This window comes from Pelodiscus sinensis, chromosome 2 (genome assembly GCF_049634645.1).
Source record: "Pelodiscus sinensis isolate JC-2024 chromosome 2, ASM4963464v1, whole genome shotgun sequence".
NCBI classification, from domain to species: Eukaryota; Metazoa; Chordata; order Testudines; family Trionychidae; genus Pelodiscus; species Pelodiscus sinensis.
Window position 1 is genome coordinate 73,255,609 of NC_134712.1, and position 144,179 is coordinate 73,399,787.

A 144,179-nucleotide genomic window follows, 5' to 3' on the forward strand; every position below is an offset into this window, starting at 1 on the left:
ATCAAACAAGCAGGCTACAAATGCCGCTGAGAACTACATTTTGTCCTTGGGTAAGCTTACACATTTCATTCTTTTTTTTCTTTAAGTATTCTTACACTATATTGCATCAAAGAGTATAAGATATTTTTCATTTGAGATGCTCAGATGGGACATGCATGCATACATAGCAGTGGTCTGAGTACCTATTAATTTTTAAGAATTTTAGAGCTAAAAGCCACACAAAGTTAGAAACCCAGAAAAGGAAGAGTCCTTGCCTTTCCCCTTATGAATCTCTCTACCCACCCTCCCCAGGAGCCTCAGACACTGAGGTTCCCCCCCTTACTAACCTCTTCCAGGAAGCCTTCTCTCCCACCACCCTGCTCCTTACTTCTCCCTTCTGGCTCAAGGCTTCTTCAGGGAAAGGATTTTAGGGTCTTCCTCTCTCTACCCCCTGGTTAGCTCTGCTTCCCTAGCCCCACACCCAGCCCTGCTTCTCCCGAATACCCATCCCAAGAAAGAGCTGCCATCACAGCCTGGAAAGGGAAGGAGCACAAAGCCCAAGCGTCTCTGCCCCAGAGTAGAGGCAACACAGTTTTCTTCCCCCAGTCCCTTGAGCCGCAGCTCCCTGTCTCCCTCACCCCTCTCCTTATCCCTCCATGCTGGGTCTTGGCTTCCTACAACACCAAGAGAAGCTGTTGTGGGTTTCTGGTAGGGAAGTGGGATCCACATTACAGCCACAGTTTCTCCCAGGAACTAGGGTTGCCAGGTATCCAGTATTCAACCGGACAGTCCATTTTTTTGCTGTCTGTAGGGCCTGTGAGGAGTGGCTGGGGAGGTGCGGCAGCGATCGGTGCCTTTTTGTCGACCGCCCCGTTATGCCTCGTGGGATGAGGTTTATCGGGGCGGTCGAGAAAAAGGTTTTCTGTCAACAGGGGAACGTCTAGACTGACCCGCTCTGCCGACAAATTGCTGATCGGCAGAGCGGGGCAGCCATTTAAATTTAAACGAAGCCACGATTATTTAAATCGCGGCTTCAGTTCCCTCTGCCGATCTGTCTAATCTACATGCCTCCATCGACGGAGGCATGTAGTCTAGACACACCCTTACAGTGGTTCCATGTTCCTTGTGCTGCACGCCTGTACGTACGGCAGATTCACTTTTAAGTTCTCAGTATATTTTATATTCCAGTGGAACATCTTGCCCTTTCTAGAGATGCTAATACCAATTTTTTCATGTTTTTTCCAATGCTTTCTTAAGTGAAGCTAAGAAAGTTATCCCTAGTCTTCCAATGTCTTTAGAACAGGTTCTTTGGCTGCAGATGTAGGCTCTCTGTTAGATTCATCTACTGGCTTTGCAGTGATCATGGTTGACATAGCTAGCTTCTTTATGTTCATCTTATGTCCGTTTATTGTGATATGCACTTGCATCCTTCCTTTGTTCTCCCTGGTTAGGGTTGGATGTTTCCTCCATTAAGGGTCTTGCTACCCTCCACAAGTGCTCATATCTCCAAAAGCACTTACATTTCTTGAGGTTTGCCAATTATAGTAGAACCCTAGAATTAGAAACACCTTAGCAATGGAAGATATTCACAATTCCAAGATATCTGAATAAAACACTATGCTTGTTGCTGCAAAAGTTTACAACTGAACATTGACTCAGTATAGCTTAAATTCTTTACTAAATAGAAGAATGCTGCTTTTAATCATCTTAATTTAAATAAAATAAACATAGAAATTATTTCCTTATCTTCTCAATTTTTTAAAAACGTTCTCTTTATATTTTTTAGTAGTTTATGTTTAACACAATACTGTACCATATCATATTTTCTGGGTCTTTTTCTTTCTTCCTGACTGCATATGTCTGATTCCAAATGAGGTGTGAGATCAATTTGTAATTCTGATGTTCATAACTCTGAGGTTCTATTGTACTTAACTACTGCTCAGCAGCTGGAGTTGGCCAGAGCTATTGGTAGCAGTTTACAAGCTGACTTTCCAGGTGTATCTTAGAACATGCTTGACAAAAGATAAACATAAGCATGTCTACATTTTTCAAGGAACGAGATACTTTAAAAGGAAACATTGAATTTTAGCACTTTTAGGCCAAGTCTACTTTGCAAGACACAAGTGGTGGCAGGTAAGTATAGCAACACCCTGGAGTGAAAAGCAAGTTAGATTCACACTGGGGTGTGTAGCTATGTGATTCCAGCAGCACAGAGGGACACTACATTGCTAAAATAGTAGTGTAGATAGGGGAGGCATTGCTTGGGTGAGTAGAGAGCTATCTAGGGTCCATAGACTAAGGGTTCAGGAACATTTTTACTCTCCTTGCCTAAGGAATGCCTCATTATCTGCACTGCTATTTATACCATTCTTGGAAGGAGTAGGGGAGCATGCAGAGTATGTACTTTACCTGCTGCTGTAAGGTGTGTGCACTGTAAATGTATGCTTAGTTTTAACTCACAACAATAATTGTGTGACCCACCATTATAGTCTTGTGCAATCCACTAGATTCACCAGGATCCATATGCCTTACGTTCGTCTGGAGCTTAGGGCTCTCATGTGCTTGAAAATCTTTACGTGAACCTCAAGCAAAGTTATTAGAAAATCTTCAGTTTTCTAACATAATTGGCAAATTTGTTTTCCCAGTCCCACTCCTCAAGAAGTTCTTTGTGCATCAGATGTAGTGCACATACACTTTGATTTGTCTTTTGTTGGAGAAGCCAAGAAAACCTCCCTGAAAGGTTCCCAACTCTGCAGCTGCTGAGGTCCAAGTGAATTAGAATTGGGATTGCTGAATTTGCCTTATGAGGTGGCTGAATAATGCTTATGTGCTACTCTAACTCCGCATGCCAGATCCTCCTGTCACTAATACGGATGTAAAACAGAAGCAGCTCCTTGAGCTCATTAGATTGACACTTATGTGAAACCAATGTGGAAAGAGAATCAAGCCTTGTGACTCCACCTGAGATTTCTTAGAAGATATCTTCCCTGAGGAAGATATTTAAAGAAGTCTTTTCAGCAATGTCAAAAATAACACTGACTTCCTTTTTTTCTCTTGCATCTGGAACAGGAAAGAAATGCCTGTTATATTCTTAACTTAAAGATACCCTCCACAAAGCTTTATCAAAACCCACCTTCCACTCCCACGATGCAATTTTGATGACAGAATCCATCCAAGGAAGATGGACTGGAGAGCCTCTCTTTAGCAACTGTTAATACCATTGCTTTGCTGGCCTGGCAGGAGATGTTAGCTATTGGATTAAGTGGGGACACTCCCTTCTCCTCAGGGGATGAGCACTCTCAGCTGAGGGAACAACATTTCACGAGTAGGCATAAAGCAGCAGAAACTCTGAGCAGGCCCAGCCTGCTCCTCTACTTTCCCTTTTACCTTTCATCTCCACTTTAAATTAATTTTTGAGTTTTCCTATGGGAAATGCTATCCTTGCCAGGCCCATAAGCTTTTTTTGGCTCACTAGGTTTATAGATTCACAGATTTGAAGGTCAAAAGGGACCAGTATGTTCATTTAGTCAAAACATTCTTAGAACATTTATTTTGGGAAAAACATCCAGTCTTGATTTAAAGATAGTCAGCAGTGGAGAATCCACCACCAGCCTTGGTCAGTTGTTCCAAAGGCTAATTACTTTCACTCTTAAAAGTGTATGCCTCGTTTTCAGTCCAAATTAGTCTAGCTTCAGATTCTAGCTAGTGACATGTGCTATGCCTTTCACTACTAGACTGAAGAGCCCATTATTAAATATTTGTTCCCCATGTAGGTATTTATAGACTAATCAAGTCATCCCTTGTTAAGGTAATAGATTAAGCTCCAGTCTATAACTACAAGGCTGTTTTCTAATATTTTAATCTTCCTGTGGCTTTTTCCGAATCCTCTTCAACTTATCAACATTTTTCTTGAATTGTGGATACTAGAATTGGACACAGTATTCCAGCAATAATGCACCAGTGCCAATATACAGAATTAAAATACCCTCTATACTCTTAATCGAGTCTTGTTTATACATGGCAGGATTTCATTAGCTCTTTCATCCAACCATAGCACTAACAGATCATGTTCTGCTGATTATCCATGGTGATCCCAAAATCTTCTTTCAGAGGGTATGTCTAGACTACAGGGTTTTGTCGACAGAAGTTTTGTTGACAGATTCTGTCGACAAAACTTCTGTCGACAAAGAGCCTCTAGACTGCATCAAGCAGACAGACAAAGCCATTTGCTTTGTCGACAAAGAGCATTCAGACTGCTGGATGCGCTGTCGACAGAAGAAGGCACCCGCACCCGGAATTGCTTCTGCCAGGTTACAGGGGCAGCATGTACTTCCTGGTGCTGCTGCCTGCCCTTTGCAGAGTTGCGTGCTAAAAGGGACCCCCCTGACTTGCCATTGCTCTGCTGCTGCAGCTGCCTTGCTTACCTCCTAGAGGGACAGCAAAGGTTTTGCAGTGCTTGCTCTGAGTGCCCTGCTTGCTGGCACAGCACAGCAGTGTGGTTTTCTTTTTGTTGGAAGGTTTTTCTGATCCCTTTGTGTGCCATGGAGCCAGAGCTGCCCCTGCGTCGGAGGATGCCTGCGAGCCTTCCTGGGTCTCCAGGACAGGTTGCAGGGTCAGCGTGTCCTCTGTCTGCTCCTTCTCCTCCACATCTTCCCTGGAGACGTCCTGCCGGCCCTGCTGCACCGGGGTGTGCAACCCTGTCTGCATAAGCTCCGGTGCAGACATAGGTTCCTGTCCTCCCTGGATGCAGTCTAGTTCATTATAATAGGTGCAGTGCACCGGGGCTGCACCTGATGCTGAGCTCTGCTCTCAGGCCTTCCCATAGCCCTGCCAAAGCTCTTTTACTTTGGCCCGGACCTGTTACAGTGTCCTGGGGTGTTGCCCTTTATTGGCCAGCCCCTGAGCCATGCGACTGTAGATGCTGGTGTTCCTACACCGGGTGTGCAGGGCCTTGACTGCTTCCTCCTCCCCCTATAGTTCGAGTAGTGTCAGGTCCTATGGCCCTGACCAGGCTGGGGCTCTCTTTTTCTCACCTGAGGGAACTTGGGCTGGCTCCCTCGAAGGTCCTTGAGAGCCTCATGGCTCTGGAGCTGCACACGTGGCCACGTGCAAGTGGAGCTGGGAGAGCCATGTGCTGACAGGTCTGCTCTGTGGCCAGCTTCCTGACAGAATGCCTGCCAGGGATGTCTGTGCCTTTAAAACATGGCTACAGACAGGAACAAGAAGAGGTTTTTCCTGAAGAAGGACTGTCCAGCAGGGGGTTTCCTCGGAGGTCTTTTTCTGTCGACAAAAGAAACCCCCGCGTCCCTTTTTGTCGACAGAACTCTGTTGCTGAGTTCTGTCGACATTATGTGGACAGAACTCATCGGTAGTGTAGACGCAGGTATAGTTTTATCAACAAAAGTCCACTTTTGTCAACAAAACCCTGTAGTCTAGACATATCCAGAGTGATTGCTTTCTAGAACAGAGTTCCCCATTGTGGATGCATAGCCTATAAGCCTTGATCCTAGATGTATGCATTCACATTTAGCCCTGTTAAAACACATAGGCTATGTCTACAATACAAGGTTTTTGCGCAAAAACAATTGTTTTTTTTTGTTGGCGGAGCATCCACACCTCAAATGCATCTTTGTGCAAAATCCACAAAATCAACAGGAGAGAGGGCTTTTGATGGTAGAGTTATTCCTCTCCCCATTAGGAATAATTCCTTTTTGTGCTACAGCTCTTGCGCAAAAAGGCACGTGTGGATGCTCTGCAGGGGTTTCTTGCGCAAAAAGAGCCTATCAGAAAAAGCACAGGTGCTCTGATGGCCATTCTTTGAAAGGCAGTCAGAACTTTCTTGTGCAAGAGTGTCCATGCAGTGTGGACACTCTCTTGTACAAAAGCACATCGTTTTTGTGATGTGCTTTTAAGGTATGGACGCGCCTTTGTGCAAGAAGTTTTTGCAGAAGAACTTTTCCGCAAAAAGCTTCTCGCACAAAAACCCTGTAGTGTAGAGAAATGCATATTGTTTGCTTCTGTCCAGTTCACCTAATGATCCAGCCTGTTTGGAATCAATGACCTGTGCTCATTCATTAGCACTCCTCCAATTCTTGTATATCTACAAACTTTATTACTGTTGTCTTTATGTTTTCTTCCCAGAGTGTACCATCTATCTCATAATGAGAGAGAGGCTTGATGGAACGTGGCTTCTCTAAATTATGTAAACATTGAAGACTTTCCTAAAGCTCTTGGATGAGGCACATGGGTTATGGGAGTACAGCAAATAAGAGAAGCACACATGTGGCAGTTCTGATAGATGTGGGTGAACAACTGAGGAGCATGAATTGATATCGGCTATCAAATAAAGTTGATCATAATTAAACACAGGCCATTCCTAGCTGTTGTTTGCTCAACCTGTTCTTAAAAGCCTCTGATTATGGTTATTTCACACCCTCACTTGGAAACCTTTCCCAGTCTTAACTACCCTAATACTAGCTACCAAGTTTTTCCTAATATCTAACCAAAATCTCCTTTGCTGCACATTAAGCCCATTACTTCAGAGGACAAGGAGAACCAGTCTTCTTTAACAGAGCCCTTAACTTATGTGAAAACTGCCATTAGATCTTCCTTCAGTCTTTTTTTCAAGACCAAACATGGCTATTTTAAAATAAAGTGTAGCTCTCATAAATGAACACAATACTCCATCTGAGGCCTCACCAGTGCCAAATTTAATAGGACAAATACCTCCTGTGTCATTTATATGACACTCTTGTTAATATACCTCAGAATTATATTAGTCTTTTTTTTAATTGGCTCACACTGCTGACTAATGTTCAATTTGCAATCCACTCTATCCCCAGATCCTTTTCAGCAATACTGTACTAACACTTAGCGAGTTACTCCCTATTTTGTATGTGAGCATCTGATTTTTTTCTTCCGAAGCATAGACTCTCATCTCAATTGAATTTAATTTGATTGATTTCAGACTAGTTTTTAAATCTGTCAAGGTAATTTTGATTTCTAATCCCATCCTAAAAAGTACTTGCAGTCCCTCTCATTTTAGACTTATCCACAAATGTTATAAGCATACTGTCAGTCCATTTCCAAAGTCATTAATAAAAATACTGAATATTACCGGATCCAGGACTAACCATTGTGGGGTCCTATGGGAAAAAATCTCCCAGTTTGACAGTGAATTATGTTGGTATGGTCTTGCATCCAATTTCACACCTGTCATATAATAATTTCATCTGGACTACCTTTCCCTCGTTTGCTTATGGGACTCACATGTGGGATTCTGTTAAAAGCCTTATTAAATCTACATAAAAGTATTCTGACAGATCCTCAGCTTGTGTAAATTGGTCTAACCCCATTTGTTGGTTTTCATAGTTCGACTACATTATTCGTTACAAACTCTACAAAAGATGCAAGTTTAAAAATATTTAATGACATTTTCAAATATTCATAAATTAATTTGATGGAGATGCTAGCAAGAATTGCTTCTCCTTTCATGGGTATTTCAATTTCTCATTCTATAGTTCTGTCTTGCTTGATTTTTTTGAACTGGACTTGAACACTACGTTCAGATAAAAGCTTACATCAATAAAGTAAAATAACCAGTTAGGCTACATATAGTACAATCAATGCCTCAGTAATTTTGCCCTCTCAGCTCACACAAGCTCAACTGAAAAGGAAAAATCTTCCATTTAACTTCACAATTAAGAAGCTGCCCGCTCCAGAGGGTTAAAACACATTGTGGGAGGGAAGGTGATGAAACATACCTGAGCTGTAAAATATACAAGTACTAACCATGATGCTCCACCCTTAAACTTCAGGAACTTCTAATTACAGTCTTGTAAGTCACAATCTGTGCCAATATCGTAAAATATTTTCCTGCTGAGTTTTTTAATTTTTCTCTTTGTTTTCCTGGTGCCATAAAGAAATGGTTTCAGGTAGCCAACTATAGGCTACTCAATAGATTCATTATATAGTCAAAGATAATTTCCTTTGTATCTCTGATTTCTCTGTCATTAGCCCATTGTCACAGTGGCTCTTCATGTTCAGCTGGAAAGGCAGGAAAATATGCCCTCCTCTATGGGGCTTGTCTGCACTATGGAGTGGATCCACGCTGCAGCAATTGATGCACTGAAGGTCAATTTAGCAGACTGAGAGAAGACCTACTAAATCAAATCAAAGTGGTGTAAACCAGGATCAAGTTACACCTTTTTCATTCACTTTGCAAAGAGTTAAGTATCTACAGAACATGCAAAGCAGTGCAGAATCGGACCTCAGGCCCGTGAGTAGGAGCTGCGAGATCATTTCCAGAGGTAGGCTACTTGGACATCAGTGTCTTAAAGGATGACTGTTCAAAATCCTAAGAATCAACCTGCTCATATGAGCAGTCTGAATACATGGGTATATGCACTCTGGTATCTGAGATATGGAAGGAATCCTAAAAAGGCTCAGTGAACATAATCTGGCCATGGACAATGGAGCGCATCTATGTACACAATACCCCATGGCTACTGTACCCTCCTCATGCAGGGGGCATGCTTAGAGGGTCTGCTTAGGATACAGATGTAGCTTAGATTACAATTAGAAGGTAATATTCTTAAGCTTTGTGAAACGGACATTCAGATGTGTTATATCTATACAGCATTTGTGAAAGTTTAAGCATTATTTTAACGAGGTGATTATTTTTGGTAATTTTTTCTCTAAAACTGTGCAATACCATAAAAGTGCAGAAAGGATAAATATTTAAGATCATCCACTTTTAAAACAACACAACAGAGCTGGAAATCAACAACTTCTTTTTTACACTTCTTAAATTATGTTAGTCAAAATAGAGGCCACATGAAGAGCTGTTAATGATAAAAGTACTAGACTAAAAAGTACTTCAGCAATACAAATGTCTTCCATGATAATCTCAGAAAGCATCTAAATAATAAATGTTAAAGATGTGCTGAAACTAATGTACCTGCTTAAACATGTCTTTGCTTATGAACTGAATAAATGTAACGAATATAAGAGTTAGTTACAAAATGAATACAAACCACACCTATCTTTGAAAGCTTAGAAAGGTAAATGACATGAAAGAAATCTACTAGAACAAGAAATAGAAATATCTATGATTACAAATGATTTACAATTGGGTCATTAATAAAAGGGTAGGGAGTGGACCCATTTTTCTTACAAAACTGGAATCAGCTCAATGAAATGATTAAACGTACAAATATTTACTAATTACTATTTGTCATTCATGGAATCTTTAAATTCCTGTTGGCTGTTGCCGATGTCCTGCCTCTGAATAACATGTGTAAATAAAGATTTTGCAGTCTTGCAGAACCAGTGGGATTTTGAGAGCCTAGGACTTTATGCTTGTGTGATGGAATGAGCAACACAATCAAGTTTTTATTTCTGTAATAATGCTTTATCTTAATATGTATTCAACCTTGTCTAGAATAGGGCTCGAAGTCCTGAGAGTTTCTTACTTGTTTTTTTATGAGTCCTTATTCAGGCAAATTTCCATGATCTTCAATGGAAGCTGAAGCTGATGTCAGCAGGAACCAAGGAGTCCTCAAACCTCAGAAAAATCAGACACTATATATAGGTGCCTAGACATGTATTTAGTTTCCCAGTTTTTGGCAGCTGAGTTTGAATATTTTGCCCTAATGGTCAACAACTTATAAAAGTCTTAGAATAGTGAATCTACAGAGTTATCTTATCAACCAAATTTATAATTTTAAAAAATGAAATTGGATTCATTTGATAAGCTCTATATTCCCTAAAACCAAATTGACTGATATTAATGATCTTCACATTCTTTATCAATTAATTATTGTATCAGCTTTTCCACTACTTTGTTTGGGATTGATATCAGGCTAAAGAGCCTACAGTTACTCTGGTCACACCTCTTGTCCATTTTGAATGATGGCATATTAGCACTCTTCTAATCTTCTGGAATTTAAGACCTGATGCAATACCTGAATGTAAATATTAGTTGGAAGGAATGGAGGAGTGCAGATAAAGGAAATAATATTAAGAATGATAAGAAGTCCTGTGGCACCTTATAGACTAACAGATGTATTGGAGCATGCATCTGATGAAGTGGGTCTTTGCCCATGAAAGCTTATGCTCCACTACATCTGTTAGTCTATAACATGCCACAGGACTTCTTGTTGCTTTTGCAGATCCAGACTAACACGGCTACCCCTCTAATATTAAGAATGTGAATTCTCAGAGGACAGCTATGTGTACAGCTAGATGGATTATATAAATTTCATTTTTCAAAAATAATTTTCATAGGCTAGGTCTACACTACAACTTTTTTGGGGAAAAAGCTATGCAAAATGCACTCCGCATTTTGTGCAGCTTTTTCTGATTTTTTTTTTCCAGAGGAGGCTTATCTGAAATTTGGCCTGTCTTCAGTGGGCCAAATTTCAGAAAATTGCCCTCTTTCGGAAGACCCCTTCTTCCTCATGAAATGAGAAAGACAGGGCTTCTGAAAGCGTGCGTTTACACTTCTGCCAAAAAAAGGGGTTGAGCAAAAGCATTCTCTGGACTCAGCGGAGTTTTTCCGGGATACCTCTGGTATCCCAGAAAACCCCCGCAGTATAGACGTACACATAATCAGGGGCAGAGGTTTAGATTCACAGATTCAATCCCTTATGAGGGCTTAGAACAACTGTTGCACAGGAGGAAAACCCAGATACTATAATGCTGGAAGCCATGTAAGCACCTAGATAGACACTCATGAAAGGACTCTAAAATGTCATGTTAACTCATGGCTCCGGAGCTTAGGATTCATGAGAAGAGTCCTGAGCAAGGATTAGGCACTTAAAATATAGTGTATCCATTAGATGTTTTCATAAACCAATCAAGATGAGCAGTTTATTTTGTTTAAAATGAAAGAAGTCATCTAACATTTTCCTTTTTTCTTCTCCACTAACCACAGTGAATTGATATGAATCCAAATATACTCTATGAATCTAAATATTACTCTACAGAGGCGCCTAAAAGGTCTTAATTTTGGAATAAGCACTGGTACGTTTATTTGTAGCTACTACGCAGAAAACATTAATTCTTGATATATCAGAGAGAAGCAGCTGACTTTTAAAATATTGCAGAACAAAACATTTACGCCGTATTTTGAGTGAGATTATTGCATTTCATTGAATTAAATCTGTTCTAAAACAGAAGATTTAAAAAAATAATAATATCCCAACCCTTTCCTGCAAAACGTGTTACTTTAGAAAGATGTTACTGCTTTGGTGGACTGTGGACTCTCCATTATCTTGCCTCCTTGTGGATGGGCATGGCATAGCAGCTCTTTCCTCTCTAGCATCCCCCAAACCACAGTTGCTCCAGTGCTTCACTGATCTGCCTCTTTCTGAGAGTCAGCCATCTGGCCAGATCATATTTTAGTCTCACACCATCCAGGGTTATGGGAAGTACAACAGAAAAATATCCAAGTCTTCAGCCATTACTCTGATCCTCACACCTTTTCTTTATAGTCACCACCCAGCTCTTTCCCCTACTGACTTCCTCTAGGCTTCTGCATCAGGGGAAGCCAGACCCATTAACTAGCCTCTCAGGCCTATATCAGAGTCAGGATGGGGAATATACCCCATGCCAAGGATTCATCATCAACATGTTTTTAAACAGAAGCAAATGGGCAGTTTCTGTGCTCAGCCTAACCACTGAAGTCAATGAGTTATTCCACATTTACATTAATATAACTTAAAGTAGGATCTGGCATTGAATGGATTCTACATTTATTTATGTTTGCAAATCATTTTTCACTTTTGCTACCATCATTCCAATGCTATATAAAGGCGTAATGGTGAAAATACCCTTGTAGACAGGAAACCAACTAGTCATTTGTATTTTGAACACAGTATTGCTTAACTTGCTTTAGAGTTGATCTAAAGAACATGTGAGTAATATGCGGGATGTCACTTGTCTGTATTAGGCTTTACCAATGAAACTGAACCAATTATAGTAACAACGGAACATTTTATAAAAATAAGTCTATAAATACCATAGACTCCAAAAGAAAAAAAGGATACACATTTAACAAATTATAATTATTTTAGTATACTCTTCAGCAATGTGATAAGATTTATAAGGAAGTCAGTGAAGTTCATGGGATTTACAAGGTTGTAAACTAGAACAGAATTTGGTGATTTATGTTTGAAATGGAATTAGTTTGGGGAACAGTATTTTACTGAAACACATATTAAACTGTTATAAGGATTAGAAACAGTTATGTAGAATTAACCTACTATATTTTAAAACTGGGACTACAATAAAAATACTGGTCCAGCTCACCCTCTACAATGTATGTACTACAAAGAAGAAAACTTTGTGAATTTTTTTTCCAGGGTTAACTCCAGATTTTCCTGCTCATAGACTGGGGTTTTCAGCCATATACATATATAAGGCAGAAACAACTTACAGGTTTGTCACTCATTTCTGTAATGAATATCAATATTAACAGTCTGTCTCTATCTACAAAATATTATATGCAAAAGAAAGAAGGTAAAGTTTCTTTGTTGATATGAGATGAATAAAGAAGAGTCTTAAGAATAGAAAATGTAGCATCTGAAAGTAATGTTTAGTCAGTAATAATACCATAATAATTGCTATCAATAATTGCAGTCTTTCCCATATATTTTAAATATGGCTCTTATAATTTAATGCCAAATACACGCAAAATAAAAATGCTACCATTATGAAGTCTGTAACAGAGTCTTTTAGATTGTTATAATTCTGCTATTGGTACAAATATGGCATGAAAAAAATGAAGCATAGAAGGGAGACTTTAACACCAGAGGCAGAAATTGCACAGTCTGATATCTTATGCCAAGAAGTTCTTTTGAAAATGTATAAGGTAGCTGTAGTGAAAGCTAAGCATGTTTCTTCTCTTCCATCAGAATGTCCATGTGACGCTAACCAGAGAACTTGTACCAAGTGCAGCTCAGCGAACCTGTAATCTTCCTGGTCAGTAGCAGAACTGAGTGTTTCCCACAGAGATGAATAGGAATTCAATATGAATCTAGAGATGCTAAAAGGCTTGCATGGTGGCCTTCATTCCCATGTATAGGAAAATCGAGTATGGAACTTATAGATCTGCTGTTGGGTGAGATGAGCAGTTTCAGGGTGCCAACTTTTCTGGGCTGACTGTGGTAGGCTCAGACTCAAACATAAATGTTTTTATGATGGTGTGATGAATGTGGGGGATACCCTTTTCTGTACGTTCCAGCCATTCAGTTAACTAAAGTCTTCTCGTAGTGATTAACTCTTGAGACATAACCCTAGCTGTCTTGCCTGTAAGGGTTAAAACCAGACTGTGGGTCCTAGAGAGTATCCAGGAATAATATGGAAGCAGTAAGTGAGTTGGCAGGAGGCTGGGAGAGTCAATGGAAATGGAATGTGGGCTTTTGAATTGGAACTGTGAACTTCCTGCCCGTTATGTCCATAGGACAGTTTTGGTGGACATGAAATAAGGCAGGGACCCTGGTATGAACAATCCAGAGACATCCATATCTAGGGAAGAACTAAATCTTGAAACTACAGATATGTAAGTAGAAACAGGGAATGTTTAAATCCAAAGTGACAAAGTTGTTTTCTTTATGTTAGGGTTTGTTGGACTTCTCTGTGCTGAAACATATAACTACCCCCTTACACTGTAACTTTCCAAACTGAATCCCTGGGAAGCAATTCTCTGTGTGTTAATTCCCTTTTTTCCCAGTTGGTCTGTAACACTTAGCAATCAAGTACTGCTTCACCAACTGGGTTCTCTCTTTTTTTTGTTGTTGTTGTTGTTAATAAAAACCACCATTTTAAGTCCATCATCTGATTCCTACTTGCTACAAGATGGAGGTGACACTAGTGGCTAGAGGAAGTATTGAGGAGTTATGGCAGGAATGGAATCTTTTCCAGTATTTAGGGAGTCTACTCATCATTTATCCCAAGAGACTCATAATTTAGGAGTGTTTATCTCTGATTGTTCTTGCATTCTCAGGTGGCATTAGCAGCCAAAACCATTAAAAAAAAAGAAAATCATACTTACTAAGTCAATTCCCATAATTTATTTTCAACTAAGACCATTCTATAGTTATACAACCCCTTTTAGCCTTCAGATTGAAATATAGAGATATCCTGTACATAGAGTACACATGATAACTGCTCAGAGGCTACAGCTAGTGGAGAATAAAGTTCTCACCTGTTTGACTATGAGAGATATAGCAAATTAATTTCTGGATGGCACTGATTTTCTGTTTACTTCCAGGCCACATATGCCTATAAAGCCTTAAACAGTGAGGTGCTGAATACCTGAAAAATTGTCTTTCTACTCTATCCATCACTAGTCAACACAGGAACTTCTCTTTTATAGAAATAGGAGCAGAGATTCTCAGAAGAGGGTTTTTCACTTTGGCATTCACTTCTCCCACTAATCGAGCACAGTACAAGTCACCTGGGTTTCAAAGCATGATGTAAGATCCATCCTCCTTTTTTCAGATCTTGCCTGACAAGAGAATTTTGAAGGCAGTATGCTGGTCCAATAATGAATAGGTTCTGCCAGGGTTGAAACTGTTGAAGAATTTCTACAATGCATGCTATATTCTTCAAGCAATTCAAAATTGCACTGAATTCAGATTCATGTTATAAAGAATGGCTTTCAAATACTGGAAATAAAATAATGTTGACAATATTCCTTTAAAATGCATTTCCTTTAGTTGTTTTAAGTTCTGCAACTATTATTTTAAATTGTATTGGTAAAAAAGTTTTATAGACTTTAAGGCCAGATAGAACAATAATGTTAATCTACTCTGACCTCCTGTACATCGCAGGCTGCACAATCTCACTCACTCATTCCTGTAACAGACCCATAACCTCTGGATGAGTTACTCTGATCATGATTTAAAGATTCCCAGTGGCTGAGAAACTGTCATTTATGCTAATTTCAACCTACAAGTGACATTATCTATTATTTGAATGAGTAGGCTCAATGAAGCACATATCTGTAATGATCTCATAATTCCAAGAGAGTCAGATGAAAATCTGGTTTGGTTATGACAGACGGTATATTCATACCTGCCATAATACACCCTGTGTCTTGGCAAATAGTAATTTTCATATGAAAATATTGAGATAAATCACTAGGTTAAGAACAAGAAAAGCTAGTTAAAATATGCATGTGTGTACTGTTTTATTTAGGAAAGAGACAGATAAAACTTCTAAAAGACATATTAAACAAACCAAACCTTTTAATGAGAATAGTTTTAAAATGAGACATTTTATATAGATTTTTCTGAATGCTTCAGAGTGTTTTTTTATGACAAAAAGAAAACATCCTGTAAAAGCATGAGGCCATATTATGCATTCTTACTCAGTCCAAATGTCAACTGGGAATGAGGAAAGGAGGAAAGATTTAAATCTTTTTTTAGTAATTATTCTCACAATTAAAGAAAAGTTACATATCCTCCCCATCCCACTCAATTTACTAATAAAGCCAGAGTTGGAAGAGTTATTAATCTCTTAGGGCCAGTCTCAGTTATTTATTATATACCCTTCACAACTGAGTATGTGATCTAAATTAAGAACAATTACCACATTAGACTCTCTTCAACACATAGAATAGTTCATAGTTTAATGCTTGGCAAAAGCATAGCCCTTGACCAATATGCTAAAGATCACTAAATATGGTCTCTGGTGGGCCACAAATGGAGTGAGTTTCAAGGCAGGAAATGCTGCACTGAAAGCATTCTTCTCTTGGTTCTTGGCCACTGCAAAAAAGGAGAACACAGTACCATTTAGAAGAGCAGCTGCAAAGGTGGTATCTCAGCTTGCTACCCCAATCCTGGCTAGTGGTGTATAGCTCTGATATTCCTAAATAACTTCAAGCAGCCAGAACACTTGGAATAATAATATATTCCAAGGTGCCCACAGACTAACAAGCAACAAATGAAGTAAATGCCACATCCCTTTTCCCAAGACCACACCTCTATGTCACTGGGGCCTGATTTACATTAGACTGCTCTGGTCAGCTTAAGGTACATCATCCAGATATGCAAAATATGTTGCTAGATTCATCTTACCTTAAGTTGAGCCACCACAGTGTCTACACTGTGGGAGGCTGATGGGAGCACACACTCCTCTTGGCTTCCCTTACTCCTCACAGCATTAGGAGTACAGGACCTGGGTGCGGTCTGTGCTCAGAGTTTGATTTGACCTGCTAAATCAAACGCTACAAGATCAACCTCCGGAGGGTCAATGTTCTCTGTAGTGTAGACATGACCTAGTAGTGAGGAGGTGGTATAGGAGTTGCAATACTAGTTTTATACTGCTGGAGTATAGAATTTGCATTAAAGTGATCGGGGAGGGGGGGAGGCATTTGAAGGGGCTCCATGTTCAGAATAGTGTTATACAGAGTGCAAACTTTACTCCAATTTGTGAGCCCCTGCTATTAAACCTGAAAAGTACATATCTAGTGACTTTCTACTTGAGTGCACCAACTGATTGAAGTCATTGCAATGACACACAAGAAGGAAGACAGTCTCTAAAAGTACCCAGATCATAAATTACATCGGGCTTTATTTGTTAAAAAACAACATCTTGAAATGCACTTAGAAACAGATGGAAATGAATAGGACATGGATTTCCTGAAATTGCATTAACCAGGTAAAAAGTCTCTGAGGGGTAGCAACTTCCGCTATGTTAATTGCATAGTTGGAGTCGAAATATCTAAACTCAAATTTTGGCACTGTCCACACTGTGGGAAGTCAAAGGGAGCACACTCTCCCTTCAACTTCCCTTACTACTCGTAGAAGCAATTTTAAGTGAATTAACACAATTATTCTTCTTTCTATTGCCATATTTTTAGCAATGGGCATTCGCGTCGGGTTTGCAAGACAAAAATATTTTAAAATAGTAGTCAAACTTTAGTTAAGGAAATTTTATACTACCTTATTACCTAAACATAGTGGTTTTAGTTTATTTTATGCAAGTCCAATATTTGAATTTTATTTAGTTGAGGAAATAAACGCATATCAGAACAATTACCGTTTTGGAATATTCACTGCAGTGACTAGGAAAATAAATAGAGAAAGCTGTTTATTCTAATTTTCTTTAAGAACATAATGCAAGTATACAGTAATTCATATATACATTCAAACAAATAAATCAATTATTGGATCTATATTAGACAGCATATGTTAAATGAGCGATTTGTGTTCAGGATACTATTGTTGTACTGTACATATGGCATCATATTTTTCTCACTTTCTTTCTATTCAAATATGAAGGAATATGTTTTCAGTGAAGGGATGACTCAGAACCTTCTTAAAGGTTTTGCAGCAGCTGGAATAGGCACTGTGTAGTGGGGGGTAGAAGGCAAAGGAGAAGGAGACAACTGAGTAAAATATAAAAAGAGAAACATGCTCCACTGTAGAGGAAAGACATGGGGGCCAGTGAGGAAACAGAAGTTAATTCTTCAGGAATATTTTAACATGCGTGATTAGAATCATGGAAGAATTGAAAAGAAGTGAAAGTGAGCAGAATAAATAAAAATAAAAGAAATTAGAACCAGGATTCAATTAAGAAAAAATAAACTGGTTGAGCAAGAAAACCAGAGTGAAAGAGCCACATGAAGATTAAATGAGCGCCTAGTTACCTTATGCAGTGCTGAACATCTAAAAGGCATGCAACACTGAATATGAAAATAAAAGATACGTCTTCACTGACTCTAGCGGAATTTTTTATTAAAAATGTTTATCTGAGTCTAGTTGACAAAGAAATTTTGGAACTAGGAAGAGGCCTATTACGTTGCTGGCTCCCAGGACTACTGGTTGTCCAGGAGAAACCAACCAGAAGAAGCCCATAAAGATCTGTAGAAATGGAGACCAGTGAAAGAATTATAATAAAATATACTGAGATTTTCATTAGGGAAGTATATTTTTATCTTAAAGGCAGTAATGTGTTAGCTTTGGTGAAGGGTAAATACATTCAGGGCATATCTTAACTACCCACCAAATTGATGGACAGCAATCAATCCAGCTAGGTTGATTTGTTCCACCTCACGATAAATCAACCGTCAAGCATTCTCCCATCAACTCCAATACTCCAGCAGAACGAGAAGAGTCAGGAGAGTCAATGGGAGAGCATAAACTGTCCACTTACTGCAGTGAAAATACCACAGTAAGTGGATTTATGTACATCGACTTTGGCTACATTATTGCTATAGGTGAAGTTGAGTAACTAAGATCGATAGTCAGCAGTAGTGTAGACTAGACCTCAGAGTAAATTCTACAAAGTCCAAAATATTTATGTAAATTTGATTTGACAGTTGAGGATCTTTGCTACACCTTCGGAATAAGAAGGTTGAATCATCCAACACTTGTTAACTCTACTGCTAGGGATTTCTTCAGGCAAATATGTTGACACATAACTAAAGATCTAAAAGCGCAAATACTTATTGTTGAGCATAGTGCTTACGAATATGAGTGGTCTGATTCACTTGGAGCATTACATTAGGAAATGTGTCATAACTGGGCCCAAATTGTAGCCATATCCTGGCTTTTTACCGTGTCTGCAATTCTTTTGGAAATGAATGACAGGTGTGTAATTATGATGGTAGGATATGACCCATTAATATTTTGAAGGTTGGTATGGTACTGTAACTCATTTTAACATAATTATTATGAGACAACTGTGATTTTGCCACAAAACCTATGCATGGGGCAATACACAGTTATGCTACCCCAGGAGCTGTCACAATCTGTTTTCCTGCTCGATAGGGTATACGCTCTGTAGCAGCCCCATAAAAGGAATGCAGTGGTCCTGAGGAAGTGTCTGTCTCTCCTCTCCATGCTTCCATCCACAGTTTGTTTAGACGGCACAGAGGAATAAAGAAATCTCAATGCCTCTGGGGGTATGCAGAATTGGTAACACACTGGCCCTGTGTTTGCCTTTAAGAAAAAGGGAGGCATAGCAGGATATGTTTACTAGGAAAACAAACAAACAAAACAAGGGTAAGCTCCCATTTCGTAAGTGTTAGCTCCCAAATTCCAGTTTCCCAGCTCACCTATCTGAGAAGAAAATATTTCATTAGCATTATCATTAAGTACAGAAAAATGTGCAGTGAAAATGTGTGGTACGGATGACACACCCCATTAGTAGGGCATTCCTTCTTTCCTGTTTATATCATTTTTAGGGACAGATTCTAACAAGCTTGTGCAGAAATACATCAGACCCATCATGCACAAGATAAAGCATAATCAGGGCTTCAACTGAAAGGAGAAACTATAAGCAAAGTAGAATGACAGATATATAGGCTTAGATAGATAGGGTACATCTAGACTACAGGCTTTTGTCGACAGAGGCTATGTTGACAGTATCTGTCAACAGCTTCTGTCGACAAAAAGTGTCTACACTACATCCAGTTCTGTCGATATGAGAGTGTAGATACAAAGGACAGTGTAGATGCAATAACGCCTTCTGTCAACAGAATTCTGTTGACAAAAGGCGTTATTCATCGTAGAATGAAGTTTACCGCTGTTGACAAAAATGCCAAGTTCTGTTGACGTTATGTCGACAGAACTCGGTGGTAGTGTAGTTTTGTTGTCAAAAGGCCACTTTTGTTGACAAAACCCTGTAGTCTAGACATACCCTTAGATTACACTAAGCACTTATGTCGATACAGCTACCTTACTACAGAAGTGGAAAATCCACATTCTTGAGTGATGTAGTTAAATCAATCTAAGCTCAAGTGGAGACAATGCTGTCTCAACAGGAGAAATTCTCCTGTAGGCACAAACAGCATCTTCATCAAGCACTACAGCAGTGTAGTAATGTAGACAAGCCCTATATAGATTCAGCAGGACACTACTGTGATGAGAGTTATAGTGTACTTTATCAATTAACTTATCACATCCTATATCTCTTTATATTATACATTGAAGTTTATTGTGAAATAATAATTTATTTTTTACCATTTAAATAGTTTGTTTACTTTTGTGCCTCACTCAGTTTGGACAACAACATACAAAACACATCTTCACTTTTGTTTCTGTTCTCTTTCATTTTCTGTTGAACTGGGCAATATTCTGTTTGCAAACACTGCATGGGGAGGGGAACAATTATTTTAAAAAGCTATTTTTAGTTTTAAACCATCAGAAAAATATTGCTATTGATCTTATCACTTGTAAACGTTAAAACAAACAACAACAACAAAAACTGTAGCTGAACTGCAGGCGCCCGTGTTGCTTTTTCTTCACAAGTGAAGTTTCTGGGATCATATAATGAAGTGGGGGGGGAAAAAAATCTCAGTCTTCACTTAAGAAATCTAGACAGTCTGCTTGGAAATGTGACTGTAAAGTCTACATAAAATAAGTAAAAGCCTAATGTAAGTCCAAGAAACCCAATATCTAGATGGGCAGAGGACTGGACTTGATGACCTCTCAGGTACCTTCTAGTGCTAGCATTTATGAGTCTATGATAAAGAGCCACAAACAGGCAGTTTTTTCGGTGCCTGGCAAGGCTTGCCTCACACAAACACCCCCTTCTTCCCTCCTTCGCGGAAGGTTTGGGGCTCCAGCACTGATCTGCGTCCCAGATTTCTGGCTGTGGGGTAGGTGTGGCTCTTGTCAGCCTTGCCCAGCTCACCTGCAGAGCTGTTTAGAATCATAGAATAGAATAATACAATACTAGGACTGGAAGGAATCTTGAGAGGTCATCGAGTCCAGTCCCCTGCCCTCATGGCAGAACCAAATACTGTCTAGACCATCCCTGACAGACATTTATCTAACCTACTCTTAAATATCTCCACAGATGGAAATTCCACAACCTCCCTGGGCAATTTATTCCAGTGTTTGACTATCCTGACAGTTAGGAACTTTCTCCTAATGTCCAACCTAAACCTCCCTTGCTGCAGTTTTCTCCCTCCTCCTTATGGCACCCTTTTAGATATCTGAAAACTGCTATCATGTCCCCCCTCTTCTCTTTCCTAAACTAAACAAACCTAATTCCTTCAGCCTTCTCTCATAGGTCATGTTCTCTAGACCTTAATCATTCTCGTTGCTCTTCTCTGGACCCTCTCCAATTTCTCCACATCTTTCTTGAAATGCGGTGCCCAGAATTGAACACAATACTCCAATTGAGGCCTAACCAGCACAGAGTAGAGCGGAAGAATGACTTCTCGTGTCTTGCTCACAACACATCTGTTAATGCATCCCAGAATCATATTTGCTTTCTTTGCAATGGCATCACACTGCTGACTCGTATTCAATTTATGGTCCACTATAACCCCTAGATCCCTTTCTGCCATACTCCTTCCTAGACAGTCGCTTCCCATTCTGTATGTGTGAAACTGATTGTTCCTTCCTAAGTGGAGCACTTTGCATTTGTCTTTATTAAACTTCATCCTATTTACCTCAGACCATTTCTCCAATTTGTCCAGGTCATTTTGAATTATGACCCTATCCTGCAGATTCGTCGCAACCTCTCCCAGCTTGGTATCATCTGCAAACTTAATAAGCGTACTTTCTATACCAATACCTAAATCGTTGATGAAGATAATGAACAGAGCTTGTCCCAAAACAGACCCCTGCGGAAACCCACTTGTTATGCCTTTCCAGCAGGATTGTGAACCATTAATAACTACTCTCTGAGTACGGTTATCCAGCCAGTTATTCACCCACCTTATAGTAGCCCCATCTAAGTTGTATTTGCCTAGTTTATTGATAAGAATATCATAGAATCATAGAATCATAGGACTGGAAGGGACCTCGAGAGGTCATCGAGTCCAGCCCTCCACCCTCAAGGCAGGACCAAGCTCCGTCTACACCATCCCTGACAGATGTCTATTTAACCTGTTCTTAAATATCTCCAGAGAGGGAGATTCCACCACCTCCCTTGGCAATTTATTCCAATATTTGACCACCCTGACAGTTAGGAATTTCTTCCTAATGTCCAATCTAAACCTCCCCTGCTGCACTTTAAGTCCATTACTCCTTGTCCTGTCCTCAGAAACCAAGAGGAACAAATTTTCTCCTTCCTCCTTGTGACACCCTTTTAGATATTTGAAAACCGCTATCATGTGCCCCCTTAATCTTCTTTTTTTCCAAACTATACAAGCCCAGTTCATGAAGCCTAGCTTCATAGGTCATGTTCTCTAAACCTTTAATCATTCTTGTCGCTCTTCTCTGTACCCTTTCCAATTTCTCCACATCTTTCTTGAAATGTGGCACCCAGAACTGGACACAGTACTCCAGCTGAGGCCTCACTAGTGCAGAGTAGAGCGGCAGAATGACTTCACGAGTTTTGCTTACAACACACCTGTTGATACAACCTAGAATCATATTTGCTTTTTTTGCAACAGCGTCACACTGTTGACTCATATTCAACTTGTGGTCCACTATGACCCCTAGATCCCTTTCCGCCATGCTCCTTCCTAGACAGTCGCTTCCCATCGTGTATGTATGGAACTGATTGTTCCTTCCTAAGTGGAGCACTTTGCATTTCTCTTTATTAAACCTCATCCTGTTTACCTCTGACCATTTCTCTAACTTGCTAAGGTCATTTTGAATTATGTCCCTATCCTCCAAAGAAGATGCAACCCCACCCAGTTTGGTATCATCTGCAAACTTAATAAGCATACTCTCTATCCCAATATCTACATCATTGATGAAGATATTGAACAGTATGGGTCCCTTGAGGAACTCCACTTGTTATCCCTTTCCAGCAGGATTTAGAACCGTTAACAACAACTCTCTGACTACGGTTATCCAGCCAATTATGCACCCACCTTATCGTGGCCCTATCTAAGTTATATTTGCCTAGTTTATCAATAAGAATATCATGCGAGACCGTATCAAATGCCTTACTAAAGTCTAGGTATATGACATCCACCGCTTCTCCCTTATCCACAAGGCTCGTTATCCTATCAAAGAAAGCTATCAGATTAGTTTGGCATGACTTGTTCTTCACAAACCCATGCTGGCTATTCCCTATCACTTTATTACCTTCCAAGTGTTTGCATATGATTTCCTTAATTACCTGCTCCATTATCTTCCCTGGGACAGACGTTAAACTGACCGGTCTGTAGTTTCCTGGGTTGTTCTTATTCCCCTTTTTATAGATGGGCACAATATTTGCCCTTTTCCAGTCTTCTGGAATCTTCCCTGTCTGCCATGATTTTTCAAAATCATAGCTAAAGGCTGAGATACCTCCTCTATCAGCTCCTTGAGTATCCTGGGATGCATTTCATCAGGACCTGGTGACTTGCTGACATCTAACTTTCCTAAGTGATTTTTAACTTGTTCTTTGTGTATCTTATCTTCTAAACTTACCCTCTCTCTGCTTGTATTCACTACGTTAGGCACATCTCCAGACTTCTCAGTGAAGACCAAAACAAAGAAGTCATTGAGCATCTCTGCCATTACCAAGTTTCCTGTTACTGCTTCTCCCTCCTCACTAAGCAGTGGGCCTACCCTGTCCTTGGTCTTCCTCTTGCTTTTAATGTATTTATAAAAGGTCTTCTTGTTTCCCTTTATGCCTGTAGCTAGTTTGATCTCATTTTGTGCCTTTGCCTTTCTAATCTTGCCCCTGCATTCCCATGTTGCATGCCTATATTCATCCTTTGTTATTTGTCCTAGTTTCCATTTTCTATATGACTCCTTTTTTATTTTGAGATCAAGCAAGATCTCCTTGTTAAGCCAAGCTGGCCTTTTGCCATATTTTCTATCTTTCCTACACAGCGGAATTCTTTGCTTTTGGGCCCTTAACAACGTCCCTTTGAAATACTTCCAACTCTCCTCAGTTGTTGATCATGCGAGACCATATCAAACCTTTTACTAAAGTCTAGGTATATGACATCCACCGCTTCTCCCTTATCCACAAGACTCGTTATCCTATCAAAGAAAGCTATCAGATTGGTTTGAAATGATTTGTTCTTAACAAATCCATGCTGGCTGTTCCCTATCACCTTGCCACCTTCCAAGTGTTTACAGACCATTTCCTGAATCACTTGCTCCATTATCTTCCCTGACACAGAAGTTAAACTAATTGGTCTGTAGTTTCCTGGGTTGTTCTTATTCCCCTTTTTATAGATGGGCACAATATTTGCCCTTTTCCAGTCTTCCGGAATCTCTTTCCCACGCCCCAGCCTGCACTCACCTGAGGCAGAGCAGCAGCCACCTGAGCGCCGCCTCCTCGGCTGCAGCTTGCCAGGGGGTGGCGCCTTTGCCCGCTCCACTGGGGTGGGAGGGCGAATGGGAGGAACCGCAGTCAAGCTCCTAGGAAGGGCCGCACCCACCACGGGGCCCGCGCCAGGCAGGGGCAGGCGGAAGGGCGCTGCCTGCGGCGAGGCTCAAGGGAAACGCGCCTCCGGCGCCCAGGCGAGCGGGACTCAGGTGCGGCGGAGGCGGCGCCTCGCTCCCTCCCCCCTCCCGGCGCGCCGGGGCAGGGCGGCCCCGCGGTGGGCGGGGGAGGGAAGCGGCGCCCGGAGTTGCCTGGCCCGGGCGAGGAGCAGCGCAAACAACTCAGGTCCGCGCAGGGAGCCGCACGGAGCGTCTGTTGCTGCCGCTGCGCCTCGCCCCGCCCGCCGCCGGAGCGGAAAGTAGCCGCCTCCCGCGCCGCCGCCCTCCCGCTCCCCGCCGCCGCCTGGACCCTGCTCCTCCGCAGCCACCCGGAGATGGCCCCCGCCGCAGCCCGCCAGCGGGGCTCCCTCTGCAGAGCCGCCTCCCGGCACCTCCTCTTCGGCCTCCTGGTGAGTGCGCCCGGCGCTGGCCTCGAGCGCCCTGCGGGCTGGTCCCCGGGCGAGGCTCTGGGGCCGGACGGGGGGACTGGGCTGGAGGAGTTGGAGCTTGTCCAGGATCAGCTTCGGCGGGCTGTAGAAGTTCGGAAGGAAGTGGTTCGGGAAATGAGGCGTTTCCCCTTCGTGCCCCTGCTGATTAGCGCCTGGGTTGCACTAAAGAAAGTGGAATTTTGCTTTAGTGGCAGCGTCTAAATTGAGTGAGAACCATCCCCCTCCTCCTGTTTGACACTTGCCTGAATTCATTCCAACCTTTCTGGGTCGTAGTTGTCAGTGAAGGCTTTGAAGTTGGTTCCTGGCTTCCCCTTTCCCTTCCCCTTTCTCTCTCTCTCTCTCTTTCTCTCTTTGGGGCTTAGTAACCTTTATCCCTTTTAATGTAAGTGTCTGAAGGCACCATTCCATGCACATCAGGTTGTACGGTGGAAAGTAATGTGCCTATCTGGTATACGGTCCTCAAGTAGGTGACCTTCAGAAAGGAAAGACTGTAAATGAGTTAAACAGGGGTTCCCAAACTTTTTGACACAGGGACCAGTAAATCCATTCGTGAACTTTTGGAGGACAGGTAATGTTCATTTGCATATTTGCATATTCAAATGTTGAATATTCAAATCAGTTGTTTCCGGTCTTCCCAAAACCCTGTGTCAGCTTTAGCAAAGCTTTTGCTATGGTCACCCACAATATTCTTGCCATAAAGTTAAGGAATATGGATTGGATAAATCGACTGTAAGACAGACAGAAAGCTGGTTTCCCAAACATTTGACTTTAGTTGGAACCCTTTTTTTTCACTACTGCTTTTTGCAGCCCAAAAATATAAACACATAAAAAACAAACGGAGAAAAAACTAGACATATAACATATCTGGGATTTTCTCAGTAGGTAAGTTGCATTATTACTAGATGTATCAGTTTGTAGTTTCGAACTGCTTGGCTGGTAAATGTGCTCAGGCTGCATGAGTGTGTCTACCAGCCAGGCAGTTTGCAACTACTCAAGGGGTGTGTGTGTGTGTGGGGGGGGGGGGGGAATAGAATCCCTGGGCTGGACTAACTCGTGCTTTGCGGGGGGGGGGGGGGGAGAGGAATGGGGGTAACACCCCAAGATCTACATATGGCCGGGTCAGTCCCACTCCCCGCAGGCCAATTCATTCCTCCCCCCTGGGCCCCTGCTGCGCCTCTGGCCAGCCCCACTTGCCCCAACCCCCTCCTGGGCGGCCAGTTCTACCCCGCTCCTCCCAATCTCCCTTGGCCAGCCTCGCTGCCCGCGTCCAGCCCTCCTTCCGGCATCCGCTTCTCCTCCCGCCCCACATCTTCCCCAGTCAGATCCCTGCTTCCAACCTGACACCCCCCCTGGCAGCCCTGCTTCCACCGGCCTCCCAATCTCCCCAGCCTGCCCCGATTCCCCGTCCAGTGCTGCTTCCGGTAGCCAGTTCTCCCCTCCTCCTCACCCCAGAATCCCCTGGCACCTGCACCTTCCCTTAGCCCTGCACCCTCCTGGTGCCTCCCCCTTCCCTTACTGCCCCTGCCCCTTTTGCCCTCTTTTCCCCTAATACTCACCACTCTCTGCCCCATTCCCTCCTGCCCCTCTGTGCCCTCACGCATGACTTGCTCCATCCTGGCCTTTCTCATGCCCGCCCCTTCTTTCAAGCCTTCTCCCAGCACCTCCTCCTCCAGCCCCCAATGCCCTTCCCTTCCCCTCTCCTCTCCTCTCCCAGCATCACCCTGTCCTCCCCTCCCACTGACACCTCTGTTCCTGCCCTTTCCCTCATTGTCTGCACTTGGCCCCCTGGCATTTGTCTCTCTCCTGAACCCTGTCCCTTGGTGCCTTTCCTTCCCCTCCGCTGCCTCCTCGTCACCCAAGCCTGTTTCCTACCTTCTGCCTTCCACATTGCGGGGCCGGAGGCCGGCCCCAGAGGCAGCATGGCCCTGCCACATGCCTCCGAAGAGTTTTAAAATTCCGGGCCGTGACATCACATCACGCTTGGGCGTTCTCCTCACCCACGTGCAACACCGCACATGGGCAGCAGCAGGCGGTGAGGAGGAGCTGCGCACAGCAGGGACGCTCTGGGGGCGGGGTGGGAGGACGCACTTGGGGGCCGGGACCGGAGCCTGGGCCCGGACCCGCTCCAGGCAGAGCCGGGGGAGAGAGACCCAGCTCCACGTATTGGTGGAGCAGGGCCCCGGCTCTATAACTCACCGGCACTTCCGGGTTCAGAGGTGCGGGGCCCAAATCGGCCTAAGACCGGCCCTTCTGGCAGCCACCAGCCATGCTGAGGCCTGGTATTTTTTTCCCGCGGCCTGGTACCGGGCCGTGGCCCATAGTTTGGGAAACGCTGAGTTAGAAAAATGAAATTGACTTTGGTACTTTTATACTTATGTTTATTGATCTGGCTAGTCCATTTGTCCAAAATAGTGCTTGGATTTTTTTTTCTTGATGAGGGCCATCAGGCCAGACATACTAGTTGTTAGAGCTTTGAAAGATTATCATTAAACCGATATTTATCATTCAACACATCAGATACGAAAAGAAAAGAGTCTTTGTCTATATGTTGTATTTATAAAAATCAAATTCAAATTATTCACCTGAGGACAAATCTTGTTTGCTTTGGTCACACAAGTAGATGCTCTATTTACTTCAAAGGGTCTATATGCATTGAAGGTTGAATAATTTTTGGCCAGTTTAAATCTGTTTAACAAATCTATTTATATCCATATATAATTATCGGCCCTGACTAATTCTGTTTGCCCTGAGGAAAACGATTCTTTTTCAATGGTTGAGTAAAGTAACATTGTTTGGTCACACTTACCCCCAGTATCATAATCATAGTAAAGAATAGATTAGTAGATTGTGCCTTCATAAATACATTTTCAATACTCTTGCCAGGCTAAACTGATAATTTTCCATTAGTGTATTATGTAGCAAAATATTCATGAAAACTTACTAGCCCAAACAGGATGCATTTAATTACCCTTTGCTATAATCTTAATCAATGGCATTTTTGTCTCCATGCTGATGACACTTTACTCACCAGTCCAATTACAGAAAGAAAAGGTGCCATGTTTTTTCCTGCAGCCTTTTCCAACAAACAAGCAAAACTAAACAACACAAATGCAAGTGTAGGCATTTTCCATATGTATGCTCAGAGTATACTGTACACTTCTGTGTTTACTGACAGGTGTATTCTTATCTTGTCTGTGTATATTCTTTCCATAAATCTTCCTCTTCGTATCAGATTAAACTTGTTGGTTGATGTTTTAAAATTAGGCTTTTCTAGGACAACAGAATCTATGTGTGATTATACTGTAAATTTTATTTTTAAAGCAATATTTTTAGGGAAAAGGGAATTGTGTAAGAATTAATAAGTATTACAGATAACCCATATTTTATCTGAGAAACAAATAAAGATTTCAGTTACATGGTTCACGTAAAGGTGTTAAACCCAATTTGACTAGGAAAAGGAGCTTTCTGTGATGGATCTTAAATGCTGTAGTTATCCAAAGTGTTTCAAATTAATTAGTTGGAAATTGTAGCCAATCATGACTCTAAAAGATTGCTTGCTTTTTAAAGAATTCAAAATGAGTGATCTAATTTTCCCAGCAAAAGCAACTCATTTCACTTTGCCGTTTTTTCAATATCTTGAACAAATACGTAAAAGGTGTCTCATCTATTGTTGAATGTACAGTTTGTCACTTTTCCCATAAATTGTTCATAGAAAAAATATCCAGATTCCTTGCGGGTTTTTTTAATATTCCACAATTAGTGGCCCTAACTTTAATTTTAATTAAATTAAATAAAATTTTGGATAGACACATGATCTGAGCTCAGGCTGAGAGCTTGGAACCACTCTGTGCCTTCACTTTGTTTTATAAAATATGATTATTTACCAGCTGCAGATGGCTGTTTTGAAGTTTGGAGTTCCAATTCTGTAATGGCATATACATGAGTGGATGCAATTAAAGGATTAAGTAGTTTGCTAGCAAAGTACTTTTGTAGGTGCACATATTATAATTCGTACACATCAATGACAATAATAAAATAGTCTTTAAATATTATAAATCAATGCAGCCTTGTGGAAATAAATGTAATGAAATTGATGAGTCTTAATTCTGAATACACTTCATCCATAGAGCCCAAAGTGTTCTTTAAAGGAAGATAAGTTGTTTGTTTTAATTTTCCCACTTCAATGTATGGTAAAATGGGAGACCAAGTTTAATTGTGACCCTATTGAAGTAAATAGAAGTTCTGCCATTGGCAAGAACATTTAACCTCTTTGTAATTGAAATGCTGGGCTCACTGATGTGAGATTTTTGACAAGAGAGTCAAGATTAGAACCTGCATCTTCTGTGTTCTAACCCTGGATATTACAACACAGAGCTTTCCTGTCCTATGTAATAAATAATATGTTCTAGATTTCCCCCAACCCCCACTGGATTGTTTAAAATAAAAAACTCCCTATGTCTCAGTACTGATGTAACTTGAAATTAGTCACCAAAATAACAAATCCACACAGAAACACCTTCTGACCCCCGACCAGGATTGTTCTATCTGCTTCCCAAGATCCATAAACCTGGGCACCCCGGACGTCCCATCATCTCTGGTAATGGCACGCTCACTACTGGTCTATCCAGCTATGTAGACTCTCTTCTCAAACCCTTCACAACCAACACCCCCAGCTATCTCCGAGATACTACTGACTTCCTAAGGAAACTACAAAACATTGATAACCTCCCCAATAACACCATCCTTGCCACCATGGATGTAGAATCTCTATATACCAACATCCCGCATGAAGACGGATTACAAGCAATTAGAAACACTATCCCAGAGGACACCACTGCCAACCTGATAGCAGACCTATGTAACTTTGTTCTCACCCACAATTATTTCCAGTTTGAGAACAACTTATACCTCCAGATCAGCGGCACAGCCATGGGTACACGCATGGCCCCACAGTATGCTAACATCTTTATGGCTGACCTAGAACAACGTTTCCTCAACTCCCGTCCCCTTTCACCTCTTCTCTACCTACGGTACATCGATGACATCTTTATGATCTGGATGCATGGCCAAGATATTCCACTGAGATTTCAACAACCTACACCCCACCATCAACCTCAGCCTGGACCATTCTACACGAGAGATCCACTTCCTGGACACCACAGTACAAATCAACAATGGAAAATTAGACACCACTCTCTACAGAAAACCCACCGACTCATACAGTTACCTACATGCTTCCAGCTCCCATCCAGAACACACCACACGATCCATCGTCTATAGCCAAGCCCTTCGATACAACCGCATCTGCTCTAATCCCACTGACAGAGACCAGAAACTTCAGGATCTCTACCAAGCATTTATAAACCTCAACTACCCACCCGGAGAAATAAAAAAGCAAATTGAAAGAGCCAGACGAATACCTAGAAACCATCTACTTCAAGACAGACCCAAGAAAACCAACAATAGAACATCACTTGTCATCACCTACAACCCCCAACTTAAACCTGTCCAACACATTATCAATAAACTACAGCCTATACTGGAACAGGATATCATACTCCAAGAGGCTCTGGGAGACAGACCCATAGTCTCCTATAGACAACCACCTAACCTCAAGATGATTCTTACCAACAACCACAGGACATACCACACTAATACCAACCCTGGTACCTTCCCTTGCAACAAACCCCATTGCCAGCTTTGTCCACATATTCATTCTGCTGATACCATTATTGGACCTAACCAAGTGAGTTATAAGATCAAGAACACATATTCCTGCGCATCCAGAAATATAATTTATGCTATCATGTGCCGAAAATGTCCGTCTGCTATGTACATTGGACAAACATCTGACACTTTGCCAAAGGATTAATGCCCACAAAACAGATATCAGACAAGATCACAAAGAAAAAACAGTTTCTTGCCATTTTAACCAGAAAGGACACTCTCTCAATGACTTAACCACCTGCATTCTGCTACAAAGACCTTTTACATCTGCACTTGAAAGGGAATCCTCTGAACTGTCATTATGTTAAAATTCGACAGTCTCCGGGAAGGAATGAAGAAATACGCAAACTATCTTACCCATTACCAAGATAGCTTCCCCAATTATCACCTCTAATACCATTAACTCACAGATGTCCCACTCTCCCCACCTCTAATATCATCAATTCACAGACACTTACCTTCCTTCCTTTCCCCCCCCCCCCCTGCATCCCCCTCCTGTTCTGAAATGTGATTTGTCCTTTTCATATGTGTTCATTTTTTTAAAATTGTATCCTTTGGTATATATGGTTATGACTATTTTCTTCCACTATTTGATCTGAGGAAGTGGGTCTGGCCTACGAAAGCTCATCATCTAATAAACCATCTTGTTAGTCTTTAAAGTGCTACATTGTCCTGCATTTTGCTTCACCAAAATATGTAATACATATTTCATCTTTTCATGTTTTGGTGTTCTTTAACATGACGACAAAGCTAATTACAATATACTTTAGGCCACGATTTCAAACAGTGTTTAAAGAATTCTTTCACAGCAAGGGTGTCTATTCTTTTTGTTTTCAGGTTTTGAATTCATTTTGTGAAGCTTGCAAGGAAGTCACTTTTAATGTTCCTTCTAAATTAGAGGCTGGGACATTAGTTGGCAAAGGTAAGAAGTTTCAAGATGTCCTTCAAAACTATACAGCATCACTTTGTCATTTCTGTACCTGCTTTTACAATGAAAGGGATATACTGATTTCTTTTTCAGTACAATTTATTGCAGCTGGGACAACACTCAGTTAAATTCAGTTGTATATTAGATTTACCTTTTATTGAAGCATTTACTGTGTTTTGTTATACAATTCAATGTTGCTTACTGCCAGAGTATGCATTTTGATTTTTTTGTTACAACAGAATAGCAGATTTTGTTTTGTTTTATATTCAAGGCAGTAGTTTAGGCCAGTGTGTTCAAGCTTGGGGGGGTGGGGAACCGCTAAATATGTGGTCTAAACACCAGAAGTGTGTTGAATGTTCATAAATCCCATAGAAAAGATACATATTTTTTTTTAGTAATTACCTTGGATTTTTTTTTTCTTTTAAACAAAACAGATTGTTTTCCTTGTGTCACTGATATGTCAGCAGTGAAATAAAATATGGTCAAATACTCAGCTGTGGCTATGAAGTATTTAGTACAGTATTCAAGAAAGAAGTTCCCCAGTCCTGGGGTTGTTCTGTACTGGGCTGAGCAATTCAAGTTTGAGCCATTTGATGGGGATTAGCAATGCCCAGACAACACCCACTTTTTCCAGATCTTTTTTTCTATGGCAGCATTTAGGAAGGGTGTGATGTAGGAGCTGCTACAGAGGCTTTGTGCCAACTGAGGATCCTCCTACACAATGGGAGCTGAATCTTATATCAGTACTGGCACAGTTTTGGAACATGATTCAGAATAGGGGCCATAGTCTCAACTGCCTCTGTTCCTTCAGTAGATTTTTATCCCACCACAGTGTTTATCTTTATTAATCAAAGCTACCTTTAAAAAGAAGGGGAATAAAAAGAACATGATGGAAATGTTCACCTTAATGTCAGGTTTTATAATGAAAACGTATGCAGCTGATCATTGTATATTATTTTCATAGAATACTAGGACCTCGAGGTCATCAAGTCCAGTCCCCTGCACTCACGGCAGGACCAAGTACTATCTAGATCTGTGTTGTCCAGCCATTTCTGAAGCATTAGCCACTATATTGACTACTGTCTAGCAAACTAGCCACACTCAACTGCTGTTCTTTCGCATTTTATTGGGAGAGGATGCTGGTTTAGTGGTAATACAACTGGTGATACATAGCGCAATGGTAAAACAAGCAAGGATTTTCCCCACAATTGCAAAATTCTATGTGATTTTAAAATCCTGCGGCATGTAAGAGTACAGAGAGCTATTCAGTAGTAGGAGTAATGCCGATGTACCTCAGATATAGAATTCATTCTCAAGCACTCGCTTTTGGAAAAGTAGTTGAAGGAAAATTCTGTGGTGTCTTGCATGATGATATAAACTGATTTTGTGTAGACAAAACAGGAGTGAGATTTGCTGAAATGCTATATCATAATGTTAGTTTGAGTATTCAACAGTAAGCTTGTTCTAAAGAAAATGAAGGAACACTGTCAAATTACCCCCTCCTTGGTTATACTTAAGAACCATGGAGATGGAATCTGTTTTTTTGAGTGCCTGTCTTCCATAATCTGCACATTGGCAAAATCCTGGTTCCATTGAAGTGTGTGGGGAATCTTGCCAGTCAATGAAGACACAATTTCATCCACTGAGTTATAGCAAAATTATAAATGTACGTGGGCGATGGCACTGTATTAAGAAAGAAACACTTTGAAGGGGGTCAGAAATACACAAGAATTATTATATGAATTTGGGAAACATTAGTCACCAAAGTGAAACCTATCCCCTCTCTCCTTTCCAGCAGTATGTGTGTAAAATACTCACTATGGCTAACTATCCTTTAGCAGATGGCCTAATATGCTTAACAAATGGATGGATGTGCAATATGCATGTAAACTTTGTCCAAAAGCTGGGCTTTAAATTTATACTTTTACTCTTTAATAAAAGTAGCCTGATATTTAAGGGTGCTAAACATGTTGACTTGAAATAAGTTCACTTTTTTATATAAGTGCATAAACATAAATCAGATTTCAGACGTCTGTTTGAAAACATTTGTTTTGTTGTGACTTGAGAGAGTAATTACAAATCTTTCTTACAGTAAATCTGAAAGAGTGCCTTAAGTCTGCAGAACATATTAGTTCAAGTGATCCTAACTTTAGAATCCTAGAAGATGGTTCTGTGTTTACAACAAATACAACTTCTTTGTCTTCTGAGGAAAAGACTTTTACCATCTTACTCAAGGATGTTCAAGGGCATGAAGAAAAGACGATAGATGTCAATTTGCTAGGTCATCAAGAAAAGGTAGGGTCATAATTGTTATCTTGGTGTGTGTGTTTTTTTTTTTTTTTGGGGGGGGGGAAAATGCCTCTTTACAGTTCATTGTGTAAAAGTTGTTTATAATTCTTAAAATGATCGCTCTATACAAAAGTGTACTTTTTATTTAGCAATACCTAATAAGGGCATGCATTTACATTTTTAAGACTCCTTGAGTGGCAAAGGCTAGAAATTATGACCTTCGCCACAGGGTTAAGCAGATTAAGCAATTAAAAACCTATAGAGCACTGTGTATTTGTAGGAGGTACTAAAATCATATGTTGCTTAGGGCTGAAGAATTCTCAAAACAACAGAATTAAGTGGAATCATGAAGAAGATGACTTAAAAGTACAAAGTGGCCTATAACATTTGGAGGGAGTCCTGAGAAGGGGAAAAATGAAGGGAAACAAGAATATAAACCTTGTGCATTTATGGGTTGATCTTTATTTAATTATCTCCTTTGGCCTTCTAAATCCAGACACCTAAGACAAGACATACTAGAGATACAGTCCTGAGGAGAACCAAAAGAAGGTGGGCTCCTATCCCATCCTCTCTGATGGAGAACGCTCTTGGACCTTTTCCAATGCTAATTCAACAGGTACACTTTATACATCAGCTGTTTTTATAATGTAAGTTGCAGTATTTTGAATTGGTCAGATAAAAAGGTAGGTCACTGCTTTTGGATTCAGATGATATCTTTGCAAAAAAGTGAAGAAAACCAACCTAATCATGCTTTTAGAAAAGCAACTGTGAATCCTGTAATTGCTCTTCAGGAAAATAAAAACCTCAAGATTAATTCATCCCCTTTGTGTATGTGCATTGGTACAATCTTGACAAATATCACATAGGAAGTCTGAGGCAGAGTTAACATTAAAACACAGCTCCTAAATCCTAGGCCTATGTCTCAAAACTTCGTCCCATTCATTGTCTATTCTGAGGTCCTGTAGCACAATTAATGTGATCACGTCATGGAAAACTGTACCATACATATACATAAAAGTGCTAAATTAAGGGTGCACAGTTACTCAGCCTGGAAAGGGGAGGGAACGATACTTGCATATCTAGCAAAGTAAGTGTGAGAGAGTGCCCATCCCTAAATGAGTGCAACTTAAAAATATTTACATCAGCCCTGAATAGCACATCTTGACTTATGCCAAAGAGGGGAGATGCTTCTGTTGTGTGTTAAGTTTTGTCTGGAGCACTAGCTCCCTGCCTACTGTGTAAGAGACAGAATGGAGCCTGAAGCATGCTCATTGCAGTCACCATGGAGATCTGTGGGGCTGGAACATGCTTTTTGCATTTCTGGAGATGTTTAGAAACATTCTGAAAGCTCTACTTACCATGTGCAAATACCGCTCTTCAGAGACATAGAATGGGGTGAAGTACAAAAGCCAGCCAGATGAGGACCAAAAAAAGGCATCTCCCTGACTCCAGTGCATTCCTCTTGCCAAATATTAAATCCCTGATCCAAAGAAGGAAGGTGCTAGATTTCTTAAAACTGTAAGAAGGACTAACAGTGACAAAAGAACTTCCCCTTCAAAAATAGCCCCTAAACCCATAGCTAGTCTAGGGATGTTAAAAAGAGTCTATTTGTGAAAATGTGTAATCACTCACATTTTTAGTGTTTACTTGTTTCCATGAAGGTGGGTAGGCGGCAGCCAGTGCTTGCATGAGTTGGCTTTTAGTTCGCTCCTCACAAGCACAGGCTCCCACCTCTTTTCTTCCTACCCCCGGCAGTCTCTGATACAGAGGCAGCAGCTCAGGGGGCAGCTGGCTTCCTGCCTGGCCCATCCCATGTTGCTGCCTCTGGGTTCACTGGCTTTTGCCTCTTGAAACAGAAGTAGCAAGGGTGTGTGCTTGCGTGCATGTGCGTGCGCACGTTCATAACCATTAGGATTAACAGATGAACCATCCTTAGCAGTTAGCATGTAATCCTTTACACAATTAACATCCCTAATCCAGTCATAAATGGCTGAGCCAGTTTTGCCTAAAAAGTTACCTTGAGATGTTGCCAATGTTAACTAGAATGATTGAGTGGTTGAAAATAGGGTTTTTAATTAAAATTGTTAGGCAAACTTAGCTGTACCTGGCATCACTGTCTCTGTGATGCTGTGCCTAAGTAATTTTTTAATAAACTAGGAGGTGGTGCCACCTGCTTGCTGCTCTTGCTAACCCACCTGTGTCTGGGGGTCGGCAGGCCTGGGTCTGCCCTGGCCACCTGGGAAGGCCGACAGCTGTGCCATTCCTGGCCTCTTGGATGGTTCTCCTGTGCAAGGCTCTTGCCCCTTGAGGAGGTTTGGGGCTGATCTAGCGGGCTGCGGGGGTGGCAGCAGCAGCTCCTTGCTATGCTCTCAGGCCCTGATCCTCCAGGTCACCGCGGGGAACTGCTGCCTCTGCCTGGCCCATGCTCAGGCCGCCACCTGCCTGGCACTCCAGCCTTGAACACCGTGCCGCACCGTTTCCCCCCCCCTTCCCCCATCCACCTCCCCCAGCAAGATTATAGTTGTGGAGTTGGACGAGAAGAAAACCCTGAGGCTACAAACCAGATTTGGCTTGTGGAAAAGAGCATGTGCTGCTGTGAGGAGGAGAGCTCCATGATCTACCCTCTTCCTTCCAGCCCTACACCCACCCATCCTCCTGAACCTCTCCTCTCTCCACATCCCCCCGGCCTCCATTCCTATACCCCCCTCACCTCTACCACTGCTTTTATCACACCTCCCATCCCCACATACACCCTATCCCCCTTCCTCCCTCTCCCTCTCATGAGTGGGCAGCCTAATTAGCAAGGAAACGGCACCAGCGGTTTGGCAGCTGCTCTGAATGCTGCTGGGCTGCCCATTTGTGACGCCTTGGGAGATGGTGGTGGAGGAAGTTAGCCCCTGACTCGACCTGCTTGGAGTCGGTTGAGGGGTGGGATAGTGTCGGGGAGGGGGTTAACTGCCGGCATTTGTGGTGTGGAGCCAGCAGAGGTGGAGCAATACTTGGGTGTGCAAGGGGAGGGGGTTAACTGCTGGCGCAGTGTTGCAGCCCTGGGAGGGGGTTGGTGTGTGTGTGTGGGGGGGGGGGGGGGAAGGGTCTCCCATACACCCAGAGGTGGCATTTCCATTCAGGCGGAGTTGAGGGAGCCCGTCACACCCCATGCATTGTGGGGTTGGGTTGGGAGTCCCTTTCTCTGTAGGAAGTGGAGTGCCAGCCCCCCCCACCCCCACCCTTTTGCCCACTAGCGACCCATATCCAAGGGCATTCAGTGGGACACAAGCACCTCTGCTGGCTTCCAGCTGCTCTAGGCTGTGGGGCGTCTCTGCCTGGGGTCCGATCCTGCAGTGCCACCCTGGCTTACTGAGAGGGAAGTGGAGGCCTCATCTGCCTCTGTTCTTCTCAAGCAGCTTCTGAGTGTGACCCAAGGTGTCCAGGACTGAACAGAGTCAGACTGCCCTGCTTCCCAGCTACCCTCCCCATCCCAGCCCTGTTGCCACCCGTCCTGCTGCATGCCCCCCACAGCCCTGCTTTGGGAACAAAGTATGCAGGCCACGCGGCCTCTCCCCGGAGTACTGGGGAGGAGGGAAGCCACATGACATGGGAGCTACACAGCTTGTGGCTCCTGTCCCCTGATGCCCAAGGCCTTGCTGTGGCAGGCCTGGCTCTCTCCCCCCAGCGGCTGGGGGAGTCAGGCTGATCCAAAACTGCAGGAAGCCCAGCCAACTATGGGGGAGGCCACATGTCTCATGGCTCCCACCAAGAACTGGGGAGAGGGGAGGCCATGTGGCTGAGGGCGGAAGGAGGGGCTGCGGGATGCAGAGTGGCACATGACACTGTCATCCTGCAGGAAACGTTTTTTAAATAGAATGCTACTCACAACTTCACTTCCCTGTGTACTTTTCTTCAAGCTGGATTTCCTTCCACTGATATTTGTGAAGGATTAGCGACCTTTCTCACAAGTGCATTTAATACAAAGGTAGTTAAGAATGGCACTGAGCAGATCATTTCCCTATTCTTTATAAGAGTTTGAGTTGCTGTAGTACTTGGGGGGGGGGAAAAAATAAGAATTGGATTTTATACCTCCTTTCCAAAGCATGCCTGTGTTTTCTATTCCGTATTTATGTTGAGAACACCGTTTAATAATGAATTGTTTTGTCTTTGTTTAACAAACTCTAGGTCCAGTCTGATGCAGCCCAATACCACACCGTTTATTACTCTGCAACTGGTCCTGGAATTGATAAAGAGCCAAAGGGTTTTTTTTACATGGACAAGAATGGGAATATTTTTGCTACTGGCCCAGTAGACCGTGAAGAGTATCCAGTTTTTAAAGTAAGGACCTAGATTGAACACACAATTAAATGTATTAGTATTTTCATTTCTAGTGCTAATGTACTTACTTCCCTGGTACAGGAATGGGAGCAAAATGCGTCAGTATTCAGACAACTATCTCAGAACTCTCTCTCTGATATTTATGGGCAGAAATAGGTGGCATGGGTGAAGGAAGACCTAGCTTTATAGCACTTTTCTCTTTTCTGGTGGAAGAATTAAAAAAGTCCATGTAAAATTAAAATCCGACAAAGATAATCAAGACAACTTTGTTAGTTCTGCAGCATTTGCTTTTTCTGTTCAGTTGTAATGTTTGTTAAATGGGTAAACTGCTCTCTCTGCTGGTTGAAAGATATAAGGAGGTGGGAGACATGGAGATGCCTGCTCCCTGCTGGTTTCTTAAGAACAATGGAGTGTTTCCCTGCACAGCAAGAAGCTATTACTTTGGCTATGCCTACACTACACCTTTTTTTCGGAAAAAGGTATGCAGAATATACTCGGCATTTTGTGTACCTTTTTCTGCTTTTTTTTGGAAAAGACTTTTACAAAATTTGTCTTTTCTACACTGGGCCAAATTTCAGAAAAAAACCTTCTTTCAGAAGATCCCTTATTCCTCATGAACTGAGGAAGACAGGGCTTCCGAAAAAGCACGTCTCCTCTTTCACAAAAAAAGCAGAAGAGCAAATGCATTTCCTGGACCCCTCAGAGTTTTTTCCTCCTGTATCCGGAAACCCACCCGCCCCCCCGTAGTGTACGCATACCCTCTGAGAGGGAAGTAGTAAAAAAACTTAAGATACAGATTAAAAATTCCATTGCATGTTAGATTTGTTCGTTGATTGTGCTTCCCTCCTGTTTATTTTCCAGTGAATTGCTTCCTTTATTCTCTTCTTTGGCAGTTGGTTACCCAGGGTAATGTCTTAAATAAAAAGAAAGCTAATGAGAGACACAGGTAGTCAGTTATGACTATTGCAATTCATTTTGCTACTCTCTTCTGCTTAAATGCTTGAGTTGCTGTACTTGGTCACTCTTCGTTTATACAATACTGATAACGTAACTTGAAAGCCGGCTCCCCATGCATATCAGCTCCAGCCTGCTCTGCTCCCCCTCTATCAGAGGCAGTAACATGGGAGTTGGGGGAGAGTTGGCAGATCTGGTGCTTGTGGGGAAACTTGCTTGAAGCCAGCTCCTCGTGGGCACTCCCTCCAGCTTCCCCCCACAGAGGCAGCAAGTGGTGTGGGCAGGAATGCAGGTAGTCAACAAAGTTAAACTGATAAACCTAGGCTTATCAGTTAATCATGTAGTTGGCTACATGACATCCCTAATGTATACATAGTCCCATCCCATAAAGGTGCTGGTACTGCTCGCTCCCTTGACTTTCCTTTCCACTCTTTTGCCAAAAGCTGGACTCTCAATGGGCACTTCTCAATATGACACTTGGATACAAGATGGGTTGGTGAGTGACAGGGTCAAATATAAGTTCTTCAATGTTTTCAGATTTCAGGATGGAAATCTTTCACATGCAACTATGCAAAATAAGGCAAATGGTTGTCAATGACACTGTGAAGTAGTTAAATGCATTTCTTCTGCCACCTCCAATCTAAACCAGTCTTCTGCTCTTGCGTCTGACTGAAGACAGATTTGTTACTTAAATTGAATCTAGCACTTTGTCCTGAAGTAAAAGCCATTGGTAACAAAAGGAGAAGCGAACAACAAAAACAGTGCACCATTGGTTAGCAAGAACTCATCTTGGTCTTCTGTGGTCAGCAAGGAAAGATTAGTATACAGGCAGTTCCCGGGTTACGTACAAGATAGGGACTGTAGGTTTGTTCTTAAGTTGAATTTGTATGTAAGTCGGAACTGGCGTCCAGATTCAGCCGCTGCTGAAACTGACCAGCGGCTGACTACAGGAAGCCCAAGGCAGAGCTGCTCTGCCCTGGGCTTCCTGGAATCAGCCGCTGATCAGTTTCAACAGTGGCTGAAACTGGACGCCTGGGACAGAGCAGCTGGGGCGCTGCCGGGTAGGTCCCTGCAGCACCGCACTTCAGCGCTGCGGGGACCAACCCGGCAGCACCCCAGCTGCTCTTCCCCAGGTGTCCCCAAGTTAGCCGCTGCTGAAACTGATCAGCGGCTGATTCCAGGAAGCCCAGGGCAGAGCAGCTGTAGATGGGACCGTGGCGCGTCTGGGCGGTCCCGCCGCCCGCGTCCTCCGGGGCGAGAAAAGCCCCGTTTGTAACTGCGGATCCGACATAAGTCGGATCCGCGTAAGTTGGGGACTGCCTGTATACTAATAGCTGCAAAATATTTATTGCAGACATAAGCCAAATTTACATCTATTGAATGTTGTCTGCTTATGAAAAGGGTACATTTGACATGTTGTACTTTTCAGAAATTAATCTGTAGATTCTGTTATCCATTGGGCAGAAAAAGAACATTTGTCTGCTCTAGAACAGCTGGCAACTAAGTGGGTGTTTTTCTCCTTTATAGATAACTTGCTATGCAACCTCTGCAGATGGCTACCTATTAGAGACACCACTGGAACATACAATCAAAATTGAGGATGATAATGATAATGCACCAGAGTTTACAGAAGACTGTTTTCAGTTTCATGTTAAGGAACATTGCAAATCTGGTAAGCGTGATTTTATTTTTTTTAATATTTTTGATCAATATCTTAAAATATCAGCTTCCAATAGTGACATACCCAAGTGATGAATATGTATAGTTCTGATGTTTGATCAGTTTTTCAGTAGAAATAACTAATCGGTATTTTTACACTGAAGGCTACATTTTTGAAGGGCTTCCTTCCAGTTAGTCTACGTAAAATTTGCAAAACTCCAATTTGCATGCTATATTCACAGCTGTGTATGCATACCAGATAATTTGTCCATGGCTAACTATGTACACACGCAAATCAATAATCCTTGAAACTCTTGGCCTTACTGCATTTGGTATAGAAAGGATTTTTAGATAATTCTCGTATAATCTTCAAGACTACTAGAAGTTACAGTAGAGCAGAATCTTGAAAAAGATTCTGTGCACTCAGTGCAAAAAGTGTATCTAACGTGATACTAATTCACACCATTTGTCCATTTAACTCTCTATCCAGTCATCTGACTATGGACAGAGCTGCTTGCTTTAGGGAGAATGAACAGGGGAATAACCAAGACTGCTCATTCAGTCCCAGCCTCTGTATCCCTGGACTACTTGGGCTAACAGACAATGAAGGACCATTTTCCATGAACTTGTCAAAATAATTTGTGAACCCAGTTATACTTTTGGCTTTCACGAAATGCCCTGCCAACAAGTTACGCAGGTTGACTGTGCATTGTTTGAACAGAGGCAGTCTTCTTAATCTCTCTTCATATCCAAACTGTTCCATACCTTGAATTCTTTTTGTTGCTTTTTTCTTTCCATTTGTTTTCCAATGATGTATTTGGAGATGAGGCAGCCAAACTTGCAGATAGTATTCAAGGTGTAATCCTACCATGGATTTATACAGTGACATATTGTTTTCTGTCTTATAATCATTCCCTTTCCTAATGGTTTCTAATACTCTCTTTTGATAGTTATTACACATTGAGTTTTTCAATTTAAGCTGCGCAACTTGAGCTACGTCAATTGTATAGCATAAGTCAAAATAGCTTAGTTTAGCTTTTGGAGCTGTCTGCACAGCAGGAAGTCAAAGGAAGAACACTCTTCCTTCAACTTCCCTTACACCTTGTAAAATGAGGGTTACAGGAGTCAGAGTAAGACGTTCTCCAGCTTACTATTATTTCAAAATAATGGCTTGCAGTGTCGATATGCACTGATAGTAACTTCTTGGCTTAGAATATAAGAACAGCCATACTGGGTCGGACCAAAGGTCCATCTATCCCAGTATTTTGTCTGCCAACAGTGGCCAATGCCAGTTGTCCTAGAGGGAATTAACATAACAGGTATCCATTTCCAGACAAACAGAGGCTAAGTACGCCATTCCTACCCATCCTGGCTAATAGCCATTGATGGACCTAATCTCCATGAATTTATCTAGGTCTTTTGCAAACACTGTTAAAGTACTAGCCTTCACAACATCCTCTGGCAAGGAGTTCCAAAAGTTGACTGCTGCATAAAGAAAAACTTCCTTTTTGTTTGTTTTTTAAACCTGCTACCTATTAATTTAATTTGGAAATCCCTAGTTTTTATATTATAGGAACAAGTACATAACTTTCCTTATTCACTTTTTCCACACCAGTCATGATTTTTTAGACCTCTATTGTATCTCTCCTTCCCCCCCGCCCGTCTCCCTTAGCCTCCTTTTCTAAGATGAAAAGTCCAAGCCTTTTTAATCTCTCTTCCTTTTGATTAGTGGACCATCCAGATTTCATGTCTCTACACTGTTTTAACCCTTGACAACTACCTGTTGGAATTCAAGTCCAATGTAAAGACAAACAAGCAGCACATTCACAATGAAATCTGTAGCTGGATAAAGATCTACACATATACACAATATTCAGAATCATAGAATCATAAAACACTAGAACCAGAGGGTCATTGAGTCCAGTCCCCTGCCCTTATGGCAGGACCCAGTACTGTCTAGACCATCTCTAATAGACATTTATCTAACGTGCTCTTAAATATCTTCAGATAGAAATACACAGGTTCCCCCAAATTGTCATGTGTGAAGGAGCAACATTTGTTTGTTTCTATTTTATGTGTACAAACACTTTCAAAATTAATTTCAAACTACGTTACTTGGAGGATTTTTTGAATTTCAAATTGTTCTGTATATACAGGGACAATAGTTGGACAAGTCACGGCAAAAGACCGAGATGAACCCAATACTCTGCATACTTCCCTGAGATATCGAATTGTATCAGAACAACCATCATCACCCAAAATATTTTCTATTAATTCTGAATCGGGTGTAATAAGCACACTATCATCACAACTGGATAGAGAGGTAACTTTTTTTAAATCTACAATATAATATATAGTTTCACTTCATAGTTCTGATATATTCAGAGAAGTATGCAACATTTTAATGAGATGAAAAAAGCACAATATATGGTTTCAAATTGTCTACAATGATTTAGAAGCAAGAATCTCCTGTAAGCTTGGGAAAAACACAGAAGAACTTGAATCTGAACTTTTTCTACTTCCCTTATCCAATATGAGATCAGCAAAGCAAAATTGGCAGTCTGAGGCCACATCTCCACTTGCCAGAGGATCGATACTTTGGTGATTGATCCTTCAGGAATTGATTTAGCTGGTCTAGTAAAGACTCACTAAATCAAAGGCTGAGGCCACCCCCATTCACCTCGGTACTTGTTATCATGAGGAATAAGGAAAGTCAAGAGGAGCATTGACTCTTTTCCTTTCCAATGTAGATCTGGCCTGACATACCTTGCCAGCATTGCTTGATGTGCCATACAGAGGAATATTGTGAAATAGCTATACCTATCAATTTTCTCTGTGTAGACAAAGCCTTGAACGATGTTGAGATTGTGGGTCTAGTGAATGAGAAATATTAAGGTGTTGGCAGTGGAAAAAGAATCTTGATTGTAGAGTACAGATTAATACTTATTTCCTACAGATGAATGTTAGGACTTTATGAAGCAAAGTTATCCTCTCCAACCCAATAAACCAAACTTAGACCAGCAAATCTAGGGTGTTCTGATCCCTTAGAGCCACTCTCTCAGGTGGGGGTATTTTAAGTAACTACTCAGATTATTGGTATGCATTTTATAACTACTAAAATTATAGTAGTGTTAAATACTTGATTTCCCTCCCCGCCTCCTATGATCTTACTGGGCTGTGTAAAAAGTGTGTTGCTTCTGCATTGTCAGACCTGCTGACAAGCATGCCTTATGAACAAAGATTCATCACAGGAGCATTTCTGTTCTTTCTATTCAAGATGTAGCATGAGAGGGGGCAGCATGAGATTATGGAACTAAAAGTTGCAATGAAGGATGTATTTTTCTTTTTCTTCCTCCATGAGCAGTGGGAGGAGAGGATGGAAATCTCATTAGCCAGAAGTGTGAGAGAGGGGAAATAAAGGGTGAAGCTCTTCATCAGAAGATCCAGGGGGGAGACAGCATAATATATGGGAAACTTCTACCTTCCACCAGACAGTATCAGACTATATAGAACACCTTGCTACTTTTCCCAGCAGACAACACTGTGCATATGATGGAGGAGAAATGGCTGCCATGTGGATGCGTTTGTGGGCTTTCTTTAAGGGAAGGGAAAATAGTTGTGGATTTAGGACATTATAAAGATCCTTCTGTTGGACAACATGACTCTAGGTTTCCAGTAAAACTTTGAGCTCCATGTATTGTTTAGTCACTGAAAAATATTTTACTCGCACTTTTACTTTTTTCTATCCATAAAGCTGGTGGTTTGATTTCTCTTTTCCTAGAAAATATTTGCATGTTTAATGTTATATCTTTAGAAAGGCAGGGAAGGAAATAAATAATTTAATTCTATGGTAAAAGAAATATGAATGTGAAAGTTTTCTCTAACCTTTTTTTAATGTTTGTTTTTCAGAAATTAGCCAAACATATATTGTTAATTGAAGTACGAGATATGGGAGGTCAGCCTTTTGGTTTGTGCAATACAACAACAGCTGTCATTATCGTTGATGATATAAATGACAATGTTCCAATTTTTAGCATTTCATCTGTAAGTTTGTTTTGTGTCTGTCACAATTGTGGAGTTGACTGCTCCTCTGTCCAGTGTTTCTCCCTAATTTTTTATGTCCATGTGTGAAGTGACTTTTGTTATGTACACCAACATGTAGGTGATGTATGACATAACAAGTCATTCTGCACATGGACAGTGTGTGGTGAGGCTTAGGATAAGGGCTTTAAATGGAGCCTTTGTGTGTGGGAGGGGACTTTGGATTGGGGCAGGTAGTTGGGGTACAGGAGTGAGTGAGTGCTGTGGCTGAACTCTGGAGTAGGGCTGGGGATGAGGGGTTTAGGTATAGAAGGGGGGGGTCCAGACTGGCAGTGGGGTGGGACAGAGGGATTTGGAATAAAAGAGGGGTCTGTGGCTTGAGGCAAAGAGTTACTGTGCGGGAGGGGATGAGGGCTCTGGGGTGGGCCCAGGGATGTGACGTTTGAGATACCCGAGGGGGGCTCCAGATTTGGGGAGGGGCACAGGCCTAGGATTTGGAGTTGCAGGAGATGGTACAGGCTATGGACTGCGTTGTGGGCTTTGGGGGGGCTCACAGCATGTGAGTTACGGGTTGGGGGGGGAGCTTATGGTGAGTCAGGCAGTTGGGGCTTGGATGTACCTGAGCAGCTCATGGGCAGCAGCATTAAGATAGGGTGCCTGGTGCTTGACTGTTCTGGGGCACCACGTTGTGCCCTGGAAGTGGCCAGCAGATCTGGCTTCTGGGGGTGATGGGGAAAAAGAGGCAGGAGCATGAGGCTCCCTGGCATGCTGTGTGCACTGTTCTGGCTTGCAAGACCGATCCTCAAGCTCCTATTAGCCAATCGCCAACTTCCATTGTCTAATTGTGGAGCCAGTGGTCGGGGCAGGACAGAATGTGGAGCTCTGTGGCCTCCCTATACCTAGGCCCAAGCAGGTCTAGCTCCAGCAAGGAGGGCCCCCATCTCCATGGAAACTGAACCACAGTGCAAGACTTTATAGTCAGTGGCCACAGACCTTTGAGGGAACTTAGCCTCTGACCCCTTTCTGGACTCTTGAGGTGTTGGGTCTCATACCCTTACCTGTCTTGGAGTGGAATCTTTTCATTTTTCTCTTCTTAGAGCAGAATCTATTTAAAAAAATACCCCTCCTGGGTCAACTGAGTAGGCCAAGTCAGATTCAGGCACATGCTTGATGCTCTCTTAAGGTATCCTGTGATCAATGATGTCCATTGACCAACAGCCTTTTTACAAGAAGTATGTTTATTAGACAGTGGAACAAAGCATTAGAAAACTATTCATGCTATTTTTAAAAATAGTTTTATTTACTCATATCTAATCTAATGTTTCATTACAAGCCCAAGTTACGTGGGGTTTCCTCTAGAGTTAGAATAGACCTAATGTTTGTTTTTTTCCCAAGGAGACCAAGGAGCTCTGTGGGATCTAGGTGGGACCCTGTTAGTTTCTCCAAGAGTGACTCTCCCCTGTGTGTCTGGTCTCCAAATACCATGTTTCTCAAGTATCTCTATTACAGAGGCTAGATGCAAAGTCTCACTATTCTCTCAGACTGGCTTCTAGTCATCCAGCTAGAGCAGGGTTTCCTAAAGAGTGTTCCGTGACAACACTGATGTGCTGTGAGGCAGTCAGAGGTGTGCCTCGGAGAAAACAAAATTCAAAATGACTGCCCTTAAAGGGACAAGCCTCAGTTTTTTTCATTGTCACAACTTTTCCCTGGCGGTGCTTTTCTTTTTTCTTTTTTTCTTTTCTTTTTTTTTTTTTTGGTCAACAACCTTTCCTTGGGAAATGGCTGCCCTTAAAAGGACAAGCTTCGTTTTATGTTTCCTTGATGTTCCCCAATTTAAAACACATTGTTCAGTGTTCCTCGGCCTTAAAGTTTAAGAAACACTGAGCTAGAACATCTAAGGGCTTTTCCACACAGGAAGTTATACTGGTATGAGAAAAAAAGTGTGAATTTAAGCTGCTATAATTATGCTGGTATAACTCCTCACAAAGGATGCTTTTATTCTGGCACGAGAGCTTTATTCTGGTTTTAGCCCATATCAATTTAAACTATAAAGCTGCTGTAGTGAGGCTTTTGTTTAATTGTTTAGAGAAACAAACAATCAAATAAGCATTCTAATTGGGAAGGTAACATTCTTCAAATAACATTTTGGTCCAAGTAAAGTGAGTAGAATTAAGGGTTCCACCAGTGAATTTTGAATACAGTCACAGAAGTGCGCTTAATACTTCCCTTGCGGAAAACCAACCAAAAAACCAAATAGAAGAAACCAAATCTTATTATCAAAGCTTTAACCTTGCCATTGAATTTAAGGCATTGCATTTAAACATCTTTTCTGAACTGTGTAATAGATACTGCATTTTATATTTACTTTAAACAATAGATAATATAACTTTATTTCAGTATGAAGTAAGAGTGCAGGAAAACCGAGTGAATGTGGAAATACTGAGAATTCCTTGTTTGGACAAGGATGAGCCCAACTCAACTGCCTGGCAGTGCAAATTCACTATTGTAAAAGGAAATGAAGATAATCATTTTGCTATTACAACAGATAAAAGAACAAATGAAGGGATATTATGTGTTGTTAAGGTAAGCAAAGATGAAAACATAAGCTCAAATCCTGGGAGTTAGTTGTTTTTAACACCAATTTTTTTGTTGAAGCTATAAATTCTGGTTAGCTAATTACACTCTCTGTGGGATATTAGCTCTGCTTCCTTTTTTAATTGAACAAACAAATTCATCTGATACTTATTTGAGGGTAGGTGGATGGTTTTTTTGGGGGGGCGAGGGAGGGTTCTACAAAGTGTAGCAAATTTCATATATTTAGTGAGATTGGAAAACTATTCAGATATATTTTCCTTTTGGGACTTTTGCTAATGTTTTTGCGGGGTGGAGTACAGAAGGGGGTTGTGTTAAATTTTAATTCCATAAGAGCTAGACCTAAAATTCCATATTTGGTTTTCTGGTTGTGACAAGGTATGGGGTCTTTCAGTAATCTGAAACGGGGCTATATCAACCTGAACTGGGAACCTTTTTAAGTTCACATCTTTTTTTAGTACTTCCCAAGGTGGGCAGAAGATGAATATGCGCTTGGGAAATGTAAGTAGCAGAGAGTTACTGTAGTGAGTATGGGCATGGCTAGCTTTCTGCTTAAGATATGATTTATATTTTAAATACACAGAACCCTGCTGTGATGAAAGTATACTTTCCATAATAATGATAGACTGTCAACTTCTACTCATTGGCCCGCAGAATGTAACAGTTCTAACAATTCTGTTACAGCTTTCTGTTCTGGCTTAAGAGTTAATACCTGCCTTTCTCCGTAATGTCCGTGTTTGCTGTAGGGAACATGGCTTCATCACCTTTGTCCTCTTAAAGAGGAGAATCTTACATTGGAAAGTGCTAGGCAATTAAAACTTTTCAAGGATATGTTGTTGTTTTTTTTCAAATGTGTTTATCAATATTTCCGAAAGGGTAAAAGCAATCTGGTATCCCTTAGTGTTATAAAAGGGAGGCTTACTCCTTTTGAAAGGTGAGAAAATGGCCTTTATGGACAGCATGGATGTCATGTTTAAAAAAAAATAATCCCAAAACCCTTGTCATGGCAGCTGCACTGCAAGTTCAGAGACTCTTGCCCATAGTTAAATTCTCACCAGGTACCCATAGGCATTTCTCATAGGTAAATATTCTTGAATTGTGACAGCAGGAAGGAAAGACTGCAAGCATTCTTGGGGGAAAAAGTCAGGGTGTGTTTACACTGCAGTGGCTAGTAGGGATGGATGTTATAGTGTAATTGAATTGTCATGTAACTGCACAAAATAATATTGGTGATACAAACTATTCAGTAGTCCCCAAGTTCAGGGTTGGCAGCCAGTGCACTCCTGACCCTGTTCCCAGGGAGCTCCCTGCCACCCCAGTATCAAAGCTCCCTTTGCAGACCGAATGCCTGCTGCCCTGCGATGCTGCCTCTGATCTAGAGGCAGCATTGCGGGGCGTGGCAGCAGCTCCTATCAGGGGGTGGGAGGGTCTGAGCTCCCCACAGACAGAGCCTGCTCTGTGGGATGTGGAGCAGTCTCTCTCTGTGGGGACTTCAGCCCACCATGGACAGAGACTACTTTGCAGCCTTGCCTGCCCTCTGTGCTGCTGCTTCAGATATAGGCAGCAGTGTGGGCAGGCAGCAATGAGGAGCTACTGTCATCTTCCTGTCCCCCTCTCCCCACCACTGTAAGAGGCAGCAAGCAGGGTGTGTATGTGTGGAAACCAGGTCTGTGGAGCCGATACGTGGGGGAGCTGGCTTGAAAGCCTACCCCTTCTCCCCCCTCCATCCTGCTGCTGCTCATTACCACACCAGCTCCCTCCCGCCTTCTCTTGCTGACTCTGATACAGGCTTATTGGTTAATTGTATGGTTGACTACATGTTGGCATCCCTAGTGGCTAAGCTACAGTAACACAGCTATGATGTGGCAGCAGTTCTACCATAGTATACATGCTTCATACATTGTTGAAAGGAGGTGTTTCTACCCATGTAGGAAGTCCACCTTTCAAGAGGGAAGAATTCTTGGGGGTTAGGTCAGCTTGTACACAGCTCTCAGGATGCAAAATTGTTCAGAGCTCTGAGTGTAGACCAGGCCCATGTTAAGGAATTAAACTATGGCCCTTGGGGTGAAAAAGAGGCAAATAAAGCGTTACAAATGTAACTTTGTTTTGTGGTGCTCCTTATGCCATGCTAGGGATGCTGCCACTTTTTTTCTTAGTGCTTCCTGAAAATCAGGTCTCTTTAAGGTTTCTCAGGTTGGATACCTAAGAATTGAGAGGTCTAAAATAACTAGTCCTCTTCTAAAATCATGACCGTTATGACTTTGGCTTTTTCTACTATTAGAAACTGTGATAAGAAAACTTATAGTAGGTTTTGGTGAATTTACTAGCCATAAATTTATTTTACAGGGACTAAATTACGAAACCAGCCAGCTAAAGATACTTGAGATTACCGTAGCTAATGAGATACCTTATGTGATAGTACCATATTCAAGTGCACTTGCCCAGGGCACCTGTACTGTTCGAGTTATTGTACAAGATGTTGATGAGGGGCCAGTATTCAAACCTTGTTTGTTACGTATCACGATTGACGGATGCGCTAAAGGTGAAACAGTGGTCGGCAAATACCTAGCTGAGGACCCAGAAACCGGAAATAGCGAAGGCATAAGGTGTACATTTTATTATTGGATTTATTAAATACATAATATTTGGGGATATGAGAGAGAGAGAGAAGCATTATGCAATTAAAAAAAACCATTTTTATGTTTACTAGCTATCGGATTCCACCTGAGCAATGCAAATGGCTCTCCATTAATGAAAATTCAGGCGAGCTCAGAACTGTTACACTTTTGGACAGAGATCAGCAAGACAGGACGAACAAGCAGTGTAACATTTCAGTCATTGCAATAGATCGAAGTGAGTACCAAATGTTTTATAAATCAAATAGGTTATGGATATATTAATCATACATGTTCATGTGCGCACACAAATATTCTTGGAACAGTGTTATATTAAACTGATTTCTGTGAACCTGCCATTGTATTTTTGGGGAGTGGTAATTCCTGTTCCCCCAATGAGGGGGCGGGGCGGAGGAGGACACTGATTCACAGGGAATGGGGGTAGCTTTTTGTGGGTTGAGAAACTGAATACAGCAGGTTGGGCCAAATTTCCAAAAGTAGTGTTCTTACGTAGTTGGGGCCAGGTGTACCCAGTTCCTATTTAAATAGCTCAGTTCCTATTTAAAATGTTTTGCTAGTTTGAAATATTTTAAATCTGATACTTGAACTAGTGAACGTTTTTTATCCTTTGGCTTTGTTCTCTTCCATTGGATCGATCCCCTAGATGGTACTTCAGACAGCCATGAGGATCAGATGAAATCAGGCTATCAAATTGTAAATAGAAAATGCTTGTAAATCCCATAAATGTTACCTCTAATCTTCTGTTTGATCCCTTGCTGTGAAGTATCTGAATTAAAGCATCTGAGAAGTATCTGAGTTAAAAGCACTTTTAAGAATAACTTTGGTTTGCTGTGTTCTATATTATATTGTGACTTTCTTCTCTAGTAAACTACCTAGGGCTAGATTTTTAAACACTTATCACAATAAGCAGGGCTTGACAATTAGTGTAAAATACTCGCCTGTGGCAAGCAGATTACAAGCCGGAATGGCCGTGCAGTGCGGTCTGCGCATGTGCAGCATGCTGAACTGTGCGGCTGGTGAATGGGGCTCGCTGCCACTTGGTGAACCCTGACCATAAATAGTACTTACTCAGATTAGTAGTCCTATTTTACCTGGGATTACCAGGTAAATATTATTCGTCGTGCTTAAGGCTTACAGAATCAGATTTTCATGAGGGATGTGAAAGTATAACCGGCCCTGGTTGGAGATAAAAGCAGGATTCTTTCCCACAAGATTTTGAAATCCTCTATGGAATAGCCTGCATTGTAAAAGCTCTTATGTCCATTAAAGACAGGGATTTTATCATACAATCTATTATGAATGATTCACCTATCTTCCCTAAAGGGGAGATAAAGCACTCAGTCGCAGGTCTCCCGGCAGCTTTGTTTTTGCAAAGAGGGGAGAAGAGCCAGCAAGGGGCAGATTTTTCTTTAGAAGAGCTGAGGGGGTCAGTAAGAGAATAGCAACTGGAACACCTCCCCTCCAACTGGATGCTGCTCTCTCTGCTGCCAGAAATGCTGAGAAGCACCTAAAAGCTCCCAAGCAAGACCTCATCTCCTGACTTCATTTCACAGTCCTCTGCCTACTGAATCCTCATAGCACCAGCCAAGGAGGAAGTCAGTGCTCCGACAAGCTAGAGAGATGGTGAAACTTCCCCTCTGCTTTTTACTTTTAAAATCTAGGTACTAGCTTGGATTAGATGAAACCACAGTTAGCACTTTAAAAGCATTAAAAGTACTGACACTTATTATTTCTGTCTCCTAGGTGGTAAAACTGGTACTGGAACAGCATGGGCTACTATAGGTCCTTGCAACAGGTCTCCCATTGTGACTCCAATTGACTATATACTGTGTAGAGACAAAAAACCTATTTTTGTTACTGCATTTGATCCAGACATGTCTCCCTATTCTCATCCTTTCACATTCGATATTTCTGACATGAGTATGCGTGCAGAATGGCAAACAGTACAAAATAACGGTATGCAATATTGTATATTCTTTTTAAAAGTAAGAACATTGATGGTTGAATGTGAATTGACAGTTTTCTGTATCTTGTCAATATGCAGTTTTGTGTGTGCTTGGACAAATTTGCAATTCGTATTTGGAAATTAATCAAACCATACCAGAGTCACAGAAAACATGTAAACCTCCAGACAGGAAGTAGCAAAGCAAGAAGGAAACTAGTATGACCAAATAGAAAGGTACAATTTTTTGAAGCCTAAAAGAGATCCTTTGGAAAATGGCAGTCAAATTCTAGTCAAACCAGTACAAAGGAACTTGGCTGGCAAAAGTGTGTACATTAAGGAGGAACTAAAAGCAATTCTGAAGAGCAAATAACCAAATATCTGAAAACAAATAGGAAGATTTTTAAATATGAGAAGCAAGAAAACTGTAAGCAGTGGTTTGGTTGAACGACAGTGGAGTAAAGGGGACACTTAATGGAAAATAGAGGCACGGGAGAAATTATACATATTTTGGCATAATTTTGCGCCAGATAAGGAAGTTAAGGAATCACTCCAAACTAGGGCCTGATCAGTGTTTCCTTTGTAACCTCCTAGAGCGACCTTTCAGTATAGCCCAGCGTTGCCCCTGGCATGTGCTGCTCTCCTGCATAACTTCCTCCTTCTTTCCAGCCTTGAAACATGTCATGTTGCCATACTTGTATGCAATCCAAAAGCTGTCCCCAGTACTTCATTTTCCTTGGCATTTCAACCATTCCTGCTTCTTCTCCCTTTCTCATCTCTCTGCTTCTCCAGTGAGTCACACAAATTACTTGTCTTCACTTTTAACCCTTTCTGGTCTTTCTCACACTACCAAAAAATCTTATTCATTATTAAGATATCTGCATCTGCCTCCGTTCACCTGATGAGTGTTGTCCTTTGTGCCAGATTCTCCCATGAGTGCATGTGGTGGTCTTTCTCCTGTTCTTGCAAGGAGCTCTCCATAAACATCCCCAAAAAACTTTTAATGCATTGTACTATATGATAATTCTAAAAATTTGACTATGGTTAGACATTGGGAACAGCATGAAAAGCAATCACATTTTCCTTGAAAGGCATTCGATTTAAAACTAATGAAAAGAAATACACAATAGAAAGTTGAAATGAAACCCACAAGATAGTAATGAAGCCAAGAGTTTGTAGGGATTACAAATTGATGTTTAAAATTCCAGTTTCATTAGACAATTGAAATATTTTAGGAGGACATATATTTTCATGTCTCAGGGAAAAGCCAACCAGTAACTGATGGGAGTAAGGAAAAAAACTTCTCTAGTGAACGTCTTATTCATTGTTGTGCAATATTGATTTCTTGCATTTTGCTGTAAGGCCACTTGTTACCTTAAAGATAAAAAGATTCTGAACTAAGACTAGGGTTACCAGGTAGACCCCGCCAAAAAACAGACACACTTGATCGTGGGGGGGGGGGGGGGCGGGACTGGCTGGGAGGGGGCCAGGGCTGGCTAGGAGGAGGGGGGGGGCAGGAGGTGGGGCTGGTAGGGGAGGTGTTGGGGTGGGCTAGCCGGGAGGAAGGGGGAGGGGCGGGTCCAGCCACTGGCTGCAGCCAGAGTCCAACAGGCCGCCCCCCTGGCAGGCACTCCCTCTAGTTGCTAGTAGAAGCCAGGGGGAGTGGCTGGGAGCCACTCCCCCGCCCAGCTTCTGCACACAACCAGAGGCTCCCAGCTGGGAGGCGGAGCCTGGATTGGCGCTGGGAGCCTCTAGTTGTGCTCAGAAGCCAGGCGGGGAGAGTGGCTGGGAGTCCCAGCCACTGTCCCTGCCCGGTGTTTGCATGTGATCACAGGGCCAATCGCGGCCCCGCCTTCTAGTGGATTCCTTGCCCCTGCCAGGCTTCTGTCCCGTTCCCAGCTGGAAATTCAGAAAATACTGGACATTGCACATATCCGGTATTTTCTGAATTTTTCTACTAGACAGAGGGTGCAAATATCAGACTGTCCTGTAGAAAACAGGACACCTGGCAACCCTAACGAAGACCCTCTAATCTGGGTGATTAGGACAGTTCTAATATTCAGGAATGGAGAGAGAATGAATATGTTGGCTTCTTTAATAGAGAACACTGCACTGTGTGTGTGTGTGTGGGGGGGGGGGGAATAGATCTTAAAAATCAAAAAGTGAGAACAAGCAGCAACAAAACCCACCAAAGTTTCATAGCACGGACCTTCAGAAGAGGATTATGCATCTTTCAGTTTTCCTTTCCTGTCCTTAATCATTAACAAAGTGCACTTGGAGAAAGGGTGTAAATATTTAAAAATGTTTCTTGTTTTCTGTCAGTGACAAAACTTAATTGTATGGTAACTGGTTTCCTATTCAGCAATTTAAAGCTAGAACTGTGGTCACCAACCTGTCTTGACCAGTCAATTGTGAGGCGTTCGGGGCCCCACCCATTTCCTCCACCCCCTAGGAGTCCCACTACCTATTTCCAGCGACAATGGAGGTAGTGCCAGTGGAAATCCTGCAGCTGCGCGCCACTTCTGGGGCTTCCAGAAGTGTGCCGGCTGCTCCCCTCCCCCAGGTCTGTGGCATGCTGAGAACTTGCAGAGGGGTGGGGAGTCCCTAGAGAAAGGGCTCTCCGGGGCTTTTCTCCTCTGCGGGAGGGGGGAGTTGGTCCCAGAGAAGGTGCACACTCCCTCCTCTGCTGGGGGGGCGGGGAAGGGAGGGTCAGGAGAGGAGTCCCAGGAGAAGGCAGGTGCAGGGGGGCTCCCTGTCTTCTGCCCCCAGCAACACCCTGTTCCCTGCTGCAGAACCCTTTCCCCTCTCTCCTACTCCCTCTAGCACCCTGCCTCAGTACCCACTAGCTCCTTTCCCCAGTACCATGTCCCCTGCTCCCACCAGCACAGCTGGGGCCACATTAGTGAGGCTTAAGGGTTTTTTGGAGGAGTTACTTTTTTGCATCTCACTTGTGTGGCCCCAGCTGACTTTTCTGTGGGTCAATGACTCCTGCCTTAAAAGAGGTTTCCCACCCCTACTATAAATACAGACAATGCAGAAACTTTGAGTTTGACATAGTATTTTATTTAAAAATGAAGCAGGGCCAAGTCCTCATCTGGCTGCAGCATCATAACACTCCTGCACCTTCCTTCCCCTGACGCTAGATCTGAGCCTATCATGCACTGGACCCCCCTGCCCTGAGCCCCTCACATATTCCAACCCAAATCCCTGCACCCTCACGAAAAACTTTGGTTTTGTTTTGTCTTTGCAGATACATCTATATTTCTTTCACCAATGAGGGATATGCCATTCGGAATATATAAAATTCCTGTTGTCGTAAGGGATAATGCAGGAAAAGAAGGAATAAGTATGGTTACAGTTAACTATTGTGACTGTACTACACCAAGTGATTGTAATAGGAGCCAACAAGTTGCACCAGCTGTTGTTCTGGGTGTATGGGCCATTCTTGCAATGATTCTGGGCGTACTATTACTGCTAAGTAAGTATATTAGTATTTTATATGAAATGAAAAATATTGTCTTTTCAAAATTAGATAAGATTCTAATATTAGATAAGATTCTAATTGCAAATTGATACTCCCTCGTCTATTAAGATTTTTATAACCTGTATTGCCATAGTATCTGAGCATTTTCCAGAAGCGCATTATATGATATGATGAATATCTGTCACTTAAGGTTCTTTTTCCTCTTTTCCTTTGTTTGGCGAAGTCGGGGGATTTTTGCATAGTTAATTTTTAAGGCTGTCATGCTATTAAAAATTAATCATGCCGTTAAACAATACTAAAATATCATTTAAATATTTTTTTATGCTTTCTACATTTTTTGTAAAATATTTCAATTGCAACACAGAATACAAAAGGTACAGTGCTCACATTTATTTTTATTAGAAATATTTGTACTGTTAAACAAAAGAGATGGGGAAATTTAAAATACTGTAATGAAATTTGAACTTAGAGAAGATAATATTTACAATGTCCTCTAAAAATCAAGAAAGGGTTTCACATGGCTGTGTTGTACCTGGGGTTGCAAGATATTTACATGCTGGATGCGCTAAAGAGTCAAATATTTTTTCATGCTTCAGCCACCATTCCAGACGACCTGTGGCAAAATTTGCAGAAGATATTAAACGGCTCAAGATAGTTAAGACCAAAGCAGTGTGAGAAGCGCTTCAAAAAGATCTCACAAAACTGATTGGGCAACAAAATAACAAACAAAATTTAATATTGATAAACAAAGTAAGACACATTGGAAAAAATAATCCCAACTATACATACAATATGATGGGGCCTAATTTAGCTATAACTACTCAAGAGAGATCTTGGCATCATTGTGGATAGTTCTCTGAAAACATCTGCTCAATGTGCAGCAGCAGTCAAAAAAGCAAACAGAACGATAGGAATCAATGAAAAAGGGATAGAGAATAAGACCAAGAATATATAATTGCCTCTGTATAAAACCATGGTACACCCAGATCTTGAATACTGCATATGGATGTGGTTGCCTTATCTCAAAAAAGATATATTGGCATTGGAAAAGGTTCAGAAAAGGGCGACAAAAATGATTAGGGGTTTGGAACGGTTCCTATAGGAAGAGAGTTAAAAAGACTCGGATTTTTCAGCTTGGAAAAGAGGCAGTTGGGGGGAATATGATGGGAGTCTATAAAATCATGATTGATGTGGAAAAAGTGAATAAGGAAAAATTATTTACTTGTTCCCATAATATAAAACTGGGGACCGTGAAATTAATAGGTAGCATATTTAAAACAAAGAAGTATTTCTTCACGCAGTGAACAGTCAATCTGGAATTCATTGCCAGAAGAGGTTGTGAAGACCAGGACTTCAACAGGGTTCAAAAAAGAATTAGATAAATTCATGGAGGTTATGTGCTTCAGTGGCTATTAGCCAGATGGGTAGAAATGGTGTCCCTAGCCTCCATTTGTCAGAGGCTGGAAATGGATGACAGGAGAAGGGTCATGTGGTAATTATCTGTTCTGTTCACTCCCTCTGGGGCATCTGGCATGAGCCACTGTTGGAAGAGAAGACACTGGGCTTGACAGACCTTTGGTCTGACCAATATGGCTGTTTTTATGTTCTTATGTTTCCATGCTGATGACTAGTTCTGCTCAGTATTAATCCAAAGAAACATGGACTGACAGATGTTTTTTCATCATCTGAGTGAGATGCCAGCTACACGCGGTTGATTGTCTTTTTGGTGGTTTGAGTTCTGTAGCTTTTGCATCAGTGTATTGTTCTTTTAAGATTTCTTATAGAATGTTCCATATATCATCCTTCTCAGATTTTGGAAAGCACTTCAGATTTTCAAACCTTGGGTTGAGTGCTGTAGCTATCTTTAGAAATTCCACGTTGGTACTTTCTTTGTGTTTTTTCAAATCTGCAGTGAAAGTGTTCTTGATGAAATTATTGCTCATTTCATTCAAGACAGCTGTAACATGAAATATATGGCATACTGATTGGTGAACATGTCCTCTAAATGAAGCATGAAGGAATATGAATTGTCATGTAAATATCTTGCAACATTGGCTACAACACTGTCATGCAAATGCCTTTTCTGACTTTCAGGTGACAATGTAAACAAGCAGGTAACAATCTCTCTTGTAAATGTAAACAAACTTGTTTGTCTTAATGATTGACTAAACAAGAAGTTGGACTGATGGGACTTGTAGCCTCTAAAGTTTTATGTTGTTTTGTATTAAGTACAGTTATGTAACAAATATTTACGTTGCAAGTTGCATTTTCATGATAGAGAATCCACTATAGTATACTTAAGTAAATTGAAAGACTTTTAAAATCATTTTTATACTGCAAACATTTATAATAAAATATTAGGCACTTGCACACGTTGTATTCTATGTTGTAATTGAAATTAATCTATATGAAAATGTAGAAAAACACTTATTCAATTTCAATTGGTATCCTGTTATGTAACAGTGGGATTAAAGCAGTGTTTAACCAGAACTAATTTTTAACACACTTTTTTTAGTTAATCATGTGAATTTAACTGCAGTTAATCAACAGCGCTAGTTATTTTATTGAGCATATGTTAGCTGTGCTACATGTTGTTCATTTTGCATTTGTATTTGGAATAGAAGTGGGTGAAGTTTGTGATGTTGTGTTAAACTCTCACAAGATCTCATTTCAAAGCTTATAAAAGGCTTTGTTGCCCGCACAGGTGAGCTTAGTCTTGTAATGGTCAGTTTTCAGTTTGATTTTTGCCAGAAATGTGGAGTCCTCCTCTTGCATCTTTGTGCAACATACATGTTGTGGCTTAAACCATCAAGGTGTTTTGAAAATAGAGGACTGGGAATTTGAAGCTGACGTGGTATTTTATGAGAAGCCAGTGCAGTAAATGGCAACAGTCTTGATGTGCTTATGTTTCTGAGGAGACAGGTTGCCCCATTCTATACTAGCTGGAGATTCCTCAGGTCTGGTAGCTTCATATTGAGGTAAATTATATTTGGTTTAGTCCGACTGGGAATAAAATCTTGATATGAGAGTAACAGGGTTTACTAGTTCTAAAATATGGATGGACATGGTAAACATAAACTGTTCAGTTTATTACAGCTAATACTTTATTTATCAAACACGTTTTGCATTTAAAACTGATTTTTTAAAAACTTTTCTTGTATGTATCCAGAATATTTGAGAGTTCCATTTAACTAAAGTTTGTGCATTTCTGATAAATAACATATTTATCATTTTCTAACAATGAGAAAATGTAAACTTCAGAAATCTAAATGTATGGATGTTAATATAACTGCTTAAATAAATGTATATGTATGCTATATTTTCCTGGCTAGCAAAAAGCAGTATGAAATTTAGTGTAAAGGCAATACTTAGTTCAATGTAAACTTGGTTGCTAATCATGGAGACTCAACCTCCGTATGGGAAAATAATCGAACCCCATCAATAAACAAGATCAAAATAAATTATTTAAATCAGGGTTTCCTGCTTGCTGATTTAAATCAACGACCCTGTTTTCAAATATGACTCTTGCATACCAGAGTATTTAAAGGCTTGAAATTGGCTAGTCACTAATCACACTTGGATTTGCTGGAGATAAAATACAGGCAGTCCCCGGGTTACATGGATCCGACTTACATCGGATCCCTACTTACAAACGGGGTGAGGCAACCCGGAACTAGCTGCTTTCCCCCAGCAGACCAGGGAGACGCGGAGCAGCTTTTCTCAGCAGACACCTCAGCTTGAGAATAAAGGACTGAAGGAAGTGAGGTGTGGGAGAATAAAACTGAGCTCTGGAGAAATGTTTGGCTAGAGTTTCCCCTACAATATGTACCAGTTCCGACTTACATACAAATTCAACTTAAGAACAAACCTACAGTCCCTATCTTGTACTTAACCCGGGGACTGCCTGTACTTTATCAGTACTAGGCAATGCATATATTCCTCTCAGACATGCACAAAAATCAAGTACCTTGTACTCAAGATGTTTTTTTTTTTTTTTTTTTTTCCATTTTGTAGTAATCCTGATTACGCTTTGTGTCTGTTATGGCCGGACAACAGTGCATAAACACGTGATTATTGATTCAGCTAATCAGAACTTAATTTTATCAAACACAGAAGCACCAGGAGAAGAAGTGATGGTGAGTTGTGGTTTTATTTATTTAAATATAGGAATGTGGAATGAAGGTATTTTAGCACCACAGTGTAACAGAGACCCCTTGCAAACTTGTGAATCAGTAAGTGAAAAGAAAAAATTAGGATAATGGATTAGTAAATGTACCGATCACTTGCAAAGCGGGTTTTATTTTCAAGTAGAGAGAGGGGTTAGAAAGGAAAAAGATAGGTGTCTCAAATCTTGGTGAGGTGGGGATGTATTTAATAGCCGAGGGAGAGCTACACATGAGGCCAGGCCTGGGCAAAATAAGGCCCACGGGCTGGATCCGGCCCACGGATGCAGTGGGGAGCCCCGGGCAATGTCTTCTGCTTGCCCTGCACATCGCTCAAACGCAGCTGTGGGATGCTTTCTCTTTGAGTCGGGAGGGGAGGGGGAAAGATTCAGATGCTGCTCCTGCCCACAGCACACTCCCACTGGCCGGTTTCTGGACAGACACTGGCCAATGGGAGCTGCTTGTTTGAATAACAGGCAGCCGAGGAGCACAACCCTCCTGCTCAGTTACTCACTCAAGCACATGGCTGAGCAGTCAAACAATTTAAGCTCGGCAGGGGGGCAGGCTGGTTTGGCTGCTGGCTGGTCAGTCTTCTGGCCAGAACCTGCCTCTGGCCCCCACTCCTGCCCCACTACTCCACATGCACCCATACCACCTCCCAGATCTGGCACCTCAATATCCTGCCTGAGATCACAAACCCCTCCTATCCTAGATCACATCTCCAAACCCTGCATCCCAGTTCCCTGCCCTGGGTCCCAACTGCCTCCTTCACCCATACTCACTCCCAGACTCTGTTCTCCCTCCTGAATTTCAATCTCTTACCCCAGGTCCCTTCCTGCACACAACTGCCATCCCAGATTTCACACTTCCTCCATGGAAGAGCGCGGCCTTCAACCACTTTCCAAAATCTTGGAGTGGCCCCCTATCAAATTATTGCCCACGCCTCCCTGAAGCTTCCAGCAGGGGAATGTAATGAAAGTGGCTGATCCACACAGAGGATAACAGCATGCAACTACTCTATCTCAACTGGTTAAAACAACATTAAAGTTGTAAAGTCAAGCACTCAAGTTTAAAAGTCGGGATGCAAATTATAGTAATGCATTGTTTGGAGGGATGTTATAATTGCACATAAGCAGCTGTTATTTTCCCTCTTAAAATCACCTTAAATCTTTCTTGGGTTTCAAAAAGTTAGGAAATATCAAATTTACAGTTGCCTGTATAATCTTAAATTGGCCACCCTGTGCCTAGGTATTGTTAATGTCTGTCTTTTAATCATGTGATTATATAAAAACACTTTCTACAGGACTCCAGCCTCTTTCAGTGCAAAGGCTGAAATGCCCAAGGGAACAAAATGAAGGTTGTACAAACAACCAAAAATTTGGCTTTGCAACTTTTTAGTGCTTGACTTTGCAACCTAAATAACATTTTATTGATGTAATACTTTATAGCATACTAGCAAATGATTTTTAATACAAAAGTATCTGAGTGCTATTTGCTTCCCAAAGTGGTCATTGTAAGAGGCTATCTAAACTACAGTAAACTTCCGATAATCCGGCACCTTTAGGACCCAGGGAGTGCCGGATTATCAGATATGACGGACTATCGGAAGGGGGGGCTATGAGGAATCTGGGGTGGGGTGGGGGGATGCCACTCCAGACACATCATAGTCCCCCCTTCCGATAGTCCAGCTCTGCCCCAGGTGTCCCTGATGCAGCCACTGCTGGTCAGTTTCAGTAGTGGCTGAATCGGGGACGCCTGCAGCAGAGCAGCTGGAATGCTGCCTGGTTGGGCCGGTAGTGCTGACCCTTGGCGTGGCGAGACCAACCCGGCAGCACCCTAGCTGCTCTTGGGGACGCCTGGGGCAGAGCAGCTGGGGTGCTGTCAGGTTGGTCCCGCAGCACCGCTCCTCGGCTCTATTGGACCAACCCGGCAGCACCCCAGCTGCTCTGTCCCAGGTGTTCCCAAGTCAGCTGCTGCTGAAATTGACCAGCGTCTGATTCCAGGAAGCCGGGGCAGAGCTGCTCTGCCTCAGGCTTCCTGGAGTCAGCCGCTGGTCAGTTTCAGCAGCGGCTGAATCGGGGACAGCTGGGGTGCACTCCAGCTGCTCTGCCCCCGGCTTCTCCAATTCAGCCACTGGTCAGTTTTAGCAGCGGCTGAATTGGAGAAGCCGGGGGCAGAGCAGCTCCAATGGTCCGGCTGCCGGTAGCGGTGCCGGACCATCAGGAGTGCTGGACCATCAGATGCCGGACCAATGGAGTTTTACTGTATATGCATTTAAGGCCTTCAATTGTTTGTGATTTATCCACAAACTTCTTTTGATATCAGGGAGCGTGCTCAGCCTGGATTCAGTACAATACTGTTTGCAGACAGAACTGAGACATTTCAGTTTAAACACTGACCATTTTGTATCCTTTCCAAGTTAGGTATTCAAAAGCAAAGGTGCCTAAAGAAAAGGAAATATTTCTTTGTTAGGAAAAATTTACACCTGAAGTATTTTGGTAAGATTTTCCTCCCCACTATTATCTTTGCTTTTAGGATCCAAATATAATTCCTTTACAAGCTGCACCTGTACATTCTCGTGAACATAGGGTTGGAATGGGCAGACATGAAGTAAGCACAGGGGGAAATGCTTTTGAAATGTCCAAAGGACATCAGACCCTAAATGAACGTGGACAGGCCATGATGGAACAAGGCAGATACTCATACTCAGAATGGCACAATTTCACACATTCTCGTCTAGGTGAAGTAAGTATTTTGATATGTGTCTTAGGTATTGCACTATTTTAAATTTACAACAGTTCCTCCCCTTACCCCACGCCTTCCGTGATTGTTAGACCATTCTTTGTTTTGGTGTGGTTTTCACTGGAATTGATTAGAGTTAGGTAAATGATTTTCTTCACTTTTTAAAAAAAGCAGAACTATTTTCCATTTAGAATGCAACCTGTGTGTGAACAGACATACTTGGCTTTGGGCTAACTGTTTATTACACAGTTTTTATCTAAGTGCTTCCAAGAAATGATAATTTAAGGCCTCATGCACATACTAGATGTGATTCATGTTTTGCTATACATTAGAAAATGTACAAATGTACAAAGTGCACCAAATCCCAAGTTTCATGTGTTTGGCCCTACCCATTTCATGGCTGTGAAAAATGTGTCCTAGACTGTGAAATAAGCTCTTCCCTATGAAAGCTGATCTCCCCATGCTGCTGGGAGCACTCCAGCTGGGTTGGGGGCAGAGGGACGACTCCTAGCTGCAAGTCCTGGCTGGGGTGGGCAGGGACAGGATTTGTACGTCCCTTTTATAACTGCCAGAGGTGGGTATATGAGTTCCACCTCCGAGTATTTTTCCCATACTGCAGGGTTATACAGGATCTTTCGAAACAGGGCACTTCTGTCAAAAATGCCCAGTCTAAACTGCTGGTTTTTTTCGTAGAGCCCCGTTTCGGGAAAAAAAGCAGCGGCTGCCATTATGCAAATGAAGCGTGGGTTATTTAAATCCCGGCTTCATTTGCGCTTTTGATGCGTCTAATTTACATCCCTCTGCTGACAGAATGGTGTAGTTTAGACGTACCTGGAATGTCTGAAAATGTGAAATTGGCCAGTATTAAAACTGAGGCCGTAAATTTGGTAGGGCTCCAATTATGTATAAATCATGCTTTTAATCTTATTTTCCAATGGTTTTGAATTGTTTAACAGGTTAACCAGTTTCTTCACATTTTTATTATTGTGTATGTGATCAGTATTTTTGTTAAATACTTATTTTATAGTATTTAACTATAGTATGAAAGATATAGACCAATTATGTGCATTTTTTGTATGTAGGAACCCATTAGAGGACACACTCTGATTAAAAATTAAACAATAAAAGGTAAATAAAATTTTTTTTATGCCATACGTTTAGGATATCAATTTAAGAAAACTAATAGTATATATTGTTTTATTATGCAGAAGGTGTATATGTGCAGACAGGATGAAGAAAATAAGCATTCTGAAGACTATGTCCTTCCATATAATTATGAAGGAAGAGGATCATTGGCTGGTTCTGTAGGCTGCTGCACTGATCAGCAAGAAGAGGAGGCACTTGACTTTTTAGATAATCTGGAACCCAAGTTTAGGACATTAGCAGAAACATGTATAAAGAGATAAGTGTTTCTGTCAGAGTACTAATATCTGTAAATAAATGGTGGTGTCCTACTTTGCAGAATATAGGTATTTTTAAACTTGAAGTAGCTGATTCTATGTTTTTTTCTTGCTAAGGGAAGTGGTTTATCAAAACATTTAGTGTGGTTTTAAGTGTGTAAATCCTGCATTAGTTCTGTGGTATGTAGATTTTTGACCAGTACTCATTTCCTATGCTTTGAAGTTCATATTTTAGGTGCTTCTCTTAAAATGATGTGAATACAATAATATTGCATTCTTTCTGGTGTTTTACTTTTCTATTGTGTTTTGCTTTTTAATATAAAACTTAGTAGTGTTGTCCTTAAGCGTTCATCTTCACATTTTTCTTTTATTTGGCTTGAGAGGTAGAAAATTTTATTTCATTTTTTTTAATTCAGTGAAAAAATACTGTATCAAAATACCTTGGTTTTAATGTCTTACCTGTATACATTTCAATAGAAGATTTTAATTTACAAGTACAATTTCAAACTAGAATACTAGATGATGACATGGGAAGAAACATTAGGTTGAACTGAAAAGAAAAAAAAATAGATACATACTATGTAATGTTCAAAAGTATATTTCCTCCTATTGGACTAGTACCCACTAAGGCTACGTCTAGACTACATTCATTTTTCGGAAAACGGATGTAAATTAGATGTATGGCTATTGCTAATGAAGCAGGGATTTAAATCTCCCGCGCTTCATTAGCATAAAAATGGCTGCTGCTTTTTTTTTTAGCACGGAGCTTTGGCGGAGAAAAGCGGCAGACGAGACACTGATCTTTTGAAAAATAAAGCCTTTTTTGAAAGATCCCTTATCCCTCATGAAATAAGGGATAAAATAGATTTTTTTTTACACAAGTTCTCAGATTCAACAAGATTTGTATATGTTAAAATAACTTTAAATAATTGCACAAAGCACACAGTGTTTCAAGATGTATACTTTGCTGATTGTTACTGTCTGGGATCATCTGCGAAGACACTGTTCTCACCAACTCAGTAACTTAAAACTGTCCAGTTATGTAAACATTCTTGTTTAATGTCTCCCTTTTTTAAAAAAAATGGTACAACAGTGAGTAATAAACTGGATTTTTGTAAAACAGGGACTGCAAGTGTAGTTCCATGTATTCTTTTCTAGTACATAAAAAGGAAATCTTTGCCATATCATTTAAAATATGTACTGTTGCATATTAGCCCTGAAGTTGATCTAATTATATTAACTATTCAATTTAAATACTTTCAGTTCTGTTCCAATATATGGAATAAATGGAAAACTACTTACCTACCACATCTGGGCCAAAGGGCTAGAGAGAGGGGCTTTGAAACCAATGGAGAATTCACAAATGATTGTCATAGTGTGCAGTGAAGCTTGTTCGGTGTTTCTGAGGGTCTGAGCACTTAATTAAAAAAAAAAAAGTACAACAGTTGTCAGTTGAAAGTGGTGTTCACCCAATATCCTATCAATGTGATGGACTGTGGTGCTGGGGCGGATATCAAAGAATGCATATGATTTGTTAAGGGTCTGCACAAATAGCTGAAACTTTCCAAGGAAGGGTTAGCTGACTCTTATTAGGATCCCAAGGCTGAAGAATTGAACACAATATTACTAGGATTGTAAAAGCTGCCTCCATAACCATGTGTGGCTGCAAACAGAGGGGAAGGAAACACAGTGGAAAAGTTCCACACTCAGTATATCTACACTACAGTTTTGTCAGAAAAACTGCCATTTTTCCAACAAAACCAGAGTTATGTCCACACTGCAATTACGTTCTTCTGAAAGTAAATCAAAACAGAGGGGTTTTTCCAGCACCGGTAGTCCTCTTTCTATGACGAAGAAGCCTTTTTCCGTCTTTCCCACCCATCATGGTGGACTGTGGCTTCCAGACCCCCGTCATTGCCTGGCCAGCAGTCATGATCCCAGACACACCAAGGAGTGCTGCACCACAGGCATGCCTGCATGTGTGAGGCACCACCTGTTCCCATGGGCAGCGATGCGAGCCACTGGGGGAGGAGGGGTATGGACTCCAGGGATGGCCAAGCTGCTCCTGGCTCCTCTGCCACCCATGAGGGGATTGCACTGTGGCCAGACACTTCCCTTGCCTGCCTGTCCATGTGCCAGGTGGGGGGGTTGGGTAGGGGGCAGCATAGTCCCCTGGGCCCTTCAGGGCCCCTGTGAAGCATGGCCTGCTGTGCAGCTCACAGATGGCCTTGCTCCCAGTACTTCCCCCCTCCTCTGCCCCAAGGACTGTTGGTCACCACTCTCAGAAGAGGGCACAGCCTCAGGGACAGTGTCTGCATTGATAACCTCTCCCTCAGGAAGGGAACGTTTCCCTCAGGGCCTCTCGGCACCTTGGCCTGCTGGGCCTGTCAGATGGTGGCTATCTTCAGCTGCTGGAAAGCTCACCCCTTGCGGCCAGCATCTGCCGCCCCCCCGGGAGAAAGGCCTCCCTCTTTCTCTCCACAATGTTGTGGAGGACACCACCTTGGGGCTGTGCTCCCCCGTGTCGAGGTGGGTCAGCAAACACCTGAACTTCACCTTGAGGTGGCTGCAGGCACACTTCACCTAGATGTGGGCTTGGTTCATGCAAGCATTAAATTGGCTCCTGCTAGGCTCCAGGTGTCAGCTATTTGGCTTCCTGAGCCATGGCATCATGGGATAGGCCGCACAATGGCATCTGAACATCCCCAACAGCAGAGTCATGGCAGCTTCCCATACAGGGTAGAGTTCCAAAACACACAGGCATTGTGCCCTGCCCAACCACCTGACAAAAGTGTCCATGAACTGTCCACTTGGGCCTTCCTATTAACATACTGGGCCACTCAATGTTTTGGTGCTCAGATCAGGATGTGGCTCTCATCTATACCTCCGGCGTGGTTTGGAAAGCCCAGGGTGGCAAATTAGGTCATGCTCAGGTCCAGGTCTCCCAGGTAGATGATCCTCCACTGTGGGATCAAATTGATGGCACTTACCATCTGCAAAAGGAAACAAACAAAAAAACAGAAGAAGAGAGGGAGTGCCTGAAAGGACCCCCTTTTCCAGGACTCCCCCTAACCGCCTGCAGGGATTGCAGCCCCAGAGTGCCTTATCTCCATGAGAAGGGCCCCGATGGTGGACTTCCCCACACCAAACTGGTTGCCCTCCAACCGGAAGCTGTTCGGGTGGTGAGCTTCTCCAAGGGGATTGTGGGCCGCAGGTGCGTGTTGCGTCTTCAGAGAGCAGGGATGAGCCAGGCACACAGCTCCAAAAAGGTGGCCTTTCGCATGCGGAAGTTTTAGAGCCACTGCTGGTGGTCTCACCCCTCCGTGACCAGCTGGTCCTACCAGTCCAAACTGGTGTTGAGCCCCCAGAAACTCCTCTTCACAGTGGTTAGTGGTTGCTAGAGTGTAGCTCCCGCACCCAGGGAGAGAGGCCCCAGAATGAGCTTGGGGTCGAGCTCGGACAGGAGCAGGAATGCAGCAGGCACAGGCTCTGTCTAGACTACATCCCTTTCTTGAAAAAGGGATGTAAATTAGACACTTTGAAATCACAAATGAAGCTGGGATTTAAATTTTCCATGCCTCATTTGCATAATGGCGGCCGCGGGGTGTTTTGACACAGAGCTTTTTGATAGAAAAATGGCAGTTAAGATGGGGATCTTTCAAAAATAAAACTTTTTTTGAGGAATACAGGATCTTTCGAAAAAGGAGGAGGGAATTGGAGCATATGACTGGGGGTTCTGATCCAGCCAGTTTAGCAAGGGCAGGGACTCATCTTCAAGTCTCTTTCTGCAGCTGATCTTTTTCTTTGGCCTCCTTGCTAATCTAGTACCTGAGCCTCTGACTGGTGTTTTCTGTGCTACATAAGAAACTGGTGTGGCTGCTTAACAAAAGGGGAGGATTAGGTGACTATTTGCTTAGTCTCATAATCACATAGTACCTGTGGCTTTGCTCAGATTATTATTCTATGTATCACTCTAAATTTAGTTTTCTAATTCCAAGAATAAATTAAAACATGTTCATGCTCCTATAGATAAATCATATCCTTTAAGACAAAGAAACTGTAACTATGAATACAGGGAGCCTAGAGAGGAAAATCCATATTTAAAATACTCCACTTAATAAAGTCATAGTAAGCTGAAAAGCCAAGAAATACAAAGTTAAAATAGACATCCCTCTTTTATTCTTTGTTGTTACTATAGCAGTTTGAGTCTAGGCAGGAAAGTGAACTTTAGCTTTTTTTTACTGTGGATTGTTCTATGAATGGTATATAGTGGCTATGTAAACCACAAATATGGTAAGGAAAAAGAAACCTTCTGTACAGAGTGCTAAAACAATAAGAACAAAGACATTGGGACTATAAGGACTATTCTTTCAGTGGCTCTTTCCTAGAAGCATAACATGCACTTCCCTTGGCAAGCGTTGCTAGTTAATGTGATATGGTTGTGGGACCATAGCCCCCCTGATGCCTACAGATAGATAATTGCTTCAAAGATCCTATCTCCACTCTTAGCATAGGCTTCTACAGAACCTTCTACTGGGAGTGCATGATTTGGGATTCCTTTGTATTTCACACACACGCCAGAATCTGCCCCTAATGATCTTAAAATGTCATAGTTAAATCTGTGAATTTTAATACTTTTACATCCTTACCTTAATAACCTTCAGAATGCCCACATTATTTGTTGAATCTGTTACAAATTCAAAGCAGTTATCTTCATTGCCAGATAAAGTAAAATTCTGCCAACCAATTGTCTGAAAACATTTGATCACCATCTATAGCTTGTATCATTAGCAGTTGTGAACTGAGTGTATTTTCCTCAATCCTGGCTGAATACTAAAATGACAGATGCATACTCATCTCGTTAACTATGTTAACAAGCACTGAAAAGATATTTTGTAATGAAGAAATACTACTACAAAGAAGCATATGCTGGTTTTACATTTTTGAAAGATGGCATCTTCACGGTCAATATTAATTATGAATATACTCATTTGGGTGTGGTTCTGATTGCTGAATCAAATGTGAGTATTGTCTCACATGTCTGTGAATTCATCTTGGGTAAAGACAATGGTATCTTCCATGAGCAAGGATTGAATAATCTTGTGTCTGGACTACGTAATTTGTCCCCCGTTTCTGCATGAACAAAGCTGATTTCATGAGATTCAAAAGAAATCTGTGAATGTCATCACAATTGTGCCCAGAGACCATGGGCTAGTTTGTTGAACCCTTACCTATACTGGTGAGTATTTATTCATGGGAATAGTAGCTTTGAGAAGATTATTCATATGAGCAAGTTCTCCCTAGAATGAGTAAGGGCTCCACTCTTTATCTCGGGGCTGTTATGGAATAGAAATGTTAGTGATGTTACTTTTGATGGGGGAAAAAAAACTTACTGAATTCTGCAAAAGAGTTGGGAAATTATCATTGACATCAATAACTTCAATAGAACAGGTACACTGGGAAGAGATTCCATCTGCAGCTCCATCACGGTCTGAGGCTCTCACAACAAGAGAGTATCTGTCATATTGCTAAATTGGAAAGACCAATGTACACATTATTTACAAACAAAAACATTAAAAAACCACATACTGATGGGTAATTTCTTGCGGCTCCTTTCAAATACATCAATTAGTTATAGGTACAAATATTTCCTATAATACAGCAAAAGCCCATACAATACCTCTTTATTCTAAAATAAGATCATTTCAATCTTCTGTTTCACCTTTGCAACAACTAAATATATTAATCTCTCTCATACTCTCTCTCTCTCTCCATCATGAATCTCTCTCTCTCTCTTTCCATCATGAATATTAATATATTGAAGTTTTTACCTCTCTGTCAAGAAAATTTGCTATGTGAACTTTTCCAGAATCTCTACTTAGAATAAACATTGATGCACCTGCAGGTTCCTGACTCATTATCTTGTAGGCAATTTTAGAATTCAAGTTATTTGGTTCATCTGCATTCATGGTAATTAATTTCATCACCAGTGTAGCTAGGAATTAAGACAGTATCATTTAAATTGGCATAAAAGCCCCATTTTGTAAATTTAAAGTACCTAGCAATACAAGCAGTCTTAAAAACTCAGTTAATGAAAACACAACAATTATGTTACCTATAAAGAGCTATGTTTTATTTCACTTACTAAGAAAAGAAGAGAAAGTGCTTTGTTTAGTAAATTTGTGGTTGTACAGGCAGTCCCCGGGTTACATGGATCCGACTTAAATCGGGGTGAGGCAACCCCGCACTAGCTGCTTCCCCCCAGCAGACCAGGGAGACGCGAAGCTAGCGCGCCCCTGCTCCCCCTCCCCCCCCCAGCAGACCAGGGATACGCAGAGCGGCTTTTCTCAGCAGACACCTCAGCTTGAGAATAAAGGACTGAGGGAAGTGAGGTGTGGGAGAATAAAACTGAGCTCTGGAGAAATGTTTGGCTAGAGTTTCCCCTACAATATGTACCAGTTCCGACTTACATACAGATTCAACTTAAGAACAAACCTACAGTCCCTATCTTGTACTTAACCCGGGGACTGCCTGTACTTACATCAGGGGGAATCGATAGTTTGATGATTATTAACACCATTTACACTCTCTGGCAGTGGTTATTATGATGTGATAAGCAGAGGTTTGGAAACTTATACCATCAGTACATTTTTAAAAGGTAGAATCAGGATTGTAAACTATCTATAATTTTTACCACATGGAGGGCACATGTACACAGCAGGACTAAAGCCGAAATAATCTACGCAACTTGAGCTACGTCAATTGCATAGCTTAAATTGAAATAGCTTATTTCGACTTTTGACACTGTCTACACAGCAGGAAGTCTGACTTAGAGCACCTCTTTTCCAATTTCCCTTATTCCCTGTAAATGATGGTTACCGGAGTTGGCGTAAGAAGTCCATTATGTCAAAATAACTGCTTTAGTGCAGATGCAGACTTTGTTATTTTGGAATAACATTAATTACTCTGAAATAATGCTGCTGTGTAGATATAGCCTAAGTGAAGTTATTTGAAGATAGCTATTTGATATTAGTAACCCTATTTTGAAATGCCAGCAAATAATTTCTCAATAACTTACATATTGTGCTGCTTGGTACAGATTATATACAACACATATAACCACACTATATTTTTAAAATTGTAGTCTAATCTTACATATATTTTAGGGCTTCATAAACATGTATTTGATTGAAAAACATCGTAAAAGCAAATATTCAAAATTTGTTTTCATGAAATCATGAAAATCAGACTTTTCCCCTCCTCCCCACAGGTGTTTTGAAGAACTTCTTATTCAGCAGTTTATGTTCATGCCTTCCTGGCATTTTGTAGATGTATTTTACTTTGCAGTATTAATTATACTAAACATGTTTTCATATTTGAATCTATCAAATGAATTAAATTTATTCACATGGCTTTTAACTGAACAGCTAGATTTTTAAATTTCCTTAGGATAAAAATTTGACTATACTATCAATGGTTAAAGTAGATACACTTTGAAATTCTATAACCTGAGTTATTCAGGAAATCTGACTGTGGTTCCGTTCAGGCCTTAGTATTTATGAATACATCAAAAAAAGTAGGAGGCATTCACTAATTTTGTGGCTATATGTTACTATGTATATTGATGGCATGTGGTTAAACAAACTGCATCATTTTGTGTAGTAGGATACAGGAGGAGGAGAAAAATGGGAGCAACTGATTAAATACATTTTAAAGGAGTCCATGTCTCTAAGCAGACCTATAGCTAGCCCAGTGATAACAGACATGCCCACAATATGGAGCTGTGAAGGGGAACAGCCGCTCACATCTCAACTATCCTCTCCATCTACTCAAGTTTTGGCAGGAGGGAAAAGGGAGGATGGTAAAGCTATTAGGAGTCCCTTTGTCTCCTACCTGATGCATGTCAGAGATATGGCAAGATGTCCTCTTTACATAGGAGGGGAGGGAATGCCAGAAACAATAAATTCACATTCTTATTTATTGCCTTTCTGGGGTTAACTTCACTGCAAATTGCCTTATTTTAGAATATGACTTATGAAAAATTGAGCTAAATGATGCTTCTCATACGATTGGACAACTCATGGTCCACACTGTGATAGCTACTTATAGCTAAACCTGGGCTACAGAAATTAATTACTTTAAAAAATACATTCTCAAAAATCATTACCAAACAAGAAACATGGAGTAACATGCAGGATTGGGGCCTAAGAAAAAAAAAGTCTTGAAATGCTTCTAATATAAAAATTGGACACTGACAAATATGATTTCAAGTCATGATATGCACAAAGCTTTAAACTTTCAAACATGTATTCATGTGAGTAATCTTTATAGTTCAGTGATATATCAATATGTGTCAAAGTTATTCACGTGTATAAGATAATTCGGAATTCTTTTGGTAGGAAGCCTTGTGCTTAGTAGGAAGTGTTTGTCATATTAGGATGTTACTTTGCAATTTGACAACTTCAGCCACTTTCTTGGTTATACAATCACATGTTTTCAGACCAAGACAAATGGGAGAAATAATATTTGATTTACCCTCAGAAACAAGTAATCAAACTTAAAAAGAAAAAAAGGAACCAATTTTCTTAAAAAATTCTAAATGTGAAAAGAATTTGAGAGCATTATGAGAAACTGAAAAAAACCATGGCAATCCTCCTGGAATCTCCACTATTGCAAATGCCCAGTGACAATTATTGTAATATGTACACTGAATATTTACTTACTCTCCATGCGACTTTCTTCAATAGATCCCATATGTACAGCTTGTGAAAATACTGGAGCATTGTCATTTATATCCAGAACTCTGATGCGAAGCACAAGAGGCGGTTCTACTTCTCTATTAGTAATTGCATGTTTAGCATAGCATGTTATCTGGATAAAGAAGGTTACAAATATACATACTTTAAAAGAAGAAGAAATAAACTCAAACTTTGAACATAATTATTAATTGAAGCTTCACTTCTTTCTCTGTTGGAATTCATCAAAAGAAGACAGGAAGTTAAAAAAAAGGAGGCTAATTACTATGCTACTAAATGGATTTAACACTTACAGCAAACGTTGGGTCACCTCTCGATCAACTATTGATGTTATATTAATTTCTCCAGTGTTTTTATTAATAGCAAAGATCCCATAAGGTGGCTGATCAATTCCTATTCTGGAGATGCTGTATACAATTGGTTGGTTTTCTTCACAATCGGATCGAATCTACAGCAATAAACAAATGGAAACTATTATGTTCATCGTAGTTTACTGAGAAAACAAGTGATGGCTTCCCCCTCCCTCACAGAATTCTCAGTTATTCTCCTCACGGGCCCCACAGACTGTATTATGTCAGAATTCATGGTGGGCTGGGAGTAGCCCCTTAGATAGCTTGTCAGTGCTGCTCTTTCAAAATACATCTATACTGCAATTAAACACCCCATTGCCTTCCTGTGCACTAGTCAGGCACCATCCCAAACCTTGCTCTCAGGGATTCTCAAAGTAGGTTGGGAAAGAAAGTGCCATTATGTGACGATAGTGTACCTGCCATCAGACAATCAGAATGTAAGCTGTACTTTCCAAAAAATGGAGCAGCATTCATGTTTCTCTTGTGATCTCGGAGGCCTCTGTACTGCCCTCAAAACACTCAGTACCACAATCTAGCCCATAACTCTCTGATCTTATGTGGATATTGCAATTTCAGTATATCTAGCAGTACTAGAGCTTCTTCCCTCTCCTTTTCTGCCTTTTTTGTTTTAGATATTCTAGACAAAATGTATTCTTTAAAGATCTCTATCAATTAGCTCAGTTAGGCCTCAAGCTTTATTAGATGTTCTTTGCAGCATCTCTCTGTGATCCCTCGAAGTGAGTCATATTTCCCCTTGGACGCCTATAACTGATTAACTTAAAAAACAACAAATGGTCTGGTAGCACTTTATAGACTAACAAAACATGTAGATGGTACCATGAGCTTTTGTGGGTACAGCCCACTTCTTCAGATGATCAGAGTTTTGAGTTTAGACCCAAAATAAATAGGGGAGAAGAAGAGTACGTTATTGATTTTAAAAATCAATAAACACCACTCCTGCACACTTACTTTGGCAATTGGATTCCTTTTTGAATTATCTTCTCCTTCTCTGCAATCTGCAGTGAATTCAATCCATTTCCGTTTTTGTCTTTTGAAGGTTTTCCATCATGTCACATTATTTTCATTCCATTCTTTCACCTTGGACAGAAAGGGCTCCAGGGTCATTATGACAGTCTGAATACAGTGGTAGGATTTAACAGAGTAAAGTAGGGAAGACCGTATGGACATCTATATAGACTCATAGCTTGTTTATAAAGCTTATAGTCACAGAGCCTAAGATGGCATGGCCCTATTTTTGCTTCCGTGAATAGTCATCTGACTTTAGTAGAATTACTTTAGTGATTAGGAATTTGCAGGAGCAGATCTCTTTCTTGCTTAGCAGGTCAATATTTAAGTATTTTTGTCAGGGTTTATGGTCCAAAAATCTCTTAACTTACAAAGGCCTTTCATTTTTAATGGTAGTACATTTTCATTCTTCAAAAATATCTGCTCTTTAATAAATAGTTTTATAAATATATTACCTCAACATGGAATCCAGCGCTGACATCCAAAAATGCCTGCAAATACAGCAAAGCAGTCAGTGGAATGCAAAGGTTGGGTATCTTTCACTAACAAATCTAAGAAAAATGTACTGAGACATATTCAGCACTCAATCTGTGTGTTCCACACAAGGAATTTTGTCTGTGAAACGATATATCCTGAAAGTGTGCGACTTTTACTCAGATTACTTTTGAGGTTTGGGTTTAAAGCACAATTTCCCAGTAGATGACTTAAGAGCATGTGTTAAGTGGTTGGATCACAATTAGCAGTAATTTCAGAAAGTAAACTCTCCAGTTAAGAATTGTGAGGTAGCCCAGAAGCTCTACAACCCAATGCTGCTTCCATTTCAGTCAATGGGAAATTTGCCATTTACTTCACTTGAACTTCTTCATGAATTGGTACTTCATTTGGGCGAGTTGCTATAAACATCATTTTGGGCTTAGTTTTTTGTTGTTGAAAACAAACAAAGGAACACAGAGTGAAGAGGAACAAAGAAATGACATTGATCAGAAGAAAAAGGGGTAATAGTGCCATCATTTCTTATCAGAGAACAATAGGAAAAAAAGCAAATACAGTTTATTCCATCCTTCAAGAGGAACCGAATTGCTCTTTCTGTAAAACATTAAGGGTACGTCTACATTGCACAGCTATTTCGGGATACCTCCAGTATCACAAAAAAGCTATCTTGTGTCTACACAAGCTGCCCATTATTTCAAAAAAACAGCTATGGTTACATCTTGCACTGATCTGCATTAAGGTTGTGAGAGAGAGATGCTAAACATACTGGGTCAAATTAGCTGGGCAGGTAATACAGAACTAAGCTGTTATGACCAGATCCTACCCACACTTTCATCAAAAACAACACAGCCCCGCTTAATTTGCACTTTCGATATACTTTATTTACATCCCTCTGCTAACAGAGGGGTGTAGTGTAGACTTAGCCTTGGTGATTCTAGTGAAGACATGCTAATTCAAACTGAAAAGGGCTTTCCAGCTGATGCTGGTAGTCCTGCTTCCACAAAGAGTAAGGGAAGTTGAAGAGTAAGGGAAGTTGAAGTTCTCCCTTCGACTTCCTGCAGTGTGGACAGTGCCAAAAACTTAGTTAAGGTACTTCAACTTCAGCTATGCAATTACACCTAAAGTGCCATAGAACTACTTGTTGTTATTAAAGTTACAGACACGGCTACTGCTCTGAGACTTTTTAACCTCTAAAACTGAGTACCGTGTTCTGCTTCAGCATTAGTGATGTTTTCAACTCCTGGTATCATGAAACAAAATTCTAAGCTTTATCCTTGGCTGAAGGATAAAACTATTTTTCAAACATTTTCTTTGAAAATTTAATTTATATATCGTAATTGTTTCTTCATAATTTAGTACTCTAATATATTTTAAAATTTTAAAATTAAAACCTCTTCCTTAAATATGCATAAACAAAATTAGATTAAAATGATCTGATTCTGTCAGACTGCGTTTCTCATACACAGGACTACAAAAGAGGGTCCTGGATTTGCTTTAAAAGAGATTTATTGGTAAAAAGGCTGTGATTGTTCTTGCTAAGTTCATGCCGAAGTCCAAGCATGGGCCAATATACTGGCTTTGTTTAAGTATATTAGGTTAGACTCTATGCCACTCTTCACATGGAAAGTTATTACTCATATGGAGGTTCCATTAATGTCAAAGGCTGTGTCTAGACTGCAGGTTTTTTTGGAAAAAAGTAGCCTTTTTTCGAAAAAACTTCACCTGCGTCTAGACTAAAGCCTCATTCTTTTGAAATTAAATCGAAAGAACGCGGCTTTTCTTTCGATGGTGGTACTACTCATTTCACAAGGAAGAACGCCTTTTTCGAAAGTGCTCTTTCGAAAAAAGGCGTTCTTGAATGCAAACAGGGCTTTTTCAAAAGAGAGCATCCAGACTGCTTGGGTGCTCTCTTTCAAAAAAGCGGCTTGCTTTTTCGAAAGTACTGCTTGCAGTCTAGACGTAGCCAAAGAGATTATGCTCTGGCTGGCACACCCAGGGAAGGAAATGGAAAGATTCCCATGGAGTCTAGTGGCCTTTGGATCAGACCCTAACTAAGTAAGGAAATATTCATGTGCATAACGATTGTAGGGTCAGACCCAATGTGAATTTGCTTTAAGACAATAAAAAAAATCAGGAGGAAAGAGGCATTTTTATATAAAATTTGAAAGGAAACTTTGTTTAGTTAAGTATATCATTCAATATAGTAAAAAAGTGCAATTGATACAGTAAAATTATCAGTTCACAGTGTCAGTTATGGATTTAGGCCCTGATCCTGCATCTCTTTCATGAGAAAAGACTCCTAATGTGAACTGATCCAGGATTGGTTCCTTATTTCCATTCAGCATGGAAAAAGGCCCAACAATGCGAGAGACCTTTTCTTTTCTCATCTTCCTTGGCTATCATTGATAGCCTTCTCTTCCCTGAATACCTGCTACCAAGTCTGTTTCTCAATAGGAATATGTAGTACTAAACAGCAACTCACCACAGTTTCATTAGCTGTGCATTTTAAACAAATGGGCTTCATGCCAGGTGTTGTGGAAGATTAAAAGTTGTGGTTGTAACAGAAGTTACTGTGTAATATGTGCTAATTTTAATTCATGCATCCTTCCTATAAACATTTTCCTCCAAAGATTATTGAATGAGTGTGTTGTCAGAAGCTGGTCATGAACTCTTATCACTGGATGCCATTTGTAGTTATTTTTTTCTTTTTAAAAATCACTTCTCTCCAAAGGCAATGAGGTTCACAAATGGCAATTTTGTCCACTGGACTCTACTTCACTACATTGTAAACCCTTTATTTGCATTGGTCGCCAGTTCCAAAAAGAGTAACATGCAGGTAATCCCACTCAAATCAATGGGACTGCCAATGTGACCAGATACTGCTCAGTAAGCTTTATAGTCTGGCCCCACCTCATTAGTGCAAAATGAAGAGAAGTGATTATGGGGCAGATTTTGCCACCTGAATGTAGACTGAATAGAGCCTTGAGACTGTTCACAGAGTAAGTACTATTCACTGTAAGGTGGATGTGGGGAAAAATCTGGACCTAAATTGACAAGAAAAGTATTCCCGATGAAAGGATAACGACATAGGCAAATAGGCTTTTTAGAAAGAGACATGTTGGACAAGTAGCTTTAGCCTCACTTCTAATCTAAAAAAGTACATCTAGGGAATTATTATTACCCACTTAGTGAGAGAAGGGGAGGATACTCTGCCCACATTTGGCTGCGCTCTGATTGACAGTCACAAGCCTAATTCAATGTCAGTGCAGAGCTGACCTACCGGCAGGACAGCATGAAACAAATTACACCACCCAAAGGGCACGATGAAAAACCCTGCCAGACATTACACTGATTCAGTGTCTTTTAGCAGGGACTTCCTTTGGGAGAGCTTCTGTGTAGCTTCTTTGGGAATTAAAATGGCACTCAAAGAGACTGTGCTGGTGATCTTAGTGCTTCCTTAGGATGAAATCCTCCCCTGGCTTGCAAGCAACCTCATTGTCCCAGAAAGGTGTATGAGAGTTAATGGCCTTGGAATATATATATTATAAGACTCAGCATTTTCATGTGTATTCCATATGTTGACATATGCTAAGCTATCCAATAGAATTCCTTCAAAATATATAATCACAAGGTTGTGTGGAAGATATAATATTACCACTATACGAGAACTTGGCATGAGGTATGCTATTGGAATTTTGGGGCAGATGGAAAGTTGAGTGAAGAGACAAACTTGACAGGTTTGCTGGAAGGCTCATGGAACGAGCTTTGGTACCCTTTCGCACAGCATCACAATTTTTGTCCTTTCACAGACCATTAGCCTGTGTGAGGATTCACACTGAAGAGAAGGTCCATAGTAGAGTGAGCAGGCAGTTGAGGGACGCATTTGCTAGACTGAGGCGGACATGCAATGCCAAAAAGTCCTGTTAATTAGGACCATCTTAAACATTTTTATGTTTTGTCTGTCTCAAAGATTTGCAATTCAGTTGTATAATATGAAAGACCTGGGCCACTGGCACTGGAGAAAAATATATTAAAACACCATTGAGGTCACTGGAGCTACTCCAGATTTATATTGAAGTAGCTGGGAGCAGAATTTGGCCCCTAGCATTTATATAGCATTTTGCATCCTCAAAGCAGTTTACAGTGATTCACTAATCACTAACTGACTGCCAAGCAAAATTATAATATGCAATTTTGGAACCCTCCCTCCTCCACCTACTCACTTCCAAATGACTGAACATGCCCATAACTCCTTTTTTTGGCTCTGGTTCCCAGCATCATTCTATAGCACCTGATTCTACTCTTTGAAGTCAAGGGGAGTGTTTGCTGATCTTGTTGGGAGGTGTATAGAGAACTCACACTCATTATATTAGTCATCCTTGGGCCACTGTGGTTTCGTTTGCATCAGCACTTTAAGTCATATACTGCACTTCTTACTCAGCCAACACTCTCACTGAGTAAAAGTCTATGTGAACACACCCTTTCATGAATGTCTGTTTCCATAGTTCTGTAACTCAGCTCCAGAAAAACCAATCCCAGCCACTGTATGCTAACTACTAAGGAATAGGGTTGAAGCTTCGGCCTGATCTTCCCTCCCTACTTATTTAAATAAAGCATGTAGTAGCTTTAAATCCAAACAGAAAAGCATATTTCTCATTGCTGTTATCTAACTGGTTTCCCTTTTGATATCAAATAGTTTCATTTTTTAAGGGGATGCATGATTTGTCATCACTTTGTCATCAGGACTTGTTTTCCTCTGTCACATGAATAATACAAGGTAAGCCCTATAGAAATTATACATGGTTCCATTTCTTAACTGGCATTAACCATCCAAAAAATGAATGGAGAACTAACCTGAGTAAAAGTTCTAAGGAGAAGTTGTTCTTCCAAACTTGAATTTAATAAGTTAGATACTTAAATCCATGTTTAGGATCCTAAATAAAAAATTTCTGATTTCCAGTGGTGCTTACAATCTATAGTTTCCATTCAGCGTCTCTGAATATCAGTCCACTTTTATTTAGAAGACTAAATGTAGATTTAAGTACTTAACTTCAGATACTTTGAAAACTTTGGCTTAAGATCCCAAAGCTAAATTCTGCCCTTAAATACCTGTTGCATCTTCCATTGGCTTCAGTGGGTATTCTACATGCATATCCAAAGGAAGGTTCTACAAGCTTTCTACAAGGTTTTGCCTGTATTATTTATGTGATAATAAAGGAGAAAAAATCCTGATGACAAACATGTTAAAGTGTTTAGTTTCATGAATACAAACATTTAAAAGTGACTGAAACTTTGGGCCTTATTTTGCTGTCATTGCTGTGGGGAGTGTAACTTCTGTTAATGTCAGTGGGCAATACATTGGGAAAACTTAGCATGTATAAATGTCACCTTCAGTTTCCAATGTATTGTAGAAATTATGAGTAGTTAATGAAACCTGTATCTTTGCAGTCAGAAGAGAAAGTGAAGAAAATAAATGGGAAAAAGTGGTCAAGCAAGAGAGATGATGAATTTAAGATTGTTATAAACTAACCATCACATGATAGCTGGATGGAGATGAGTCATACTGAATCAAACATACCGTTTCATCAAAACATGCCTCTGAAGCTACAAGAAAACAAAATCCAGTTCTACACCCTGTACTCAAGCAAGTAATGACCTTGGAAGTCACGTGAGTAAAAGTTGCAGAATCAGGCCTATGAATGGGAAAATATGTACCAAAACTTTAATAGTTGCAGAGCTCAATGTGTTTCTCATAAATTAAGGCTTTAATTTAAAAAGGCATTCAGATTGATGCAGGCTTTATGTCATTTATTAAACTGAATTATTAAAATTTATTTAATCTCGCCATTTCCATATGCACTAAAGGACTCTTTTTCTTATCCATTTGGGAATTACTATGAGACTGAATTAAAATAAGATTCATTTAAATTCCAGCTATGAACATTTGACCAGTCCTCTGACAAGAGAAGGACGTGTTCCATGTTCCAAAGATAAAAGTTAATTTCTTTGCATAATGAACTTCCATACAGCTAACACCTGCCAAAATGTGGGGAGTGTTTACATAAGCTTTCAGTTTTCCTAATTGAAACTGAAATCTTCACTCAGTCACAATACAATGGTAAAATTATGCATTTAAAAAATGCAGTGTTGAAAGATTATTTTTCTACTGTAAAATATGTACTTGAATGGACAGTAGTTTATAGTATAGTTGGGCTATGTCTAGACTAGCATGATTTTCTGGAAATGCTTTTAACGGAAAATGCTTTTTTTTTCCGTTAAAAGCATTTTCAGAAAAGCGCGTCTAGATTGGCACAGACGCTTTTCCGCAAAAGCACTTTTTGCGGAAAAGCATCCGTGGCCAATCTAGATGCACCTTTGCCCAAAAAAGCCCCGATCGTCATTTTCGCGATCTGGGCTTTTTTGCAGAAAACAAATCTCAGCTGTCTACACTGGCCCTTTTGCACACAAGTTTTGTGCAAAAGGGACTTTTGCCCGAACGGGAGCAGCATAGCATTTCCGCAAAAAGCACTGATTTCTTACAGTAGGAAGTCAGTGCTTTTGCAGAAATTCAAGTGGCCAGTGTAGACAGCTGGAAAGTTTTTCTGGAAAAGCGGCTGATTTTCTGGAAAAACTGGCCAGTCTAGACACAGCCCTCTAGTTTATTTGTACTGCCATCCAAGTATGAAGAATAATTATTACCATGTAATTTAATTAACCAGGTCACACCTAATACTGATAATATTGAACAAAAGGCTAAAATTGTTAATATGGCACACAATATTCCGTACCTAGAAGAGGCCTGTATGCTACAAGAAATAAACAGAAACTAATCTGAATCAGAACCCTTTTTTTTGTGTGCCAAGAATCAAAATTAGTTACTTTGCAGCTGCCCCTCTTCATTAGATCTATTTTACTGAATGAAAAGCTAAGAGCTAAAGTTTGCTTAATCTTCCCAAAGGAAGCCCCACTATTTTTATTCTATGTCAATAATCCTCTGGATAGTTTAGTAGTAGCATTTAAAAAGTTATTATATTTACACTTCATTGTACAGCTTGTGTGTGAAACAAACACCACAAAATAAACTCCTGTACAGGACTTCTACTTGTGGTAGTTTTTAGGGTCTTATAATTGTCCTTCACTGTAGAAATACAAGATGAACTATGAAAAGCAACCCCCAAGCCAATAAAATAAAGTATAATGCCAGAACAGAGCATCACAGAATCCTTTGTGATCCTCTTTCATATCTCTCTGTTTTAAAGATGTTAGTCTTTAAGGTGCTACTACACTATTGTTGTTGTTGAAGTTTTTCTCTTTTTTTAATTAGTTTCAACTTCCTGATGCTTACATCACTATTCTGCCTCCTGCCCCTTCTCCCCCATAATAAAAAAATAAACCTAGTAACAGAACATCATCTCCATTGTAAGGGTTTCTTTATTTTCTACTTTTATACACGAACACTACTGCACTAGAATCATAGAATCATAGAACTGGAAGGGATCTAGAGAGGTCATCAAGTCCAGTCTCCTGCCCCCAATACAGAGACAAAAGAACCAACATTTTTGAACGAGGGACCTTTTGCTTGTTAGGCAAACATGTGATACCCACAACACTGCAGAAACCTACAGTGAAATAATCCTAGTCATGATTTTTTTGAAAGAATTCTGGATTTTTCCCCTTAAACTGAACAAAGACAAATATTAATAATAATGAAAAAGCCTCTTAAGACATATTTAGGACTATAAACATATCTTGTATTAACAATCAAAGCTGTCCAATGTATAGAATTATACTCAGAAATTAACATTAAAATTAAAATCAGAGGGTTTTTTTTGCAGAAACTTTTTAAAAGATTCAGTTAAAAATGAGCTATGGTTAGAGTCTAATGCACAATGTTTAATACTGCCTTGATTAATATGAGTTTCAATATAGTTAAAGTGGAGACAGCAGAAAATGTAATCCTCTGCAGAAAAAGATTTTGATATTAACATAAAGCTTACAAATATTATTTTAAAATTCTACTTACCATTAAAATGAATAGAAATGCAGTTGTTCTATAAGGGAGCCAATCCATTGAATCTGATTATTCTTAGATACAAGTCCAAATGAGTTGTTGTTACACTCCGGTTCCCTTTCCCTCCTTCTGTCTGGTGCCAGTGTAAAAAAGACACTGGCTAGATGTTCTTCACCCTAGCTTGGGAGAGGTTCTGCTTTCCTCTGAAGGAAGCACTGAAGATAGCGTATAACAGAGTCTGTTTCCCCACCCAAAAATCCTGGGCTGGTCTCACCTGAAATACTGAACAACATCATTATTGCTTCCAGGTACAAGCTTAGAGACACACCTTAATTCTTATTGCAACAAACCCCTTTGCTGGATACCAAAGAGATCATTTTAAAGAGAGAAGACAAGCTTTACAGGGACGATACCAAATACATTACAACTTACGCCAGGAGAACAAATTAAAATGGTAACTGATCACTTCAGATGCAATTGAGAGATTTTTTCCTTTCTGTCCGTCGACTAAAGGCACATAATGAATATTATTGTAAAGAATTTGAACTTTAACAAATGACGAGTTCATCTGAAAATATATATCCATTTCATACAGCAGAATAAAACCAAATAGCTGTCTTCTGGGCCAGACATTGACCAGACCTATCTACACCATATGTGCTATTAGGAAAAAATAAACTGAATAGCCATAAACAAGATCATACTATATTTTGATAAAAATCTTTATTTTTAGGGTTATAAAAATACCAGAAGTATCTAGGATAAGAAACAAAGCCCTTATGATCCTATTAACTGCTGTGCTTTGACACTATCCTTTTTCTTGCCATGGGTTATTTCCATCCTGGTGCAACCAACTGGAAGCAGAGAGGCTGCACAGCACTTCCCCTGAAACAGAAATCCTGTGGGCCATGGCTAGAACTCTTCTGGAAGGACAAGGAAGGGTGGTTTGGAACTCAGCTGGGGCTAGACAATGACCCTTGCACAAGTGTATGAGAGAAGGAAGCCTCAAACTTTCCTTTCTTTTTGCCTGACTCTGGGGTGGGCCAAAATAGCATGTAGGAACACAGATTGAAGAGACATCACCCGTAGGTGCACAAAACATCCCAAAATGGACAAAAAGAAGGTGGAGGAGATGGCTCCACTTTCTTTCCAAACCTTCCAGTTTCCAAAGAGATTGTGCAGGGGGTGTGCCCCTTGAGCACGTTGGGAATTCTGGGAGAAGTCTGACTCCCTGAGGCATAATGGGTCTGGTTTGCAACATGCTCAGAATCTCTTCAGATGTGTTCAATTGGAGCTGAGAGTGCTCAGCATCTCGGGAATTGCTCAGCATGAGCTCCAGTGCCACTCAGTGCTCTTATTGGTACCTTTATTATACTCACTGGCTATGTCTACATTGGCACCCATTTCCGGAAAAGGGATTCTAATGTAGACTTCGGAATTGCAAATTCCGTGGGGGATTTAAATATCCCCTGCGGCATTTGCATTTACATGGCTGCCGCTTTTTTCCGGCTTGGGAATAAGCCGGAGAAAAGCGCCAGTCTAGACATGATTCCGGAAAATAAGCCCTTTTCCGGAGGATCTCTTATTCCTACTTGAAAGACACAAGCCACTGTCTTGCCTTCATTATAACCTGCCTTTATTATATTCAGCTGTAATGCAAAGAACCAACAGACCTGTATCTTGTAAGACATTAGCTTCAGCAGGATTTCACAGGAAGTGAGTGACATTTGGCACAGATAAACAGTTCAACAGAAACTTCCAAATTTTGGAGGACTGAAAAAAATTGGGTATGGGGGATTTTTGTTGCAATTTACCACAATACCAGCCAACGAGCTAACATGCAGCTGTCTGACCACAAAAGGGCTATGGCAACAAATTCTCCTAACCTATAGGAGAAAGGCATCCCAATATTAGTAGGATGAAGAAATACAAATAAGGAAGGGGGAAGAAACCTCTACTGAATATGCTTTAGACAGAGTAGCCTGAGCTTAACATATTATAAAAGCCATCTCCTCCATGAGGTGTACCGGTAGTTAGGAGTAGGAATCCTAGTCCGAAATACCTAGTTAGAGCCCCGTGTAGCCGCTCTGCACGGGGTTCGAACCAGCGGGGTTTTAAAAATGGCGGCACCCCGCTTATGTAAATGAAGCCCGGGAAATTCAAATCCCGGGCTTCATTTGCAAGTGTGGTATGCCTACATTACCCCGCTAGTTCGAACTAGCGGGGTAGTGTAGACATACCCTGAGTGTTGCAACTCTGCACATAATACTGGGCCTAATGCTGGGGCAAGAACCTACCAACACTCAAAATGACAACTGGGAATGCTTAAGTAATCAATACATGGCCTCCTACATAGGCCATATCTAAAAGGGTCAGTCTGTGTCCTTTTGCCTTGAGCAACATCCATTACATCCACGTAAGCGGTAGTGTAGACAAACTCTGTCAACCAGTATTTGCCACGAGGTGTACCGGTAGTTCGGAATAGGAATCCTAGTCCGAACTACCTAGTTCGAGCCCCGTGTAGCCGCGCTGCACGGGGTTCAAACCAGCGGGGTTTTAAAAATGGCGGCTCCCCGCTTATGCAAATGAAGCCCAGGAAATTCAAATCCCGGGCTTCATTTGCAAGTGTAGTATGCCTACATTACCCTGCTAGTTCGAACTAGCGGGGTAGTGTAGACATACCCTGAGTGTTGCAACTCTGCACATAATACTGGGCCTAATGCTGGGGCAAGAACCTACCAACACTCATAATGACAACTGGGAATGCTTAAGTAATCAATATATGGCCTCCTACATAGGCCATACCTAAAAGGGTCAGTCTGTGTCCTTTTGCCTTGAGCAACATCCATTACATCCACGTAAGTGGTAGTGTAGACAAACTCTGTCAACCAGTATTTGCCATTGCAACATACCTGCTAGCCACTGAGGGATGGAGGTTGGGATAGACGGACCCTTGATTCATTGACCATAAGCCCATGGGGACATGCTGATGTAATTACTTAGACCAATCTCTGTTTATGCTGTTGGTTGCAAAAGGGAATAAAGATTTTGTATGCTTTCTGCCTCTTTGCACATCACCACAGGAATAACCCTACTATCATGCTATACAAATACTTTTGTATAAACTAACTTGCTTAAAAAATAGTCTTTCCTTTCTCTTTGTGGAATGTTTTCATTGAAAGCAAACTTGCATGGGGTTTCATGCTAGTTTTATTTCTAGCCGAATAAAAGAGTAATTAATCCATTGTTTTAATTCAATTCAGCCATGGTCTAAGGAAGTACAACTCTATTGTATCATGGAAATTCAATGACAGGGAGATACTTGTGTAACACTCTGCCAGGTGGAGCCAGTAGCAGCTAGATTCAAAATCTATAGGTTCCTTTCCATCCACCCAACACAGAACTTGAACCCCTACCCAGTAACTTGGGAAATTAACATACCACCCCTGGGTGCCGTAGGGAGGCAATGCTTCCCCACTTGCAAGCACAGAGTCTGAGTGTAGAAAAGAAACTTTCAATAACATGGGAGGGAAATAACTTGGCATTAATTTGGGGGAAAATACCACAAACAGAGTTAATAAACATAAACTATGAGTGAAAGTCCTATTCCAAGTAGGTTGGGCAATGTTCTTTACCTCTCAGGTTCTTAAGTCCTGCAATATAAATGTCCCCTTCACGTGCCCAACCCTTCTCTGCTCCCCACTCAGATTTGCTGCCCTTAGTCAGTGCAGACCTAGAATTCAAAGGTGCATTTGCAGAGTTTGTCTCCCAGCGTGGGTAGATAAGGAGGTAAAGAGCCATCTTACTCAATCTGCTGGTCACTCACCATCCATCTGCTTACTGCGCTCTGCTGCCGCCCTGCTGGCCACTTGTCATACTTCTGCCACCATGCTGGTCACTCATCTGCATCTCTCTGCTGCCGCCCTGCTGGCTGTCAGTCACCATCCGCTACCATCCACTTCTTGGCTATGACTTCTGCCCATCAGTCTCAAGTGATTTCAGTTCCTTATTTCAATTCTTAGCAATCAGGGTAGAATAAACACACATTCTAACACAATTTACATAAGAAAGGGGCTCTTAATTATGCCTATTGAGCTCTTTTCTTAGAACAGTGTAGAGGAGAACAGGTTAAACCAGTCCAGGCAAGGGAAGCTATACAGTCTCCTGACCTGAATAACCTTCCCTGACTTCCTCCCTCTCAATGAGCTCTGAAAATCAAGCCCCTGCTTAGCAAGCTTCTTTCTGCTCACTGTGAGCCCTTTCCTTTGGAATAATTTAGCACAGTCCTGCATTTCTGTATTCCCACAACATTACAAACACTGGTAACTATATTTTAACTATCCCTGCATTTAATACAAACATAGCTGGTGTTGGGTCACAAATTAAGTTGATTACAATGAGCAAAATAGCATTCTATCTGCTCGATAACTAACAAAATCTAAGCAAAGGAGGAGTAAATTGTATTTACGTAGGCACACCCAGGGTCTTTCCTCCATTCTAGCTACCCATAAGAGATTCATTCCTTCAGATCCTGCTTACACTTGGAAAACATTAATGCTGAAAGACATGGCTGATAATGCAACTACTACTAAAACAACACACTTATGTGGATGTTCTCAAAGCATGTTCTGAAAGCACTTTATAAATGGGTAAGAGAAAAGGAGATGCATATTAAAGACCCATTTGTGGGAAAGGACTGGTTTTCCTACTTGTGGGAAACACAAAATTATTGCCTGCATATTTGTGGCAGCTCACTGCAGACACATATCTGAGTGCTTGTGCTTCTAAATACTTGATTTATTCCATCAATACTGTAGTTAAAAGCGCACACACTTAGATTTGCATCTTCAAAAATGTTGGGATCATTGCTTCCACCTGCAAAAAAAAGAGATTGTCCCTTTGAAAATGCAATCCTAAACAAAGAAATCCAAATCACAAGGCTACTTTGTGACAGAAATTTGACAAGCCCATCCTCCTGACAGATGGGACCACAAAATCAAAATGATCTTTAATGTGATATATGACATACACACAAAAAGGCAGAAATATGGATTTTGTTCACACACGCAGTTGCATCACAGCACAGACTAGGAAGATAATCCCTGGAGGGAGCTGACTGAATAGTACTAGCTTCTGAGGGGTAGCCAAGTTAGTCTCTAACAGGAAAAACTTAAACAACTAATAGTCTAGTAGCACCCTAAAGACTAACAAAACATGTAGATGGTGGAGAATAAAATTGTCAGACACATGGATGAATATCATTTTTTGGGGGAAGTCAACATGTTTTCTGTAAAGGGAAATTGTGCCTTGCTAATCTGCTAGAATTCTTTGAGAGGCTCCACAAACATGTGGACAAGGGGTTCTAGTGGATCTAGTGTACTTAGATTTCCAGAAAGCCTTTGACAAGGTCCCTCACCAAAGGCTCTTAAGTAAAGTAAGTTATCATTAGATAAGAAGGAATGTCCTTTCATGGATTGATAACTGGTTAAAAGGTAAGAAACAAAGGGTAGGAATAAATGGTAAGTTTTCCAAATGGAGAGAGGTAATTAGTGGGGTCCCCCAAAGGTCTGGCCTGGGACCAATCCTATTCAACTTATTTATAAATGATAGAGAAAGGGGTAAACAGTGAGGTGGCAAAATTTGCAGATGATACCAAACTGCTCAAGTAGTTAAGATCAAAGCACCCTGTGAAGAGCTTCAAAAAAATCTCACCAAACTAAGTGATTGGGCAGCAAAATGGCAAATGCAATTTAAAGTTGACAAATGTAAAGTAATGCACATTGGAAAAAATAATCCCAACTACATATACAATATGATGGGGGCTAATTTGGCTACAGCTACTCAAGAGAAAGATCTTGGAGTCATTGTCGATAGTTCTCTGAAGACATCTACTTGGTGTGCAGCAGCAGTAGAAAAAGAAAATGGAATGTCAGGAGTAATTAAAAAAAGGGATAGAGAATAAGATAGAAAATATCTTATTGCCTTTATATAAAACCATGGTACGCCCACATCTTGAATACTACATACAGATGTGGTTGCTTCATCTCAAAAAAGATATATTGGCATTGGAAAAGTTTCAGACAAGGGCAACAAAAATGGTTAGGGGTTTGGAACAGGTCCCATATGACGAGAGATTAAAAAGACTTAGACTTTTCAGTTTAGAAAAGAGGAGACTAATGGGGGATATGATAGAGATCTATAAAATCATGACTGGTATGGGAAAAGTGAATAAGGAAAAGTTATTTACTTATTCCCACAATAAAAGAACTTGGGGTCACCAAATGAAATTAATAGGCAGCAGATTTAAAACAAACAAAAGGAAGTTTTTCTTCACTCAGCACACTGCCAACCTGTGCAACTCCTTGCCAGAGGATGTGGTGCAGGCTAGAACTTTAACAGCGTTCAAAAAAGAATTAGGTAGATTCACGGAGGTTAGGTTCATCAATGGCTATTAGCCAGGATGGTAGGAATTGTGTCCCTAGCCTCTGTATGTCTGAAGGTAGGTGACAGGGGAGGGATCATGTGAGGATTATCTGTTGTGCTCCCTCCCTCTGGGGCATCTGGTATTGGCCACTGTCAGCAGACATGATATTGGGCTAGATGGACCTATGGTCTGACCCAGTATAGTTTTTGTGGTCATAACCCACTTTTTCATATGACTGGATTATCAAAATTATCCAAACAATGGAGGTGCTAATTGTTCTTATCAGTGTCTTGTAACTACTTGGACAGTCTATTTGCTGTCTCCTTTTTTTTTTTCCTCCCCCACCCCATTTCCCTTATTTATTCTTGGATCTGGACTTCTAATACTCCAGTCATATGAAGAAGTGGGCTGTGCCCACAAAAGCTCATGATACCATCTACATGTTTTGTTAGTCTTTAAGGTGCTACTAGACTATTCATTGTTTTTAAAGGTTTTTTTTTTGAATGGTATTAGATTAGTCTCACTGGCAATCCTACCCTATGCACTGTGGTGCTTAGAGGCCATACGTCTAGGGAGGTCTCACTGATGCAAAAGGAATAAGCAGGTCCCGCAGAGTTCCTTAACCCCGGCTATCTGACTGGGCAGGGAAGAAACAAAAGGCTGAATGGGAGCTAGTAGGGGGCCAAAAAGAGGTGGAAGAAAAATGCTAATTTTCCATCTCACAGCAGGAAACTCCTGCTTCTGCCAAGAAGTGAATATAAGCAGATGGCAGCGCTTTACACATCACCTTCATCTGCCTGCCTGCTGAGCCCTGCATCTCACATGCATGAGACAGGTGAGGAGAAGGCCACCTGCTCAGCAAGGACTGTAGTGGGCAGTGGCTGCCTCTTTTGCCAGCAACCATCAGCTGCAATAGCTGTGGGACTCTGTAACAGTGCTTGTGCTTGCGGATTTACTCAAATATTCTTGTGCGCCTAAATACTGTTGTGGTCAGACTCAGTTAAGAGGAGAAATTATAGGACTTAAATATGAATAAATGACGAAGATGGTGCTGGTTAGGATATGACAAGGCAGGGCAATTGTTTTGGGTGTTCCAAAAAAACCAGTGTAACCAAAAGTAACGGAATAAACATAGGAACAGGAAGATGTGTGCTGAATATCAGAATGATTCCGTTGTAGTTGGTCCTGCTTTGGGCTGGGAGCTGCACTCGATGACCTCCTGAGTTCTCGTCCAGCCCTAGGATTCGACGATCCTATGACAATTCCTAACCATGAGGACTGTTGGACGCTACAGTGAGGCTACAAGAAAGGTAATGGAAGTCCTAACACTAGAGAAATTTAACACTAGACTGGAAAAAGCCCTCGAATATGTCTACACTATGGGATAATGTCAAACTAAGATACACGACTTCAACTATGTTAATTGTATAGATGAAGTTGAAGTACCTTAACTTGACTTTTGGCACTGTCCACACTGCAGGAAGTCGAAGGGAGAACATACTCCCTTTGAATTCCCTTACTCGTGGAACGAGGTGTACAGATAGTTCGGAATGGCTAGCTAGTTCGAACTATCTAGCCCGTGCCGCGTGTAGCCGCGCGGCACGGGGTTCGCACTAGCCGGCTTTTAAAAATGGCGGCGCCGGCTTTATGCTAATGAAGCCCGGGAAATTCAAATCCCGGGCTTCATTAGCAAGTTCGGTATGCATACATTACCCCGCTAGTTCGAACTAGCGGGGTAGTGTAGACATACCCTTAGTTTTGCAGAGTAATTAATAAAGAAAACGGTATAGTTCTCAGGAAGCACCTCTCTTCCCAACCCATTCCTGGAATCTCAAAATAACTATTTATCACCAGAAAGCACTATGCAGATCACTGGTACTTTATGACTCACTCTTTGTGAGAACCAGTGCTGCAGGTCTTTCCCATCCCTAAGATTAATGTTTCTATGTTCCTAAGACATGTTGACTTCCAATAGGATTTTAAGCTCCTAAATTATTTAGGCTCTGACTACATTTTAAATTTATATTGGCATAGGTATGTGGGTCAAGGGTATGTAAAAGACCATTCCCTTAACTATGCCAAGCTCAACCCCACTATAAGAAGAAAAGTGCTTCTGTTTACATAGTAAGCATCAGTCAGGAATCAGAGGGGTAGCCGTGTTAGTCTGGATCTGCAAAAGCGACAAGGAGTCCTGTAGCACCTTAGGGTATGTCTACACTAGCTCGTTAGTTCGAGCTAGGCAGGCAAATGAGGGCAACCGGGGTTGCAAATGGAGCCCAGGATTTAAATATCCCGTGTAGCCGCGGGCACGGAGTTCGGACTAAGAGGGATTTAAAAATGGCGGCACCCGGGAACATGCAAATGAAGCCCAGGATATTTAAATCCCGGGCTTCATTTGCAACCCCGGTTGCCCTCATTTGCCTACCTAGCTCGAACTAATGAGCTAGTGTAGACATAGCCTTATAGACTAACAGATGTATTGGAGCATAAGGTTTCGTGGGCAAAGACCCACTTCGTCAGGTGCATCTGATGAAGTGGGTCTTTGCCCACAAAAGCTTATGTTCCAATACATCCGTTAGTCTATAAGGTGCTACATCAGTCAGGAAGGTAGTCTTTCTACACTATCAGAAAAATGTGTAGGTCGTGCCTTCCGTAGGGTCCTATGAAAGCATAGGCTTTGTAGCATAGACCTAGCTTTTGGTGCTTTCAAAAATTATTTGCTAGTACAATATAAATCAGCTTTATATAGTCTGTTTAATATAATTAGATTTAAGAACAAGACCCAATACACAGCCTTCTAAAACCAAATATTCTGAATATTTGTTCATAAAGAAACAGAGTTGCAGCCTGATTCAACCTGGCACAGTTTTGAGCTCACAATTATTTGCATTCACAATGAAGGCTCTTTAGACATCTAAATACAAGAGTTGTATGTATAGTGAGGAACTTAGACATCAAAATGATCTCTCTCCCTGAAAATGTTAGGTGGAAAAAAATTAATTTAGTGTTTGAAAATCTAACCCAGTATATCACTATATGATTTTTCAGGCTTTATATTTGGTTAGCAAGTTTTACAACTGTCAGAGATAAATGTGTCCCTCCAAAGGGCTTGTGGGATAAATGAAAAGAGTTATCTGTAACTCAGTACAAAATGGAACATTATAAGGTCTCCAAAATTGTAAAAATGATTCCTGGGTCTTACTGCAAATAAATTCTTCATATTTGAGGTGGATTGTTCTCAGAAAGCTCAGGAGACAGGACTGTCCATGCGAATTCTGGTGTTCTACTCAGCTCCAAACACCTGCACATCCCCCATATCCCACCAGGGAGGGAACAGCAACTCTGGGGGGGAAGGAGGAGGAGCTGTGGAGAAAGGAACAGAGCAGGAAGGCTGGTATGTGTGTGTGTGTGGAGGGGGGGGGGGTGACAAGTGGAAGGGGAAGAGTTGCAGGCCAGCTAATTAGGGCCTCTGGGGCCAGGCGGTGGAGTGGGTCCAGGAAGCGAAGTAGGGGTCCAGAGGATTTGGTTGCTGGGGCCAGGAAGCAGAGAGGGTCTGGCTGGTTGAGGATTGGGCTTCTGGGGCTGGGAGGTGGAACAGAGGATTGTGGCTGCTAGAGATAGCACTGCACTTGACTAGCAGTAGGCTTACTCAGCATAGGGCACTACCTAATTTGAGTAAAGTGGTGCCCCAAATTTAGTGATGTTCTATGCTAATGCATATTCTGCATATGCCTAAGGATGACCCTGTCAGGAGATGTAGACACACAAAAGAAGTTGATTGGCCATTCTCTACAGCTTACGTGCGTATTGTTCTTTCATTATAAAGGTCAGATCAACAGGACTGATAGAAAATTTCAAACAGACTGTATGTCCTTGCTGGAGGACAGGTCTGATAGGACACCACAAAACCAGGATTGCCGCTTGTGAAAGATGCATATACGCTCTCATGCCTCATTCTAGATTACAGAAAATGTCTCACACCAGCACTTACAGCCTGGACCTTCTTTCACTCAAGTTAGTGGGAAAGCTGGATGGTGCAAGATCACACCTTTCAAAATTCCTAATGCATCACCTTTCAGGAGGGAGGTGCCCAGAAACACAGATGAAAGTGACTTAATCACAGCTTAATGAGAGTACCTCAGAGGGAAGTGTCTGTTACCCACTGGTGAACTCCATGTCTGAGGGAACTCTACATATGGTAAATGATATAAGAACATAAGAATGGCCGTACTGAGTCAGACAAAAGGTCCATCTAGCACGGTAGCCTGTCTGCCGACAGTGGCCAGCACCAGGTGCCCCAGAAGAGGTGGACCAAAGACAATGATCAAGTGATTTGTCTCATGCCATCCATCTCCAGTATCTGACAAATAGAGGCCAGGGACACCATTTCTATCCCCTGGCTAATAGCCTTTTATGGACCTAACCTCCATGAATTTATCTAGCTTCTCTTTAAACTCTGTAAGGGTATGTCTACACTAGCCCCCTAGTTCAATCTGGGGAGGCTAATGAGGGCGGCTGAAATTGCAAATGAAGCACAGGATTTAAATATCACACGCTTCATTAGCATGTTCCCGGCCAGTCGCCATTTTAGAAATTGACTAGCCCAAAGTAACTGCCCGCATCTACACGCGGCAGTGAAATGGGATTCCAAATTAAAGCCCTAACTAGAATTAGCTGGTAAACATCATTGCAGGAGGAATAACAGCTAATTCGAGTTAGGGCTTTAATTCAGAATCCTGTTTCACTGCCGTGTGTAGATGCGGGCAGTTACTTCGGGCTAGTCAATTTCTAAAATGGTGACCGGCTGGAAACATGCTAATGAAGCACGGGATATTTAAATCCCATGCTTCATTTGCAATTTTGGTTGCAATTTCAATGTTTAGACATTCTTTACAGAGGCCTCATTCCATTTCAGCTGATTAACTTATTATTAATTATTATTATTAATTCTTCAGCTCCTAAAGGTGCATTAGGCATTTCTGAGCAGACAATGAAAGCCATACTCCCCGCCACAAAGAGCCTGCAGAAATCATACATACCAGGTGTGGTGATGAACATAAGGGAGGGGTGAGGCTCTGGAAGGGTTATAGCAATCTGAGCACAGTTACTCACTTTAGGATGCCTACTTCACAGCCAGATGTCAGAAGTAAGCAGTGATGAAAGAAAAATGAATAAGTCTGGTATGTCTACACTGGCTCATTTGCTCAAGCTAGGTAGGCAAATGAAAGCAAGCAGAGTTGCAAATGAAGCCCGGGATTTAAATATCCCGGGCTTCATTTGCATGTTCCCGGGCACTGCCATTTTTAAATCCCCCTTAGTCCGAACTAACTGCCCGCCGCTAGACATGGCAGTTAAACATTAATTCGAACTAAGGAGTTAGTTCAAATTAACGTTTAACTGCCACATCTAGCCGCGAGCAGTTAGTTCAGACTAAGGGGGATTTAAAAATGGCAGTGCCCGGGAACATGCAAACGAAGCCCGGAATATTTAAATCCCGGGCTTCATTTGCAACTCTGCTTGCCCTCATTTGCCTACCTAGCTCGAACTAATGAGCTAGTGTAGACATACCCTTTGACATCAGCCCATAAATCCCCAGGAAGCTATGGCCTGCCACTTCTTCCTCTAGGACAGTGTTTATCATATAGTTACGGTACTTTAACCTTTGCTGAAGCCACACTTGCTAATTCACAGCTTTACTGCCTGTCCAGCTGTTCAGATTTTCTCCCATGCAATGTACAGATATATTAGATGCTCCTGCCATGACTCACCGTAGATAATATCCAGGGGTATGTCTACACTACAACGTTAATTCGAACTAACGGATCCAGACTAAAAAACTAGTTCGAATTAGCGTTTTGCTAATTTGAACTAGCATGTCCACATTAAGTGGACCCTGAACCAGGCTTAAGGATAGCTGGAAGCAGTGCCGGCAGGGCATCAGAGGAGGACTTAGAGCGTTGAGCTGCTGTCTCAGGCTAGCCGAGTGCTGTGCTTAAAGGGTCCCGACCCCCACCCCAGAGAGACAGTTCTCAGGGGTGCCCCGCTTGCAAAGCAGTCCTGGCTTGGATTGCCCGGAGTACCCACACTGGGCACATCACAGCACTCCGCCATCAGCCCGGTTGCACTTGCCACAGGCTGCCATCTGGGGAGAGGGAGCAATTGGGGGGCTGCAGGAGAGCTTCCACCCCCAGAAGCCCGCAGAGCCAGCCCAGTCCTCCCCATCGGGGGCTCGTACCCCATTCCTCCCTCACCTCCTTCCACTTACCCTTCCCTAGCCCCCCTTCCTGATGTACAAAATAAAGATAACGTGTCTTCCAAAATGGAATCTGTCTTTATTGAACAAAACTGGGGGAGACTGGGAAAAGGAGGTGAGAGAGGGGAAGAGAGAGTCTGGGAGAGGGGAGGGCAACTAAAATGATCAGGGGTTTGGAACAGGTCCCATATGAAGAGAGGCTAAAGAGACTGGGACTTTTCAGCTTAGAAAAGAGGAGACGGAGCGGGAACAGGATAGAGGTCTCTAAAAGCAGGAGTTGGGTGGAGAAGGTGGATACAGAAAAGTTCTTCATTAGTTCCCATAAAGAAGGACTAGAGGACATCAAAGAAAAGGAATGGGTAGCAGGCTTCAAACTAGTAACAGAAAGTTGTTCTTCACAAAGCAAAGAGTCAACCTGTGGAACTCCTTGCTGCAGGAGGCTGTGAAGGCTAGAACTAGAACAGAGTTTAAAGGGAAGTGAGATAAAGTGATGGAGGTTGGGTCCATGGAGTGGTATTAGCCAGGGGGTAGGAGTGGTGTCCCTACCCAAGGTTTGTTGAAGGCTGGAGAGGGATGGCACGAGACAAATGGCTTGGTCACTGTCTTCGGTCCATCCCCTCCAGGGTCCCTAGGGTTGGCCGCTGTCAGCAGACAGGCTACTGGGCTAGATGGACCTTTGGTCTGACCCAGGATGGCCATTGTAAGCTCAGGGCTCAGGGTCGGGGGTCTCAGTGGACCCCCTTGATTTTCATGCACACCTGTTCCTGGGTCGCCAGGCTGGCAGCTCTCCTGCCCTAGCCGGCCACTTTCCTGTGCCTAGTGCGGAGATCGTGGACGAGGTCCATGATGTCTGCACTCGCCCAGGCGGGTGCCCGCATCTTGCGGTCCCGGGCAAGCTCCCGGGAGCCGCCAGCCTGGTCCCGGGAAGAGGGGGAGGGCTGGGGGGCATCGGGTGGGTGGCTCGATCCGTGCCAGGTGCAGGGTCTGCTGGCTGGGTGCTGGCAGGCTTGCACCTGGCACGGGCACCGTAGCCAGCCCGTGCCCCTTTAAGGGGTCTGGGGCGGGGAGGGGGACAGACGAGTTTCCCTGGTGTTGGCCAGAGTGGCCACCAGGGAAACCTGTGGAGGGCTAGCCTCCCACTAGTTCGAATTAAGGGGCTACACACCCCTTAATTCGAACTAGCTAGTTCGAACTAGGCTTAATCCTTGTAAAATGAGGTTTTCCTAGTTCAAACTAAGCGCTCCGCTAGTTCGAATTAAGTTCGAACTAGCAGAGCGCTAGTGTAGCACCTATCAAAGTTAATTCGAACTGACGTCTGTTAGTTCGAATTAACTTTGTAGTGTAGACATACCCCAGGAGTGAAATCCTGGCTCTACTGAGGTAAATGGTAAAGCTTTCAAAAGCTTCACTAGCCAGGGCTTCACTTGTATCCACAGCCACTAAACAGCTGCTTCTGTCACAGATCAGTTGCAAGGCTGCTGAAGTTCTGTAGAGAGTGAGATCTGTAGGGGACAGCTCCAAATTCTAACATCAGGTGAATCTGGGGTTTGAACAAAGATCTTCATAACAAGAGATAGACATCGAAAAAGTGGTTTCATCCTCCTTAACCCCAGCAGGTTGAGACAAACTCACTAAAAAGCCTGCCAGGGGTTAATCAGTTTATGAGGCATGGGGAAAGAAAAAAAAAATCCAACTACCGACAGTGAACAAAGGCAGTTTTGTAGGCACTGTCATTATCTATGACACCAAGCATCTGAACTCAGATCTCAGTTCAGAATGTCCTGTCTGTTTCCACTCTGGCTGGCTGGTATCCATGTCACTTATGGCATTTCTAACTCACACCCATTCATATAAGAATTTGGAGTTTGGGAATCTTGATCCTGCAAGTTCCCAGCTATCTGGGGGACTATGGGTATTTGTCTGTGCTCTCCTCTTTTATCCTGTTCCTTCTGCAGTGGGTGACAGAGCTTTTTTCTTTACCAGATGGTCTGTCTCTTGTTTCTGGCCCACTATTCCAGCCAGGAGGTACTTGTTCTCATGGGTTATAAGGGGGGAGGGGGAGAGTTCCTAGTGTAACCAGGAAGAAGAGGAGGCAGGTAACAACAGTGAGGCTATGTCTACTCTGCCATTTTTTATTTTGGCAGAAGATATGCAAATCATGCTCTCATTGCATATCTTCTGCTGATCCGTTTTGTGAAAGAGGTTTTGCTGATAAAAAGCCCCATGAAGATGGGCCATTTGTTGGAAACCTCCCCCCCCCCCCCCCCGCTTCGTAAGATTCTGTAAACCTCATTTTTTGAGGAATTAACGGATCTTGCAAAAAAGGTTTTTTTTCCCGACAAATGGACACATCTACATGGGACTTTTTATTGGCAAAACCTCTTCCGCAAAAAAGATCGGCAGAAGGTGTGCAAATGAGAGTGTGATTTGTCTTCTGACGAAACCCCCCCAGCTGTGTAGACGTAGCCTGAGTGTTGCTTGATTTACCAGGACAACAAACTTCTGAATTGTATCACTGGAAAGCTAGACTTCTCTGTGGACGGCAGCTAGGTTCACATTAGTCAAAATTCATGAGGCCTGCTGTCAGTAAAGATTTTAGAGATGCCATTTTGAAGGGCCAGATAGGTGTGGAAACAACAGCTGTAGCATCAAAGGGCCAGAGAGTCTGGGAACAGCCAGCAGAACTAGTGTGCCTATTAGTGAGTGCAGAGCAAAGAAATGAATGTGGGGGAGATGAGAGCTGGGCCAGTGGGACGAGCTACAGAGGCAGCCTAAGAGCCAGCTGTATGAAATCATGCCTTTGAAGTATGCCTCTCATCTTTAGAGAGGCACTTTGCAGCCAAAAAGGTTAACTGTGTCAGAGTGGGATGCACATTCTGTTTGGGGCCCATAGGAGCCCTTGGGATGATCTGCCCTGGATGAAATGGTATTTTCAGTGATAATGGATCCCAATATAAATTGACCTTTGCCGTTGTTACTTGCCCAGGATTAAATGTAACAAAACCCAGAGCACAGTTTCTGTTTCATTCCATACTGTTATGGATATCGGCTGCTGTACATGAGAGGAAACTAACTGGCTTCTGTGGTTTTCTTTTCTATTAAATAAAGAACAGCTGTTCAGGTGGAATCTGAAAACAGACATGGCACATTTAGGCTAGTGGACAGAGTATACATAAGTGCAAAATTTAAATACATTCTCCCCACCCCAATGGTTTTGCTTGATACACCTTGGTTATTCAGATAAAGTGTATAAACTTTCTCCCTGTTAGGCCAGCAACATTGACTCCAATATTATGCTGCAGGATCAATACATCTGATAAACTGTCATAACTCACCTGACCAGCTTTGGGGTATGGTGAGGTAGGTATGTTGTAATTTCTCCATAGCAGCCTCTGTCGGTACTTTGAACGCTTCTCGATATGGTTTAACCAGGGCGAGTACGCTCATACATAGCTGGCAACAGAGGGCCAAATCAATCCCTGCTGCAAACCCCTCAAAAGTCAGTGTCATACCAGGGATGCAGTTGAGCCATTGTATTACATACCATGGTTTGTGGTTTAAGGGACCTGTCCTATATGTCTAAGTTCAACAGTCAGCATCTCATGGGATTAGACCCTAAAATGTGAGTAAAGAGGAAGTGGCACTCGTGAAAATAAAGACAATGGTATTAGAAGAACTAGTCTCGCTGGACAGGATTATACCAACACTTGTTTTTGGCAGAGGTTTTCAGACTGTTAGTCTTTGTAATGCTTTGCCCAAAATGTCAGCACTAAGGTGCAAATTAACAGCGTCAGGATTAAAGGCAAAATTGTGAATGGGAGCATCAGGAGTGCTGAAAGTTGCCATGTATTAAATATTTATTTTGTTTTAGTATTATAATAAATAAATGCTGTTATTGGTTTAATATTATAATGAGCATCAAAAGCAAATTAATGTTGTTATCATTAACATTGCAGTAGCACTTAGAGGCTACCATCAGAATCAGGTTCCATTATGTCCCAGAGATTTAGTCCATACTTAGGAGCATTATAGGGTAGGAACTATGTCTCATGAAGCCATAATTCCTTTTTCTGTTACCCAGAGCTTTGGAAAACTTGGGTAAAATATGGCGGGGGAGGCTACAGAGATCATGTAAGGATGAGGCCTCATGCAAAAGGGGCAGGGCTGGAGCTAGCTGGGAGCCTTGGGCCCTTGAAATCTCTAGACCTCAGGGCAGCTATGCCCTTCTCCTCCCTTCACCACATCACTTTAGGGTGCTAATATATTACCAAAGTTTTTAAAAGTGATTTGACCTCTCTCTAAATGGAAGTTTCTTCCAGCTAGCACTCAGAAGAGAAACAAAAACTAGCCAGTATATTACACCATCTAGGCAGAACAATATCTGAACACAGGGGACAATGAATCCCACCCCCATGAACAGGAACCCCAGCTATGCACAAAGCTATCTAACTATCCAGTTCCTTTCCATTTCTGGAGCACTGCCTCCCTCAACTTGTTCTCTGACCTTTGCAAATGGAGCAGAGAGCACCTTCTAGCCTTTGGGAAGAGGTTACTGCCTTTCTGTTCAGACTTTTATAGCACTATAGAAGCTTTGGAGCTCTGTTTAAAATATAAATAAGAAAACAAACAAAAACCCCAAATGGCTTCACATCCACTATGAGTAGGACAACCACATAAACCTGTGTGGACCAACATCAATTATAACTTAAATTTACTGTACTGCCTTAAGCCAAGTTCTGCCTCTGTAGTGAGGTAATGTAATGTAATGTAATGTAATGTAATGTAAGGTTTTGCTACTCACACAACCCTCTGGGCTACATCTACACTGGCCCCTTTTCCGGAAGGGGCATGTAAATTTCACTAGTCGTCGTAGGGAAATCCGCGGGGGATTTAAATATCCCCCGCGGCATTTAAATAAAAATGTCCGCCGCTTTTTTCCGGCTTTTAAAAAAGCCGGAAAAGAGCGTCTAGACTGGCCCCGATCCTCCGGAAAAAGTGCCCTTTTCCGGAGGCTCTTATTCTTACTTCAAAGTTGAAGTAAGAATAAGAGCCTCCGGAAAAGGGCACTTTTTCCGGAGGATCGGGGCCAGTCTAGACGCTCTTTTCCGGCTTTTTTAAAAGCCGGAAAAAAGCGGCGGACATTTTTATTTAAATGCCGCGGGGGATATTTAAATCCCCCGCGGATTTCCCTACGACGACTAGTGAAATTTACATGCCCCTTCCGGAAAAGGGGCCAGTTTAGACGTAGCCCTGGAGTTCTGCCACAGCAGGCAGAAGACAAGCAGACACAAATACTGCCATAGGTCCATACATGTCAGCTACAAGATCTAGGCCAGTATCTATTTTGCAGATCTGAACATTCACCATTTCATGAAACTAGCAGGACTTCACAAGACTAGCAAGATATTGTTGGATCATTTCTTTTATATGGCAGCCCGCAATAATCCTCAATATGTTTAACTTGCTGGACTTTTCACAGATCTTAAAGGGAAAATGTGGCCAGTGAATTCATGTTTAAACTCAGCTGCTCAAGAGAGCAACTTCCCTCTATTTGCATGATTATAGATTTTTAAGTGAAAAATTGCAGTGCCTAACCATGCAGCTGTGGTGGGTGATCAGAGTTGCTAGCCAGACTTATTAAATTCAGTGCACAAACTTATATAAACATTTGGAGCACAGCACTCAAATCCCCACTTTATTTTAAAGCAATTTTCTGCTCTTTTGGAAAATAATGCAGTTAAAAGCCCTTTGAGCATGAGTGGACCTGCACTGTGTGAACAAGGATGGGCAGGTGTTCAGTGCAGGATGATAATCAGCTGCATTGGCAGAAGGCACCTGATCTGAGGATGGTTGCACCCTAGGTGTGGCACTGATTCCAGGACTTACTCCATGCCTTATGCGTTGGATGACAGCAGAGAGAAGTCATCTGCCTTTGTGTTCATGATTTAAAGAAACAAGGCACTTTGGGTTTTGTTTTAAATACTTTGCGCCCATCAGCACATATGTACAATATCAGCAACAAGAGTTGGCGTTACCATGGTACTTCACACATGTGCACTGAGCCATTTGGAGATTACCAGTAAAGCATGTAACCAGGCTAGCCTCCATATGTCTCCCTCCTCCACTTGCCTTTACATCTGTTTTGGACGAGATTGACTAGCCCCTCCTTTTGAGGCCTGCTGGCTCTCTGGCCTCCCACCTAGAGGGCACACCCTCTTCCTATCTGTCTCTGTGGGATTGGGCACAATTCTAACCACAGGGTCAGTACATAACAGGATATATCTCATCTCTACAAATGCTGCCTGAGTCAGTGGGAAAGGTCACTAGTCCCCCTAACTTCGGAAGGAAGGAAGGAAGGAAAAACTTTTGTTTGACTCTACTGAATTATGGCACTAACATCGTGAACTCCAAAGGCTTAGTCTATGTCATCTCTCAGAGGGGGTTGGGGAAGCCAATACACTGGACTTGTGTATTAGGCTAAATGTATTAAAGTACTGGTGTTGCAGTTATGTTATTCTCACCTAGGCTCTGTGAGAATGAGCAGAGTATGAGAGCAACTGCTATGAGCCCTGATGCCCATGTACTATTGGCAATATATCCCTTCTTTTTTATACCGCGGGAAGCAGCTAGTTGGACTGCAAGCAAGGCATGGCATGCAATTTCTTGCCTAATCTGGCAGTGTTCACTCGGTAACTATGGTGTGAATTGTTGACTAAAACCACAAAAGTATTCTAAGTCTTTTACAAAAAGGAGTCTCCTGATCTAATTTCTAAAGTATCTTCAAAGCACTATGTATTTTACCATCTTCATACAGACTCTTTCCATCTCTCTCACACCACACTACACACACCTTTTCATTTTTCTGTCATATCTACCTATCCTTTCTAGATCAAACCCACATTTGATATATAAGTTACAGAGCCGACCCACAACATTTTGGCACCTGAGGCGAGGAGCTCAAATGAACCCCCATGCCCTCTCGCTTGGGCCAAAACGGAAAGGTCTCAATTCTGCCTTCTTCCTTTTCTACTCCTCTCATGGTACTGCAGAGAGAATACATATGCATCAGCAGAAGACACAATTTTCTACACTGTGGGTCCTAGTGGCACCCCCCCCAATCTGGCACCTGACACAGCCACCTCAGTTAGCCTCATCGTAAGGCCTGCCCTGATAAGGTAGATGGTGGGTGGCAGGGACTCCATTTTGCTTTAAGTTCCCAATAGATTAATATGACATATTATGGGCTAATCCTCCAGAGAAGCCTGCTTTCAAATACCATTCTCCCTCCTTCTCCCTCCCCCCCTCCCATTCCCGAAAAGGGATGCTAATGAGAAACTTCGGAATTGCAAATGCCCCAGGGGATTTAAATATCCCCCGCGGCATTTGCATGAACATGGCTGCCGCTTTTTTCCGGCTCGGGTTTTTGCCGGAGAAAAGCGCCAGTCTAGACGGGATCTTGCGGAAAATAAACCCTTTTCCGGAAGATCCCTTATTCCTACTTTCAAGGGCTGGGTTCTTGTGCTATTCATCTAAAGGAGAAGAAGAAGAAATGCAGGTCTTTAGTTTTGTTGTTTCTGTGCTCCTTTTAAAAATGAATAGTATGCTGTTTAAATGCAATTCTTCCTGGAATCTGCTTGTTGATTTGTGGATAAAAGCTGCTGCTTGCACATTCTTAGGATTGAATAACCCGCTCTTAGGAAAGTCACAGAAAGGTAGCCATGTTGGTCTGTAATGGAAAAAAAAAACCTTAAAAAAACAACTAATGGTACTGCAGCACCTTAGAGACTAACAAAAATATAGATAGTATCATGAGCTTTCATGGGTACAACCTACTTCTTCAGATGAAGAGGAGACAGGCAAGGGTAATTGGCATTCAGAACCAAAGTCAGTAGACATGTACTCAAGAGGAGCTACATTCTCTACCCATCTCGCTGTCACAGCTGGTGGACAGAAGGATGAGCTGTCATGAGGTGAACCTTTCAAATTGGAGATGCCGAGTTACCATGACCCCACATGCTACTGGGAAAAGTGAAACAATCTATGCTAAACAGAAATTGTGGGATCAAATATGCAGGTGAGCTGCACCTCAGAAGAGATTATAAGCCAACACTTTGGAGGATCAGCAAAACCCTGCTTACAAGTTCTCAGGTGACTGGTCTGATTACCTGCTGGCAGAAACATTGTTGTAGTGAGAAGTTCCTAAAATCATAGAGCTCAGAAATCTTTTCTTTTGTATTTTGATTTACTTTCCTTGTTGGCCTTACCTAACTCGTATTCTATCAGCAACAGGTGTGTTATGTTCATCAGTTGGATGGACAAAACTCATATTTCAATTAACATGCATATGATTTGATGAGGTAAAATAAATGGTCAGAGACTAAAACAAAGCTGAATATTTTAGAAGATGAAGTTGACAAAGCACAATTATCTTTTTTTATAATGCAGACTGCTGAAGATCACATTGGCCTCCACAGAACCATGGTGTCTCTTCACTGATTTACACAACGGGATGGAGCAGCCTAGTAGAGAAGGCTACTCTGCATCTCTTTTGTTCAAGACTCAACGTTCTTCTTGAAGGACAGTTCCATGAGTGATAAGTACGGAATTCTCCTAGAAGCAAAGATGACTGCTGCTTCATAGAACAGCTGACCTTCTTCCATGCACTCTGGCTCCAATTGTCCTTCCTCCATTCACTTGGGTAAGAGTACTTTTTCTAGTCACCCCTCTATCTGAACATCATGCCAGCATCCGAAGAATCATCATTCTCTCAGGGTATGTCTACACTACCACCCTAGTTCGAACAAGGGTGGTTAATGTAGTCAATCGAAGTTGCAAATGAAGCCCGTGATTTAAATATCCCGGGCTTCATTTGCATCTTGCTGGGCACCGCCATTTTTAAATCCCCGGTAGTTCGGACTCCGTGCCCGCGGCTACACGCGGCATGGAGTAGGTAGTTCGAATTAGGCTTTCTAATTCTAACTCCCGTTATACCTCATTCCACGAGGTTCCCTTAACGAGGGCTGGAATAGCATGTCCATTATTTCAAAATATATTTTGAAATGATGGGCGCGTTTAAAGATGCGGAATAGCTATTTCTGAATACTTCCATGATCCCAGATACTTCCAGACTCACTGCTGCAGCTGAAGTACTTTTCACTGAAAAATTATGGAGATTTCTCACATTTCTAAAATTACCAGGCCAATACAGATCACTCAACTACTTGTTTAAGTAGGGGTTACAAGTGGTCTTTTGGAATGATACAGCCTGTCCTCCCTGCACCTCCTTCTTTCCCAGCTCCGTTCCGCTTGGTGCATGGTTGGTGCCATGAGGAAGCAGACTGTGAGTTCCCATGTGGGCATGGACTGCAAATATGACAGGTCCTCATAATGGTCACATAAAGAGCAGGAGCTCACTGTGTGTTGCTCTAGTGCACCTGTGTAAGTATCTCTCACAGTGTGGCCCAGAGCCCTCAGAGACAAGCTCTTCTAGAGCAGTAGCAGTGGCTATGTCTGGGAGCCCTTTTGAATTGCCCTGAAAAACAGGCCTTTTTAGAAGCTATTGTTGCGTCTGATGGCTAGACAGTAAGACTTACATAACCAACAGTTATCCACCGTGTGAATTCACATTATATTTGACTTTGCAGAATTTGATTGTTTTAAATAATTTTGACAGATAATATAAATGTTTATTTTTAGCTTTTCTCTATTTTTAATTGTTAATATTGTGATATTTAAAGGAAAGTATTGGGGGGGGTTAGACAATAATAATTTAATGAGAGACATCAAGGTTCAAAAAATTAAAGATTTTTTGCTAATAGGAACCAGAAAAAAATGGCACCAGCCCAAACTGGTATCTTCCAATGCACATGTAAAAAAAGATCTACATAATTGCAGGGAGGAGAAAGAAAAAAACCCAGGAATAAGTACCCAAAAGTTGTTATAAAAAATCATTTGTAATTTAGAAAAACCCCATCCAGACTCTTCGACAAAGTGACCATAATGTACACAATGAAGCTGTATAAAAACAAAGACAAGAAAAAACCCAATTTTCCTATTTATTGTTAAATATAAATAGATGAATCAAGAGAAAGAACTGCCACAGCATTAATTAACTAGCAGCTGCCAATTTAAAAAGGATATGACACTGTGCATGTAATGATACTGTGAGCAAAATGATGGATGAAAGCAATGAGAACTCAGAGGTGCAGCTTTACAGTGCACCGAGTAGAGAGTCACGCCCAAGAAAACATGCAGCCACCTGGGAAACAGATAAACAGTTTCAGTACTTCACACACATACTGATAAGAAGAAAGACAGACGGTGCCAGGACGCTTCTTTCCCTATTGCAGTAGCATGCGTGGAAGCTGAAAATCTGACAGAGTGATTTCAAAATTGCCCTGTACAAACCATCAGAACATTGCAGTCAAAACCTGAGATTTGTTTAGTTGTTCAGTGAAATTACACTAAACAACTAGTTCAGTCTCATTAACAATGAAGTCTAAGAATACACAAATCAATAATTGCTTTACCCTAAGTCCTCTGAACTGTGGAGCTGTGTGTAAGATTGTGCGTAGCTTTCTTTACTCAGTGGGAATTCTTTATCTAAACTTCATGGATTTAAAGCTTCTAAGGCTAGAAGGGATCATTGTTTATCTATTCTGGCCTTTTGCATAATACAGGCCACAGTACTTCCCTCAACTACTTCCTTGAGAAAAATTCCATCTTCCTTTAAAAATTGCCGATGTAAGAAAATTTTGGTGCTGACATTTGCTAGGGGATAGCATCCACTTGGTACCAGTTGACTGCTCAGAACTCAGATTGTAAAGCGTTGTGTAAATTCACCATGACATAAGAGTTTTGTAAGAACGACAACAACTTATAATAAAATGTCCAGGGGAAGCATTACTGAAGGTTTTCCCAGAAGCAAATATATCTGTGTTCTTCAAATGAGACACTTTTCTGCCATAAAATTAATGTCAGTGCAACTGGCAAAAAGAGAGGTTGAATTGTTCTGACAGTCAAAGTAAAAATGAAGAATAAAGGAGATGTTGAATATACATGGGTCAAGCCTAGAAATTAGGCTGTTTGAAATAAGATTAAAAGACAGGTGTGAACTACCTTTGCTGGTAATAATATTGGTTCTTGGTGTAGAACAGAAGTTCTCAAATTGGGGGTGTGTAGAATGTTTTCTGGGGGAGTGCATGAGAAGTTGCTGCCCACCTCTGAAGGCAGAGTGGCAAATACTAGCCAGGTTCCCAGCTGTAAAGGCAGCTCTTCCACGAGAAGTGGAGAAATAAGGGTGGAATGGTATGGTCTAGCCACCCTTACTTCTGCACTACTGCTGATGGTCATGCTGCTTTCAGAGCTGGGCCCTTGGGCATTCTCCAGCCACCGAGCTCTGCAGGCAAAGCAGTTTGCAGATCAGTATATGTACTTGGGTAGCAGAGTGAGAGGAGGTATAAACTATTACATACACAGAGAAGGGGATGCAATCGAATACATTTGAGAGCCATTGGGAGAGAAAATATGCAGTTTAAAAATAAAAACAAATCTCCCTTTTCTACACAACTGCCAGAAAATCTATCAGAAAGGTGGTGTCTCAAACTGACCCTACGGCTACGTCTACACTGGCCCCTCTTCCGGAAGGGGCATGTAAATTTCACGAGTCGTCGTAGGGAAATCCGCGGGGGATTTAAATATCCCCCGCGGCATTTAAATAAAAATGTCCGCCGCTTTTTTCCGGCTTTTAAAAAAGCCGGAAAAGAGCGTCTAGACTGGCCCCGATCCTCCGGAAAAAGTGCCCTTTTCCGGAGGCTCTTATTCTTACTTTGAATAAGAATAAGAGCCTCCGGAAAAGGGCACTTTTTCCGGAGGATCGGGGCCAGTCTAGACGCTCTTTTCCGGCTTTTTTAAAAGCCGGAAAAAAGCGGCGGACATTTTTATTTAAATGCCGCGGGGGATATTTAAATCCCCCGCGGATTTCCCTACGACGACTCGTGAAATTTACATGCCCCTTCCGGAAGAGGGGCCAGTGTAGACGTAGCCTACTGGTATAACAGGATATAGGAAACAGCCAAGGGAGAGAGTGACATATCCATGTAGTGATAGCTGTACAAAGAGTGTTAAGAAAGCAAAAGGAAGCCAGTCATCTTTTCAAGTGCCTACATTTGCAATGACATTTCTCTCACCTGTATTAAGCACATTCCAAACACAAGGGCCTATAACTGAAGTAGTTCTTCCATTTGGTCTCATCAACTGGGAAGATGGATACATCATTCACAAAGGATAAGTTTCCTTTATGTAAAAAAAGCACCTGAAAGAGGAAACCATTTCCATATCATCCCACTGAATACAAAGAGGTGGGGGATGGGACACTCCTGGCCCAAGTCTCAAGCAATGAAGGAGTATGTAGGTGAGAGCATGTGCACCGGAAGAGCTTGTAAGGCCATTTTGAAAGCTTTCAGCAATGTGGAAGGGGAGGAGGAAAATTTTGGGCAGAGGAACAGGAAGAATTAAAACCCATCCAAAAAAACCAAAAAAGAAAAGAAAACCATCAGCAGCAATGAGGAGATAGGTAGCTGCGTAGCAGCAACAGTGCAACATGTCCAGCCCCCTCCAGGAGTGGTTCGTGAAATGTGGTACTTGCTAGGTCATTCAGCTGTGTCCTTAGAACTCTGCCAGGCAGTGAGGAGGGGAATGAATGAACAGTTCAAGCAGAGGCATACCACTGCCCAAAGGGCACGTCGCACCAGAAGGTGTACATTGCTGCAGAAAGGACATCGTGGGTCGCCCGATCATGGCAATACAAAGTGAAATGGTCAAGAAGTATTTGCAGCTACTGAAGAGGAATGAGGGGGTCACACTGGAAGGTATATGGAGTGGGAGGACCTTTATCCTGTTTTTGATGCCAACATCTCCCATATGATAGCAGTGACTTGGCACAAGTAGATTGCTCGGACCATAAGGGAGCAGGAATTTGAGCACACAGAAAGATAATTGGGGAGGAGATGTGGGTGTTGATTGTGTAGAAACAAACATTGGAGGTGGGCCAGAAAGTGCTGAGACAGCTTTGGGACACCATGCGGGAGGACACTGCAATGGCTGTGGTGAGGATACATTTGATCCTGCAACTTTCTTTTGCAGTTGTTGCTCTTCTAGATCCTACTGGTGCTGTTGCTTCAACACGGGCATATCAGCTCATTTACACTGGCTGGATGAGCAGTATCCTGATTTATACTCTCGAATCCATGATTTCATCCTCTCCTGCTATGTAGCAAGTGCTCTACCCTGCTCTTCCACTGTTTGTGGTTGTGTGCACTTCCAGCATAGGTAGCAACATGGAGTTGTCCTGTATTCATATAGTCACCACAACCTTTCATTGATCTAGTAGTACCAGCTTCTTCCCTTCAGTCCACTTTCCTTTGCAAAGCTTTGGGGAATGATGTCAGCAGCATATCATGGTAAACTCCTCCCCTCTGTTACCTCCACTGTCATAGGATGCAACACAGGATTCACAGATTTTAAAGCCACAAGGGACCATTATAATCATCTTGTCTGACTCCATAGCTTCTGTTTGAATCAAAACTCGTCTTTTAGAGAGAAGGCCAGCCTTGATGTAAATGACGTCAAAAAATGATGGAGATTCCAACCCTGGCAAGAGGTTTTAAATGATTTATTTTGTTAAATATTTGCATTCCATTTCCCATTTGAATTTATTTAGCTTCAATGTCCAGCCACTGGCTCTTGTTATGCCTCTGACTGCTAGATTAAGGGCCCTCTAGTATCAAATACTTTCTATTCATGTAACTACTTACAAACTATGAAAAATACTCGTCCAGAACAACTGTCACCAATTACTACCACTGATCAATCATCAAGATTGCTCACAGAAGAAGGAAACTCCAGCCACAAATCATGTGCAAATGAACTCTTCTTTGGAAACAACAACCTTCATAATCACTGCTTGTGAATAGAGAAGAGTAGCCCCCATCCCATATAAACAAAAGAGCCTCCTGCCAAGTGATAAATGTTTCTTCTTTTTACACAACCTGTATGGGTATGTCTACACTACCCCGCTAGTTCGAACTAGCGGGGTAATGTATGCATACCGCACTTGCTAATGAAGCCCGGGATTTGAATTTCCCGGGCCTCATTAGCATAAGCGGGGAGCCGCCATTTTTAAATCCCCGCTGCTTCGAACCCCGTGCAGCGCGGCTACACGGGGCTCGAACTAGGTAGTTCGGACTAGGGTGCCTATTCCGAACTACCGGTACACCTCATTTCACGAGGAGTAATGGTAGTTCGGAATAGGAACCTAGTCCGAACTACCTAGTTTGAGCCCCGTGTAGCCGCGCTGCACGGGGTTCAAAGCAGCGGGGATTTAAAAATGGCGGCTCCCCGCTTATGCTAATGAAGCCCGTGAAATTCAAATCCCGGGCTTCATTAGCAAGTGCGGTATGCATACATTACCCCGCTAGTTCGAACTAGCGGGGTAGTGTAGACATACCCTATGAGACCAGGTCTGTTCTTACTCATACCAAGAATATGCAGCTGCATAGGGCACCTGAAAATTTGGAGCACCACTGGGTCTTAATGTTCACCCACCTGTCTTGTCCTATCTCTGCTCTGTGGCTCTGCTTTTTCACAAGAGGATTTAGTTAACCTGAAAGTTAAAAAGCCTGTGAGACCGATTAGCAGAACATGAAGCCTGTGAAAGGGTCATTCAGGTGGTAATTAAGCCATTTAATAGATATTTGCCAACCTCAGGTATATAGTGTCAGTTTCTGAATTTACTTTTAGTCTAGAGGACCCTAGTTTAAAATTTGTTTAAAAATGTCATTAGTGTGTTACTGAAGCTTGTAAAATCACATCTCTAAAAAAATTATCATCTCCTCTTCCCCATCAGTCTTGATGACTGATTAGTGTTAGTAATTGGTGACACAGGTAGGTGCCCACAGGTACCTGCAACTGTGTAGCAGTAACATGAAAAAGGGAGGGGCAGGTTGTGAGAGGTCCTAAGAGAACAGGAGGGAGGCCAAGTCCATGCAAAAGACCCTTATCCCCACAAAAGTAGCTTTTGGGAATGCTCACTCTTATTCCCCTTAGAAAAAAGTGGTCAAAAAGAGAGCAAGGGTAAGTGTGGAGGAAGGAGGGCCATGACTCCACCCTCTCTCTATACTGGTGCATGGAATGGGGCTGGCACACTGGGAAGAGCAATGTGTTCTGAGTACTTGTGCACTGAGCAAAATCAGGAGAGATGCCTCCTACCAAGGCACAGCCACTCTGGTGCTTTTCATGGGGCAATGTGGTTGTTCACCAGCCCCTACCCAGGGCAGATGATAAACCTTAGGTGAAATCCTGGCATCCTCATAGCAAATGGCAAAACTCTCATTGCCTTCAATGGGGCCAGAATTCATTCCTAGACTTCTCTTTTCCTTTGCTTCAGAAGGCAACTCAGGTACTTTAAATACAGGACCATCTGCACAGCCCAATATAGTCTACTTCAGTGGTCACCACCTAGTAAATAGGGATCTCCCCAGCTTCTGATAGGGGATCCTGATCGGTTTGGCTGGGAAGCTCTCAAGTGGTGGCACTTCAGTTGCCCCCCCACCCATTGTCATGCTGCTCCTGCCCTCTGCTCCCTTGGGAACCTCCTGCTTTCTGTGCAGAGTGTGGGAGGGAGAAGGGGGGCACGGATGTCAAGATGTCCTCCTTTCCTCCACTCCTGTACCTCATCTCCACACAGAAAAAAAGGGGGCGGAGGGAGCATGGTAATGAAAATCTCTGTCATTCTCTAAGACACACTCTGTACTTGACTCTCACCTCCCGACCCAACACGTACATGAGAGGTTGTTGTTACTTCTTTTACTGCTTGCAAAGTGGGTTATTTTTGATTTGTGACTGGTCTGTGCACTTCATAATTTTAATTTCTCTCTAATGCTTAAATGTAATTTTTTGTGGTCTAAAATTGTAATCTGTCATGGCTGGAGTAATTACTTCTGTGGTAATTGTTGCTCCTGGAAGTGGCTGACATGTCCCTGCAGCCCTGAGGGAGGCAAAGCAGGGGGTCTCCACATGCTGTCCTGGCCTGCAGACACCACTCCTGCAGCTCCCATTTATCAATTACAGGAAACCATGACCAGTAAAAGCTGTGGGCTCAGAGCCTGTAGATGAGGCGCCGCACTTGGCACCATGGAGACATTGCTGTATATGCCAGCTGCTTTCAGGGGTGGTTCAAGACCAGGGCAGCAGTGAGTCTGCCTTAACCCTATTGGTCCACCACCTTGAAGCCATCTCAGTTAAACGGTGCCCAGCCAGTGCCTGTTTCCTGAACTCCTGCACTCAACCTCGAACCATCTCCTGCCCCAGACATGAGTCCCCTGCATCCAAACTCCTTCCCAGATCTTGCACCCTGAAACACCTCTTGGACCCCAATTCCCCACCTGGGGCTAAGCCAAGAGCCCCTCCCATGCTCCAAATCCCTTGACCTAAGACCAGAACTTGCACCCTAACCCCTACCCCCAGCCTGGTGAAAGTGAATGATGTTTGGGGAGGAAAGGGGATGGAGTGAGCAGGATGAGGCCTCGGAAAAGGGGTGGAGAAGGAGCAGGGTCTCAAAGAAGGGGCGGGAAGGAAGTGGGGCAAGGTACTTGGGTTTGAGTAGATCTTACATTGCACTTAAATTGAAAAAGTGATCTTGTGGTTAAAATGGTTGGAGATCACTGGTCTACTTTGTAGTGGAAAATATTCTAAAATTTCCTTGGCATTGTTATCACTTGAGGAATCCTCATCCCTAAATTACTCCTCACTCTCTCCCTGAGGGAATCAAAGGTCCAAAGATTTTTGCTGGAGGTGCCTTCTGTTTCTAAAGTTAGGGTAACTAATCAGAGACCAGCCCTGTGATGCAGGCAATCTACCACAGGTCCAAAAATAATTTTTGACTTGTAAATGCTTGAATGAATCTGGAAGCAATCCAGAGGCTGAAATCTGTTCTCATGCAATGTTTGTTAAACTGTGATGCATACGGGGGGAAGAGGGAAAGCTCTCTGAATCACAGCTCCTGCAGTAATTTGTGATCACCAACTCGCCAAAATTTTAAATTCACTAAAACAAATGATTCACTGCAAATTGGTCAACTGGGTTTCCTTTCACAGTTATTTTAAACATAGCTAACCCTGATTCCTTAACAAAGAGGAAGGATGACTAGTGGAGGCAGGATGGTGGGGTTGAATTTTCTATCCTATGACTGACTTACTGTGTGATGTTGGGCACCCCCAGATCCTCAAACTCCCACTAGGTGTGTGCTCCTTAGTATCTGTCTTGGTTATTCACCTGTGAATATTTTCCTCCAGTAAATAGTGCGAGGTGCTCAAAGATTTTGGTAGTGGGGTCATGTAAGTACCAAAGATAGACATCACAAAGTTCTCATGAAGTTATCCTTGGTAGGAATATTGTCTCTGCTGAATTGTTGGTACGGCCACTGAGAACCCAGTTTATCTGGTACATTTATAAATTCACATCCCTTATTTGCAAAGGCTCTGAAGGCCCATTCTGCTTGTTTAATCCTCATCTTGGACTCCCCTATAATATGAATACAGGCAGTCCCCGACTTACGCGGATCCGACTTACATCGGATTCGCACTTACGAACAGGGCTTTTCTCGCCCCAGAGCTCGCGGGCGGCGGGACCGCCCAGAGCACAGCGGTCCCACCACCGCGTCCTCCGGGGCGAGAAAAGCTGCTCCGGGTCTCCCTGGTGTGCTGGGAGAGAGCAAAGGAGCAAAGCCGCACGGACAGCGGGGTCCTGCCGCCTGTGCGGTTTTGCTCGGGTCTCCCTGCTGTGCTAGGGGGGAACTCCCCCAGCACACCAGGGAGACAGGAGCAAAGCCGCAGAGGCGGGGGACCCTGGCGCCTGTACGGCTTTGCTCCGGGGCAAAGGAGCAAAGCCGCACGGGCAGCGGGGTCCCGCCGCCTGTGCGGCTTTGCTCGGGTCTCCCTGCTGTGCTGGGGGGGACTCCCCCCCAGCACAGCAGGGAGACAGGAGCAAAGCCGCAGAGGCGCGGGACCCCGCCGCCTCTGCGGCTTTGCTCCGGGTCTCCCTGGTCTGCTGGGGGGGGGGGGCGCAGATAGTGCGCCCCCCCCCCCCCAGCAGACCAGGCTTTTGCTGTGGATGCCTGGGGTAGAACAGCTGGGGTGCTGCCAGGTTGGTCCTGGGGGGACCTACCCGGCAGCGCCCCAGCTTTTTCTGTCCCAGGCTCCAGATTCAGCCGCTGTTGAAACTGATCAGTGGCTGATTCCAGGAAGCTGGGGGCAGAGCAACTCTGCCTCAGGCTTCCTGTAGTCAGCCCCTGGTCAGTTTCAGCAGCAGCGGCTGAATCTGGAGCCAGTTCCGAGTTACGTACAAATTCAACTTAAGAACAAACCTATAGTCCCTATCTTGTACGTAACCCGGGGACTGCCTGTATGTCAAAAAAAAAAAATCACATGCAAACTTCCAGATTGCTGAATACCACAAATTCCATCAGTACGTTGTTGCACAATATTTTCAGCAAGAGGAAAATGGCATTTTTCTAGAATTGACTCCCAAATGGAGAAGAATCCACAGACTGCCCTCAGATAAGTTGTCAGCCCACTCTTGTGCAGCTTGTAACACCAGTGAAGGTACCTGTGTTTCCCCTGATTTTATGAGAAAACTCACACAGAGATATGGGATGGCAAAGCAAAGGGTGGGATCTGGTCTAAAATGTGTACAGTATATATTCAGCCAACCAAGAGACAGTTCTGCTTATCAAACTTGGAAATTAACTGCATAACCCCCCCCCCCCTCACTTCCATCACCCTGTTTTAATCTGTGCACAGGCCTTTCAAGCATATCTGCTTCATATGATGAAATTCATTTGTTTTATATACTTGGAGAAAAAAGGGAACTATGGATGAATTATTTATGCAAGTTTGAGAATTTAACTTGCTCCTACCTATGCTAGAAAAGGGCATAATGGCCACAAGGAGAAGGCAACTTTATGTTTTGCTAGAAGCTTTACCTGCTATTGCTCAGGTCCTTAACTTAATTAATTTTTGGTTTTTGGAAAATAAAATATAGATGGAATGCTTCCTTTAAATCATTGCTCTGGGTTGGGATGAGGATGAGGGGGTCAGTATGCAGGCTGCCCAAGGAGAGAGGATACCTCAACTCTTTGTCAGTGCAGCACCTTGGGGCAAGATGAACAGTTGAAAGTCCAGCAGGGACAGCTGGGGGAGGAGTGTATGTCTGCCCCCCTGCGTTCCCCAGCCAGAGTGAGGAATGTAGCAATCTGTACTTTCCATTTGCTCCCTGAAAATGGGGAACAGCTAGCAATGTTCCCCTAAAATTGGGAGGAGAGCTTCTGTCTCTCTCTCCCCTCACCCCCCCCCCCCCATGCCCTCATAAAAGGGCTCCTGGGGATGGGTGGCTTGGGGCTGCAGTAGTCCTACATGATGTGGGAGAGGCACCCCCAGCTGCCCCTTTCACCTGCCTAGTGATTCTGTCTCTTTTCTGTATGGTTTTCTGAGAAGCAACCCTATTCTGGGCCTATCCTATTGTCCTGCCACAACCAAACCCTGACCTTGCTTTAAGTTATAAGAGGAAGCTGCATACCAAATTTGGTGGTCCTAACTCTTAATGTTTAAAAGGCACTCTTGAACAAACAGACAGGCAGACTCTCTCACATATATATTATAGACCTAGCCGGGAGAGGCTTTTGGAGGATATCCCCAGCCACCAGAGTAATGTCACTTTTTGGGTCTGGGCTGTCTATCAGCAGATATACTAAGGGTGGAAAGTGCTGCAGGCATCTTGTGCCACGGCAGTCCTCTAGGCTATGGTGTCCAGAAGTCCCGATATTCAGGCCTTTATATTATATAGGATCCTATTACCTCCCACTCCATGCAGATTTTTCACGCTTGGTGTCTGGTCATCCTACTGTAGGCAGAATTAACATTGCTGGGGGCCAGCAGACACAGTGAAATTACTGCATGTGTCTTGTATTTTGGTCCTTTATTTAATTTTAAAGAATTCAAAACAGCTTTCTCTGCAAGGCTAAATCTTGCTTATCCTCCTCTCATGAGCAGTCCCATAGAATAATAATAATAATAATAATTAATAATAAAAGATGGGGGGTTTCAGATTACGTTGTAGCCAAATTGTGGACTAATTTCTACCCTTTGTTATATCAATAAAACTGGAATATACCGCATCTGTGTGAACATGATTTATCTCTATGCCTTTTTTGTATTCATTAAAAAATATAGACAGTTCCATGTTTTGCTATTACACATTCATCTGATGAAGAGAAATATGATTTATTTTGTAATCATCCATCCTTGATCTCTGAAACCAAGCAAGTTCATACAGATAGGATTTTCTGGCCACACCTCTCTATGACGATATAGATTATTCTCATACTGAGCTGCAGGAATGACTAAGTCTAAAACATTCTGTTCCCAAGCCTGAGAAGGCTTACACTGCTTTTCATGATCCAGATCTATTTTATATAAAGCAGCAGAAAATGTATCTCAGAGATGCTTCACACTCCAGTGCAAAGAAATACAAAAGAACACACACACACAAGATATCAATGTGGAACAGAAACACACAGTAAATGTATTTGTTCTCTCTGAGAGAAAAACAACCAACCAACCAGTGAAGTATTTTAGAATAATTTCTAAAATAAATATTTATAAAAATATTGAATGGAAGAAGACACTTAAAAATAGCCCTTTTAGGCTGAAGCATGTTGCATATTAAAAAGTAATTGTACATGAGAAAAGTTAGCTTCTAATAAAACCACCAGCCTAGCCATAATTTCTAAATATCTGGAGAAGCTTGCTATCTTGCATAAAGAACAAAGAAGACTAAAATTGCTAACGCAGTTTTTCTATTCAGCAAATTACTAATACCTACAGCCTATTTCTAACAGGGCGTGGAGGTTTAATTTGCTTCTAGGCTATAGCTCTCTCTCTCATCTTGGACAGCAGCCAAAGTGAACTCCCATCTGAAGTCAATATAATTTAAAAATTGTTTTTTTCAAAACTCTCCATTCCCATGAAGAGGCTTCTATTGATTAAGCACTTTGAAACTCAAATGGATCTGAGCATTAATGAAAATATAAAAGTGAGAGGGTTCTTCGGGAGTAAAATCCACAGAAAGAAAGGAAAAAACCCACCAATGTTCTAGAATTTGGGAGTCCTTACACAACATGCATAATTCATCTGTGGATGGTTAACTATGTATTTAAAAGCTAGAGATGTACAGACACAATGTGTTGTAATCTCATAATCTCAAGCACAGACAGGTTAGGGCACGCAGCTTGGTTGTGTAAAAGAGCCATTGAGCAAATTATGTACCTGGATTGACTCAACGCCCATACACTGAAAAGATGCACTACCCACAAGTGATGAGATTTTGCCAGAATGCTCCAAAGCCAGAATTGTTATGGTCCTTGAGGTAAGGAATGTGTTTTGGCATTTAAGCCTGAATAAACAACTTAGCAACATCATTTGGTCAATACAGCTGGCTGCATTTGCTGAAGGCCATAATCTTAGTACCAAAGATATTCCAAGGAAAGTTCTCCAAGCTCTGGAAAGACTCCCTCAGATGAAAAATAATTGCAGATGAAATCTTTGTTGTAGGACTGATTATTACTGAGAAGGGACAAATGATTGAAGAAGAAGAGGAGACACATATGAGTCAGACGACAACACCCAGGCATATCCTGCAGAAATACAGAGGTCACCACAGAACAGATAGGAAGTGAACTATCTTGAAGCCCTAAAGTGAACAAAACATATTGGGTATGTACAGACTACATGCCTCTGCCGACAGAGACATGTAAAATAGGCTACCTAACAGGCACTCAGGTCATAGGAGATGATTACAGAGAAGGAACAAGTGATTGAAGAAGAGGAAACACTTATGAATCAGATGGCAACACCTAGACATATCCTGCAGAAATACAGAGGTCACCACAAAACAGACAGGCAGTGAACTATTTTGAGGCCAACCTCACAGCAACAGAGAAAACTCCACTGACAGGTAGTTTGCTAGACTCAGGAGCAGGTGACATGGGACAGAGATAAGTTACGCCCAGTGTGGTCTGCTATTGAGAGCATTACCCCAAAGATAATATAACTGAGTCTGTAGTAAAGATGAGATTCTAACTCAGCTATGTGCTAGCAACATCTGGCCAAACGGGCAGGGAGTGGGGCTCGGTGAATCAATTGCTTTTAATGGTTATATTACAATGTCTGTAACACAAGGAAGATGTATCGTGATAAGTAGAACTGGAATCAGGAGGCCGATGTTCTCTGGAGGGGCTGTCACTGACAGGACCCCAGGAAAACAGAAAGGTACGTCTAAACTACATGGCTCCGTCGACGGAGCCATGTAGATTTGTTGTTTTGGCAAAGGCAAATGAAGCCGCGATTTAAATGATCGCGGCTTCATTTAAATTTACATGGCTGCCGCGCTGAGCCAACAAACAGCTGATCAGCTGTTTGTCCACTCAGCGCGCTAGTCTGGACGATCCCCTGCCGACATCAAAGCCCTTTGTCGGCAGCCCCGGTAAACCTCATCCCACGAGGAATAACGGGGCTGCCAACAAAGGGCTTTGATGTCAGCAGGGGAGCGTCCAGACTAGCGCGCTGAGCCGACAAACAGCTGATCAGCTGTTTGTCGGCTCAGGGCGGCAGCCATGTAAATTTAAATGAAGCCACGATCATTTAAATCACGGCTTCATTTGCCTTTGCCTATGTGTCTAATCTACATGCCTCTGACGACAGAGGCATGTAGTCTAGACACAGCCGAATTGTGGGGAGTTAGGGCTGAATTGCTGCCAGCCTATGGACAACATAGTCCACAGGGTTTAATAAAGTTCAACTTTTCAGTTTAACCCGAATGAAGATTTTCTTTTTGCTAACAAAGCACTAAGGACTTTACCAGCAGAAATATAGGGACTTTGGTACTTTAGGTGCCTACATAGTTAGAAGGTAGCTGAGTAAGGAGCTTCAGGATCTAAACACTGGATTTAGGCACCTCACTCTGTTTGTTGATCTAGCCCTAAGGGTCCTGTCCTTCAGCCTTTCTGGTCACCTAACTCTCACTGATTTCAGAGACAGTTTAACATACAGAGGGACTTTTGCATACAGAGGATTTGTAGGAATGGAATCTCATGTTGTGTTTCCTAAAGCGCTAAGTGAAATTGCTTACCACCTGATCCAGTTTTCCAGTTAGATTCAGATATAGACTATCAAGGATCAAAAACCATGGATTTGCTTAAAAAAATCCATGAATATCATGGAGTCTATGGTCAAATTAAATTAAATTAGATGCAAATAGACAAATGAATACCCATTTTTCCATGTAAATGATAAAAATCATGAGATGACACATTCTTTAAAATAGCTTCAAGGGGTAGCTGAGATAATCTGTACAGGATAAACTTAAAAAACAACAAATGATCTGGTAGCACTTTATAGACTAACAAACATGTAAATGGTATCATGAGCTTTCGTGGGACAGGTCTGATGAACCAATGTTAATTGAAGTCAAGGGTGATCTTTCCATTGACTTCAGTGGGCTTTGGATGAGATCCTACATTCACAATTAAATGTTGTAATTTGTGTTTTGTTTACATGTGGGATGCTATTCAGAATTTTATTAATCAACACATTTCAGCAAACAACTCAAGCTTCCTATGCCAGACTAGCCACAGTGCAATTCATAGACTTCTACAACACCACAAAATAATTCAAAAGCATCTAAAAAAATTACCTGAAAAAAATGTTCAGGGCTATTTATATACTTTAGCAAGCAGAGCTTGGATGATAAGCCAAAGTTAAACATACCAACTGCATCACAGAAAACTGAAAAGATCCACAAGCTTGTGGAACTAAAACCAGTCTGGGTAAACTGTAGTTAAATATTACATTCAGTCTCTGAACCATATGTCTGATAGAGGAATGCAGGCTTGCCTTGGATTCTGGAGAAATAAGGGAGAGATGAGTTTGCAAAATAAAAGTGAAATTGCATCAACCCATCAAGAGGGGTAACAATTTCTAACAGGTCACTGAAAAATAGTCTGAAAAAAAGAGGAATGGGCAAACTAAACTGAAACAAAATTTAAATACATTTAAACAAACATTTTATTTTAAGCCAATCTTAGATCGATTTTCAAATTTAGAAAGTGAACATGGAGTTTTACTCCATCAAATAAAGAAAATGCTGCTTTGTTTCCCCCTCCCTCCCGTTACAATTATTAAAGAGACATATGGGAAGGGTTAGAGCACAGGGAGAGGAGCTAGGAATTCCTTCTAATATTTTAAGATGATTTTCTCTGTGGTGATAGACAAGCCATCTAAGAAATGTGTCACCCAGAAAGTGCATGTTTTTTACTTACATTAAAGGCATAGTGCAAGGGTTATTTGGTTAATGCTTGAAAAATGGTTTTAAAATCTAAAGAGCTATATACTACTTGGTGTTAGTAGCATCTCTCTAATAATTAATATTGCAAACCTTTCATGATCTATTGCAAAATATATAAAGACAATACCACATACAGAAACATTTAGATCCAATGAACTACCTATGAAGCAGTGCTCCGTGAAAGCCAGAGCACTTTAATATTTGCCATTAAGTTGTACAGACCTCTCTCTTAAATGAAGATTATTAAAAGCAGTATATGAAATGCTGTGGAACTAAGTGGGCACATCAATGGCTATGTTGCAGGCAGGTTAGTACAACTACAGTATGAACAGATCATAAAGTAAGCCAGTGGCAGTTTCTTGAAAGAGTAAAGTATAATAATTAATAAAGTGTGTTATTTTAGAATGTTTTTAATCCATGGTTGAAATTTTCAAAACAAGCCTAGGGAGTTAGAGATCCATTAACTTAATCCTACAGTGTGAAAATTTTGAGCCGGCTTATTTATATAACTAAGTGACCAACAGTCAGGTCTTTTACCCTCTCTTTTGTCTGACAATTCCCAGCTAGTTGCAAGAGTGGCAGAATCAGGCCCCACACTTGTTGAAAAACTAATCTGAGCTTTCAGTTCAAGAATGCTCTTTTCTCTTCTTCATAGTCTTTCCCCTTCAGCTCCATCCTGGCCTCATCCCTCTCCCCTGCATTCCATTATCTCTCGACCACTATGGTTATCTGTTCTATTTTCCCCTGTTCTGCTCTCTCACCCTTGCTATTCTATTATAGTCTGTGATCTTAAATCCAGTCTGTGTGTGCTGTTAAAAGCATTCCAACAAACACACAAAAATATTTTTTCAGCTGGTCATCATGCTCCACTTTTTCATTAATTCCACAGGGACAAGCCCTTCAATAAGTATCACTGGGTATGTCTAATATTACTTCAGTCACATTTTGTGTGTCATTTCCCAAGGTAAAGGATATTAAAATGGCCACTATGATTGGCACTAGGGAATAATGATGTCACAAAACAGTAGTAGGAAATAATGATTTTTAAAGACATTGTTGGACCTGATTTTCGTGTTGCTCACACCAATTTACAAGTAAACAGGAATAATTAGGCTATTCATAGATATTGTATTTCTCCCCTAATCTTTCTTGCTCTGTTGTTTTCTCCCTCCATTGCTGTACTGTGCTCTGCTATTTGCTCCAATCTCATGCTCACTCTTGTGCTCTATATTGTCTATCTATCCCCAAAGTCTATTCAATAAATAATTCAATAATCTCAATTTCATGAACTTCATTCTCCTAATTTACCTTCTTTATTAATGGAAGACCTAACAGAATTCTTTCTGAGATCCAGACTGTACTCTGCAAGACTCAGATGGCTCCTCTATCCCATACAGATATCAGACAGATATCTATACAGATATCAGACAAGATCACAAAGAGAAAACAGTTTCTTGCCACTTTAACCAGAAAGGACACTCTCTAAATGACTTAGCCACCTGCATTCTGCTACAAAGACCTTTTACATCTGCACTTGAAAGGGAATCCTCTGAACTGTCATTCATGTTAAAATTCGACACTTGCCAACAAGGACTTAACAAGACTTTGAACTTTCTCACCTATTACCAAGACAGTTTCCCCAATTATCACCTGTAATACCATTAACTCACAACATCCCACTCTCCCTACCTTTAATATCAGCAATTCACAGACACTTACCTTCCTTCCTCCCCCTTCCCACCCCCCCGCATCCCTCTTCTGTTCTGCAATGTGATTTGTCCTTTTCATATTTGTTCATTTTTTTAATTGTATCCTTTGGTATATATGGTTGTGACTACTTTCTTCCACTATTTGATCTGAGGAAGTGGGTCTGGCCCACGAAAGCTCATCATCTAATAAACCATCTTGTTAGTCTTTAAAGTGCTACATTGTCCTGCATTTTGCTTCCTCTATCCCATGTAACTATGTCCTTTTTGGCTTAGTTATGCCAGTTTGAATGTTGTATCCATGGCAGATCGTGGTGTGGATATCTCACTCAACTTGTTGGGACAATTTTCTACCTATGGACTAAAGGGCCTGTCTCTGATAATAATATTAAATTTCTAATCAGCCCTCTACATCTGGCTGTATTAATATAAGGCTGTGGATCATGGGAGATGGGGAACTGGCTTGCATGAGAGAAAAGCAGTGGGTAAGTTCATTACTGTTAAGTTTCAAAAGGTGGTCATAGGTGCTTGGTTATTGTCCAAGAATCTCCCTTTCAAATTATTGCATGGTGCAGTGCTGCTGCCTCTTATTCAGGGAATACATACTGGCTACGTCTAGACTGGCATGATTATCCGCAAATGCTTTTAACTGAAAAGTTTTTCTGTTAAAAGCATTTGCAGAAAAGAGCATCTAGATTGGCACGGACACTTTTCTGTAAAAGGACTTTTTGCAGAAAAGCGTCCGTGCTAATTTAGATGCGTTTCTCCGCAAGAAAGCCCCGATCGTCATTTTCGCCATCGGGGCTTTTTTGCACAAAACAGTTTTTAGCTGTCTACACTGGCCCGCTTGCGCAAAAACATTTCCGGAAAAGGGCTTTTTCCCAAATGGGAATGTCAAAGCATTTGTGCAAGAAGCACTGATTTCAGACAGTAGAACGTCAGTGCTTTTGCACAAAATCAAGTGGCCAGTGTAGACAGCTGGCAAGTTTTTGCGCAAAAGCAGCTGCTTTTGTGGAAAAACTTGCCAATCTAGACGCAGCCACTTAGTATTTACTGAATGATAAAATATAGGGGTTCAGGTTGAGATAGTGTTAGGATTCTGGCTGAGATATCTGTACTATGTGTTCTTTACCTTTGATCTCTTGTTAATTTGTGTCCTTTCCTCTTTGAGACATTTACTGCTACAGTCATCCATCCATTTGTCACCCCCAAGATAATGCTCACAAATCAGACATCTCCACACAGAGAAACCTGTTAGCCGACATTTCAACCAAACTGGCCATTCCCTTAAAGACCTGACAACATGCATCTTACTTCCAAGAGACTTTAACACCAGATTACAGAGGGAGACTTCAGAACATTTACTCATGCTAAAATTTGACACCTTACGAATGGGCCTTAATTTAGATGATAATTACCTAACACATTACAAAGACAAATTCCTCACCTTTTGATATTTGTAGTAACTCCAGATTAGCCACTTAATTGACTCTTACAATAAGCAATTTCCTCCTTCCTTGTCCCCTTACCCTCACCTTCTATTCTATTTAGTTGATTTGTTACTGTATAATTTACTTCTTCATTGTATCTCTCTGTTATATAATGATCAGAGCTCGACAAATCAGTGAATCTACTCGCCCATGGTGAGTAGATTTCAGCCGGTTGCCCCATTCACTGGCGGCACACGCATGCGCAATGTGGGTCTTGCTCATGCGCAGTGCGGGGCTGGCGAGTAGATTTCACCGCGGTTTGTCAAGCCCTGATAATGGTCATGCCATTTCACTTTCAGAATATGATCTGAAGTGGGTCTGCCCCATGAAAGCTCATCACCTAATAAACCATCTTGTTAGTCTTTAAAATGCTACATGACTGCTTTTTTTCTTTTACCAAGAGCAGACTAACAAGGCTATCTTTCTGTTACTTTCCCCCAAGATAAGAGTATTGCAATTTTCTCCTAACTAGGTTTCTCTTGAAAGCAACAATGGTTCAGGTGGAGAGTTGGGGCATAGTTAGTATACCATTGTTCCCAAATGAAAATTGGAAGATCTAGTCAAAAGGTGAGGTGGGGAGACAAGCATCAAAAATATTTTGAATGTACCATCCTTTTTTGGAGTGTGTGAAGGTATATCATCATTTCCTCCTCCTCTGACACCATTTCAGGTATGGTTTGAAGCTATTCTAGATGCTGCAGCCATTGCAGAACCTCTCTGCCCCATTTTCTCCTCATATTTCTAGTTGTGTTGTCAGTTTATTATTCTTTGTGGTTTATAAAACTATCCTGGATATTGGTTGTTATTATTATTTGGGGATTTGTTGCAGGTGAAACTTTTCCAGTGTGTGGTTTTGGTACAAATTTGAAACTTTAACCAAGTACATTAAAGGTTCTATGAAATTTGTCATGGACTTGGATAAAGTTTCTGGTGAACTTACCTTGGCGGAATTTGGGGCAAACCAGAGCCATTATGGGACTGATAGTTTGCTATGGTAAATAGTCGTAGTTCAACTGACTTGAATGGAGCAACAAACGAATTATTACACATATTCACAACATAACTGATGTTATCATAGAACTAGAATTCCATGTCATAGAATTCCAGTTTTTCAAGGTGTTTTTTTTAAAAAAAGAAGAGATACAAAATAATGAAAAACAACAACAATGCATTAAAAAGACTAAACCACCCTAAAATAAAAGATGAATAGACAGTCTGTTTTCAACATAATTCAGCTGTGAACTGCAACATCCAGAGATAAAGTAACAAAATTTTGCTACAGTACGCAAGGGATGGAGATGATTTTATCAGGTACAAGATCTGTATAAAACATATACGCTGTAATGTGATTACAGCTAAAAAAATGATAGATCAAAAATTCAAGTCAGGTGTGGCTCTGGAGTTTCATTGCTCAAGGCTAATTATTCACAAAATACTCCACCCAAGAAAGTAGTTTAGCTGGTTTTTCATTTTCCTTGTAGACACTTTAAAGAGACACTACCCAAGCTGAGCTATTTTACACAGAACATTGCAGTCTTCAAAATAATTCTGCATCTTTTAAGTAGTCAAATAGACATAGGTTAATTGCTTTCTGCTAGGAAATGAAGAAAAACAAACCCAATCATACCATGCAACCAGCACAAAAACCATGAATTTTAGGTTGGGTTGAATTCCAGCTAAAAACTAAGTATGGCACAAAAACAGTCAACTGAAAGGATCACCTTCCTAAAGAAAAAGTTGCTAAGTAATGACAAAGCATCACCTGTGCCATTATTAATCCTGGGCACATGTAGCAGTGTAACAGATACTGTAAGTTAACCACATGAATAATGCCCTTCTCAATTTCCTAACGCTGGGAGATCTGTGGGACTAGCTATAGTTGATGTGAATCACCTCCCACTCCCAGATGTCACTCCAGAATCACACTCTTTTGTTTACAAATTCCTGCCTCCAACTAGTCTCTACAACCAAAGTAGGAAAGAACTCTAGCAATAGTACTTTATTATCTCTGGTTAAAACAAATAAACAAGCCATATTCCACCACACCCCTTCCCCCACTCTCTTCTCCCTCCTACGATGCTCGTATTAGGTGCTCTTGCCTTTGCTTCCTGTAAGCAGATGAAATCCCGGGCCCACTGAAGTCAATGGAAAAGGTTTCACCAATGTCAGTGGCCAAGATTTCACCCCAGATACACAGCCACAAAGTAGCTGCTGCTGGCAAAAAAAAGGGAAGCCCCTGGGAACTCCTCTGTAGTGACAGCCACAGAAGACCAAGGCCAGAAGGCTGATTAATTGCTGAACACAAAGCAGGTTTGACTGGCCTATGATCTGCCCTAGTCCTGAAAACCAAAGTACATGGTGTTACTGGTACATCGTGGCCCAGCGTCATCAACCATCACTTATCACTTAACAGGCACCACAGTTTGTAGCTGAATAAAAGATTACCCAGATTGTTGTGTGGGGGTGTCAAAGGCAAGATCCCTACCAATCTGTTTTTATGCAGATCCTTAGAGATCTGATGCAATATCTTCTCCAGGGCTGTGTCTACATTGGCACACCTTTCCGGAAAAGGGATGCTAATGTAGACTTCGGAATTGCAAATTCCGCGGGGGATTTAAATATCCCCCACGGCATTTGCATTTACATGGCTGCTGCTTTTTTCCAGCTTGGGGATAAGCCGGAGAAAAGCGCCAGTCTAGACGTGATTCTCCGGAAAATAAGCCCTTCTTATTCCTACTTAGGATTTCTTACTCCTTAGGAATAAGAGATCCTCTGGAAAAGGGCTTATTTTCCGGAGAATCACGTCTAGACTGGCGCTTTTCTCCGGCTTATCCCCAAGCCGAAAAAAAGCAGCAGCCATGTAAATGCAAATGCCGCGGGGGATATTTAAATCCCTCGTGGAATTTACAATTCCGAAGTCTACATTAGCATCCCTTTTCCGGAAAGGGGTGCCAATGTAGAGACAGCCCAGATGTGGCAATTTAGTTGTTCCAGGCAACATTTCTGATTGCATTTTTTGAGCATTAGAGTCAGTGGACTGGTGCCTGAATGGGCAAGATTTGGAGCTTTCAGTGTGGTGAGGGGTTGGTCAACTTGACCCTGATGATGGGAAAAACAGATCCAGAGGGCAAAGTGTGTTCATAGCGCTACAAGAGAATGGTGTGGTAGGGATCTGCTTACTTGTGACTGAGTATTTACGTTTTGTGAAGGCTGGCTGGGGTTGAACCTTTCTTTCTTCTTGGTGAGAGAAAGGCACTTCACAAAATGCCTGTTTGTGGGAATTTTTTTGGAAAAAGGGTCTTACAGTGTTAGGTAACTGAGTTCATTCAAGACTGGGGCAGGATCCGCTGAGGCCCACCTGGGGACAGTATTGGGGATAAAGGCCATGGTGCTGAGAATCAGAGTCCAACATGTGAAAGGCTAATTTTACTATATATTCAGGTTCAGGAACAAGTGCTGAGGTACTGTGCACTGGGTACACAGAGAAACTGTCACGTTCTCCATAGAGGCCTCAGTGGAACAGTGACTCTAAGTTGTATGGAAGGAGAGCCAAGAGCCCGTCTACATTCTTTGACAGCCAGGGGGCCATTGGATCCTGGGGATGCTGTCCTCCATGGGCTGACAAGGACAGATGGTGCATGAATCAAGAAGTGGCTAAATCTGTACATCAGTGGGCAGAGTCAATAATTACTCATAAAAAAGCATAATGGTCACCCGAGTCACACAGGGAGACTAGGATACTCCTCTCTGTCTGGGGAACATACATATTATAGGCTGGTGTTAGGGAAGGAATTGTATATAGTAAAAGTTTATATAGTAAAATTAACCAGCCACAGTGTTTTTGAACAGAAAATACTATGGCACAGTTGTTTGGGTCACAGGAAAGGATGCCATGCTACTAACATAGGCTGCTTCAGACATGCTTCCTCACTAGGTCAGGCAAACAATTATCCTTGTCCTTATATTTTGCCCTATTAAGTTCTTTGGTCAGTGGCAGCTCTTATGAATGTGAAAAAAGTAGCTGATGTAAGTATCAGCATAGGACTCTATGTCTTTGGGGGAGGGAGCGGTCCGACTGATGTTTAAATATCAATTTCTTTCAAGATTTGTAAAACAATTGAGAAAGCTCCATTTACTTCTCATTCCATTGTGAGCTACCCAAGCTTGGATGTGAGCGCATGGGGGATATTAGAAACTGCATGTCTTCCTCACTGGAACTATGCAGAGAGCAAGTAGTATATTGGCTCCAGTCAGCCTTTCCAACGCTTAGTGCAGCTAAGCCATGAAAGAAATTGTCATATTTGCTGCTGGTGTAGGCTTGAAAAACATTCCTACTCCCTGAAAGAAAGGGAAAAACAGGAATGGAACTGTAATTCAAAAGGGTATATCTAGAGCCCAGGCTTCTCTTGGTAAAGTACAGTTCACTTAGTCTTGCTCAAGGAGTGGCCCAAAATGTGCGCCAAGACACACCTAGTAAGGAATTTCTTATGAAGTACCCAACTTAGACTGACATTTATTATGCAAATATGTTTATGTTCACCCCCTATATGTGAAATACCCAAAGGGGGGGGGGGGCAGGGTAAAGCCTCGGAATAAAAGTGATTTTTAAAATGTTGTGATACTGTAGATTATAATTTGATTTTCTTGCTTTCTCAGTGGGTAGGTAATTTTAGCTTTCTTCTAAAGCTAATAAGTGGGTGGGTGAGGAAAAGTTGTGTGCTATAAATATTTACAAAGAATAAGTAATTTTAGTCACTGGCGTTTTTTAAGGAATTTAATAAATAGTTAAAAAGTGGAAGATGGTAAATAAAAATAAAGCAAGTTAGCTTTTCATGTCTTAACTGCATTTGATACTCCCTATTTTGACTATTAAACCAAACATGAACTACCAAGATAATTCTTTCCTTGGCTAAATGACAAAGGAATTCTTATTTCCATTATATGTGCTGCTGAACCCCTAAGGCACTGTGCAAGCTAAGGCTAATGCTTTGTGTATTAGTAGTTCTCAAGCTTATTTTGGACATGGTATGAGAATTCAGGGAGTGGCTTTGTCTTGGTACAAAATCTGACATTAAACCTTCTTTTCACTGCCCTTAAGAATAATCTCCACTTTTAACATACATTCTCAAGAAAATTAAACCGATTTAGGTTTGCTGTGCCTTTCACATTCCAGATGTTTGATAATTTCTCTAACCTGGTTCTGTTCAGTTTGGAATCTTAAATTGTGATAGCTGACAGCTTTCCAAAACAGCATGAAGCTATGTGACTAGGTTAGCTCATGTGTGCTTCCTTCTCTGTTATTCTCCTCAGAAGGCAGACTGCATGGGAGATTATTTTTGCTTTCAATGTGCTATGTGCTTTTGTTTGTAAAGGAAAGGTCAAAGAAATGTGCACTCCGAAAGGAAAGTTTTGAAACTTGGGGTTTCATAGTGGCGAACTAATATTGCTTTGTTCTCACTTACATGAACAAAATAAAACATGTAAAATCCCTATTAAAATGAGGTCTAAAAGATGGTGGAGCTTATTTATAGGTAATATATTGGTTTGGTAACTGAGTGCTCAGCTATGGCCTTGCCTTGAGCACAAGGAAAGAAACTTTGTTCTGCCCAAGGAGCAGCCTAGGAAGTAGGTTATGACTCGAAACTAGAGTCACAAATTCCAATCTTCTTCCCAGTTTCTGCACTGCTGTCCTTGGAAGGAGTACACTTCCTTCCATGCCCAAGTTAGCATAGGCTGCCCTTTCCCAGCCTGCAGCTGTATGGGGCCTGCTTCTCCTCTCTTGCTGCGAGCAGCAGGATACCACCATGCAAGGGGAAAACAAGGCACTTCATGTCTCTTTAGTCCCTTGTGCTGGTGCCTAGGCAGGGCCCCACCCCAGACCCAAATGTCCTTATTGCAGCATTATGAATGCAGACACAAACAGCCACATTCTCAAAGACAACATACAAAAAATCATGCACACCCAAAATACAGAGATGCAATGCTGCATGCACTGATATGCTTTTGCATGTAAGAGGCTTTATAAGCACCAAAGCAGAATGAAAGAGAAGCTAGTTATCCTCAGCTGCCTCATTCTGGCAGCTTGGTTATTGGGTGTAGTTGCTAGCCAAGATTTAGCTGGCTGTCAAAAGGAAAGAACCGTGCGCTCAATCACCGTGTCATTAGTCACATTTAGCAGAAAGATTAATATAATTGATATTCTGTTCTATGCATAATGATTGTGGGTTACATAAGGGAAGTCCACAGGCCTCGTCCCACCCTCCCCACCCAAAAGGTGACACCTTGTGTAGAAGATGAAACTCATAAAACACAGAAAAAATTATTAAGGGCTAGATTCACAAGCAGGATTTAGCCACTTAACTGCCTCCTTCAGCATCTAAATCCATGTTTAGGCATCATTAGCTTTCACAAAATCTGAGCTGTTTCTTAACAGTATAGACTTCTAAATTTCCTATGCCCCTAGGCTTCTGCAGCTGGGCTTGTGCACAGCTGTTTAAGTCCTGATACCACCAGGACTTGCCAATATAATGCCAATATAATGCCAATGCTTGCCAATATAATGTATTCCACTACAAATTGTGCTTATGGGTCTTGATCTTGTAGGCCTAACACCCAGGAAAAGACTAGCACGGTAGCCAGGAGGTGGTGCCCCCATTGTATACAGCTCTTCTGCCTCCCAGATGAGCAGCTTGACTAGTGAGCTCTCAGAGGGCATTCTGAAAGTGAGGTACCTTTCTCAAACTCTCCACTTCAGACTATTCCACTTTGCATGAAACACTGACACAGTCATTAAGTCAGAGTGGGAATGACTCTAATCCCACTTTCAAATTCCTGCTCTGAATCAGGCAGGGTGGCTTCTTTTTCATGTCAGATTAGGGTGCTCTTCTACTGCATTAGGTGCTCAACCCCATGATAAGGCCCACACTTGCGAGTCCTAAGTGAACATAGATGCCTAACTACTTTTGAGAGGCAATGATGAGGCTCCATATCTCTCCTCAGAATTTCCTGCTAGCTATCTTTAGTTGGCTTCCTGCCCAGCATTTTGGCTTTGGTGAGTTCCTGTTTTAGGCTCCTCACTCTCCCCATGCATTGTGTGGAGAGTCGGGGCACCTCACTCAGGATTGTGAATTCCACTAGCTGGCAGGGCGCCTGGGTCCTCCTGTGAATCTGATCCAATGTGTCCTACCACCACTGGCCTATTATAAAAATACTGCATACAGGCTTAAATTGGTGTTATGGTTATGGGGAATATCCTCAAAAAAATTCTGTCTACATTACACTATATCATGATCACTGCCACTTGACTTAAAGAGCTTTTCAGCAGTGGTGCTCAATAAGATGTCACAGCCACATCAACTTTAATGTCATTTAAAAAAAGGTCAAAATGTTAAGGTATTAATGTACAATCTTTAACTGCATCCTCTGGTACTTTATACAGAAATGTGTTTTCCATTATCCTGCTTCACTTCAACTTGTGTCTCCTTGACAGCTGCAATAGTTAGAGAGCAGTTGGGAGGCAGGTAATATGTGTTTATCATAACCTCTCTCCAAATCTTAATAAGTAATGTCTGCCAGTGCTTCTAGTTTTGGGGCTTCGAAATACTAGGTAGCTGTTGCAATTACACTCGATTAGCATAACAATATTTTTAAACAACCCAAAATTATATTGCTGAATGCTGATTCCCAAAGGCAGGAAACTATGGAAAGATTACCTACCAGGCTGGCATTTTCAAAGAGATGATCATCCCTTTGTACAAAGGGCAACCCTCTACACAGAAACTCATGTGAGCAGAGAGACAGAGAATTCAGGTAAATATAAAACTCTTTATTCCTTGTTCCAATCCCATTTTCCTCCTCCATTTTAGGGTCAGACCGGGAAGGGAAACCACTGCAGATATTTTGTGGCTCAAGTATGGAAGGCCAGAAGAAGAAAGCTGAAGGGCTAGAGTTAATTTTTTTTTGTTTCAAAATACTTTCCCACTGTAAAAGAAAAATACGTTTTAAGTCTGTAGCAGCTTTTATCTAAAGATTTCTAAGCTCTTTATAAATATGTTTTTAAGTGAATAAGACTCTCAGCATAATTTAATAGAGGTATACGTTATTATTCCTGTTGTGTAGATTGAGGAATTAGGGCATACCAAAGTTAAGTGCGATATTGTCAAACTATCCACTATCTCACTATTGTTTCCATAAGAGAAACAAATAATTCTTTGCTTTCTCTTCCCGGTAGTAATCACTCTCTGCTCAACTTTTCCCTCAAGTCACTGAGTTACAAGAGACTCCATTCCCATTGTTCACAACCAGTGACAGATGAAAAATGGTCTTATGGCTAAAAGGTACGCCTTATATGTCTACATTGCAAAATTTTGAAATAACTTAGTCCTGGTCTACACAGCAGGCAGTTATTTTGAGATAATGTCAAAATACTGTCTAGCTGGAGGACTTTTTACTCTGACTCCTGAAACCTTCAGGGTACATCTAGACTGGCAAGATTTTGCGCAAAAGTGGCTGCTTTTGCGCAAAAACTTGCCAGCTGTCTACACTGGCCGCTTGAATTTCCGCAAGAGAACTGACTTCGTAATGCACTGATTTTGTACTTCTTGCGCAAATACTTTCACGCTCCCGCTCGGGAGAAAGCCCTCTTGCGTAAGAATACTTGCGCAAGAGGGCCAGTATAGACAGGGAAGAACTGTTTTGCACAAAAAAGCCCTGATGGCTAAAATGGTGATCAGGGCTTTCTTGCGCAAAAATCACGTCTAGACTGGCCACGGATGCTTTTGCGCAGAAGCACTTTTTGCACAAAAGCATCCATGCCAATCGAGATGCTCTTTTGCGGAAATACTTTTAATGGAAAAACATGCCAATGGAAAAACATGCCAATCTAGACACAGCCTCTTTGTATAAGGAGTAAGGGAAGTCAGAGGAAGAGTGCTCTATTTTGAAATAAGTGCTGTGTGGACGCTCCGAATTTCAAAATAAGATATTTCGAACTAAGCTACGCAATTGACATAGCTCAATTTGTGTAGCATATTTAGAGTTAAACCCTGTTGTGTAGATGCGCCCTTACAGACTAACAAATAAATCATGAGCTTTTATGGATAAAACCCACTTCATCAAATGAGCTGATTTTAACCAGAAAAGCTCATGGTCTAATATATTTGTTCATCTCTATGGGTACATCTACACTATGGGACAAAGTTGAATTAAGATATACAACTTCAGCTACGTTAAGTGTGTAGCTGAAGTCGAAGTAGCTTAACTTGGGTTTTGGTGCAGTCTACACTGCAGGAAGTTGAATGAAGAACACTCTTCCTTTGATTTCCCTTATTCCTCATGAAAGCATGGTTACCGGCATCAACTGGAATGCCCCTCTCACTTCCAATTAGCTGTCTTAATTAGTCTGTTAATTCGATCCCTGGAAGATTGACAGCAGCAACTTCAATCTTTCTCTGTACCATGGATGTAGCCTAAGGTGGGGTGGTGACGCCTGCATTCCTCCCCCCCCACTCCTCCACCCCTTCCCTACTACTGATGAGCCAGAAGCAAGCCTCTAGGAATATGCACCATTGTGGCAAGAACTAATTGTAGATAAGGGCGTGATCATAATCATGTTTACCTAAATGTGCTGACCATGTAAACAAAGTCAAATGACAAGCTGTACAGCTGAGCCATACTGTAACAAGCAATGAGTAACCCTCAGAAATTTCCAAACTGCCAAACAAGGTAGAGACACAGTATTTAAAGCTGCACCAGAGCACAGCAATTTGGACCTCACCGATGGGCTTTGAGTATCGGGGCCTCAGAAGCAGAGACAGTTTCCCACTTCATCTGAAGCCGAAACGGATTTCCCGGCTAGCTGAAGGGATTTAAGAAATGCCACTATTCCTATCATGTTATTCTTTTAGTAAAGGGGCACAGCTGATAGCTGTCAGAAAATAAACTGCTTGTGTTTGACAGATACCTGTGTAGCTTTTTTTGTACTTTGAGAATCCAGTGTCGGACCTGAGACTCACTCTTGCTGGCAACCGTTACAGTCTAACACGGCTAGCCCTCTGAAACTTGTGCTTAAAGTCAAAGAATGTGAATTAAGAAATCCTGGGGTTTCTTCATAGCTTGGGCCTGACTCACAATGTTTCTTTAAACAGGACACTCCTGTCTGTTTTTTTTTTTAAAGCATCCATTAAATTGTGGGTGTTTCAGTTTTAGGGTGCTCAACTTGAGATACCCCAAATTATTGCTGAATAATACAGTACATGATATGTACATTAGATTTCAAATATAAGCTATTCCATTATATACAATTATCTCTCAGGTACAGTATAATTAATAATTAACTGCCGTGACTATTTAAGGCTCGATTTTGTAAATTATAATTTCATATTTAGTAAATCTAGTATTGCAATGCTGTGTATATTAATGGTACAATTTTCATAGAAGTGCCAACATAATTCATGCATTTGAATCACACTGGCACTTTTGAAAATAGTAACCTTACAGGATATATATTTAAAATAATAATACCTAGCTCTACATAGTGCTTTTCATCAGCCAGTTTCAAAGAATTGTACAAAGTAGGTAAGCATCATTGTTCTCGTGTTACAGATGGGGAAACTGAGGCGGAGAGAATGGGAGGGACGTGGCTTGTCATAGATCTCCTAGCATCCACTGCCAGAGCTGGGAATAGAACCCTGGTTTCTGTGCTGCTTTATAACCCGTCAGAATTATAATGCAGAATTTGAAATATTTATGAAATAAATACATAAGTCACAAGGCTGCTTCTTGAACCATAAGGAAGAAGAGGGCCTATCCATGGAGAATCAAAGTTCTATAGTAATGAAAGGCTGGGTCCATAAACTGTACCATATTCCAACCTACATTTTACTCTGACTTACTGACTCCATTTTATTATAGCTCATCAAAATATATGCCCATGATGAAACACAAAAGAGTAAGGGCAAATTAATTTTCCACCAAATAGTTTGTAAAATTTAAATTTGATCTATGAATAACAAATATTAGTGCTATTTTAAATGGCTATTACTACTATGAATATGAGAAAATGGGACATCAAAACTCTAGAAAGAAGATGGGAGAAAAGTCCTACGACTTAATTATTAGGAGAGTCTAGTATAACAAGTAATTGGTTCAGGTGCATCTTTATTCATGAAATACTCCTTATTCATAAAATAATAATAATAGAGAGAAATGAGTATTTCACAGTTCTTGAGTAATCTGAGACTAACACTGTTTTGAACTATAGATGGTAAGAAATTAATCAGTGACCAATATATGTGACACATAATTAAGATTTATGTAGCAGCTCCAAATGTTTTTCTCAATGTTGCTAATCATTAACGATTTTCAACACCTAAATTGTTTCTGCCTGGAAGTCCAGTCCTTTATGCCCCTTTGTGATGTGTAGATACACTGACAATATCTGCATACCATGGAAGGCAATGATTGTTCCTTATTAACGGGCCTAGTGGTCAAGATATCTCAAAGGAGACTGGAAGAAATAGAAGCCATCACTCGTTGCATCCAGCTCTGTTTTTAAAAGAAAACGCTAGTGCTTTTCTATTGATATCTAATAGATATACAAATATTTCTGAAACTAATTACATAAAAGTGAAAAGTAATACAAAGAAATGCAAAAGATTCAGATATCCATGCAGTGTGGCACATAGCTTAAGCAGGCTGCAGATTGTGCAAAATGACAGCTAGTAGGATGACGAGAAACTCATTTTGTAAAGTAAGAATGAAAAAAGCGGGAAGTGCTGTGTATTACTTTAAGGGAATTTCGATGTTTGATTAAAAAAAATTGGGCTTGGTCCTCACTGGAGGAAAAGGTCATCCTAAGATACACAATTCCAGCTATGTTAATTGTGTAGCTGGAGCCGACGTCTCTTAAATCCCCATTTGCGCTGCGGGAGGCCATCAGCTTCCCTTACTCCTCACAGACCAAAGAGCACCGGACCCCAGTGAGGGCTGCCTTCAGTGTTCAATTTAGGGGTCTACACTAGGCCTGCTAAACTGAATGCTAGAAGATCAACCTCCGGAGGGTCAATTTTCTCTGTACCATAGACATGCCCACAGTATACTACATGTCTTAAATTAACGTGTTTGGGTTTATTTTATAGGGAACTTCGAGAGAGAGCTAGATGGAGAAGATAATCTGTAGCCCTCGCCTTGTCTGCAAGAATCAAAGGACTTCCTTTCTCTTCTATATTATTCAGTTAATTTCTGCAATCTGTCTATGGCTCTAATTCAGAGAATCACCCGCAAATAGGAACCTACATATCTTATGCCATTCCCCCACCATACAGATACCCTTCTATCAAACTGATCACAATGATGAAGACAATTGAAACTCTTCTTTCTGAGTTTAATATTCCTTCTAAAATGTTGTGGAATCAATTTATTAAGAACATAAGAACAATCTTGGAAGATCTGGGCCTTAGACCTTCATCCTACTGCTCTTGAAGTTAATGGCAAAACACCATTGATATCAGGTACAAGATCAAGTCTCTACAATCTGTGTGCTTTGGTTCCCCATTGATAATTTATGTTGTGAAAATAAATGTATTAATATTCAGGAGGAAGCAAGTACCTAAATAGAACCTACTGTTCATCAAGAGAGTTTAGGAGATTTGAACAACATGAAGTATGTCAAAGCTAAAGTAATAAATCCTCCATAGAAGAATACCCCAGTTTCATTTGATGAAAACCTTTTACAAAGATTGTGAGGTACTGCTACTAGAAGGCAGAATAGTTAATTTTTAGCTTCAGCACCGTTAATGTGAATAATTAGTGAAAGAATGTTTGCTGTCAGCTAAACTGGCATTTCCTTGAGAAACAAGGTAATCTGGATGATGAAAGAATAGCACTTTGAAATTACTGTACTTTTCTATTTAGAGTCAAATAATTTATGCAGTAATTTGTATTTCATTGTTAATAAATATCAACCTTTTTTATGATAATCACAACAGAAAACTTACTAATTTTGCCTATTTTGAACATTGAAACAGCGGACAAGAATTTGCTTAGCAAATAGAAAAATTCACATGTACAAACGTACTTGCATTAGCTGATTTTATTACTGATTATTTTCCCTTTCCTGTATTTCCAATGATTCTTTTTATTGCTAAATTTTCCTGTATCTCTGAGACAACAGTAATACTCTCCTTAGTGTGGGTACTCATGTAAAAAAAAACCAAACAAACCTTATGGATAGCAGACGGCATAGAAGTCAGTGCTGCTGTATTTTTAGAAATATACTATTTAGCTTATTTCCAGTTGCATTGTGGACTCTTCAGTCATAGATGAGCAAGTATCATTTGCTTAGCACTCTGCAAAATGGCAGGTATTGTCATGAAATCTTTTGATGTTTGGAAAATAGGAATGTGACCAAATGAATTTAAAAATATATTCAGTGTAAAATATATCTGGCAAACTAAGTGAAAATTGAGAAATCCAGAATTATGCTTCATATAGAAACTTTGTTTAATTTTCTTCTTTCAATTTTACACTTTTGCAATCTTACTATACTTGTAAAGGCTGTCAAAAGTAAGCACTGTGTGTGTGTAATTAAATTAAAATATATGAGATGCACACAAAAAAATCAAATTTTATAGCGAGTGTGAAGTACAAGACTAAAAGCAGTAAGATTTTTTTCTTTTTTTGCTTAGTTCTAGCCAAGACAGAGGCTGTTATCTTTTGCTGTAACATTTTTAGGGTCACATGAGTCTTTGTGCTAAAATGATTATGTAAGAGAGAGTAACACCCCACTTAAGTCAAACATTTATGAAATAGTGTTAAAATGCAGAGGATTTTGGAATGTATAGGGGGAACCCATTCCCCTCCCTGAGCAGCCGTGTGTCTGTTGGAATCAGGAGGGGCTTGTTTTTCCTAGCCTTTGTAACATAGTGTAACCCACACACCTGCTGGGTGTGGTTCACTGTCCCATCTAGTGGTAACCCGGACCTCTTACAGAGGGAAAGAATGAACTTGCTCTAGCCTTAGCTGAGAGCCAACTGGCTTTTAGCTCAAGCATTGAGACCCATGCACTAAGCTACAGAATTCCCAGTTTAGTTCCATCTGGGAGAGTTACAAGAGAGAACTGTAAGAGTGAAGGCAGATCATGATGAAATCTGCAGCAGTCACTTTCTGAGCTTTCTACCCCACCAACCACTCCCTAAGCCTGCTTGTCTCAATGAATTTTTAAAAAGTGCAGCAGAAGCTCCCAGCCCTGCTATTGGATCTGCCAGATACACTTCTGCATTCCTGTTGGTAGAGCAAAGGATAGCCAGCCCTGGGAAAGGGGTGTGGGGGGAGCCTGGAGAGGAATAGCAGCTTTTGGCTGGCTGGTGAGGAGAGAAGAGTAAGCCAAGGAAGGTGACTGCTCACCTTTGTGTTTTGCATTTGCTGCTTCAGTGCTGTTCTTGCCAAGATGGAACCAGTAGCTCAGGAGTGCTGATTCCAATCCCATTGCTCCTGATTTCAGCCATGAACCAAGCCACAGTTTGCATTGATTGGATCTTTTGTTGTGCTTGAGGAGCCTGCATTCCTTTCACTCTAGTGAGGGAGAGGAGTAAGGAAAGAAATCTGCCTGCATTGCTCTCACTCCTGGCTGGAGGTGAGGCAGGAGTCAGAGGGGGAAATGGCAGCTTCTCTTTTCCCCTAAATGGCACCATTGTATCCATGTTTCCCACCTTTGTCACAGCTCCCACTTTAAGAAGCACCTTGGCATTGTGACTGGGAGAAAGAGACATACCAACATTCTGATGCGTTCCAGCATTCTCCACCTGCCAATCCCGGAAGAGACCCTTAAGGCTGCTCTAAATTGCTTAATGAGCCAATCTAGGCTCCCCAAATGGCAGCAATTTAAAGATAACACTTAAGGCTACATTTTCAAGGAGGCTTTACATAGCTAAACTACTCCACAAAACTACCACCTAACTCAGTGGTCCCCAACGCGGTGCCCACCAGGACATTTATGTGCGCCCACCGAGTGACCAGGGCCGGCCCAAGCCATTTCTGCACCGGGGGTGCATTGCACATGCACGGCTCCCGCCCCAGGCATGTGGTGCATGTGCGGCCCCACCCCCAGACACCTGGCAGCCCCAAAAGGTTGGGGACCACTGACCTAACTGATGCCTAACAATGGATGCCTAGGGGTGCCTTGGGAGTTTAGGCATCTACACAAAATTAGGCACATTGGCAAGTTGTGGCACATTAGGCACACCACACAAAGCTGTCTTCCTTTTTTCACCATGGAGCTGTTTGGTGCCTAGCTCTGAATGAGGCATCACCCCACACATCCACTCCCCAAAAGAGACAGCTCTGATGCTGCCACTATATCCAGTAGCCCAGTGATTAGGACACTCACCCAAGATTTTGGAGCAACAACAGGAACCCAGATTTCCAGTTAGCCTAAACACTGAGCTATAGAGCCATTGCCGCTTCCCCTCTGGATCAATTAATATTTAATAATTTCATAAAAATGGAACATTCAGTGAGAGAGATACAGAGATTTAACACTCCCTCTCTACCCAATACATAATGATTAGTGTATTCCTATCCGAGATGGAAGACTTTGGTTCAACTCCCTGCCCCAAATCAGGCAGAGAAAGGAATCTGAGTATGAGTATCCAATATTACTTATAAGGAAGGGAATAACTTTTCAGGAGAAAGGGTTGGCTTGGTTTAGGCATCTAATCCTCAAAGGAAGGATTCTCATCTGAGAGCCCAGCCCAGATTTACATCCCTTTGCAGGGCAGATTTTAGGACACACCCCTTTCCACAGCTTTTCTCTTGTTCTCCACTCAGCAGGCTGGCTTGTGTGAATCCCTTTTTAGCTGCCTTACTCTCCCCAGGCATTGTATAAGGCACCTAAAAGTTAGTCATTGCAACACCCCAGTTCCCCTGGTGAATTAAGTCCACATTCTCACAAAAAATAAAGCTTTGAGCTGTTCTAAGCAGTTTATGCTTCTGACTCACTATGAACTAAACAAATAAATTGTTACATTGTCTGGTTTCAGCATAGCCAAATGCAACTTGCAAGCATGAAGTTGCCCGAAGCAGTATCACTTCAAAGCAAACCTGCATTTGCTACAGCAAAAGTTGTATTCAGCAGGCAAAGCTTGAATTTCAAATCCCATCTCCCAACTGGAAATATGCAGTGTCACAGGGTAGCTGGTTCTCTGAGAAGATCAGTCACCCAGCCTACCTGTGACAGAGTCCACTGAGGAGAACAAGCAAATCAGATCCATCTGTGAGTAGTAAATTGTCTAACTATCTGAGTGATAGTTCATTAGCTATGGAACATCTGGGCTAAAAAAGGATTAAGAAGGCTCAGTCAGTAAGGCTAGTAGAATAAGACTTCAGGGGAGTTAGTTCGGATGCTGATAAGAAAGGTACCCATTGAAAGAAGATGTTTTGAAAGAAGGGATATAAATTCCAGCCCTTGGGAGAGCTGATCCAATGAAGAGCCCTTTCTATGCAATGGCAGGCAGTGGCGGAGGAGCTATGTGCTCTTCTAGAGAAGAGTAGCAGCGGTTTGATGTTGTGAGCCCCCGAGTCCAGAGAAGGAACCTGTCCTGAGGTGATGGCAAGAGACTTGAATCCAAAAAGGGCCCGAGGCTGAAAGGGCCTTAGCAGTAAGGATTCTGGATGAAGGAAACAGATGGATTCAGATTGAACAGACAGACTAATATTAATTCAGCCCCTAGCTAAGATGCTGGGGCGAAGGCTCGGTTCTGTACCATGTTTGGCCTTTAGTTAAACAGAGCCCTGAAGGAGCACTGTTTATTACATGAGAGCCTAACCGAAGTCCGTGGAAGCCCATTGGTGAAAATGAAGCAGGGGTCTACCTGGGGTTTCACACAGGGCAGCGAGGGGATGGCAGGCCAGGCTTTAGCGAAGTGGGTATTCCATAGCTTAGTGCCCACCATTGAAGGGAGAAAGCAAAATGTTATTGCTAAACTCATTTCTCAAGTTAGAGGTATGTGAGCATTAGATCCTGCTGGGTCCTTACAGGTAACTGCTAATTAATCACCACAATTATGTATAATCCACCCATCATCATTGCACTTGTGCCTTCAAGGTTAGTTCCCAAAGAACACATTCTAGTAGTTCAGACTAGGGATGTTAAAAAGCAGGTAACTGTGTAACACAGAGATGTGGCTGCTCTGTGGAGGGGAAGGAAGTGGGGCTAGAGCAGTAAAAGGACCAGAACTTCAAGTCCCACCCCCAACCTCTACCCCGAGATCTGTTTCTGCATATGCGACGGGGTGGGGGCTGACAATCCCACTGAAAGAGGCAGGGGAAAAGGATCAGAACTGCTAGCAGCTTCTCTGGCTACCCGACAGCCCCCAGCCCTATCTCCTCCCAGGTAATGTGGGAGGGACAGGAGAGGGGAAAGGAAGAGTGTGGAGGTCCCAGGCTGGAGGCAGAGTGGAGCTGAGTCACATGGAGTGGTCATGTGCTTCTCCTTTAGCTTATGTGCCCTCTTCCTTCCCTACCAGTAAGAGCTTTGTTCACTTGTACCACTGTTTAGACAAGTATAGAGTGAACCTCTCTAGTCCAGAACTCTCTGGTCTGGAAACATCTATCATTAGCTGGTTGTCCAGTTTTCATGGGTGTGGCCAAGTTTCCTGTGATCCTATAAAGTTTGTTTGCAGCCACCAGTCCTAGCTCTCAGCCTTTGTGCAAAAACCCTGCAGTGTAGACAAGAACCTTTTTGTGGAAGAGATCTTCCACAAAAACGTCTTGTGCAAAATTGCATCCACATCTCAAAAGTGCGTTGCAAAAGCAACGTGCTTTTGCGCAAAGAGAGCGTCCACACTGCATGGATGCTCTTGTACAAGAAAGCTCTGATGGCCATTCTCAGAATGGCTATTGGAGCACCTGTGCTTTTTCTGGTAGGCTCTTTTTGTGCAAGAAACCCCTGTCAAGCATACACACACTCACTTTTTTTAGTAAGAACTCTTGTGCAAAAAGGAGTTATTCCTTATAGAAAGAGGTATATCTATACCGCAAAGAGTCCTCTGTTCTGCTGTTTTACTGTAAATTTTCTTGCACAAAAATGTACTTGAGGTGTGGACGCTCCACGGGTTTTTGCACAAAAATAGCTGTTTTTGCACAAAAACCCTGTAGTGTAGAAATAGCCTCAGTGTTCTGTGTTATTTAGCTTCAATTTACCCCTAAATGTCCTCTATCAGTCCAATAAGCAGTGGAAGTGTTGGTAATGCGGCTAGCCAATATTAACCACCTGTGGCCCGGAAAATTCTCTGGTTTGAGATCGTTCAGGTCCCAAGGGTGCTGGACTAGATGGGTTGAGCCTGTACTAAGAAAAGAATGGATGGTCATGGTGTGAGGTCTGTATACAATATGAAAAATGTACAATAATTTGATCAAAAATAGAAATGGGAAAAATCTTCCAGCAAATAGTAAATGTGATGATAAATGCAGTTTTGGGGCAGCAAAAATTATACAAGAATTTGAGTTAAACTCAAATAGTTTTGAATGAATGAGAAGAGGGAAAATTTCAAGAAAGTAAAAATGGGTTAACATTTTTGAAGAAAGCCAAAGTGCGTTAAAATGAGCTAACCTCTCATTTTGAAACAATATTTTCTAAACAAAATGTTTTACATTTGAAAAGTTTTGTTTGACCAAAGTGACTTTTTTAGGGTTATTTAATTTTTTTTCCTCCAAGAAACAGATAAAAATCAGAAGTTAGTCTTTGTTTAAAATTAACAGTTTTTTTCAGTTTAATCACTGAACAAAAAAGCCCCAAAATAGCACAGATCAAGTTGTGTTGTACATGAATATGAAGTTTATAATAAGTCTGCTGTTCTGATATAACAAAATCCATTTAACTGATATTTTTTTCCTACCAGTGGAACCATCTTTTAAACAAAATTTAAAATATACATTAATGAGATTGTCAGTGCTATAGCAATAAGTGTAGCTACTTCATTATGTAAGCCAGGATTAAAATTGCATTAGGAATCAACTAAGAATGGAAAGCAGGTCGTTATGAGCATATTTGTCTTACGTTGTAAGTAAATTATTGTTAATTTTAATAATCTATTTTAGGGCATTTTTTAATTAGAAAATTTGGTGAAACATACCCTGAACGTAAGAACTCCAACAGTTAAATGATGACAAATGTTTATAAAGAGTTGATTAGGTGTTAGATATTTTCTCCAATTTGACAAACTAGGAAACTTTCCTTTAGTATATTCACGACATCTGCCTGAGTTACAAACATCAAAACAGGAAAGATAGCATGCAAGAATAAATTAAAGTTATCACAGTATGGACACATCCAGGCAGTAAACACACAGAGAGACCTTCCATGTATTTTACTTTGCAACATAGAAATATGAAATGCAGAGAGGATCTAAACAGAAAAGGTCTTGAGTAACATATAAGCTGTCACAATTGAAGAGATTCTCTGCATAGGGATGGTTATCATTTAACTGTGAGGGAGCTGTGCTACCCATCTGACAAGCCAAAATATTTTACCCTACCCAGACAGGCAGTTGGGGGTAGAAGCTGTGGGAGGACAAAGCGCCTCATAACCACACTCAAGCCCCACCCATCATTCTCAGTCCCATATCTCCATTCTGTGGCTGCAGGCATTCTGTGGGGCTTGCTAGGCGAAACGGGGGACAGAACACATTCAAGTCTGCTCAGTAGACAGGGAGATTAGTGTGGTGCTAATGGAACAACTAGGACATGGGAAAAGTATTTCAAAGGTATCAGCTAAATTTGCTTGTTCTTTGCTATATGACTGGTGAAGATTCCCTTATTGTTATTCATCACAAGCCTTCATCCTCCAAAATGGCATCTCCCGGGGGTCTGACTTTTACTAATCAGTGATCCCCATCATCATACCTGGCAATAAGGGGAAAGAGTTAGTCAGCCAATGACCTGCCATGATCTCTAAGAGGCAATGTAACCACTGATTAGTATGTAGTTCCTCTCTCACAGTCTTTTCTATCCTTTTAGTCCACCAATGCTCTGGGGTTGCAGAGGAAGCATTGGTTATGATCCACTCTATGAAAGACAGAACTCAAGAGAAAAAGAGAGAAGAAAGAAGTGGCAAACAAGCTTCTGAGTCTCTCCACTTTGAAAACATAAGAACAGCCATATTGGGTCAGACCAAAGGTCCATCTGGCCCAGTATCCAATCTTCTGAAAGTGGCCAACACCAGATACCCCAGAGGGAGTGAACACAACAGGTAATCATCCAACGATCCCTCTCCTGTCACCCATTTCCAGTCTCTGGCAAACAAAGACTATGGACACCATTGCTATCCACCCTGGCTAATAAGTATTGATGGACCTATCCTCCATGAATTTATCTAGTTCTTTTTTGAACTCTGTTAAAGTGCTGGTCTTCACAATATCCTCTGGCAAGGAGTTCCACAGGTTGACTGCACTACACGAAGAAATATTTCCTTTTGTTTAAAACCTGCTGGCTATTAAGCATTTTCAGTTAAATGGTAGACTTTGGCTTGCTTCAACTTGTACATAGACTTGTACCCAAACACCTACTAAATTAGCCTATAACTGTAAAACCACAGCAATGAATCACTTAGGGTACATCTAGACTACATGCCTCTGTCGTCAGAGGCATGTAGATTAGGCTACCAGGCATAGGAAAATGAAGTGGCGATTTAAATAATCGCTGCTTCATTTAAATTTACATGGCTGCCGCGCTGAGCTGACAAACAGCTAATCAGCTGTTTGTCGGCTCAGCGTGATAGTCTGGACGCGCGGGTGTCGACATCAAAGGTATTTGTCGACCACCCAGGTATACCTCATTCCAGGAAGCATATCTGGGTGGTCGACAAATACCTTTGATGTCGACACCCGCGTGTCCAGACTATCGCGCTGAGCCGACAAACAGCTAATCAGCTGTTTGTCGGCTCAGCGCAGCAGCCATGTAAATTTAAATGAAGCAGCGATTATTTAAATCGCCACTTCATTTTCCTATGCCTGGTAGCCTAATCTACATGCCTCTGGCGACAGAGGTATGTAGTCTAGATGTAAGAGAAACAAGGATCTACCAAAAACAGTTTCTTATAGGCCTAAGACAGTAACTGAAAAGTAAGAAGGCAGGGAGTGGTAGAAAGAAAAAGTAGTACTGTAGTGATGATACAGATTAACTGAATAAATGGTTCATCTGGAGATAACACTATGTTGTTGTTGTTGTTGTTGTTGTGAGTGATCAGTTTCCAGGACACAGTGTGCTGTGCAATAGCAGAATATAGTATTTGTTTTAACCTCAGCCATGCTATTGAAATACTGAACATTGTGACTCAAAGCCTTGCTTGATTTGATGGTGGACTTCCACTTTGACACAAAGACGACTTCCAACACCAAAGTTAATAAGCACCCCCAAAATCTTTTGGTAAATTAAAATATTTTACATTTATGTGGAAGAATTTAAGAAAGGCAGGAATCAACTGGAACACCGGAATCTCAATGAAACATCTGAAGGGAGAGAGAGAGAGCTTGGTAGAAAAGGTAGGAGAAACCTTTTAAGGCCCAGGG

General features: G+C 41.7%; 2 protein-coding genes and 2 long non-coding RNA genes across 13 annotated transcripts; 2 read left to right on the forward strand and 2 right to left on the reverse strand.

The window, feature by feature from the left end:
• Positions 1-5,116: 5,116 nt before the first annotated feature.
• On the forward strand, positions 5,117-14,784 carry LOC142827091 (uncharacterized). The gene is made up of 3 exons (XR_012901499.1): positions 5,117-8,288; positions 12,345-12,420; positions 12,897-14,784. It is a non-coding gene; the product is annotated as an uncharacterized LOC142827091 (long non-coding RNA).
• A 435-nt stretch (positions 14,785-15,219) lies between these two features.
• On the reverse strand, positions 15,220-24,277 carry LOC142827093 (uncharacterized). Its single transcript, XR_012901502.1, has 2 exons — positions 24,139-24,277; positions 15,220-15,752 (listed from the first exon to the last, which is right to left on the reverse strand). It is a non-coding gene; the product is annotated as an uncharacterized LOC142827093 (long non-coding RNA).
• Positions 24,278-24,345: 68 nt separating this feature from the next.
• Positions 24,346-64,778, forward strand: LOC102449618 (desmocollin-1). 2 transcript variants are annotated; one of them, XM_014577390.3, is made up of 17 exons: positions 24,346-24,730; positions 31,334-31,418; positions 33,517-33,719; positions 34,210-34,329; positions 37,887-38,039; positions 40,521-40,665; positions 42,809-42,975; positions 44,562-44,696; positions 47,091-47,276; positions 49,632-49,891; positions 49,996-50,138; positions 51,665-51,877; positions 55,114-55,341; positions 59,362-59,483; positions 62,046-62,255; positions 63,335-63,380; positions 63,461-63,597. In XM_014577390.3, exons 1-16 carry the CDS (start codon positions 24,656-24,658, stop codon positions 63,368-63,370), a joined length of 2,481 nt encoding a protein of 826 aa, XP_014432876.2. In that variant the 5' UTR covers positions 24,346-24,655; the 3' UTR covers positions 63,371-63,380; positions 63,461-63,597. The 2 variants fall into 2 exon arrangements, with proteins under 2 accessions (XP_014432876.2, XP_014432874.2); XM_014577388.3 differs by lacking the exon at positions 63,335-63,380 and having other exon boundaries at positions 24,348-24,730; positions 63,461-64,778.
• On the reverse strand, positions 53,102-82,566 carry LOC102449867 (desmoglein-4-like). Of its 9 annotated transcripts, none has more exons than XM_075920783.1 (10): positions 82,300-82,566; positions 74,240-74,275; positions 73,728-73,856; positions 72,702-72,856; positions 72,376-72,523; positions 69,484-69,647; positions 69,046-69,180; positions 66,537-66,645; positions 64,955-65,069; positions 53,102-53,237 (listed from the first exon to the last, which is right to left on the reverse strand). In XM_075920783.1, the coding sequence occupies exons 5-8, from the start codon at positions 72,404-72,406 to the stop codon at positions 66,571-66,573; spliced, it is 405 nt and encodes a 134-aa protein (XP_075776898.1). In that variant the 5' UTR covers positions 72,407-72,523; positions 72,702-72,856; positions 73,728-73,856; positions 74,240-74,275; positions 82,300-82,566; the 3' UTR covers positions 53,102-53,237; positions 64,955-65,069; positions 66,537-66,570. The 9 variants fall into 9 exon arrangements, 8 of the variants coding, with proteins under 8 accessions (XP_075776898.1, XP_075776903.1, XP_075776902.1 ...); XM_075920788.1 differs by having other exon boundaries at positions 53,129-53,237; positions 64,959-65,069; XM_075920787.1 differs by lacking the exon at positions 53,102-53,237 and adding an exon at positions 55,329-55,960 and having other exon boundaries at positions 64,959-65,069.
• Between the last annotated feature and the right edge of the window lie 61,613 nt (positions 82,567-144,179).

What these genes read in the sequence shown, in the direction of transcription:
- LOC102449618 (XM_014577388.3), top strand. Translation starts at nt 24,656, where the DNA reads ATGGCCCCCGCCGCAGCCCGCCAGCGGGGCTCCCTCTGCAGAGCCGCC. An exon ending in TTCCAATGCTAATTCAACAG is followed by an intron (nt 34,330 to 37,886) that starts GTACACTTTATA and finishes AACAAACTCTAG; the next exon opens with GTCCAGTCTGATGCAGCCCA. An exon ending in GGATATTATGTGTTGTTAAG is followed by an intron (nt 47,277 to 49,631) that starts GTAAGCAAAGAT and finishes TTTATTTTACAG; the next exon opens with GGACTAAATTACGAAACCAG.
- LOC102449867 (XM_075920783.1), bottom strand. Translation starts at nt 72,406, where the DNA reads ATGGGATCTATTGAAGAAAGTCGCATGGAGA. An exon ending in CAAATTTTCTTGACAGAGAG is followed by an intron (nt 69,181 to 69,483) that starts GTAAAAACTTCA and finishes TTTCCAATTTAG; the next exon opens with CAATATGACAGATACTCTCT. An exon ending in CAACTCTTTTGCAGAATTCA is followed by an intron (nt 66,646 to 69,045) that starts GTAAGTTTTTTT and finishes TTCCTTTTGCAG; the next exon opens with ATGGTAAGTGCCATCAATTT.